Source organism: Solea solea, chromosome 18, assembly GCF_958295425.1.
Source record: "Solea solea chromosome 18, fSolSol10.1, whole genome shotgun sequence".
Classification (NCBI taxonomy): Eukaryota; Metazoa; Chordata; class Actinopteri; order Pleuronectiformes; family Soleidae; genus Solea; species Solea solea.
Genome location: NC_081151.1, coordinates 10848930 through 10992623, shown reverse-complemented (window position 1 = coordinate 10992623; position 143694 = coordinate 10848930). Strand labels below are relative to the sequence as shown.

General features: G+C 41.0%; 8 protein-coding genes and 4 long non-coding RNA genes across 18 annotated transcripts in view; 7 read left to right on the top strand and 5 right to left on the bottom strand.

The window, feature by feature from the left end:
• The window catches only part of sobpa (sine oculis binding protein homolog (Drosophila) a), a 44650-nt gene extending 1869 nt beyond the window's left edge, over positions 1-42781 (bottom strand). Inside the window, exons 1-7 of one of the 4 annotated variants that reach the window (XM_058615224.1) lie at positions 42220-42781; positions 26784-26904; positions 25871-26080; positions 21336-21487; positions 19501-19524; positions 9897-9992; positions 1-1778 (exon numbers count right to left, since the gene is read on the bottom strand). The exon at positions 1-1778 is cut by the window's left edge and continues 245 nt beyond it. In XM_058615224.1, coding sequence (XP_058471207.1) covers positions 1-1778; positions 9897-9992; positions 19501-19524; positions 21336-21487; positions 25871-26080; positions 26784-26904; positions 42220-42321 — 2483 coding nt within the window. In that variant the 5' untranslated portion in view covers positions 42322-42781. The remainder of the gene's footprint in view (positions 1779-9896; positions 9993-19500; positions 19525-21335; positions 21488-25870; positions 26081-26783; positions 26905-42219) is intronic. The other 3 variants (XM_058615226.1, XM_058615225.1, XM_058615227.1) reach the window with 3 other exon arrangements.
• A 2527-nt stretch (positions 42782-45308) lies between these two features.
• On the bottom strand, positions 45309-46886 carry LOC131444400 (uncharacterized). Its single transcript, XR_009233720.1, has 3 exons — positions 46738-46886; positions 45454-45485; positions 45309-45350 (listed from the first exon to the last, which is right to left on the bottom strand). It is a non-coding gene; the product is annotated as an uncharacterized LOC131444400 (long non-coding RNA).
• A 2867-nt stretch (positions 46887-49753) lies between these two features.
• pdss2 (prenyl (decaprenyl) diphosphate synthase, subunit 2) lies at positions 49754-87113 on the top strand. Its single transcript, XM_058616259.1, has 8 exons — positions 49754-50212; positions 58277-58411; positions 65973-66171; positions 78891-78965; positions 80963-81136; positions 82362-82493; positions 83710-83745; positions 86745-87113. The coding sequence occupies exons 1-8, from the start codon at positions 49965-49967 to the stop codon at positions 86898-86900; spliced, it is 1155 nt and encodes a 384-aa protein (XP_058472242.1). The 5' UTR covers positions 49754-49964; the 3' UTR covers positions 86901-87113.
• Positions 87114-95701: 8588 nt separating this feature from the next.
• On the top strand, positions 95702-104939 carry bend3 (BEN domain containing 3). 2 transcript variants are annotated; one of them, XM_058615095.1, is made up of 4 exons: positions 95702-96071; positions 97818-97872; positions 98107-98280; positions 100466-104939. In XM_058615095.1, the coding sequence occupies exons 2-4, from the start codon at positions 97837-97839 to the stop codon at positions 102698-102700; spliced, it is 2445 nt and encodes an 814-aa protein (XP_058471078.1). In that variant the 5' UTR covers positions 95702-96071; positions 97818-97836; the 3' UTR covers positions 102701-104939. The 2 variants fall into 2 exon arrangements, with proteins under 2 accessions (XP_058471078.1, XP_058471077.1); XM_058615094.1 differs by having other exon boundaries at positions 95705-96071; positions 98107-98285.
• Positions 104940-104953: 14 nt separating this feature from the next.
• On the bottom strand, positions 104954-108375 carry mtres1 (mitochondrial transcription rescue factor 1). The gene is made up of 4 exons (XM_058615102.1): positions 108224-108375; positions 106457-106910; positions 106114-106186; positions 104954-106006 (listed from the first exon to the last, which is right to left on the bottom strand). The coding sequence occupies exons 2-4, from the start codon at positions 106888-106890 to the stop codon at positions 105824-105826; spliced, it is 690 nt and encodes a 229-aa protein (XP_058471085.1). The 5' UTR covers positions 106891-106910; positions 108224-108375; the 3' UTR covers positions 104954-105823.
• Positions 107770-113134, top strand: LOC131444605 (uncharacterized). Its single transcript, XR_009233747.1, has 3 exons — positions 107770-108087; positions 108269-108356; positions 112191-113134. It is a non-coding gene; the product is annotated as an uncharacterized LOC131444605 (long non-coding RNA).
• Positions 113114-116118, bottom strand: tmem151bb (transmembrane protein 151Bb). Its single transcript, XM_058615101.1, has 2 exons — positions 116035-116118; positions 113114-114889 (listed from the first exon to the last, which is right to left on the bottom strand). The coding sequence occupies exons 1-2, from the start codon at positions 116113-116115 to the stop codon at positions 113480-113482; spliced, it is 1491 nt and encodes a 496-aa protein (XP_058471084.1). The 5' UTR covers positions 116116-116118; the 3' UTR covers positions 113114-113479.
• A 4069-nt stretch (positions 116119-120187) lies between these two features.
• utp25 (UTP25 small subunit processor component) lies at positions 120188-128510 on the top strand. The gene is made up of 12 exons (XM_058615097.1): positions 120188-120340; positions 121619-121658; positions 121820-121997; positions 122095-122355; positions 122558-122646; positions 122739-123149; positions 123800-124010; positions 124103-124305; positions 124838-125020; positions 125695-125804; positions 126229-126474; positions 128072-128510. Exons 1-12 carry the CDS (start codon positions 120240-120242, stop codon positions 128322-128324), a joined length of 2286 nt encoding a protein of 761 aa, XP_058471080.1. The 5' UTR covers positions 120188-120239; the 3' UTR covers positions 128325-128510.
• A 990-nt stretch (positions 128511-129500) lies between these two features.
• On the top strand, positions 129501-137394 carry zmp:0000001267 (b(0,+)-type amino acid transporter 1). 3 transcript variants are annotated; one of them, XM_058615100.1, is made up of 6 exons: positions 129501-130257; positions 136267-136400; positions 136532-136661; positions 136743-136867; positions 136952-137039; positions 137128-137394. In XM_058615100.1, exons 1-6 carry the CDS (start codon positions 129559-129561, stop codon positions 137356-137358), a joined length of 1407 nt encoding a protein of 468 aa, XP_058471083.1. In that variant the 5' UTR covers positions 129501-129558; the 3' UTR covers positions 137359-137394. The 3 variants fall into 3 exon arrangements, with proteins under 3 accessions (XP_058471083.1, XP_058471082.1, XP_058471081.1); XM_058615099.1 differs by lacking the exon at positions 129501-130257 and adding an exon at positions 130374-131438; XM_058615098.1 differs by lacking the exon at positions 129501-130257 and adding an exon at positions 131678-132562.
• Positions 137395-138432: 1038 nt separating this feature from the next.
• adprs (ADP-ribosylserine hydrolase) lies at positions 138433-142436 on the bottom strand. Its single transcript, XM_058615093.1, has 6 exons — positions 142238-142436; positions 141271-141367; positions 140881-141088; positions 140141-140328; positions 139910-140010; positions 138433-139393 (listed from the first exon to the last, which is right to left on the bottom strand). The coding sequence occupies exons 1-6, from the start codon at positions 142434-142436 to the stop codon at positions 139014-139016; spliced, it is 1173 nt and encodes a 390-aa protein (XP_058471076.1). The 3' UTR covers positions 138433-139013.
• On the top strand, positions 139314-140350 carry LOC131444598 (uncharacterized). Its single transcript, XR_009233745.1, has 2 exons — positions 139314-139402; positions 139639-140350. It is a non-coding gene; the product is annotated as an uncharacterized LOC131444598 (long non-coding RNA).
• LOC131444599 (uncharacterized) lies at positions 141374-142476 on the top strand. The gene is made up of 2 exons (XR_009233746.1): positions 141374-141737; positions 142263-142476. It is a non-coding gene; the product is annotated as an uncharacterized LOC131444599 (long non-coding RNA).
• Positions 142477-143694: the final 1218 nt, after the last annotated feature.

Below are 143694 nucleotides of genomic sequence, written 5' to 3'. Positions count from 1 at the left end.
GCCTCGTCTTGCGCTGAGCCTCGCTTCCCTGGTTCCCAGTCTCCGACTGAGCAATTGTTCTCTTTCAGTGCCTCATGCTCCAGATCTCCATTGTTTGGCTGCTCACCTAGCTCTCCTTCTGCCAAAACCGCATCTCCTTTTTGGTTAGGAGTAAGAAGTGAATGCCATCCTGTACCATTGACTATGACATTACATGGAGTGCCAGGGCTAGTTTGGAGTTGGGACTGGGTCCGTGCTGTGCTGGGAAAGTTTTGTGGGATAAGGTTGGAGATAGATGGATCAAGCAGGCTCATGGGTGGATCACCGGTGCAAGAAGTGTTGTTGCTGCTGGGGAGTGGGCCCAATGATACCAGTGTGTTTGGTTTTGTGGCCCCTTCCAGCAGTGGAGGACTGAGGAGGCCTTGAGGGAGGATTAATCCTCCCCCATTAAGCTTGTCCTTCCCTTCCCACCCCAGCCCTGCAGCTGGTGGAGTCCTTGATTCCGCGTCTTCCTCTACTTTGACCTGGACCCCAGGTGGCATCCTCTGAATAACCTGCTGCTGGCATGACCTCTGGCCCAGAGTTAGATCAATCACACCATCCATAGGTGTGTGGCTGCTGGTTAGACACAGGTTGCTCAAAGTTTCCTCTGCCTTTAAGTCTATCAATGCTGTCCTACTTCTCTCTGAATGTACCGGAGAGAGATGCTCAGCACCTGATGGCTCTACTTTCTGCTCCCCTCGGTCACCTCCACAAGAACCTGGAGAGTGTGGCCCAGAAACTGAAGCTTCTGATGACTCTGGAGCACCACGAAAAGAGAAACTGCTCTCTGACTGGTCCCTAGAAGTTGTGGGGTTAAAAGGAATTGGGATTGGAATAGGAATAGGAACAGGGAGGGGTACAATGACAGGGTAAGGGACCAATAGAGTTGGTGGGGGGACTAATGGTGCCAAAGACGGCATGCCAAAGTTCATCATATGGGGCAGGGGCATATGTCCATTGGGAATCATGTTGACTGGTGGGAAAGGGGGCAGGCCATGCATCGAGAGACCAGGGTAAGGTGGCATCATCCCAGGGTTGGGATTGGATGAGGGGTGGACATGTGGAGACAGCAGGGGCCTGTGCATGGGGCTTGATGTTTGACCAAGGGTCCTTGGAGGTGGTGGGTGGCCAATACCAGGGATCATAGGGTTTGAAAGTGGACTATGGTGCCCTGCAGGATGGGCAGGGGGGCGAAGAAATGGTGGACGGATTTGCTGCATCATTTGATGCTCCATAAAGAGAGGCAGAGGCATGGGTCCTCGAGGTGTCATTACCATTGGAGGGCTACCAGAGGGAACTCCAACAGGTGGGTGCAAATTAGGAACATGCGGAGGAGGAATTGTGGGGCTCTCATGGGGTCTGGGTGTCGGGATCTTGGCCGAAGAAGAGGAGGACGGGGAGCAGATGGCAGCAGTGTCTGAGGGTGAGGTGGCAGAAGAAGTGGATATGACCATAGAAGAAGTGGTGGATGGACCCCCAGGTGAGGGAGCTTTGCGACGCATGTCCGCCAATGGCGTTCCCCAGGATTCCGGAGTGAGCAGTTGTACCCCTCCACTACAGTCCGATTTACACTCCCCACCAGGCCCATGTCCTGGGTTACACAGTGCTCCAGGCAGTGCAGCCTGGGTCTCCTTGTAGAAAATGTCCATCTTATATTGGTTCAGGCATTTGGCACTGCAGAACTGCAGCCTCCGCTCACCAGCACCAAAGTCCAGGTACTCCTTAGTATGGCGAATATGTTTGCACCAGTCACAAACCTGCAACAAAAACAGACACACAGTACACATATAGTATCAGCATCTGTCCCATGCATACAAATTTTCTTCTAATTTGCTCTTGTTGAAATACAACATTATCTCCTTTGAAATAACCTGGTAAAGCAGAAAGTCAGACTCCATAACATCTGGAACACATTTGAAAAATACTCTAGGTTAAATGAGATCTCTCCCTTAATAGTGTACATTTACAGATCCATCAAGAGCAAACACTTAATTGTGAAGTCTATAAATGCACATGCATTTTTGAATTGAACTACATGGACGTGAATGCCTGTATGTGATATACTGTGTGTTTGTGCATGCAGCTATCATCTTCTCCTAAGTGGTAAATGTACACATGATGGCATTCTGCTGCAAAATGCTACTGAAGTGACTTTGTGTCTTAACATGGAATGCTCATTTACACCTTCTGGAGTGAATAAAAACTCATTCAACCACACATCCCTTGGAGACCATTGATCAATCATGTATTCGGAAAGAGAATGACACTTCTGCACCTCCTCTGGGCTTTGTTACACATCTTAATCTGTAGCCTTTGACCAATCACAGGGCAGTTCAGAGAGAAAAAAGGAACTCCTATTGGCTGTTCTACTAGATCTACTCTACATACACAATCCTTGTGGTGCTAAATTGAATGACAAAAACTGCCTACATGGCAAATAAACCTAAAAACAAGATAAGACTAAAAAAAAACTAGGAAAGTAAACACGATTAAAAGCCTGTCAATATTGGCAGAGTTTCAGAAGTGGAGAGATTGACTTTAGTTATCTTTCATCAGAGGAGCTGCAGGAAGCTGCAAACACAAAACTTGACGATTTTAATACCCTGTGGATTAAACCACCATGTTCTAGTGATCCTACCTACTGGAGGGCTAAGCCTGTTAATTGTTTAATATTAGTGTTTAATCAAATTGACTGATCAATACTGAACAACATAAATGAGTACCACAACTCAGTTTTTATCTTTATTCTCTATCTCTCCACAGACATTTCTGTTCATAACTTTACGCAGAATTTTCTCTTTTAAGCGCTGTTACTCAAATCTGCTACAAACTAAAATGAATGAATATGCAACAGCTTCTTTCAAATTTAAAATGAGTCTGTATCAGCACCTATCAGCACCCTGTGTGGGGGGCATGTGCCCCTAACACAAAATTACAAGAATTGACATATAAATTGTGGCAAACAATACAAAAATATAATATCAGTATGATATTTTTGGAAAATACAACTGTCGTTCGGAGCTTTGTCTGATTTCATGGACTGGCCCCAGAGTGGCTCAAGCTCTTCAGTTTATGTGGTGCTATAATGTGGATGTTTTATTGGCCTGTGGTGACCAGTGCACTTTTCTACGCTGTATGCTCTATGCAGAGAGTTGTTAACTCATTCCGCTCACACCCACAGTACATGCCCATGGTTCTATTACTTCTTAAATGAGCATCTGTGTCAGTCTGCTGTTCCACACATGTGTACCTGATCCCACAGCCAATCCAGTCCAATGTAAATGTTCTACCTGGAGCATGTGCACTTGAAATGAATGGTCCCTGCAGATCATAGCAGTGAACCATAGCAGACCTCAGCGGACTCATGAATGCAGAAACTATGACAAGATCTGCACAGTCCGTTCAGTTGTTTATACTTCATCTACAATTTTTTGTAAATTATTCAAAATGATTACTACTAAATAACAGTATTTGTTATTTTCCATTACTTATTTGCTGCACTTCCCCTTTAAGTCAAAGTCATTTCCCTGCAGGAATCAATCAAAGTTTTTTCTTTTTTCTGATTTAGATTCAGAAACATGAGGTACTTCAAATGAAGAGTTGTCTGTCTTAATCACTGTAATGGCAAAGATCCCAAAACAACTCGCAGCACTGTTTCATCACTGTTTCACACCTTTCCAGCACAAAATGTGCATATTTTCCTTCGGGAATTAAATGAATGTGACCCTGGTAGAGCAGATAACGGTGGGCGAGCCCTGAACACGACGTTACTCGTCGGGCCACACACAGCTCACTCTGTCAGCTCTGGGAGGAGTGGCAGGTCCTCGCTGGAGATAATTAAGGCATTAATCAGTTGTCAGACCCCTCAACGCCATCCATCCATCACACAGACTTTAAGCCCCCCTGCTGAATGTTAATCAGCTGAAGGATGTAACCGGAAGGTGGATAAACTCCTCTTTGTACACTGCATAGCAGCATTGGAGCATTTGTCTGAAAACTGCCTCTCGGGTGCTGAAAGACAGCAGACTTTCATGAACTGTTAAGATGCAACGCAGCACAGGGCAGGATTCCTCCCCATCCCCCCCCCCCCAAAAAAAAATGCATAGCATGCTCTCCTGCAACTGCTTCCCAAACAAAACATAAGGTAATTGGTGCAGATTTTTGTGTTTTGCCTCAGATTGTCATGTATAATGTGCACTAAATTAAGAACAATAGACTTTAAAGTGATAATTCAGTGTGGTTGAATGAGGTAAAGACACTTGGTCAGCACTGACTTCCCTGCCAGCATGCTACCATTGCTGGGAATGAGCTCTAAGCCATGGATGTTCACCATCACTAATAACATGGCTGCCAGCAGGGGCACATTTTAAAACAGATTTTTAGTGAAGACTCCTCATAATACATGCCTAAAGTCTACTTCTTCTCAAGAACATTTTCACTGCTTTATCTCGTCGTGAGACGGATTTTTCCTGCTGGAAACTGAAGCTTGTAAACAGCTCACTGTCCCACACCAAGGCCTACAGAGAACATTTTATTCTCACAAGGGTAAATCAGAACAAAGGATTTCAAACATTTGAAGTCGGAAAATAACATATGTCCGCTTACTGATGGAGGCAGCAGTGGACCAGCAGCTGCTGTGTGTTATGACATAAAATCCATTATATTCTCTATGGTGCTGCGGGGTGATCCAGCCCAGTCTCATATCTAGAGCGTCATATACCGCTGCCACAAATTAATGTCGCTTTGAGAATCAGTCACTGACAAAGGAACCTATACTATCGTTCATTTATTCATCTACCGCTTTATCCTCCACATGAGGGTCGCGGGGCTGCTGGTGCCAATCCCAGCTGACATACTGTGGGACAAAAGGTGGAGTAGCATATAGAGACGAACAATCTGTCACTCACACTATAACACGTGTGCCACAGTGTTATCTGTTTATGATTTCTTATTGGTCAGGGAAAGGTTGATGATATTAATAAAACGAGTCAGGGTATGAGCCAACAGTGGATTCCCCTAACCTCAAACCTCATACACTGACTTTTAGTTTATGGGGGTGGGTTCACATTGGAGTCAATTGAGAGTGTGTCTCTTTCAGGGTACCTTTTTGTTTGAGTGGCAGGATGAGGATGAGAACTGGTTGGGTGACCAGTTTTGAAACGACCCGAACTTCAGTTTCCAGATAGAAAAATGGCTCTCTAATGGTGATTAAATGCAGAAACCATATTCTTACGATATCCTAGACGTAGGCAGGCATAGATTTTGTTAGATAAGCATTTTGACGGTCAAAAAAAACTGCAAATAAGGAGGAAATTTTGGAAACAGACAAATCAAAAGAGCTCAGTACAAACACCTGGATAACTTAAGCCGCAGCAAACGGATGAGAAACTTGACTTAAGCACTACAGTGATGAAGCTCAGGTGTCATTCCTTTAAAATGCCCACGTTTAAATACCACATATAGTCCGGAGCTTATTCACTGAGCCATGACTGAGTAAAAGTCAGAGGTGCTCTCACAACTGGAGTTTGATAATGGCAGGCACAGGATATTTTAAATAATAAATGTACTGAAATTTTTCCTCGACTCCGAAAGACAGATGGAGAGCACTTAACGACTTTCTGCACTGTGAGTGAAATTTCACTGCGCATTACGCTAATGGAGTTGTGCTTTCTCTCTCACTCTCTCCCCGCTCCTGCACACAGATGTTTGCAGTTGAGTGTAATTACGGTCATTTATTTTCAACGCGGCCGACATACCAGCTTTGGCGGCGCAGTTTAAAACATTTTTGCGTTACAACAATTATTGTGCACCAAAACAAGTCAGTGTGCGGTCATTGATTTCTTCCTCCTGTCACCCCCTGAACCCTTTGAAGAAGGAAACGTAAGACTCCCAAGATCAAGCACAGACTAGTTTTTAATTGCGACAGTCGTAGAGAGGAAAGAGGGTTTTGCAAGACAAACGGTGACAGTGGGTTGCAGAGAAAAGAGAGAAGTGGTTTCGGGCAGTGAGGAAGAGGTTGCGCATGGTAAAGAGATTGCAGAGGATGAGGAGGGCCGAGATAATGAAGAAGAAGAAGAGAAGGAGGTTGCACAGGGTTGAGAGTTCAAGGAGAGTTTCAGGTGGTGCAAAGGTTGCACTGCAGTGTTTGAAGTGGTTAAATATGTGTAGCATGGGGTGATATGTGAGAATGAAGAGGTTTAATCAGGAAAAGTGCTTGCGTTTCCCCCTGTTAAATTTGATATGTGATTTTTTTTTTTTTTTTTGAACACGTCTCAAATTGCTGGCCTTAAGTCACACAGTGCAAAACACAAGGACTAGACCCCTGAAAATGAACCAGGTGCTTGAAAAGAACCACATTGTCTGGTATGTAGTCATGACAGCCTGTTCTGCACCGTACTATCACATAGCATTTAAAGAACTGAGCTGCGAGTGATTGTAATTCTCTGAACACCTTCATAGAGACCATTCTAGCTCCTACTTCAGGGCACGGATCTTCTCAGGTCAACAGGAACCCGCGAGGGATTAAAATGTGGGTTGACTGGCTGAACTCAGAACCACTGGGCGATCCTGTGTCATACAGATATGACGTTGAATTTGTGTTAGGGCTGTAGTTCCCAGTCCTAAGTGGACTGAAAACACCTAGTCTTAGAGATCTAGAGAAACAGAAAGACTGTGGATTGTGTCCAGAACATAGATTAAGGCCTAATCCCATCAGAAGACATTCATTCATTCATTTTCCCCTACTCTATCCTACACATGAGGGTCATAGGGTGCTGGAGCCAATCCCAGCTGACAAGACGCCAGTCCATCACAGGGACAAACAGCCATCACATTCACACCTACAGACAATTTAGATTATCCAGTTAACCAAACCTCCGCACTGTGAGGCAGCAACGCTAGCCGCTGAGCCACCATGTGGTAAGAAAGAACTAATAGACAAGTCTTCACTGTTTGTTCCAGCAGGCAAACCACTGAGGGAAAGAATGATGGTTTGTATGGGTTGATGACAACATCACCTCTCCATATTCTGTTCTACTCTGGCTTTGGGGGTCATTAGTCTTCTCCCAGGAACAGGGTCATGTCACACAAGCATGACAAATCACTGAAGAGGAGCCGAATTTATGCATTTTTAAACAAAAACACAGCTGCGTGACTGTGAGAGATTGTCATTCTAAAGCACATCTGTCAGACTACACGATATTTTTGTCTTTCACGATGGTCACCATGTCCTATAATCAATCACGGCGGCACAGATTCTTGCGGTGTCTTGTTTTGGGAACTGGCAACGTTACAACTATGACTACGAGCAATCATCGTTTACGACACTGCGCAAGTTCATAGGTCACCGGGGGAGGTGGGGCAAGGAGTGTCAATCATGGCTACTGAAGCTTTGAGGGACTAAAGAAACACCCGTTCCTGGGTGTCACAAAGAAAATAGTATGGACTGTCTTTCCTTCAGAGAGACAATGTGGTCAATGTTTATGTCTGCATGTTACACCACGTCAGAGCACTGTGCTCTGATCCTATTGGTCAACGTGCAGGAGCACGTCGTTGGAGATGTTAGACTAGGCAGGAGAATGCTAGACTTCTCCTCGGGTTGTCCCAGAGCGTCCCAGATTGTCCCAGATGCCAAATCTCAGTGCTTCAGTCATGTTTCACTACATGTCCACATGTTCGGCCTGCATTCATGCCGTCCGATCCCAGCATTAAATTAGTCCGGGAAATGAATTAATGAATTATCTGCAGCACAAGTACGTCTTACTCTGATTGGTCTTTTCACAGTGGCCTCATTTATTGAAATATCGGTCGCAATGTTAAAAATGAACGGGCTTACGAAAGGGGAAACATATATATCTGGTTAAGATCCATTTCTATTGGCCACGCTCTTCCAGACTTACTCATCAAACCGGAAAGTGACTTGAAAAGTTCCAACAGGAGATTAAAAAAAAAATAAAATAAATAAATAAATAAGCTGCCCTCATCAAACCAGCCATCACCATCAGTCGTCATGAATAGAACATACAAAAGCTATTCTCACTTGGCCAGGCAATATTTACACACACACACACACACACACACACACACACACACACAGTGAGTGAAATGCTGTAAGAATGATGAGACAGACCTGGTGGATTGTATTTGAATTTCACTGCGGATAATGTCTTTCTGTATGTATGTAATAAGAAAAATTGGAAAAATGACACGACTGATACTGTACTTGCTTATTTTACCATGAAGACTGGAGTAAAGACTTCATCTGTGTGAAAATAAAATGCAAATTGTTGTCGTTTAAGGGGAATAATGAGCCGGTCTGTTGGGGTTTTTACACTGATTTAACACCATGTTTGTAGATAGACTTTAGACACAGACTAACTTTGCCTCAGATTTGAGATACTGACACATATGCCCCCTGCTGGACAACTGCGCCAAGAGCCAGCCTGGCTCATGTGTCACTGAAAACATGGCTGCCAGCGGGAAACACAAGGAAAAGTTTATAGCCACGTACCGAAAAACCTCACCTCATAAAATCCGTTTTTAAGAGTCTATTTGCTCCTTTATTTTGTACCTTTTTTTGCCTTGAAACTGATGTTTGGAAACCACTCACTCTCCTGCACCAAAGTCCATGGGGAAAATCACAGTTTTGGGCTTGTGGGGGACACAAGAACTGATGGTCTACTGCTGCCACATTTGGCAAGTTTGCATCACTTATGTAAATCTGAACAAAGGATTTCAAACACTGAAGTGACACATGAACACATTTGAACTTATGGACTTTGGTGCGGGGAGTAAGCAGTTTACAACGTGAGAGAAACTTCATATTCATGAGACATTGTGGACTTAAGAAGTTCCAGATTTGATGCAGTGTTGTGTTAAAGTGGATAAAATGTGATAAAGCGTGTTCTTCCTTGTGTCCCTGCTGGCAGCCATGTTTTTAATGAGAGTGCAGCCACAGGGAGCTCACGCGGCGCTCTCAGCATGGACCATGCATCTGTACCTCATGCAACCGGACTTTGAAAAACGGGAACTTCATCCTTAATCACCGAGTGCAAATCACCATGTTCGGCTCTTGTCAGTCAGATAATCAACAACACACGAACAACACATTATCCACATTATACTGCTTTATGAGCGGGTAAAGTGTGAACGCATTAGAAGCATTAAAGCTTTAATATTAAATTAAAGCGAAAGTCCAGACACTCCAGGAACATGTATAACAGGTTGTGGTTATGCTAGGCCTTTTAGCACGGCACCAATTTTGTCATGTTTCAGCGGGACAAGCACAGGTGTGACTGATTACAATAACATCGTTAGTTTGATTGTTCACACCTGTGATTTTCATACTGTGACCTGTCAAAATGGCCCAAAAACAAAATGCTTGTTTCTTTGTTTTAGCAAAACTGGGATTGTGTTTCAAACCTGTGTGATGAACCACTTCTGTTCCTTGTTGTGTTAGAAAACATGTAAAAAAAAAAACTACTTTGACTCTGTATGTGACTATGAAACTATATATGAATATGTGTAACATGTATTGAAAATGTCCACACACAAAAAAAAAATCAAAAACACACATCAATAAAATATGATGCACAATGAAAACGAGGAAAAACAACATGTGAGAAAAGTAATGAAAGGCCCGAAACTTAAATCCATGCAAATGTCATGTAAAACTGGGGTGCCACTTGTTTAGTGTCCACTTACTTGGGCTGATCTGAGTCTGATATTTGATGTGTGCTTTTGCAGTAGTGGCCAATTATGTACGACACATCGGGAGAAAATTATACACTTTTAAGAAAGAACAACATCAAAACATATTTGTGCAGTAGCCATCAAAGCTTAAAGTCAGTCTGGTGTTAAATGGTTATGGTCCTTACAAGCACATCGCTGTTTGTCTTGAAGACAAGCCTGGGCGTGTCCTGAGTAAAGCTGTTCTGGGGTAATTTCCCACCGAGGCCATCGTCGTCTCTCGCCTGGGGGGAGAAATAATGGCTTCTTTTTACGAATGGACAAAAATAAACAGGTGAATTAAGCAACAAGGAAACTCAGAAACAACAACAACAAAAAAAAAGAAGCAACATTGAGAAAGACAAACGAGAATGAGTGTAAGATGGGTGAACAATAATTGGTTTGTGGTTGTGGACAAACCAATTCACAGAGTCAAATCTGTGAGGTTTTTTTTGTTGTGTGCATGCATGAACAGGGACCAGGATGCTGAAAACACTCATTAATGTAAGGTTAAAAGTGAAAAACTAGTGTTTTCATTTCCCTTAATGATATAATAGATTTTGATTTGGCATTGGCAACAGCATTTTCAAACAAAAACAATCAGCATTCAGATGAAGCTCTGTATCATCAGTAATACCAGTGGCAGCTCTAGAGCGTCAACCTACCTGAGTTACATGACAAAAAAAACGCTTGTGTTTTAAGCTGTGTATGACACAGAAGCGTGCAAGAGACTGTTTGAGAAGCTGTGAGAGGAGAGGAGAGGAGAGGAGAGGAGAGGAGAGGAGAGGAGGGGAGAGGAGAGGAGAGGAGAGGAGAGGAGAGGAGAGGAGAGGAGAGGAGAGGAGAGGAGAGGAACCGCAGGGAACAGAACAAAAACGGAAAAAGCAAACTCAGTTCAGGGAAAAATACGAGTGAAAGGGCTTGGACTGGACCAGTCAGACATCAAACATCTGCTGTTTCCAGCTTCTTAAATGTGAGTTTACTGTTTCATTCCCAGGCACTGGCTCAGGATCCATAGATGAGTCATCAGATTCATTTTGCTGAAGTTATTTCCAGCTTTTTTACTTCAGATTTATTGAATAACACGTGCATAAAATTCAGTTTTGAAAATGTCTAGTTAACCTATTAAAAATAATACTAGCTGTTGCAGCCTGTAACATCTATGCAACTTATAAAGATGCATGTGAAAATAGATTTGTGTGATTTGTCTTGATTTATATTTTTGTTGAGTCAGATCTTGTTTTTTTTTTTTTTTTTTTTTAAAGTGGGTCCCTGTGTTAAAAGTTTGGGAAACGGCGTCGTATATGATTCTTTAAACTGAACTGTGCCATTACATGGACATGTGTTTATGTTTCATGTACATCTGTGCTTTTTTTTTTTTAAATTGTTGTAAGGAAGAAAATGAGAAACTAAGGTTGGTTCAATACCACTCTCTTGTGCACCAATTTCACAACTTGAACGTATGAATACTGATATCACATATCATTTAAACACACTTGTGTCAGTCAGTTGTGGGAAAAAAGCGCTGTTTCAAAGAAGTAACTGCAGAAGATTGTGAAGAATGACATGCACTTTTATATCATACCAACCTCAGGGTGATATAATTAGTTCATATTTTACAGCCACCGGGCTCAGAAGTGACGATTTAACCTCAATTATGCATATTCCTCACAGCGTCTGCTGTTTCACACTGAACCTGTGCCGCTGACAGGTGAACCACTGGCCTGAGCAGCTTCCTGTCGTATCAGATTCCCTTTAAATTGCTCACACACAGCAACTCTTTGAGTTGCGATGAGTAATTTAGCCTCCAGATCTGTTCATTTTGCACTGATAGAAAAAAAAGAGCAATTTTCCCTTTTCCAAACTCTGATTGAATTTGCCTCTGCGTCCACCTGCTTCCCTCACCTCCAGGTAGGTTTATATTCCCAAGTATGACATGAATCAAAAATTGCTCAATTATTTTTAGTGGAAAAGGATACAGTACCCGACGACACGGAATTATACGCACATCAGTAGAAAAAGGGAGATTCTGCATTTTTTTTTTTTACCCTTCAGACTTTAGTCCAAAATGTCTGAATCAATATTTTTCACTTTTATTTTTATAGGAATCTTTGATCTACAGTCTGATTTTGTATATAACATTGATGAAAGGGAATATAAATGATGTCCAAAATGTGTACAGCAGCGTCCACTAGTGTTTAAAGTGGTAACTACAATTCAAAATATTACAGGGGGGGGGGGGGTTGACAGAGATTTCCGAAACGTATACACATGGAAACACGGAGCTGCAACTGTCTGTTTTATTCTTCTTTTTTTTATAAACACTGCAACTATATTTACTTTTCCCTGTCGGGCAGAGATTGAAAGTGAAGGTGTGCAGCAGCAGAGTCACAGCAGAGGAGAATTATCACATGGTGAGAGGAGACGACAGGGTGACAATTACAAGCTGTCAATACATTATACTTAAATATCCGCCAACAAAGTGTATGAGAGGAGGCATCCGTCAACACTGCAACGCTGCAGATGCCGCAGAGACACTTCTGGCTCCCAATTTCTCTCCACTTTGAATATAGACCCTTGTATTTTACAGCACTGTCAATTCCACATGTTTCCTTAATCTCTGATGACACATCATGGTCATTCATTCATTCATTGTCTCCCGTTGTATCCTCCACATGACGGTCACAGTTCAGAGTCAAACCCTGGACATGGTCTCCAGTCCATCACAGGGCAAATGAACAACCATTCACTCACACATTCACACCTACGGACAATTTTGAGAGTCCAATGAACCAGAAAAAAACCCATGCAACCTCCACAAGGCACTACACCGAATGATACATACCACACAGTGTGGGCTCTACCTCATTTTACACCAAGGACACAATAAAACAGAAAAACATTGTTCCGTACTTTTTTTTTAACTTTGTGACACACAAAATGAAAATGAGGGGCTGTGGGGTCATGGTTACAAAGCTGCCACCACTGCATGAGTTGGTGTGGGGTGATGGTTCTTTTTTTTTTTTTCCCTTTTCACTGGAACAAACACAAACAAATGAATCATGGCTCCACAGTATGAGCACTAACATGTGGACACATTCAAAAACAGGTAAATGCATGCACACACACACACACACACACACACACACACACACACACACTATCCTCTCTCTCTCATTGACTTAAATGCATTTGTATTAACCCTGACCAGTTAATGTCTATCCTTTACTTTAACCGAAACCACAATTCCTAATCTAAGCCCTAAACTTCACCAGTTCCTCAGAAATGAGGTTCTGCCCCATTAGGACCAGGTTTTGCTCTTCATGGGGACTACTGGTCCTGACAAAGTGGCAAATACAACAAACACACACACACACACACATACACAAAAAGAGAAACCATTGTGCTATTATTCTGTCTCCAGTTTGTGCTCTGACCCTCTGGCCTTGTGCCAGTTCATTTGCATATTGTACTAATGAGGTGTTGGCACTGTGAACGAGGCGTGAGGCACACACAGGCACACACACTGTAAGGATGGATGGATGGATGGAGGGAGGGAGGGAGGGATGGATGGATGGAAGAATGAGATAGATAGATAGATAGATAGATAGATACATAGATAGATATGCAGCTGCCACAAGGCTGAAGTTCCTTCTAAGAAGGACAGAGCAGGACATCGTCCGCCGATATCTCCCCTCAGGCAACTCAGCTGTCCTGAGGGGACGACACACCAGCTGTCACCAAGCTCACTTCCATCTGGGCATAGATACATGTCCAGGTGTGTGTCTCTGTGTGTGTGTGTGTGTGGGTCCATCACCTGCCAAAGACAGACAATCATAGATCCAAACAGCCAGCTGTGCTCAGGTTGCATTTGCAGCTGAATGTGCCTCACTCCACGTGTTTTGGAGCATTCCAAACTCAAAAGACGTGGAGTTTGTCCATCGTGGGCTTTTGGAAGAACATGGTGGTCCAAAATGGCAGCTGATACAAATGCAAAAGGCTCATTCTGGGCTCATGAATAACAACAATTGATACCATTAGGCGATTGTATCAATTAGAAAGATGATAAATAGAAAATGAAGAAGACACACACACCAAATTGTATCATACACTGGCTAATGGCCATAGAAAAAACCCATTTCAGCCGACTTCTGCTGTTTAGTATTATTATAAATATTTATAGATTTGGAATTTCATATATTGGTTTAAAGAAAAAAACAAATAAATACCAATCAGAACAGATGTTTAGCCAGTTTTTAAGCACTGCTGGTTGGGAGCATGTTAAAGCTTTATTTACTCTATATATCTCACTAATTGCTGTGGTTAACAGCTCAGAATTTTGTTTATATTGCAGTGAGAAAGATGCAGGGCCATTTTATTGTGCTTAATGCCTTTTTAAAGGCTGTGGCAAATGTTGTGGGCTCTGCCAACTAAATTGTGACGTTGCAAATTATTTGCAGAACATCACCAGATTATAAAGAGCATCGCTGGGCTCAAGGTCATCGTCCCGACACACGTCCTAAAGTGAGGGGTGGCTGCGAAAACTCCAAACTTGGTGCACTTTTTCTGTGACTCCAAACCCGAGTTCAAGCGATGTCACGAAGCTGTGCGAGCTCATTGTGTGCGGCTCCACTTTTACAATGTCAACGCCTAGTTAGTCTGAGTTACTTTTTGTCTTTATGTGAGCTGAATGGCTAGCAGCTATGAGATAATCACCTCCCTCTCTGTGCCCTGCAGCTGTGTCAGACAGGCCTCTGGGCTTCGTCACCACCAGTGAGCCCCGAACTGCAATATGCAGACACATTACACACTTCATCACACACACACACACGCACAACAATTCCACACACAAACACACGCTCTTATTTATTCTACGTGCGGGTTCCTCGTTGGTGGGAGACAGAGACGCAAAGTCAATTGAGACGAGTTGAGGAGCAGCCGAGGCAAACATAGTCGCTGTGTGTGTGTGTGTGTGTGTGTGTACAGGAGCAGACGCGCGTCTGTGTGTGTGCGTCTGAGGTGATGTGACATTTCTGGGCTGACATGAAGCGGCACTCTGCCCCCTCACGCCTGGAGGCAGCTCCCGGGGAAAGACACTGATGGAGGTCTGGAGTCTCTGGGGGAGGAAATTTCATGGTGTGAACAAAAAGCCCCGTGCTCCGGTAAAAACCAGCTGTAAAACATAAGCTGGGGCCTCAGTGCTGTTAATTTTTTTGGATATGCAAAATCAAGTATTAAAGGGCCAGTGTGTAAAAATAAAAAGATTATTATTATCTAATGGTGAGTGCATCAACCAGAGGACAAGTATTGGTTTGTGTAGGTTCAGGCGGGAGTAGAAACATGGCAAAGCAAGATGGCAGATAAACATCTTGCCTCAAATACGCATAAAGTCAAATTATTTCCGAGATTAAAAGATAAGGTCTTGTTTCTAAATTCCCTTACAGGAAAATACCACATCCATAAAATCCAATTTCCTCAATCCAAACCAGATATTAATTTATTTTGTGTAGAGTTGATAATTGTTATGGATTATTATGGATTATTTTAATAATAACTTATTTTTTTTCCTCTCTGTCTTTGTATGATAAATGATATTTGTCTCCCCGTCATATGACGCCCTTCCAAATGTTTTTTTTTTTTACACACTGGCCCTTTAAAACTGTTGTGTGTCACTTCCGTCCCTCCATTTTCTACCATTTTTACCCGTCTTTGCAGAGCCGACACAACAGAGACGAAAAAAAACATCCACTCTCACACTCACACCAAATCAACCTCATCCCCAATCTGCATGTTTTGGAGTGTGGGAGGAAACCAGAGAACCTGGAGTGAACCACACAAACAGGGAGAACACGCTGACTCCACACAGAAAGGCCCTCGGTCGAACCACTGTTCCACTGTGTGGCCGTCACTTTAAAACACAAAATAATGCCGGTTTCACTCCGACCGTTGTCATAGGAGTTCTTAACTCGCGTCTAGATTACGTCTATCAGCTCCACAATGTTCCAAACACAAAAACGTTTCAGAAGTGAATTCCACTTAAAAACACCAGGTTGCTCAGTATTTAAAGATGGAGGACAAGATGTATAAAGATAATAAAATAACAAATTATGAGCCAATTAGATTTCTTTCTTTAATTCAATCTGGTTCTTTATTTAGCTGAATTTGTATATTAAATATCACCTGAGAAAACATAGAGTTCTTGAAGTAACACAGTTATGACCAAAGTTACAATATAGTGGCGTAAATAGGCCGAGCAAAGTCAGCTACAGACATTTCACAGGAGGCAAATTTATTCCTAATAAGATCATTTGCTCTCTCATCATCCTCCTCTTCCTCACGTATACTTCACACCCTGGTATAGTGGAATTAGATAAAGATGGAGCGAGAGATAATCTGACTGTAATTGTGTTTGTTTGTCATTTCTTTCATTTGCTACACACTCCACATCACATACCCTGGTATATATAGAAGCCCGCGTACCACAGCTTGAGAACCGTGTAGGGGGGGGTAGAGTTCTTTCCCCCCACACCGCTTTTCAATCACAACATGGCCGCTCTGGCCAAACTACAGCGAAAAGCTGATTGTTGGAGCTGTTGCAGCAGCGGCGGCCAACATTTCATCACAACATTTGTTAGCGACTCCCGCGTGCAGCTCTCCAACAGCCGGCCCCCCAAACTGATGCATGGACGATGTGCCGGAGACTAAGTGCTGAAACTGAAGCCTCCCTCCGACACGTACCTCTCTGCTGCCACGCTTCACACGCGCACACAGACGGTAATTCATCACGACTAATTGGCTAACTTAATCTCGGCGCTGTGTCCAATGAGAAAACATGTTTATCAGTCTAGGTGTGGGTGTGAGATAGAGGCGGGGGGGAACCGAACAGCGGTGTGACAGTGGAACGGCTTCAACCTGCAGCCGAGAGAGAGAAAACTCCTCCCTTTTGTTTAAATCCCGTTGAACTTCTCCCTTGAGTCTCCTCCTCCACTCCAAAATGGCTTTCGCCGGCTCACGTGAGAGAGAGGGGTGGCAGAAAAAACAGAGGGTTAAGTTATTTATCTGAATTAACAGTGGACAGTGAGGGGAGAGCGAAAGTGAGCAGGCAGAGTGAGGTGACAGAATAATTGAGCAGTGTGAGGAGAGAGGAAGCGGCGCCTTCCATACAAACTAATCCAGCTGCTTAAAGCAAAAGAATTAACGGGCAAATTAGCGATTAGTCCGAGTTAAACTATCAATCACACACACACACACACACACACACACACTGTATAATGCAAAGTTACGCAGAGATGTGAGAAAGTAGGAGTCTTAGTCAGTCACCCAAGGAGGCGATTGGGTTTCATGGATGAAGCAGCTGAGATATTTCATGCAACATAATGCCAGAGCTGTTGAACGCCCCCTGCCTTCCCCCTACATCCCCTCTCCTCTTACCCAAAGCACACGCAGACACAAGATACTTTTTTTTTTTTTTTTTTCAGCCGTGACGCTATTTTTTTTTCTTCTGTTGAATAAAAAAAAAAAAAAAAAAAGAGAGAAAAGCCTGCAGGCTGTGTTGTTGTGGCCAACCTTGTGGGTGCATGAGGGAAAAAAAGAGAAAAGAAACGTGGGTATCGCTTACACAAATGTCCTGCATGCATGTGTGAGAGCCAGACAAAATATAGAATCCGAGCCGCTGCGGAGGAGCAGGCCTTTCCTGTGTTTGTGATGTTTCAACATGTGTATTCTGCTGATGGATGAGGGAAACAGCCAACATGGCTGTCTGCTTAGGAACCAGAATATTTATAATCCTATTTCTCTGTCTGTCATGTCCTATAAATGACATCAAACCGCAAAGCTGCCGTGTGACACGTTCAATATGTCAATACATTTGTCAACATCGATGTTTAGATTTATTGTAAATGCAAAAAAAACAGACAAGAATAAACCAAAGTGGAGCAGTGGCATATTTTTACCATCTTAGCCATTTGAAATATCCTTGAATACATTGGTTATTTTTTTGTAATTGCACTTATCCTACTTGATGTAGCATTTCACCACCAGGGGGCGACTGCACTGGTTGCAAAAAGAACTCTCTATGGGAAAATGGATTTTTAAACGTCGTAATGCAAAGTCAAGTGGACGGATTAATTAATCTATCCCATGTTAACATGGAAACAATAATATATATGAAAATGATTGATCCTAGATCAGAGTTGTGATTCAAGGTTTGGGGGTGGAGCTCAGAGGATTCTCAGACAGCATATGAGTGGACACCAGAGTGATTGACAGCTGGTATCATCCAATAGGAGCCTGGTTGCGGGTGAGGATTGTCAATTTCCAGTTGCAAAAACTCTTTAATACAAGAGTTTATGAATAATATATATATATGTATATATATATATATATATATATATATATATATATATATATATAGATAGATATATTAAAAAGTATAACATTTAACTGTGATGAATTTTTTATTAATTGAATTGAAAATGCATTTTAATGGCTCATTTTCTATTATTAATTATTATTATTATTATTATTATCTATTTTATTTATTTATTTGTTTTTATTGTATTGTATTGTTACTTTTTATAGCCATGTATTTGTTACTGCTTGGGTTCAAATTTACTAAGAGCTGAAAACTCACGTTTTTCTGTAGTGAGTGGGAACAAGTCTTTATTTAGAACTGCCTGTTTAACTCCATTAAATTTGTTCCTGAAGCAAACCGAGTTTTCTCAATATAACAAAAATGCTGTTTGACAAAACAACGATGTGGATCATTTAAAGAGACAATCTCGTTCAGGATTTTGAACCATTTGAACTGGTTTGTTACATTTGAGGTATTTTAATAAAGAAACCGGACAATATTCCTTGTTTTTCCATCATTTGGATTTGTGTTAACGTCGTACACAGCATGAGTCTGCAAACAGCAGGAGTGGCTGAGACGTTGGAGGTGTGCAGCCTCAGCCTGTCGCCTGCAGCTCTTCATACGACACCTCACTTCACCTCTGTGGAGTTGAAATATTATCAGAATAATATCCTATAGCTCCTTTTGACATGGAAATGTAACTGAATGGGTCACACAGTTAATTGTCACATATCTTCTGTACTTCAAGGTAAGGTCAAAATGACTTTAATTGTTCTTTTTATATGAACTTTCACTTCAGGATGCTTTGTTCACATCAGCTTCACTTTAGATGTCTGATGTCTTGTTTACAGCCTCTCTTACTGGATCTTTGATTTCAACTGTCAACTGTGTTGCATGTCAAATGTCATCAACCTGCTTTTCCTTTCCTTTCCTTTCATTTTTTTTATTTTTATTTTTTTAAATATAAACCTCCTCTGGAGCGCAGAGATCAAAATCTGATATGAGCTTCTGTAGCAGTGTCGCACGTTCAGACTCTGCGTATCATCACCAGAAGCAGGCAGATCACTTGTCATCATTCCAACATTTAGTATAATGAAAAATGTGCTATTGAATTAAATGAGCATATAAGAAGTTAATGAAAAGAACATACATTATGAGCCACAGTTTAGACACAAGTTCAGGTGCTTCTCATGCTTAGGGGGGAAAAAAGTGTCAGAAAAGAAAAGAAACTGGATACGACATGAACAGACATTCTCTCTGTGTGCTCTCTCTCTCTCTCTCTCTCTCTCTCTCTCTTCTCTGGTTCCTGCTTCAGTGCAGTGCTTGGAAAGTGATAATGTTTGGATGAATAACTGACTTCAGGACAGACAAGCAGGAGAGGGAAAACACATCATACTCACAGCGTAATTCCTTACATATCCCAGCTTTGGTACAAGAGAGAAAGGAGATGGAGTTTAACTACAGTCACTGGGTAAAACATGAGCACAATAACAACTTTGATATTTGCTGCCTGGCTTTCTAATGCATCACTGTGACCAATGACATCTTGGAGTCGATTGCCTGAGGGTGTTGTTAGAGTCAAATACCTCGTTTACGCCAAACGCTTTCCCGCTTTAACGTATTATGTCGTTTGTCCGAGGACTTTAAAGTTGACATTTTCAAACATGATTTTTTAGTTAAAATTACCTTTTATTGTCTCAAGTCAGTTGTAATATAATCATTGCAGAATAATGGCTCAGACTACAATCAATGAGGCTCCTCACGACTCATTGTTTAAGAGGTTGCCAGAGGATATTTCTGTATGTGCTTGTAATCATATGAACTGGTTTCGTCACCCGAAACTGGCCCTGACACTTTGAAAATTCCCAAAAAAAGCCAAATTTACCAAAGCCTCTTTTCCACCACCTATGGCCCCAGCTCGCCTCGACATGGGCAGAGTTAGTGATGCCGCTAAATACACCAGACTCCACTGTTAAATATTGAGATTTTAGTCATTTCCCTGGTAATTATTGGAGATAAAACCCACGTTTTTAGGATTGTTAAGTCTTTTTGACTGATCTGCAGTTCGGCATTGTTCGGCTTGATGCTTGTGTCTGACGTCTTGCTCATGCCTCTCCCTGTACCAGGTACCAGGTACTAGCGCTAATGGAAACGCAAAATAACTGCGCCGTGCCGAGGTGAGGCGAGTCGAGCTAGTGGGACAACGCGCCGTCACGTGTACAAATAAACCAACAACTCAAATGTCTCAAATGTCACACACCCACAAACTGAAGCTGGAAAGGTTTATTCTCGTCAAGTAACTTCTAATTTTTCCTCTAATCTCTTCTCTAATCCCAGCAGAGGCTGCATCTTTAACACACACACACACATATATGGGAATAATAATAATTATGTGAACACACATATGATGTACATTTTTTATTTTATTATATGGTTTATGCATAACTGACTCAAATGATGACCGGTGCTGTGTCTGAGCATCGATTGTTGTCATAAATGTGCTTCATGTGGTTTTCAGTGAAAGGTATGGTATGTTTTTAACTCAATCCGGTTAAAGAAAATGCTAATTTATGTGCGTATCCATCCCTCGTGAACGAGTAAAGGCCGATAAGAAGATGCGACTGAGTGATGCTAATATCTTTTGCTGCTTCTCATCTATTATTGTGGTGATATTTCCTACATTTGTCCAGTGCAGTGAAATGAGGAGGCTTTTGCATTCACCTTTTTACCTTTTACCAGTACGCCAGGTTTTCTATGTGATATTTCAAGATTTTTCTATTGAATTTTCTGCCTTTTCATTTAGGTGTTTTTTTTTTTTTTTTCCTAAAGCAAAAAGTGAAAATGGGCATAAAAACAGGCTGATGGAAACCCACCTTGTGCCACTTTGAGATTACACAACCAAAAGCACTAGTTTAGCCGTTGCTATGAGACTGTGCCTTTACTTCAAACAATGGCATCTAAAAGTGATCACATTTGAATTACGGCTTAAAACTGTCGATTGTTGAGCAACATTGATCCAACCGATGAAGTGACTGAGCCAAAAAGAGGGAGTTTTTAACAAGTGGTCCTGCAGCGTAGTTAAGAAATGCTATGAAATAGACCAATCTTAATTGTTGTGTTGCGTTCACGTAACATATACATTCACTTCTCCCCTCTTCCTCGTCTGTAGCAGTTTTAAACAGCACAGCCCTCCCTCCCTCCCTCCCTCCAGCTGATGATGAGGAGAGAATCTTACCTTGTTTCTTTTAAAATACGCCCTGCGACAGGCGGCGAAGCACTTCTCACTGCAGAAACTCTTCAGCTCACTCCCCATGCTCAGAGAATAGCGCTTGACGCCGATCTTCTGGCACCAGGCACACATGATCTGCACGTTGGACGCGTCCTCATCTAGAGATGGACAACCGACAGTGAGGGGGAGTCAGGGTGCAGCTCAAAGTTCATCACATATATGGAGTTTGATCTCTTTTGCAAAAACCTATGCTGACCTTGAGTGCACTGTAATCAAAGGGACTCTGATTCAGCCAACTGGGACACAAGGGAATCACATATTAGCCACTAAACTAAGGCTCACCTCATAAAATCTATGACTAAATAAATCTATGATGTCTTTTCCCACTTTAGGACTGCATTTCCCATCATGCTTTGCAGCCATAGAATAGACCATATAGGGCAGCAGAGGAGCTATCCTCCATTCCCACACATTTTTTTCCCCGTTTATTCAATAAAGTTCACTAAACTTTTAAAACTACAGTCACAAATAAAACATCTGAACATACTGGTGGAGGAAGCGTCGGCTCAGCAGCTTCTGTGCGCTCTGATGATTAACTCTATGAACTTTGTTGCAGAGAATAAGTGGTTTCCACGGCAACACAAACGTCACCTTTTCACGCGGAAAATGTGTTTAACGGCAAGAGAAAAAAGCAGTGAACATATTAAATTGTATCCTAGAGTCAAGCAGGTGTAGATTTTTTATGAAATGAGCTATTTGTTAAGTGAAAAATCTGTTTCTCCTTTGCGGTCCCGCAGGCGGCCGTGTTTTCAGCGAGGACGAGCGTCTGTGTCTCAGGCTGGTCCACAGTTCCACTTACACATTTATGAAAATTACAACATTAAAGTTTAGTACGAATTGTAAAAATGGCTGCATGTTCTGTTTTTCTTCAGGTTTGATTTGAGAACAAAAAAGACCCCAGTTTGCAAGTTGTCCCTGTGTGTGTGTGTGTGTGTGTGTGTGGGGGGGGGGGTCTTCTCCGGGTTCTCAGGTTTGCTCCCACAGTCCAATACGGATACTTTAAATTGACCCTAGGTGTGAACGTGAGAGTGAATGGTGGTTCGTCTCTGTGTGTTGGCCCTGCGATGGACTGGTGACCTGTCCAGGTCAGGGTTTACCCAATAGTTCCTCCAGTGTCAGCTGGGATCGGTTCCGGTGACCCACGACCTCAAATAATAAATGAAAGAATGATTTTGCACATTTAGATGTATGACGTGAGATGTCCCAGTTTCCATTCAGCATGTCTTCTGTGAAGAGACCCTGGAGGGATCCAGACCAGGGGGCTCAAACTCAAATGAGCTGGGGGCCAGTGAACTTCTAGTCTGGTCAGGAGGGGGGCTGGGTGCCGGTTAGGTGGAAAAACAGTTTTGGAAATTTCTTAAATGCAAATTATATCTTAATAATCCATCATGATGTTGCAAGGATGATTATTTCACACCATTTTGCTTTTGAGAGAGGAGAAACTGGGCTGTCAGAGTGTAGGTTTATGCTTTTTTGCTGTTGTTGTTTTTGTTGGTGTTGTTAGAAATGATATGGAATAAAAGTATAAAACAAAGCTTCTGATTGGACTCATTCGCTCATCCCTCTCTCGAAAGGATGTTGCTCTTCTTCATTTGCATCGTAGGCTTCAAAAGAGTGAAACCTATGGTCTGTTGTAGAAGAAACATGGCAGCCGTCTTAAAAACAAGGCCTGTGTCTAACGTCCATATAAATAGATGATTGTAAGGCAACAAAAATCAAGCAATGTTTTATTTGAAGTGATTATACACTTGAACAAACATGCTTATGGATGGTATATTCGATTTAAATACACACTGGGCCTTTAATATTGGATTGAACATTGTAGTTTATATGTATTTACATGTGTAGGTTTACTTCTCAGCGCATGCTGCTTTGTTAAAATTCCTCACATACGCGGGAGGCTGACTGGAAGATGAAGATGGATTTGCAGTGCTGCTGTGAGGTCAGTGAAATGCCTCTTTTGTGGTAAACTGTGACTGCGGGGCTTTTAGTGCTGCCGCTGTAGTGATGAGAGAGATCCAGTGAGATTGCCTTCAGTATCTCCCAATTACCAAATTACGGCTGTGCTGGTGTGAGGGTGAAAAAAAAAAAACACCACACAACCAAGGCCCATTAGTCTTTCACCTCCACTCTTGTCCTTATCACACACTGGCTGGTGTTGTTCACTTCTTAGTGAGCTTAATGGATCTACGGGGCCATCAGATTTTTAAGTAAAGACCAGCTCACAATTAAGCGAAATAACTCCCATGGGCCCTAAAGACAGCACAGTGGAGCCAGCATGTCCTCTCTTCTGCTCTCCATCTCATTCCTCAGACCCCGGAATTAACATTCTCCCTGAGTGATCACAGGTCTGAATGCTCCGTCCTGAATGTGTCCTCAGATCTGATCACAGGAACCACATTCAGAGGTGGTTTGAGGACACGTGTAGCCGCATTACTGGGCACGTATGAACGCAGGATGGTAGGCAAAAATCAAAGAAGAAGAAGACGGCCTGCTCTGATTGGCCGACAGACCTGCTAATAACAACAAAAGCTGAAATGTATTAGCACGAAGAAAAAAGAAAAGTGTTGGATTTATTACATAGGGTTATTTTTTTTTTAAAGTCACTAAAAGGACATTACAGTGGATGACTTCCATGGATATGCTCCATGAGAATGGTAAATGGTAGATGGTCTGTATTTATATAGCACTTTTCTACTCTTGTTGGCCACTCAAAGCTGCTTTACTCTACAATTTCACCCATTCATACAGCGCATCAGTGTGTATCTTTCATACCCATTCACCCACTGCCGGCACAGCCGTCAGGAGCAACGTGGGGTTAAGTGTCTTGCCTCAGGACAAATCGGCGTGTCGCCGAGCGGAGCTGGGAATCTAACCCACGACCTTCAAGTTGAAAGGTTCTACCACTGAGCGAGTGTCGCAACCCTATGGTGGTGTCCTGGGAAGCCGTGACAGATGGACGTGTGCGACACGTGCAGCAGCACAGCATCGTGAACGCGGCGTCAAGATGTCATGTCTGTTTCTGAGACATCAAGAAAAGTAAGTAACGGGAAAAATAAATGTTTTTTTTCGAATCCCTGTCTTTGGGATTCTGTCCCAATAAACTGCTTTCATGCCAAAGTGTAAGTGAAATCATCAAAAAATCACCTTCCTCTGCCTTCACGTGTGATCAGATCACTGAGGACAGATGTTAACACCAGGTCTGAACGGGGACTTGGCCTCTAACCTTTTGTGAGAATAATGCTAAAACAAGACCTCATTGTTTAAAGCTGACTAAGTTGGTGAATCCGGCTTTGAATAATACAGGTACCACAGTGTAATGATCCAAGTCCAGCATCTTCCATACAAAGAGGTGGAGTCGTTTTCTGCCTCCCCACATCCTGTAACAAGCCCATTTCAAAATATTCACATCTGCACGAAGAGGCGAAAGTGCCTGTAATTATTCCGTCTCCATATTAAATGCCACCATCGTGCACCGTACCTGCACCTCAAAAAGGTCCTTTGTCGGGTTTTTGCGGGGCGCATGAATAATTCAGCGTACGAGTGGGGGGTGGGGGGTTGGGTGGCAAGTTTAAAGGCGGCGTTGGCTGGGTGGTGGGTTGATGCTGGGTTTTAAGTGGGACCACACCATCTGTTTCTCCGCCTAGGCAGGGGCCAGTGGGGACTCCTCTTGGGCGATGCCAAGGTGGCTCGCTCGCTCCCTCCGCCTGGGCGTAGCAGCCTCCTGTGCAACAGCAGACGCAAAGGGATAATGAAGCCTCTGTCTGGCCGGGGAGTGTGGACATTTCCTCAGAGAGACGGCGGGGTAATATCGACACCCGGGCAGGTGGAGGAGAACAAGGTGTACAGCAGGTAGTGAGCTCATTAGTCGCCTGTCCCTGGCTGATATGGAGGCTTCCAGGCGATCGCAGAAACAGACAGTTTTCATGATGCATATATATATATATATTCACTTTTTTTGCTAAGTGCTGGACAATTAGCAAAAAGCAAGTTGGTTGAAAACTGACAGTGATGACAGTGGACTTATAATTGTGGTTGTGCCAACGCTGGCTTAAGCCTTTATCGTGCCTGGTGGACCAGGGGGCCCCCAAGCAGCCACTTAGTTAGTTGCTTCTGCCGGCTCTGGGTTGGGGGCATTTGAGTGAATTCATCAGAATTAGCCTTGGTTTTTATTGGAAATTTAAAATGAAATCATGTAAAAAAAAAAAAATATAGAAGACGGTTGAAATTTAAAGCTGCAGTATGTAACTTTTTGTTGATTTACTTTACGGCCACCACGTTGCATGTCGTCTCCGTCTGGCAATGGTTTGAATGGAACAAAAAAGAAAACACATGTAACGTATTCTCCCGCGTGAGTGCTTGAGCCCATTCCAATGCTCTTTTCTTCCTGGCGGCCATCACGTTAAAGTGTTTCCTTGAGTGTTTTCTGAATGATTCTCCTCTACGTGTCTCTTTTACAACATTTATCATTTGCTCTTTACCTGCAGGGGGTTTGATCAGCGGTGGAGGGATCATGGGGACCATGATGGGCAGGTTGCCATGCTCCATGGCGCCGGGCGTGGAAGTGGACGGCGTGGTGGACGGCTCGGTGACTCCGTTCCTGGAGGCTGGCAAAGACTGGGAGCTGTTGGCTCGATCTGGAGAGTCTTCACTGCTCTCTGTCGAAGCTGGGATTTTTGGCAACAAGTTTTCTGGACGGGAAAAAAAATCAAGCAAAATAAGCACTCGTGGGTTATCAAACTCACAATAATGACTGTTCATTCAGTCTTAAGGGAGAGCTCATAAACTATGAGTGGCAGGCTATTGTAGAATAATATAAAAATCTTTTATTTATAAAATTGTTTTAATTGATACATCACCATCTGTGATTTTGCTCAATTGTTTCATATTAATGTTGTTTTATGCTTGGTGTTATATTCTCTACTCTAGCGTTTGTTGTTATTATTTTCACTATTATATTCTTGTTTTGCATTTCATTATATATATTTTCTTTATTCTATTTCCTCGAATGTTATGGAAGAGTATTAGGGCCACATGTTAAAAAAACAAAAAACTGAAAGAAAATATATATAAAACAGCATGAATTCTGGGTTAGGGTTACTTTTTATCTCAGAATTCATGCTGTTTAATTTTATTTCTTTCCTCATGGCCTCATGGCCGTCCGTAGTATACAGATAGTAAACCATGTGATCTAATGACTCAATTAGTCTATTCATGCACGTGCTGCCTTTGTATTGCTTTTTAGAATCCGTGCAGCATTCCCATTGATTTCCTCAAAATAAACGCTGAACAGTGTGTGACACCAGCCAGACCTAAAGAACACATGCACTCAATTTAATGTACGGTGCTTTAAATAAAAAAAAAAAACAACAACAAGGTGACAATAACTGATACCTTTGAGAACAGAGATGTGTTGGGGCGTCTCCCCTATCTCCAGGTTGTCCGAGTCTCTGAGCTCCACCTTGTCGTAGCCGTACCAGCCGAGCAGCTCGTTCATGGTGTTCTCTGCAAAACTCTGCAAGAAAAACAGCTGACTGGTGAGATTCGCATGCAGGAATCAGTCGGACTCTTTTCAGTGATACGGTCATGTGTAAAAGATGAATATGTCTATACAAGTCTAATCAGTTACAGTAGGACAAGAGAATCATAGACGTAAGAAGAAACTGAAGGTTGATCATGATAAAAGCATATGTACAAACTGTTCCTGAGCCCTTTTTACACTGGTTTTATTTCACCTATACAAAGATTTGCCCAGAGACAACCACAACTCAAAGGTTTAGACTCTTCTTCAAAAAGATACGGCTCACCCTAATTGGGGCTAACTCCTGTCCAAACACCGCAGTGTGCACCCAGTCAAACTAATGGCCCTTATCATTTCACGATAAAAGAGGAGGATCTTATCAGAGAGTAATAAAAAACCACTGGAACCCTCTGACAGCTCTCTCACCACAAAAGAGAAGGGCAAATAAGAACATCAGTCGAGTAAAAAAAGCAGAGTTACATGTGCTTTTGACTGACTATTTAAAACGTCTGTTGTTCTTATGGCTCCACAACTTTTGGGATGCAGAAGTTTTGAGTGCATCTGTAATTTATTCATCCATTAAATCCATTAGATTATACATATTTTGTGCCAGGCAGGGCTGCAAAACAAAGTTTAGTTTCCGATTATTCATTTGTTTATAAAAAAAAAAAACCCCGTAATAAATAAGTATTATCTTGAAAAGACACAAAACTGAAAATGTTTTTATCAACAATAGCATTGATACAAAGAAAAATATTCTACTTCAGGGGCTACGTAATTTGTGGGGCATCTATTCAACAAGGTGGCAGCAGCAGCTGCAAGCCTTAAGTTCGTGGGCTGCATGTGTGTTGAGGGAAGTGATGAAATTTCAGAGTTTTCTTGAATGCATCCTGGAGCTCTAAAATCAATAGGCTGCAGATCGCTCAGCTCAACACGCTGTAAACCCTGTATTACTTTGACTAGTTCTCATGTGCTGCAGTTTAGAAACATCACTCTAGTTGTACATGGATAAGAGACTTTACATTTTAATTTTGAAATCTGAACAGTATAAAACATAATTCCAATAGAATTTTTCGGGTATTTGTCTCCAGATATTTGATAAAATTCTATGCTCTGTGCTCTGTTTTTCCACCGCTCTGAGTGTGTGTCAGTGAAATTACCATTGGCCTTGAAGTTCAATTTCTTAGCTGGTATGTATGTGTGTGTGTGTATGTGTGTGTGTGTTGGGGGGATTTATTTTAAACAATCCGTGTGTAATCCCATTGAATATTTGAATAGCGTTTTTGCTTAAAATGCCCATCCCTAATTCCCAGCTATGACTCAAAATCCTGAACTATCCCTTTAAATCCCTTACTTATATGAAAAGATTCTTTACATCCGCTACACAGTGTTTAAATAATTATTATTATTTCATGTCCTTTTTCATAAAAGATTTGGAGTCAACCGTGCATCCTTTACAGTCACCGTGAGTTCAACTCATGGAATGTTTGGAAACTACTGGAATTCAAAATAGATTCCTGTCCATTGAAGAGCATAACTCACCCACATTTTGGCCACTAATTTCAAATATTTTAATATTAGGAGACATGCCAATCCTTTTTATCCCTTTTTATTTTTGCTAAAGAAATAGTTGAAAAGATTAATACCACCTTATGTTTGTTCCCTGACTCTTTATGGGAAGCTACACTCACATTCTGGCTTTAATTTTGTATTGAATGAAGCAATCACACTTATAGTCAGTCAGTATTGTGGTTATCACTAAGCAACAAATAACACATGACTAAAACTCTATGCAGGTGAAATATGAAAGCGTTTTGCTCCATAACACAGTCAATAAACACCGAGCTGAAAACAAAACCATAACCCTGCTAATGCATGCAGCCCATCATCATCACCCCCACCATCACCGCGGCGCTCCTCAGCTGGAATATTCCCAGAGGCGTTCGTTCACTCAACACTAAACTATGGTAAATGTTTCTGTTATGTCTCACTGTTACACAAAGATTCAAATCTCTGTTCCTGGAAATCCACAGCAGTGTGTAAATAACTGGTCTGTGGGATTATTAAGTATTAGTCACAACACCGCTTGAATTACCAACTGAGAGGGAAAAAAAGGAAAGCTGTTCCTAATTATTTTGACGAGATTGTTTTCTGTCGAGTGGAAAAGATCGTTCATTTCTCAATACAAATTGTTGTAATACGAGGTGCTGACACACGGTCGGCACTGCCTGACCTGTGTGCTCCCCCTCCAAGTGTTCTGCAGCGAGAGCCAGCAGAACACAGGCTGGGTCTGAAAGCACGGCTGCCAAGCGTGGATGAGAGGAAACTCTAATTTTAGCTACTTAACACGGAGCGTCAGACATGACATGTGGGGAAAAAAAACTATAATTCATGGCCATGAAATGTGAATTTGTGCGCACAAAATCACTATGGCTGTGGGTTTATCATTCCCACCAACAACTTGGACTGGGTAAGAAAATGGAGCGCACCCTCGCTTGAAACTGTGACACTAAAGTAAAGTTGGAAAGATATTCACAGATTTGAACGTCAGCGATCGATAACATTTAAACGAAACATGCGAGGAATATTTCTGTGAATTGTTTTCTAACTTTACATAACTTCTCTAATAATAACTCTTTGCATTGCCAAGATTTTGAGAATATCTTTGTAACTCATTCCCAACCTAACATAAATAAATAAATGAATGAATGAATGAATAAATAAATGATAAATTCATCCCTCGTGTGCCCCTTTTTGCTTATGCAGCTCTCAATATTATTGATTAGTATTTTGTGTGCACGTTATACCTATTTCATGGCCATTAATTAGTATTTTGTGCACGGATCAGAGTTGTTTTTGTCTGGGGCTCCATAACTTGCTGCTTTAGCTGTTTTTTCTGACTGGAGATGGATTTGGGTAAACCGCTCACTCTGCAGCACCAAAGCCCATCATGAAAACCTGTGTTTTTAGCTCACAAGCACATGGGAGCGTCTGATCTAATGCTAATACTTCATTTGGTAAGTCTGTGTCACTAAACTCGACTGGCTCGACTGGCTCGACTGGTCTTCAACTTACCAAAATTCTCCCACACTACACCTCTCCTCCGCTCCCTTCACTGGCTTCCTGTAGCTGCTCGCATCCGCTTCAAGACTCTAGTGCTTGCGTTCCATGCTACAAACGGATCCGGTCCAGCCTACATCCAGGACATGATCAAAACCTACACCCCAGCCCGCCCACTTCGCTCTGCATCAACAAACCGGCTCGCTGCCCCCTCACTGAGAGGATCGCAGAGGCATTTACAGAACTCGACACTGTTCACTGTCCTCGCTCCCAAATGGTGGAACGAGCTCCCCATCGACATCCGGACAGCGGAAAGCCTCCACATCTTCCGCCGCCGACTAAAAACACATTTCTTCCGACTCTACCTCGACTAAGACGATAATGACAACGACAAAAAAAAAAAAAAAAAAAAAAAAAAATATATATATATATATATATATATCGATCGCACTTATGACTAGCACTTCATAGTTTGATTTACTTGAAGCTCTTACTTACTTCTAGCTCTTATTTGTACCCAAATGTTTAAATGCACTTATTGTAAGTCGCTTTGGATAAAAGCGTCTGCTAAATGACATGTAATGTAATGTAAACACTGAACACTGACGTTACAAAATAACATATTAGATTACTGCATGGAGGCTCAACAAAAGGCTTAAATGATCAACTGTGTGTCATGATGTAAAATCAGTGATTTTCTATGTGGTGCCGTTGGGGAGTCGGTGGTTTACGACCACAGATTTCAGCCAGAAAAGTCTGTCTTAGGGCAAGTTGGAGTAGTAAAAATATTTTTTAAGATATCGTTCATCGTCACCAGGCACAGATTTAATTAGATGTGCCTTTCATTGAGTGGCTAAAATGAGTTTTTCCTTGTGTAACCACCAGCAGGCATGTTGTCATCATTGCATCAGCTGTCACTTCAAACATCACTTATAAGCAGCACTGCATTTGCACCTTAATGCTGGAAGACCAGTGCATCTATTGCATATGCACAGCACCCTCAGGTTTGTTTGTTTTTTATTTATATACATATATATATATATATATATATATATATATATATATATATAAAATGGTGTGGATGTTTGATCCCAAGAGAATGAGACAGAAAATAAACTTCTAACTTGAGTGAGTTTACATTTCTCTGAAGGATGTTTATTCCCAGCTACTGAGGCAGGTCTGCAATATTGATTCGTGTTGTCTACCTGTGGGTGGGAGGGTAAACACGTCTGAAACCAGAATTTCATTTGGCCGTGTGAATCTACAAGGTGCACTTTCACAAGAAAATAACTTGTGTTGCTCCACAAACAATGGGCAGTAATAAAAACGTGGCTTGTATGGAGCTGGTCTGTGTCCACAGGCTGTGGGAATGAATACAGATTCAATTAACAGCAACAACTGTTTTGATAGGACCGTTTACCTTATCACTAACCTAACCACAACTCACAGGAGAACATATTCAATCAGGGGCTCCGACATGAGTTTCTGACTAATTTGGACCAGGTTTTGGTCCCTATGAGGACTGCTGATCCTGATAAGGTCTGTGTTGATGACAGCAAACAGAACATTCTGACTTGCATTGATAAATTGAATGCAAAATGAGGGCCTGCTGTTTGAATCTTATCACCACTGTCCACTTTTTAATGACGGTGTATAACAAAAATGTTCCTTAAGAGGTTAAAAATTATAAACAGAAATTATAGACAGTAAAAGTAAGTTTTTTTTAATTAAATAATGTTACCAAAGAAAGCTAATTCAAGCCAATTCATTCACCCATATACTTTACAGGCATAATTTAACAAGAAATACAATTTTATCCACATGTTACAATAATTATTGGAAAATAATACATCATTGATAGATTTTTTTATTATTTTTTAAAAATAATCCAGGGGCAGATGATCTGCACACATGATTTGGCAGATATTTTTTATGCCAAATGCCTTTCCTGACACAACACATCCATTTATCCGGGCTTGGGACCGGCACTAGGAGTACACTGGATGTAGCCCGCGTGGCTGGGGTCAATTTAGAACAGAGGTGTCAAATGTGTGGCCCATGGGCCACATGAGGCCCGCCAATCGATTACATATTTTAATGAAAACATGGCCTACAACCTTTTTGATTTCTACGGATTCATTTCACATCACAAATATGTTATTATTGTTATTATTATTAAGTATGAATCCTTCCATGTCAAAACAAACACTTTTACTTCTCATGAATATCTTTTATCTAGACCGGGCCGCTCTAAACCATACTTTGAGTTTTGAATTCTCTGACTTAGTGAACCCAATTAACAATGAGGATAAGAGGATTGTGTCCCTTGCTTAAAGGGAATCAAACTGGCAACCTTCCGGTCACAAGCCAAGCTCCCTTCCCACTTGGCCACGGGCTGCTCCCAAAGAAACTCATAATATGCTGCATTTTGTTTCTCAGAACAGTTGTGCTGCTCCTGGATCAGTTTAGCCTCATCACTCATCTCTCTTTTAGAAAGTAATAAAATAAAACATCTCCTGCAGACATGTTTTAGGAAGACGGAGAGTCTGGTCTAAATACTGGGAAGTCGTTATTAATCAAGAATGACAGGAGTTATTGATCTGTCTGTTATAATACACTACTGTGGTGGGGTGGTCAGTGGGTAGACATGGTGCAGGTGGATCAGAACCACCACACACACACACACACACGTGCCCTGCTCCCACTAGAGGGTCTGAGTGTGTGGCATAAACATTAACAACAGAGGAAGACTTGAAGACTTGAAGACTGCTAAATCAGAACAGCTTCTGTTTGCTGACGTAACCACACTTCTGCTTGAAACGACGCATGAGTGACAGCAGTGCTCGCGCCGCCCGAAGGCTCCTGAGAGTCACATTTACAACCACATCCTGAGCGGAGTTCAAGTTCCGACAGCCTAAACACACGACCACGCTGTTGCCCTTAGTGATGCCATATGAGCCCCTGTTCCATCGGCGTGTTGCGTCATCCTGAATTGTAACTGAATAACGCTAAGATTTCCTCTAAATTGGACCATTTGAAACTGTAGCGAGTCACTTTTAGATCTCGTGTCACCCAACAACAGTGACACTGTTTTATATAAAGACAAACAGAGGACTGAAATCACAAAGAAGTGAATTCTATTGCTCATAAAACCCTGGTTGTTCAGCAGTTTGATGCGATAAATGCCTCCTGCCCCCACCCGCCCCTACACTGCTGCTGTATACACACAAACGCTCCCTCAGTCAGGTCTAATTTTTTCATGTTCTGGCACTACTCAGCAGTTCTCGGTTTACTGGGTCATTGGAAATATTAGTTCAGTACTTCCTGCGTGAGCGTCAACACATGTTTTCAGGATTTTTAACTGATCTACAGTTTCGTATGCAAACAACATGTAAGCTGCATGATTTCTAGACCAAAAAGAGGCAGAGGATATAAAAACGAACAACAAAAATTCACCAAACGATACGCACTGCAGCTTTAATTGTAATTATTTTACTTAATAAAGTGCTTTCTGCACATTTCCTCTCACATTTCAGACATACATGGAAAACAAGTGTTTTATAAGCCCTGTATGACATTTAAAAAAAGAATATAAACACAATTTTCTCCACATCGTTATTCAACAAAGCCGCTCTTTGTCCCATTTTATGGGCAGTAGTAGAGTGAATTTGTAACAGTGGGCCAAATAGTGGCAGAGCACTGACACTGGCACACACACATCCAACAATTAGTCCAACCTCAAGGGTGAAACCTTCAGAAGAGAAAATCCTCTCTTTGAACAAATGAGTTGGAGCATAACCCGTCCTGAACGTATGCCTGAGTTCAACGGATGTGGCTGTAAAATAACCAGTTCATGGAGGGGGAAAAAAACACAGCATCGCTCTGTGTCTCTCTTTCCTTCCTACCATCCTGTCCTCTGTGTCACCCTACTACTTTGAGAAAGTGGGAGTATTATTAAGACTGAAATCTAATCCTGGTTGGCGGCTCATTAAAGCGGTGGCACTAACTTTGGCTGTAGCTGAGCTGAGGAGGAGGAGGAGGAGGAGGAAGAGGAGGATCTGCTGCAGCCACAGATGTCTATACGTTACTCTGGATGTAAAGGTTGTTTCATCACAATCTCTGTTGATCAGCTTTCTTCATGCCAACAGCTTCTAAAAGCGTCAGAACAAAGCTGTGAGTGCAGTCCAAACTTAGATTTTTGTGTATTTAGTCAGAAAAGTTAAAAAAAAAAAAAAAAAGGCCCTTGATAAACTGCATGGCCTCAGGGTGATGAGTCCAGTTGGTCCATCTGCTTCTGTCAACTGTGTGTACAAGACTTTGGCACAAAGCACAACATCGGAACAATTATTTGACACATTTTTTCATGCAGTTTGGAATTAATAATCAGTGTCTCCAGAGGATGCTTGGAGAATTTGTGTTTCTGCAAAAACACACTGCCCGGCACAAAATTAGTTTACACACACTTTTGTTGGACCGCCTTTACACATCGTGAAGTTGGACCATTGTGTTCGGTCTTCTCCGGCACATCCCAGAGATTCTCTTTAAGTGTTGGGTCTAGTATCTGTGGAGGCCATGTGTGAAAATGATGACTCGTGCTTCATTGATGAATCCTAACATTGTCATCAGAATATTGAGTTTGTCAGATGACCTCATTTTCTGGGCACATATGTCACTGAACCTAGACCTGAGCAACTGAAGTAACCCCAGATTATAACACTACCCCCACAGACTTGTGCCATGGGCAAATTTTAACACTCAACATTGCTGTTGTAATGTTGTTACCTTATTTATAGTTGGGTTTGCACTGTGTACCTGAGTTGAGATGTACATTACTGTGTATATTCATTTATTTTATGTCAACCCGATTGGGATCTACAGCAAATACAAAATCTTTTGACCATGAGTCTAGGACCAGATTATCTGAACAACTAGTACCTGCAATCATCCATGCATCCATCTGTCCATCCACCCAATCATCCATCCGTCCAGCCGTGTCATCATCTGCCCATGGGCACCTCCACATTTTGAGATCATGTGGACTGTACACACTGACTACGCATGATCCCGAAGAAGACGGTAACCATGGAAACGTGTTTAGTTACTGTGAGGAGGTCCACACACATATACAGCCCATCACTCAAAGCACACATGTAAGACATCGGCAGCACAGCATACAGTTATGTAGTGTCTCTAATTCATCAGCACATAAACCTCTAAGAAATTTAAAAAAAAAAACACATTAAAAGCCACTTTCACAGTTCTTTATACTTTATAATGGCACTTTTCCACTACGCCCTGTACAGCACGACACGGCACAGCACAGCTCTACTCTAAGAAGAAGGGGTCGTGATGCGCCGCCACTCGCGATCACCACTTTCAGCGGCTGTCGCTAAATACAGGTACTATCGCTAATGGAAAAGCATGTGCCGAGTCCAGCTGTGCCGGGACTATGTTGTGGAAAAGCGCCATAAATCTTTATTAATCTGACTGCTCCTCTGTGTTTGAGTATGTCGTGGTCAGTGCATCACTGTTATTTGCAATTCCTGACATGTAATAAAGTAGTAAGTAGTAAAAGTCCAGGCTGTGGCTCGAGGTGGAGAACAGACTGATGACCCATCTGTTTCTCCAACCACCAAATTGACAATTGAGCTTCTTTTAGAAGACGGCAGAGCGTTGTGATTTATTTTAACGTGGTACACAATTGCACACACGGTGCAGAGTTCTGTACGCGTTCATATCTGAGAGCCTGCACAGGAATGATTCACTCTTTCTGATATTGTAACTGCTGATATGACTGTGTGCTGTACATGTTTTGTGTTCCCGTAATCTTTTACATTTAAAAAACGACTTCTTTCAAACCTGAAACCTTAAAAGACCCTCATAATCTAACAACCAGAATCCGGTAATCCCAAACGACTCCTCACTTTTGGTAAAAGGGTCTGTTTGAGGGCTCCCTGATCACCAGGGGGCCCCAAGTGCTTCACTTTAATTAAAAAGAGGCCCTTTTTGTGATTTTACTGCCCTCACAAATAAAGTGACACTGGCTTGGAGTTAATTACACAGCTATAATATAATTAATGCCATTTAAAGTGTTAGATTTGTATAAATAACAGTAAAGCACAGGTGACACTTACATGGTGGGAGGGGACCCCAAATCAAATTCAGCTTAGGGCCCCATAAAACCTTGGGCTGGCCCTGAACAGCATACTTTGTGTTCTCCACAAATAACCCCTACAGTTTAATTTGGTCAATCCTATTACTAAGGTCATACATTAAGTCATTGTTTAGTTTATTGTTTACCTCGACATATTCAGGAAACGTCTACATTATTATCACTACAGGAGAGCAGCTCCTGATAAACATTGCTTAAGCTGCTATAACTATAGCTCTGTGATTGGTGAGGTGGACACCACAGTGTTTCTGACAATACACACACAACAGGCTCCTTTTTTATTTCTGTGACAATTAACACCCTATGTAATATCCCAATGATATACAATTTCTAAACCCATCATAAAACCCATCATTGTCTTATTGACACAGATCTGTGCCGTGTGAATACAAATCGGATTACTCTGACTTTTTTAAGAGAAGCTAAAAAAGTAATTTTTTTTGGGAATGGAGAAACAGATGCTGCATCAGTCTACAGGACCTGACATCCAGTGGCTAATTCACAACTGCATTATGAGGACACATGTGTAAACTATTATCCACACTCATAAATACGCTTATGCTTGAAAAGCCAAAAACATTTCGTGTGGCCTCCTGTGACCTTGACCTTTTAACATCCATGTGGTTTATATCCCTAGGCTTTTAGAAGATCTGTACAGATACAGTATTTGTGCACTAGTTCTGAAAGCTTAGTGATATAGATAAAAAAAAGCTTAAATAATCAAAAACCGAATTGCTTATCTTACTTTATTAAATTTTTTTTTACTGTATACTTTATTCTTTTAGCTTCTCTTTGTGCCCCCTGTGGCTGGGGTCGATGGGGACTTCCAGTGTTGTGGGGGCAAAGCTTTGACCGGAGAGTCAAAGGAAAGGGTTGGATTTATTGGTCTCATTTTCTCCAAGAAAAGTTGGATGTTAAGTCGTTAGTATACTGAATAGCCACCAGGGGGCGATGTCACTGGTTGTGAAAAACAACTAAAAAAATTAAACCTCTCAGTCGCTAGTTTCAGCTCTTCTTCAATCGCACATGATTTTGTAAAATACGTTGTTATCCAATCTGCCAAACCACTTCAGGAGGTGGCCGGAGGCGCATTGCGACCACATAAGTGTAAATGCAATGAGTCTCCAATGCGTCTCCACTCCACCGTCGGTTGTAAGGCGTCGATACAATAGTGTGCGGATAACAATGCTGTTGTTGTTGTTGATTATTGGCGGCACACAAGAAATCTTTGCAGAAGACGAAAGAGTAAGGGATTAAAGATAAGACCGTGATTGGATAGCAATCAGATCTTGATGTGGACACTATAGACGCATGTTAATACCAGGTGTAAATGCATGTGGTGAAGCATTATGCGATCACAGAAAACCCATTCTAATGCCAGGTGTAAAGGGAGCCGCTGACATGGTGCCGGTCAAATCACATGTCTCCAGGCTACGAAATGGGAGTTTGTTTTGCAACTCGAAGATGACGTCCACTTCTTCTATATACAGTCAATGTTAAGAACCCAGTTCTAGAAGAGATAATGGTTGGGTCTTACAATGAGTTTATATAAAAATTTCAGGGATAATTGGACAGTAATCATGATACCTCCAGTACAGCAGTTCAGTGACACTTCACTGCCAGGAGATAATGATGAAATTAAAAGTCTCCCCTTCTTCTTTCCCTCCACTCAGACCCAGACATGGCCTGTATACGACTTGTGGTAATGATGATGATGGTGGGAACTGAATACCTTGCAGATAGAAACCAGAGCAGGTCACAGTACACCGTGATAAAATTCCCGAATCCCCACGCCAAGTTTCCTTTGCCTCCTCCTCCTTCTCCACTTTTCCACTCCCTTGCTCCCTCTCTCTTTCTCTCCCTCTGCCTCTGCTTTCATTTCCCTCAACTTTCCTTGATATCTGATCCAACAGAGACACTCAGATTACAGTTTTTACAGCTCAGCCAGCCAAGCGCTGTATACATTCCTCTCTCCCTGTTTCTAAGTCAACCCGCTCTCCAGCCTCTCTCTCCGATCCCCTCCATGCCCACTCCTCCTTCTTCTAGATTACTCACCAGGGCTTATTTTACCATGGTTCACATTAGGCAGCCAGATGAAGGAAACACTGTCAGACTGCTGGCTTTTCAGAGCAGGATCCTCACAACAAGGGCACATTGTGGGTCTGTGTTAGTATTTTTCCTCTGGTCTGGGAATGAAATATTGAGGCTGAACAAATCTGAAGAGAAAACGGGAACAAACTGAGCGTCTTTCTGTTCTTGACACTTGAGCATGGGACACTTGAACCCAGGATTTTTTATTTTTATATTTTGGTCACTAAAAAGGTGACACTGTTCTCATTGCCAAGGGTTGTTCTGCCCTGTGGTGGTGGTGGTGGTGGTGGGGGGAGGGGGGGGTTCACACATGCATGAATTGTGAACAAACGTGCAGAAAGTGAAACAAGAAAACAACAAAAACAACATTGCTCTCTGTGATAATGTTACGGTGGTTAATATTCTGCATCTTCTACCTCAATCTCTCTTTATATTAATCGTTTCAATCAGCCTTTCCCAAACTTAAGAATGCCAGGGCCCAAATACTCCGAGGTCCACCACCAAACCTTGAATCATGACTCTGATCAACACACTTTTCACACGACACACAATTCCCATACGTATGATTGCTTTCATGTGAACACAAACAATCACTCTATGCCACTTTATTTCTGCATGTGGTTATTACAGCTGGACTCCATATAATATTTGAAAACAAATTAACATTGACTGCAATACTGAAATATTGTAAACTGACCGGCTGACACTGGATACTTTCACATAAAATGTCACAATATTACTATAAATATTACCTCCTATACTAGGTCAAATAAAAGAAACTGAACACATGGAGTATTTCTTAAAATCTAATTGTACATATTTTACAGCAATTTAAAAACTATTCAGGGCCCACCTGTTGTACCGTCACGGCCCACTAAGGGGCCGCGGCCCAGCTTTTATAAAGTAAGGATTAAACGTTACTGCTAACAGCCAGATGATGAATGCACATTAAAGCGATGAATGTCAATTAAACACGTTCCCACTGAAGAGAAGCCCGTTAACCCAAGATTTAACAGTTAACCAGTGGGAGTAGGTTAATGAGTCTCCAGATTCACGTTAGGCTTTGCATATGTGTGTGTGTGTGTGATGCTTACACAACCACACAATAATCTACACATCTCTATTTCTAATTATTTAAAAAAATATATAGATCTATTTTAAGGCTGCAAAAACAGATACATTAATAATCATATTCTGATGAAATGTCATTGGGTTTTGAACAAGACATTTTTTGAAGGTGTTTGAAGATATAAATTATTGATTCATTGAGAAAGTAATTGACAGATGATTGACAGTGTGTGTGTGTGGAGTTGTTATAAGAAGGATGTTGATTTTCCTAAACACCATCAGTACATTGACATTTTATATATCGACGTATCTAAAAATGCAAATGCAGTTGACATTTTCATCTTCTGTGTGTTTGACTGATTCGAGTTATAGTTTCTGGACATTTTCGACTAAAAGAGATGTTTATTATAAGTTACGTCAGTTCCCTGAATCCCACATGACGACCAGTGTCACGACATCTATCATCAGAGAGCAACACACACACACACACACACACACACGCACGCAAATAAAACATCATCATTTGTGACTGATGTCTGCCATCATGTAATTACGTGCTCGGTGTGAGAGAAGACATTTAAATAAAGCGTGTGAGAGAATGTTGATTAATGATGATTCCGCGTGACATTTCCTCTCTGTTACACCAGTTAAATGACAAAATTAAATATGTAGTTTCTCAAGACAACCATTCACTCTGCCCTGAGGATGCTCATCGAGATTTCGACAATTTGAATGCTCTAACACAACCTTTACTGCTCCCCTGATGAGCACACACACACAAACACACACACACACACTTAAGTCTGTGCAGCATTTGTAATGAGGACACTCATAGACATAACGCATTCCCTAGCACCTTACCCTCTTGTTTGTTTTTTGTCTTTTAACTTTTAGACTTTTATTTTAATAGTATTGTTGCTGAGCACTCTACCTCAATTCCATTGTATTTGTACAATGACAATAAAGATTCTGACAGAACACGAGGACCAGCCAAAATGTCCTCACTCCTTATGGTTCGTACGTTTTGTTTGGTCCTTATCGGTGACGTCCATTCATTTGGACAGCCAGAGCACTATCCCTACACCACAATCAAATAATCACTAACCTCAACCTAACCACAACTCAAATCTTGGCCATCAGAAATGAGCTTCTGCCTCATGGAGGACCAGGCTTTGGTCTCCATGAGGAGTACTGGTCAGTGTTTATGCCAGTAAAAGGTCCTAAAGAGGCAATAAATACAAACACACACACACACACACACACACATATAAACCTCCCTCCCTGCATCAGGCAGCATAATGACGGGTGAACTGTATGAACTGTGTTCCTTCACAAACTGAAGAGCATAATTCTTTTTTCCATTAAAAAATTTTTCAGATTTAAATTGCAGTTATTAAAGCGAGTCACCTTCCTCTAAACCTCCCATTCACGTTCCACGGTAAATAATAAGCAAGGACATCTCTAAGGATTCAGATCCCGAACAGGCATGTGATGGTTTAATGCTGCACCTGCATGGGTGAAATAAACTAAGGTACATACTGTAACATTGCTGTCAATCAACATGCTACATTGCCATGTTATGTTTTTATAAAAAAATCAACGTGAGTCTCCATATACTGTCAACATTTTACAGCAAAACAAAGAGGAAGAAAAAAGAAGGAGCTGTGACAACTGGTATTTTGGTGAGGTCTATACAGAAAAAGGGGCTTTCTGTGGCAGCAGGGTTGTTTCAGGACTCGCTCAAAAGCAGCACTCTAGCTTTTCCCGCTGACAGACTAAAATAAAAAAAATAAAAAAATTGCCATTTCCACAATTATACTCGCTGCATGTGATCACCTGCATGTTCATCCATGAGCGCAGTAACGCTGGGTGACTGTGCATGTGTCTGTGTCTCAGGCCAAATGTGTACAAACAATGAAGAGATGGAGACAAAGCGCGCGCACAGACACACACGCACACACACACACACACGCGCGCGCGCAAAAATGCCAGGAACACTTTCTTTCTCCACAATGAACCGCTGAGGAGCAAAGGGCTCAGATATCACAATGTGAGCACCGATGGGGGAGAAAACACACACACACACACACACACACAGAAATAGAAACAGCGTGTGGCTGAATATAGGGAGAGATTACAGAGAGTACAGGGACTAAACACAGGAGACATTGTGCTCACGTCGAATGCGTAAAGCTCACGCGCGCACATCTGGATCACACGCCTCCGAGCAGCTGGACAAAACACACACACACACACACACACACACACTCTTCATCTCATGTGTGGGGCAAACCCACACAGACACAGACGACGCGGACCCGCAAAGGCATCGTGGCCACACACACACACACACACACACACCAGTGTTTTCCCCCATTGATTGATTGAGACTAATTGTGAAGAGCGGCTGCGCTCTGCTGCGCTGTAGTGTAACAGTGTAACAGTATTAATAGCTGTAGTATTATATAGAGGCTCCTGTTGACGCCTTCACTGACGCACTGGATTTTCCATTCACTCGCAGAGTAAAGCCATGAAAGGCTGGGAGACACACACACACACACACACACACATAGGGCAATGATGACATGAACACACACTCAAACCTTTTCTCCACTGACTCTAAACTTACTACGGAACACAAACAGCGCGTGGCGCCGCATCCATTGTGCGAGGCTGAGGCACGTGCACAGACGACAATACAACTTACATGATTTAAAAAGCAAAAAAAAAAAAACAGAAATCAAAGTTTGACAATCATGAGTGAGAACACCTGGTTCAAACACACACACGCACGCGCCTCACAAGCCGCTCCGCTTCCGCGCGTAATCACACGCAGCTGCACACACACGCGCACAGAAAGCGAGAGAGAGAGAGGGAGAAAGAGAGAGAGAGAGAGAGAGAGAGACGCGTCTTTTTACCTTCATCTCCTCATTTATTTCCCTTTTCACCGGGTGTGCTGGTTTTCTTTTCTGGTTTCTTTTATTTTCCGGAGGTCTGCCCTCCTTTTCCATCTCTGCCATGTTTTTCTCCCCGTGACACTTGTGTCAATATTTGCGGTGAGGATGAGGACGGGGGGTGGAGGGGCACGAGGAGGAAGGTGGGGAGGAGAGAGGAGAGGCAGCTGTTTACAGTCGCCAGACGGCGGGTGTCTCGCAGCCTTCCAGCGGCGCGGCTGACGCTGAATGTGGGGATGCCGCCGAGGGCTCGCGGTGCCCGGTTAAGTCAGCCATCTTCTGGCCGTATCCTCCACGGGTGCGTGCGCCAGCGGTGAGCCACAGCCTCCTCTGTGTGAGTCAAAGGAGAGGTTGAGTGAGGGGAAAAAACGAGACAGGGGGAGGGGCGTCCGCTGAAACATTATATGACGCGTTGATGATCAGAGGCAGGCGATTCCTTCTCGCTTCTCCCGCGGAGTGCAATCAGAGCAGTCACATCCACTTAGCGCTGCTGCTGCTGCCTCACGGTGACTGGAGTGTGGAAGCGGCAAACAGGTGCTCGCACACTCAACCACGCAGTCCCACTGTCTGCTGTGTTCGGTGCGGGGACGTGACTCACAAGGATTCCTCTGTCAGTGACACACTGGTTCAGTCACTTTACACCAACACGTCAAAAACTCAAGTCTGGGAGTGTGGAAGTCAAAAGAGACCTTACTGTGAGACATGGTAGTTTCACAACTGGGAAACAAACTTATTATTGTCAACAATATGTTTATTAATAGTTGTCTTAGTCACACAGGGCAGCCCATGGTCGCTGGTTCAATCCCAGGAAGGGCTGGGGTGCCCCTCAGCAAGGCAATCCCCCATTGCTCCCATGGCACAGATAAGTATTGCCCATCGCTTGTGTGTGTTCACAACTTGGTGGATTCAATGCAGAGGTCAAATTCACTATCACTAATTGGCATGTGTGCAAAAATTACTTATTCTAACATCTGAATTTCATGTGGACCTCAATATAGACCTCCACATATTATTGTATAATTAAGCAAGTTCAATTTGTGTTTTGTAGAAATGTTTGTCACCTTTTAAAAGTGCTGTGCATGCCAGTTCTGAACAGCCTGCAAACCGTCAAGCTCTTTCTTATTAAAGCAAGTGAAAACACTGTTACAGTAGTCAAGACGGAGGAAACGAAAGCATGTATAATCATTTCCAATTCTGCCTTGGACACTAGAGATCGATGTTTGGAGATGTTTTGGAAACGGAAATAACCGTGGCTGATGAACTGTTTTGGAGTGATGCTCAAAGGACGTGGACCTGGATCCGAAAACAACTGCCCAGATTCCTGAGGCAGACGAGGACAGACGAGCTCAAGGAAGCAATGCGCTGTACATATGCTTCCCATGTTTATCATGCCTCATGATCCAAAGTGCAAAGTGTCAAACAACTATAATATAATATAAAAAACACAAAACAAAACAAAGTTGAATCCTCTGCCACAAAACAGAGAGTGTATCATTCTTCAGGGCCAGTTACTAGTAAGGGTGTTTAAGCTCACACTAACCTTGTTATTTTAAAGCAACTTTACACTTAAACGAACATCATTATTTATTTATGTATATTATAATTATTTTATTTTGTTACACCAGTAGTGAACACACACAAACAAGCAATGGGGGTTGGGTACATTATAAACCCAGGAACCCCCCGGGGTGTCCATGGACTGCCTGAATGTTATACAGTGGAGCTTTTGACCTTTATGTGTTGACTAACCTACATCTGCATCTTCCATGTGTTTCCTCTAGATTGTAGTTACACTTGTTAGACAGTAGCCGATGACTTTAATTAAAAGAAAAACTTTTCACGGAAAGTGTGACGTGCAAAGACGTTTTTGTCTTTCCTGTGAGGGAAACGGAGAAAGTTGAGTTTGTTGAGTATTAAATATTAGAGAAAATCTCTGAGGATCCTGAAAATACTGCACATTTAGTTTTGCCATTAGATTGGTGTAACAGAGACTCATTTCAACTCTCATTATGAACATAATAATTACACGTCAGAAAGTTTTTGTGTACCATTTTAAAATAAATCTAATAACTCAGTCTTCTGTTGAGAAAAGTTTAATTGGCCCTCTTTTTTCACAGATCAACAAGCATTTTGACACGATTTGGTAGGAAAAGCACTAATGTTATTAATGTCTTGTGTTTAGTTCATGTACAGTCAGTGCAGTGAGCCAGCGTGCAACCTGAAACTGAGGAAGCTAAATGGATCTCAGCCATAATTCATTTGTTTATTTCCACCAAAATGTCTGACGTGAAAAAAGGCCTGTAGTCATTTTGGTGCTAGGAGAAACAGATGCTGCACCAGTCTGTCTCTCCACGCCGAGCCACAGACAGGACTTCACCACTTCTAATTCGATTACATCAACAAAAGCCTCCACTGGTCAACAGTTTCAGTCTACACCATTTTTTCCAGACATATTTCAAAGGAATTTGATGATTCACAGGCTACAAAATATATTCACCACCAGTAGCTGATCACTTCATCCTCGGGTCCAAGTGAACATTTGTAACAAAAGTGAAGGAATTCCTTCCACATCCTCTTGATATAGTGTGTTTAAAAGAAAGGAACATGCAGACAGATGAACAGTGAAGCCAAACGCATAAAGTGACTGCTGTGGCCGAAGAGAGCATGAGAGCAACCTTCATGTCAGAGAGGTGTTAAGTCACATTCAAGGTCACTTTAAATGTTGCAGGTGTTTTTTGAGCAGCCCTTGTGTCACCTAATAAACCAGAGTAGCCACATCTACTGTATATGTACAATCATTAGCTTTCAAGGCAACCTGCACAATGCTCTGATGGAATTTTTATTTCTCTCTCTCTCTCTCTCTCTCTCTCTCTCTCTCTCTATATATATATATATATATAAAATAATGTAATGTCACTAGTGGTTTAATGGACAGTAACAACAATACCTTGAAGGGAAACATGTATCACACAAGGCCAAAGGAAACATTCAAAGTGTGTTGATTTTGTAATGAAGCATCAAATAAAAATGTCCATTTGTGGCCTTTAAAGAGCATTACTTCTTCTTACCCAGGTTGTTCCATGATAAGTCTGTGCCTAAAAAAATAATAATAAAAAAAATAAATAAATCACAGATGTTTGTTACTGCGTCCATCGTGTTTAAACACCAGAAATAAGATTCGTATTAACATTAACTCACCAATATAACAGTCCAGTTTCACTTTGGAACATCTGTGAGAGACAAGATGAGTGTGGAATTAGATTTGTGTCAATATTTTCAAACAAGAATTTTCACGAAGCAAACAACACAAACGAAACATTGATGTCATCATTCAAAAATATTGTATTTTATTGTTTGAAAATACACTTGTTCTTTGCGCTGGTTGCCGGAAGTAGTCACAGGCTTGAACTTATAATTTTGTCAGATTATAAACGTTAGATACTAGAATCTCAAACTAAAAACCACGGCGCAAAGAACAAATGTATTTTCAAACAATGAAATACAATATTTTTGAATGGTTAAATCAACATTTTATTTGCTTCTTAAAAAGTGTTGTTTGTTGTTTCATAGACGAGGGTCTAATACACATGCACATCAAGAAAAATGTTAAAAAAAATAAAAATAGACCATTTTTAAAATCACATTTTAAGTTGATTGAGAATCATGAACGTCTCTGTATCTAGACAAGGTTTAAATATAAAAACTGTAGCTGCGGTAGAACCAGAGTTCCAGCTATATTAGAGCAGTGGTCACCAACACGGTACCCACGGGCACTTGGTTCCCCACAGGCAGCCAATAAGAGCGCCCACAGCACAGTCCTGAAAAGAGTAATGACCAAAGGTGTGCTGCTGCTGCTGCTGCTGCTGGGGTAGACCTGGCATATTTCATAATGTAATTGTATGAGATCATATCCATGTTTCCATATGGTCGCTTAGTATATTATCACCAGTATTGTTCATAACAATATTGTGATCAATTGTTAGTAAGAACTGAAATCAAACAGTCCCCTAATGTGTTCAGTTATCGAAATTGAAATGGCAAAATAAGAAGATGTATATAATTCTGGAATGACACATTAACATGGTAGCCCTCCATATTATTCTCTACTCTTCAGACAGCTCTCAGTTCCATAAAGGTTGTCACTTAGAAACTGTATGAAATATAACTTCCACATAATCACACACGCACAATTGTTAAATCAGGGTCAAAAGGATTTGGGCAAAATAACAAATTGCGATTTTTCTGACAGATATTGCAATCACAAATCAATTTCCAATATTTTTTTAAAGTCACTTCAGTACGTACAGTACTGTAGTGTAGTGTTGAATACATTAAAAAAACAGTTTGGCAGTGGATTTCCTCAGTTGGTGTCTAATGCAGTTACTGCCATACAGTATCTGGCAGACAGTATCAAGGGCATTTAATAAATCATTTTTTGCTTTCAGCATTGATTTATTCGTCTCTGTTGTGCTCCATACAAACCTCTGAGAGGAGCAGGTGACGCTGCTCGAGGCACGGTGACACTCATTTAAGCCAGGAAATCAGCAGCAACCTGTTATTCACTCAAGTGAAAACCCCAGAAGCAGAGTCGCACAGAAAATCCAAGGTAAATCATACAGTAGAAAAATCACTTCAGGATAAAAATGTTGGGAAGCTATCAGTAAACAAGAGACGGGTGCAAACAATAAGAGTGGGGTTAGCAATCAGGTCACAGGAAGTAAATGCTGGAACACAAAGTCTATACCAAAATAAAACAGGAAATGAATGATTGAATGAGATAACCCAAAACATCACCATAACAGAAGACCCCACAGCATAAACAGTCTATATAAAAATGGACTGTTTCCTCAGTGATGTTCATCAGGACATGAGAGTGTATTGAAGGGCCACCAGGGGGCGACTCCGCTGGTTGCATAAAGAACTGAAAATGATGTTCCAATTCAAAATCAATGACACATATGAACGGAAACCAGTGTGATTGACAGCTGGTATCGTCCAATAGGAGCCTGGTTGCAGATGACACCTCTGAACTTTGGTTTGCAAAACGTGAACATGCATGGCACCAAATCTCACACACACAAAAAAAATCCCTTCAGTTATAATGTGCAGAATGTGAAGCTCAGAACCCAAACTGCAGATACTGTTAATGTGCTTGATTTTCGGTGTATTCAGCCAGTGAGATTGTATCTCTGCGTTATGAAAGCTGTCTTTGACTGTCTCTTCAGTCCAGTAACAAGCGTAGTACGGAGTAGGATTCAATGAAAGCATTGTTAGAAACAGCACTGCTGGGGCAATTCCCTCATCTGTGGAACTGTTATTGTCACAAGGATTGTATTAGTGAGCTGCTTTTTTACAACAGTTCAGGGTTTTCTCTTCCTTGTATATTCCTTTTTTTTTTTTTAACATCAGTATGGCCTTGGAAGTTTTTATGGTTTTGCAATCTGACATTTGCAGGAAATAAATTAGAGGAAGTTAGTCAGATTATATTCAAAACTATGTGTTTTCACACCAAGGTAATAGTCCTTATAACTTTCAATAATTCGACAATAGCTAAGATTATATATTAGTGGTGATCAAACGTTACTAACACTACAACATCTGACAACAAATCAGTGTGTTCCTCATCGTCTGACAGTGTTTAGTCACACACAGTAGGCAGGCAACACATTTACAGCACATGCTCTCTAATATTACATGACTGTAGTGGTGAGGGCTGTTTCTGTTTAGTAAACATATGTTGGAGAGGTTTTATTTTATGTTTTGCCTGTTTTGCATTTTGAGAACTTTGGCTTTTTCGGCTGTAATTCAAATTCCATGATTGGATCATAGCTACTTGGTTAATTAGACAATGCCAACATTTCAAACATAATCATATAATCATAATCATGTCCATCTGAATCAGACAATCGATCAAACTTGATTGATATATATCAAGTGTTTTTACAGGGCTGAAATAAACCAACTGTCTTGAACTCGTCAGTAGGATGTTAAAAACTTGGGACAACGTTGTGGCACAAATACAGCAAATTAATTAACGATTTTAAGGAACTACATGATTCAATGTTCAAAACACTGCATAAAATAGCAGTTATCTGATATCAGCAGCTCTGAAGTACCTGTGTCCTACCTTCAATTTGCTATGCTAGATCTTTTTTTCTCCTGTTGCAGGAACCCCTGGGGGCACAAAGGTTATCTATTGCCCCTTTTAGATAAAAATGAGTTTGACATTCATTGATTTTGATGGTATTGCATACAAAAGTAATCAATGATAGACAATATATAGTGGAAAAAAAATCACCGTAAAGGGAGGTAAGATAATAAAAGATATAGAGGAATAAAATGATATTAATATCAGCAATAAAAGTTCATTACAATCACAAAGAAATTAAATTCAAGAAATTAGATTCAAAATAAATACAAAATCAAAATAAATAATAATAAAAAACAGGGGCACTCCATATAAGCTTGAGTGGTTCTCAAACTTTTTATAAAAATTTAAATATTGAGTAATACCATTATCCCCAACGTTGTTAGATTCACACACTGGTATAGTGAAATGAAATAAAGATGGATCAAGTGATTCTATTTATTATTAACATTATTATTTTGTTATTTGTTTCATTTTCTACGTGCTCCAGTCAAAAGTAGAACTGATTTTTCCTCCAAGTACCACCAGAGTAAGCTCACGTACCACTGGTGGTACATGTACCACAGTTTGAGAACCATGGAGCTAGTCTAATAAGGTGGATTTTAATTTTCATTGAAAAAAAAGATAAACATCGGCACCTCTCAGATCCTCTAAAAGAGAGAAGTGTAGTGGCACTGTCACCAAATGTTTATAATCTGCTTTGTGGAACGCATACAGTTGAGGAACTGAGGGGCTTTTCAGGTTCATAGGTCAAAAGTATTTTTGCGGTTACATATAAAATCATATACTGTATATATTTTAATCAAGGTAATAAGTGTAACTATTTTAACACAGGTGTATGAATGTGTGTTTCAGTAGAGAGGTTTGTGTTACAGTCATCATGTGGGTGTGTTTCACCAGGAAAAGCACAGGTGTTACTGATAACATTAACGATGCCTCTGATACACCTGTGCTTTGGCTGGTCCACATATCTCCCATTAAAAAAGGATGAGATCCTGTGTACTTTGCTCGCACGTCGTTGTGTTGTTGATGAGTAAATTGTTTTACAAGTGGAAAGAATTATAAAAGAAAAAAATGACTAATGAACTTTGTATTCTTACAGTCACCCTGTACCTATATGTTACAGTGCTGGTGTGTAGAATTTTTAATTAGACTTAGTTTAAGTGATGTTTTGTGAATATTATACATGCTGAATGAAGTGAAAGAAACCTTTCATTACATAGGTGTTTTCATCTCACACTAAAACTATGTGTAACTTTGACAAAACGACAATAGTCTGATTCTACTACGTGGTTTGGTTGAGTAGAGGATGTACGTCATCACGTTGTACGACGTCACGCATTACGTGTGTGAAGATGGCGGCGTCCTGTGACAGGTCGTGTGTTGTGATAGTAGTGCGTTAAGTCGATTCCTGTTATAAAGTCTATGTTTTTCCAACATTACAAATGTCACGCAGGTTAAATTCACGCCGGGACGTCAGCAGTAGACAGTTGTGATAGAGTTTAAACATGGTAGCACGTACCTGAATGACATTTCAGGTAACTGTGTCCTCGAGAGAGAAATGCTTCCTTCTACATGGTCTCGACTGAGCTGCAGGACGTTATGCAGCCGAGGACAGAGGACACTGAGTCTGTTCTCCAGCTCAGGACCTTCGAACGTGAACAAAGTGGTATCCGACGCAGAGAAGATAGTCGGATATCCAACCTCCTTCATGAGTCTGCGCTGCCTCCTCAGCGATGAACTCAGCAACGTCGCCATGCACGTCAGGAAACTGGTGGGAACTCGGCACCCACTGCTCAGCACTGCAAGGTAACAGCTGACACGACACTGGACACAGGACTCTTCTTACAACCAGACTCCATTCACTAAAAACACACGTCAACATTAGCGTGGAGCTGGTTCTTAGCAAAGACACAATGAAGACTTAGATTCTTGTCCCAGTCTCTCAGCTTCTTCCCTTCAGATGTGCAGTTACATGTGAAAGTTACAACGTTTGTGAGTGTAGAACGGACTTAAGTTTGGGAGAATGATAAAGTTACACCCTGCAGGTCATTTAGCAGCATCCACTTCATGGTTTATTTGTGAGACCCACATACAAGAATTCTTGAATAAAGGCAGGCAATCGTTTGACTATTATTCAATATAAAATGTGAGAGACAGACAATAAGTGTTTATTGTTTGTTTAAGTTAAAAGTCCCTTTGTGTAACACCTGCTGCCAAAACACTGCTAATGTCACTACCCCCACACCCAGACTTAGCCCACATCTCTGAAAGGACGACACTAGGTCAATTTTAACATTTACTTTTGATCTCTATCATGTGTTCAAGAACTGTGGTTAATTCCTTTTTTGTATTGATTGTTTGTTTTACCCTCTAAATCGTTTAAAATGCAGAATAACAGAACCTGTAATTCTTGTCAGAAGATTACAATGTGTGTGAGTTTAAAAAGAAACTGACACGCTTCTGAGGGTTAGGGATTTTTCAAACACTCACAAAATAAACTGGGATTAATTCCTTAATCAAAGCTCTCTTTCAGCATTTGTTTCACATCAATCTTGTTTCAGAGAATCTGCTTTAAACTGTAAAAAAACAAAAGAAACTGAAATCACTTTGGTCAGAGAAAACAATATATTTTTTTGTACATCCCACATATTTTAAATATCTGCATCTATTAAAAACTGTAATCAGATTATTATAAAGATGCAGGCTCCTCCTATTGGCACAATTGTATGTTGGTGAAGAGTCAGCATTTTCAAGTCACTCATGTCAGATATTAATGATTTTCCTTAGTGCTGGGTGTAGGGGTGTCATGATTCTTCACATCCTTGATTAGATTTGATTTTAAGTCACAACCAGTAAATTCTTCAATCCAGTGTTTTCACCACTGAATAAGGTCGCATGTCTGATGCTACAAACACGACTATAAGCACTAGTTATCGCTTTGGCACGAGTTGAACTTTAAGGAAGTTTTGCTCCAAAAACGTCCTTATGAAGCATGTGGAGACACCCTTTGCTGGACGGTGTACCAGTTCATAAAAATGGTATTTATTTTGCCTATGATATGAATTTTTCATATAAACACATTAGTCTGACTAAAGTCTGACTAAAGCTAGTCTTAGTCGGACTAACATACCTGGATAACGCGATTCATAGTCCGATTACTGGAGTCTGGAGTTGACGGACTGGAGTCAGACTTGGTGTTCTGTGCATGCTCTGAAATATCCTCCCGTCTTTGACCCAGAAGTAGAAGGAGATAATTTAACAGCTGTAGTACTGTTGCCGGAAATCATACGCCGACGGTGTCTTTCTTTGGATAACACAGCAACCACAAGAGCCATGCTCCATCTAATTTGTATCTCCATTAACAGTAGGTTAAGGTATAGCAGGTACGAAACATATAGAACCACAGCATGATCTATCTCACCTTTCACTGTTCAGTGAAAGGTGACGTAAAGTGACGTAAAGGTCAACAGGAAACCGATTCAGTACACACTAGCTTATAGAGAGATATAGCACCACCTACGTAGGTGGACTCAGACGTACATGGCCATTAAATTGATTGTTTACTTCGCATGTATAGTCAGACTATAAAAGTTTTATAACCTCTCACCTTCAAAACACAACAGTTATTGGATAAATCATCATGAACACAACCAATACCACCAACATCTGCTTCCAACAAGAAACCCTGTAATGTGGCAGGTGAACACTTAGCCCCTCTTTCAAAGAATGTGAATGGTTTAAATATTATTTAATATTATAGCTTTAAGAGAGAAAACATCCAAATAACAACCAAAGAGACATCCCAAACTAAATAAGAGCAGCACATATTACAGCCATTCCCAGTCTGGTGCATGGATCCTTTTTCTCAGCATTAAATATCGTAATTTATGAAATGCTGTATATTGATTCTCGTGCAAATCAAAGCAAAAGTCTCCCCTGTCACAGTCACTTCTATGTGGGTGTAAATCAATTGGATTAGAGGACTCATTCCCTCTGTTCCATCCATGTATTTTTGTATTTACATATGTACTGCTTAAAGGTAAGGGAGTTGATTTGTCATGCAAGTGCAGAACCACGATTGCATAATGGGGGAGGAGCTAACCCATCCTCCAGATCGTCCAATCACTTCAACATAGGAATCACTTTTTTGTCACTTTCTTGTGTTTAATCAAACGAAATCGAGAAGTTGGAGAACTAAGCAAAGAGTACGAGAAGAGAGAGTCCTCAAACTCAATCCAGCCATACAGACGGGCATGTTTGAAACAGGAGCCCAAGGGTGTAATAACCTATACACCTAAATCTGATATGACAATCCATTTGGGTGTTGTAGCAGTGGGTGGGGGTGCTGAGGAGGGAAGTAGACCTCTTGACAGTCTGACTCCTCTCTGTCAGCTTGGGTTGGCTGGTTCGTATTTCCCACTGTGTCTCCGCCTTGGACGCACGGCAGATAAAAATATCCACAACAGCAGACAGGCAGACCCTCGTGGAGTTGGGTTTCGGTTTTTCCTTTCCTTTCATTCTCAAAAACTGCAGCTCAGCTAACTTTGGCCCAAAGTCTGGAGTTACAGCAAGGGGAATGTGGCCCAGGATAGGAAACTTAACTTGCTTTAAGGACAGTCCTTGAGAGTTGGACCAGAATCCAGTTTGATCCCTGCTCTCTACCTTTTCACAGCATTTGTTTGCAGTCTCACCTTTGACCTTTAATACTTTTAATATAGTGGCCATTAAAGCCCTGTTTCCACCAAGCAGCACAGTTTGATTCACTTGGGTACATCATGCAATTATTTGCATTTGCATAAACTGTTGAGAAGGGTACCAAAATAACTGATTTATACCGTGCCAGTATTTGGAACCCTTCCACAGTGATCCTGGCCCTACAGGGTGGAGCTAGACTCACTGCAGTCTGTTGATTGGTGTTTTTCTGTGCAGCCTGCAGCCCTCTCTTGAACAAAGCTCGTCCTCCTCTTGTCATAAACAGCCACATGCCGAAAAGAATTAACACATGCTGCATGTCCTCAATTTTTGCTCTTTGTTTATTTATGTTGCGTTTTTCCTCTTTGTGGAATTTATTAGCAAGCTGCACTGTGTCATGCGGGTATGCTAAAGCAGCTGCGTAAATAGCTACGTAATTTATGTGTCCGGCCCACACACCCCGTGGTGGAAACACAAGCCTGATCATCCCAAAATCGTCCAGCTAAACTGCACTGTACCACTTGGCTGTAACAAGGTTTGAGACGACTTCAGCTGATGCACAACAATATGTCTACCTGCTTCAGCAGCAGTGTTGACATTAGTGAATTAAATGCTTACATGTAGCTCTTAGCAACAAGGTTGCAGCTTTGAAGATAAGAAGAAATGGGAAGAGAAGAGTCGATAAGGCCAGAGCAAGTGGGGGAGTATTTGCAGAGGAGACACTTCAACACTAAATCCAAAAATCCAAACACGTACAGCTTTGAAAATCTTTACAGAACATTGTAACCTTTTCCCTTCATTGTTGACTTTTTGATCTGAAGCCCATGAAGTCAAAATTAGTGCTTGAAGTCAAAATTATTGTCCTCAATCCTCAACGTTAGCTCTTCACAGTAAGAAGGAAAAAAAAATCACTGTTCAATCATGAGGTAAAAAAACAACTATTTTTTACCACCTTTAATTTAAACTGGTTTGACAACACAAGCAGGCAACCCACAAACTGTCATGAGATTTTCATTCAGATGTAAAAAACAAAACAAAACAAAAAAAAACACCTTTTAATTAGCTAAACAAATCAAAAAATTACAAGCATGCAAGCAATAAAAAAATCATCCTAACTACAGTTACGTTATCTCTACTGCTGAGATGATTTTTTTTGATTAAATTGATATTTAAAACAAAACCTTGAGGCTGGTACAGAGACTTGTGACAATCGAGTTTTATGTTAATGTGATACAATAATGCAAAACTTAAACTCAATATAATACAACCAGATGACTTGTATATTTTGGATCAAAGTGTTTCATCCAGTGTAATCAATAATGTATTTCTGAGCTGCATTCTAGAAACTACATGTGTTTAATATTCCAGACAATACAAAATCATTCTTGATGACCCTCCTCCTTTTTCATTTTCGCCTATGTTTAGGATCTATAAATAAATAATTATTAGCCTGCTATATTTTTTGATTATGGGCTTTTGCTAAATAAATGACAAAAAACAGAATTTGATCATAAAAACATTAGAATAAAATAATTAAAGACGAAGTCCTAGAAAATGAGTCTGTACCTCAGAGGTAAATCTGTCCCGTTAATTGTGTCCATTAGACATGTACAACATTATGGAGCTCACTCATTCATTCATTCATTCATTCATTCATTCATTACTAAAGGAAAAAAATGACAAGAGGATCAATATGAGACAGCATGTGAGGTCATGTATTTGCATGCATTAATTCCAGCAGCCGTGCTCGATGGCTGAAGTTCCTGAATTCCTGCGCCGCAGTTTGTGAGCAGAAGGCGTGGTGACCTGTTCACAACCCTTTAAAATGACAGCGACCCATTTCTCTCTCTTTCTGCCCCCTCCTCCTCCTCCTCCTCCCTCACTGTGGCCCCCACTCTCTCTCTTTTTTGCACATCATCCTCGCCCCACCCCTTTGCAGGAAGGCGGTTGTGATTGATTGATGTGTGCTGGTGTGGATAGTGACATAAATATTAATCATGTGCCACCCTCAGGCCACAGTGGCTCACACAGACTCCTCGGGAGGAGAGGACAGCGGCTTCATAATTTTTGCTCCCGAGCAGTTTAGTGTTCCACAGGCCGGGCCATGCTGCTGCATCCATCAGTGCGCCACGCTCACCGCTCTTCTCCAACTGTGTAAAAATTTAGAGTTGACCATAAATAAACATCATGAGCTACATAATGTCACCCGTGTCATAAATCTTTTGGAAACATATGAGGTGTTTTATGAGATAGGTTTGGGTTTTGGGGAAGGAACAAAGCATCAACACACCACTCCAGAGTCACTCTCATATTTCTTTTGTCATCTTTTCTTGCGTTTCTGTCTGGCCTCTCATTCCCTCCATCTCTCTGCATCCCCTCCCTCTCTTCATGCTCCATCTCTCACATCCTCTCTGTCTCAGTTCTTCTACCTCCCCCTGTGGCGCAGGAGTGGGTGAGCGAAGGTGGGGGGTGGAGGGAGGGGCGGTGAGGCCAGTATCTGGGCATCGAGCGGAGGGGGGCGTGGCCACTTGTCTGCCTTGGAGCCCCTAACGAGAGCGTGATTCATGGCACAAGGGTCTCCCATAGGAGCAGGATTAGAGGTGCTCTGTCTAACTGCTCCCCAGAGAGAGTAAAAAGATATTTAATCTGCCCACCACGCAGTCGGTTACCACTGTGCACTGTGTGTGTGTGTTTCTGTGAATGTGTCGGAAGGTTGCCAGCTAAGGGGCGTGACACTCCACCCCCCACCCCCAAAAAGAAAAATGCATTCCCGCAGCAGAGCCAATCAATTATATTCCAGTTGCTTTAATACATATTTCTTTTTTAAATCTTGTACAATAATTTCTCATTTTAACAATTTATTCAGATTTGTTACTGCCACAGTTATTATTAGTATTATTATTATTGGTCCAGATATTAATTCAGTCAATAATAATTAGCTAAGATCTTAATTCAATTTCAGAAATATCAACCAGTAAAGATTTGGCGTTGCTTTTCTCTCTGGCTCTTGATATTTCTTTTTTCTACATATAACAAAAAGTATGAGAATGACATATAACATAAGCTCAAATAAGTATGTGTACAGAAGTGGGGATCATGCTTGGTGATAAACCCAGAGACGTATCATCACCTAGCTCTGCAGAGCATGTTCACATCCCTCAGCTTGTTGTTTTGGTTTTTAAGCTTTGCATTTTACTGTTTTGATTTAATTATATCGCTGTCGTCATGGTAGGAAAAAAAGAGACAGATATTCTTTCCCTCAGGATTTGATGATGACCAAAAACATTAACAATTCATTGACGTATGTTATGTCTGGGCCAAGGGGGAAACCCTCAGTGCAACACGCAGAAAAGAGCTTCCAAAAGACTACCAGCAACACGCAAAACAAACCATTTCAAGGCTCATAACAAAATGGATGTCTGCTGGCATTCGGGCTCTGATAGAACTTTCACACCAGCAAGCACTGGCATGGTTCTTGTTAAGGCTCTACTTCCGTTTGGAACCATGGCACTTTGAGCAAGCCACCCCATGGTCACACTAGAACTAAACTTCCACCACCCTATGCCATCAAAGGGCTCTGAGGTCTCCTTTACACCTGGTATTAAAATGCGTTTTCTGTAATTGTATCCCAATTGGACCAAATGTAAGTACAGGTGTAATGCAATGAGTCTCTAGTACGTCTCCATTCAACCCACAACAACTACGTGAGCGGGAATAATTAGGTCAGTGGCTCCAAGCACAGCTAACTTGAACGTGGCGACAAAACTGCGCAGTCTCCTCTGCTTTCGTTGGTTTTCCGCTTATCAGAGGACTTAATGTGTGGCTAAAATAATAGTCGTTGTTGATATGGCAGCGTACAGACGCCATTGTCTGCTACTGGAAATCTTTGCAGAAGAAGAAGAGGAGGAGGTAATGAAAGGGGAGGATTATCGTGGTCGGATAGCAATCGGATGTTGATGTGGACACCGTAGACGCATGTTAATACCAAGTGTAAATGCATATGGTAAAGTGCTATCTAATGACTATCTGATTGCTATCTGATCATAGAACACCCATTCTAATGCCAGGTGTAAAGGGGGCCTGAATGGTTGAAGGGAAGTCCACTGTAGCTGGTACAATGCAGCCTCTCATACTGACATTTTCTTTGTAGGACCAATGAGCTCCCAGGATTCACCTTGACACTCACACACAGTCAACCGTGGAAAGGGGAAGTACGACCCTGGACTAAACACTATGACGAAGATCTAGTGCAAAAACTGTCAGCCTTTGCGCTGCAAAGATTATATTTACACAAGACGAGTCTGACATTGGAAACACTGCATCAACCAATCGTTTTCTTTCTCCACCACAAGTCAACATGTCTGTTCTGTTATCATTGGATCTTAGACATTACTCATTAAACTTGGGTCGAAGTTACCTGGCTGAAGAAGAGGGTGTTTACAGCGGGATAATGGCGGAGAAAGCTACGTTAAGAGATGCTCCATCCACGTTCAATACATAGACTTTTTGTACTTTGTTCTCCATGTTGCGACTAAAGAGAGAAAACCTGCACTTTAAACTTTTCACAGACATTTTCTTTTCTTCAGTTAGACAAAATCAACATCTGAGTTTCCTAGCCTGTGGTCCTACCAGAAACGCTGAGAAAAACACATTTCACTGACCCTCAAAGATTCCTACATAAATTCCTACAGTAGTACTGACCACTAATGCAGCGCTCTGCGTAGCCTGATATGTTTGATAGCATTCATTTGCATTCAGTTGAATGGACTTTGAGGTGTGTGAAGGACAGAATGACCAAACATATTTTTGATTTCAAAGTGTAAATCAAATCAGTGCCCACGAGTACCTCAGATTCTGTTCTGGTATAGTGCTTTTATTACTGTTTACACGTTTTTAAATGTTCCCAGATGTGACCAAATTTAAAGGGGGAAAACTGACTAAACATTATTTCTTTTTCAATATATACATTTTGGGTTTGTTTAAAATGTGTCATCACCTGCTGCTTAGTGGCTGTGGAAAATGTCTAGCCCAGCTAAATATCTTGGTTTGTAATTGAACAGCCTTACTCCATACTATACTGTGTATTGTGGTAAATATAGCATTTTGCTGACTTTAGTCTTTTTGCATTTGTCATTTGATATAAGGTATGTCTAAATGTAATTGTGTGTTCCTTTGCAGAGGCTTTGTCTACGACAACAGGAACAACCTCCAGATGAGGGGCGTGATTGTCCTCCTCATGTCAAAAGCTGCGGGGCCGAGTCAAGTAGCATCTGATCTTCTGGCTCAGGACATGGTCAGCGGCATCTACCCCAGGTAATTCACCTGAAATCACCTAACACAGGGTTAGGGGGGTTTCAGGAAAGCTTGATGTAGTACACATATTGGGATAAGTCGCAGAACAAGTTGGGGATCTTATATTATAACTTAAAGGTGACATCGAATGCTTGTATTGCACATATATGTTAGTTATGGAGGTCTACTTACATATATTAACTTGTTTTCATGGTTAAAAACCTCCTAGTCGCTGCAAACGAGCCGATCAAAATATCTCCTCACTGACGCTCTCGTCAGCCGCGCTGTTTCAGAAAAACAGCACATTCACACAATGACTGATTCTAGTGTCCTAGTGGACAATTGCTGTGTATTCAGTGGTTATTTGTAGTTGGGTGTCTGTCCCTCCCACGGGGTAAACTGTGTGTTAATTGTGTCTCATATCTTAAGATGGACTAAACATAACATGGAAACCAGGCTGAAATGATATAGTCGATCCATCAAAGCATGTTCAGATAGATCAGCAGGATGTACTTCATCCCCCAATAAGTTCCCTAAAGCATGACTAACTAATTGCTTGCCATTGTTTTTAGGTTAACTAAGGAGCGAATAGGTTGAAAACCCATATGAAATACTATTTTATAGCGTTTTCTTAATGTTAAATGATCACAGATAGACACAGTGTTGTCTTTAAAAATATGAACTTATCGCACCACAGCTGGTTTACACCAAGCTATTGCTTTCGTTACATTAAACCCAATGCGATTCGAATACACAGATAATGGGTCATATTTGTAACCGCACATTATCCACCAATCAGCCACATCATTAAAACAGGCCACTGGTTTTAATATTGTAGCAGAGCACATCTGGGTTTATTTGTGCCCTGTTTTAAAAGAAGTTCATTCTTAACTGTCTGTTATTTTCTTTACAGCATACTGTATTTTTTTCTATTTTCAATTATTTTCCATGGCTTTCTATGGTTCCATGGCTTGGCAAAGTCAAAAACACACTGATCATCCAGACATCCACAACATTAAAACCAGTTACCGGTTTTAATGGTGTGGCTAATAGCTGGATGTTCTCTTCGGAGAAAACAGCAGGCAGTAAAACATGTGTAACTTTGCACTGTGGAGCCATAAATATGCGCAGCAACCAGACCACGAGAGGTGATACCACTTGTCTCCCCCTTACATGGCTGCTGAGGGATAAATAGTGAAATAAAATCCCGGTGTCTGGTAATTCTATCTTGTCCTTTGTGGTTATTGTCCATATCAGTTCCTGTAAATGAGGCACTGCATCATCTGGTGATGTACGATGGAAGACAATACAGCCACAGTTAAAGGGTGGGATTTTTTATTTTATTTGCTCATGTTTAGATTGTAGCTAATTGGAAGACCCCCCACAAAAAGTCATTTGATCTGCTCTCTGTGCGACACATTGGAAGTTGCTGTGTTAATTCAAACTGCCAAACAGCAAATGTACGGCGTATAAAAAATGTATTCTAAATTTTACAGTTATCAACCCTCACACCAACAGTTAGGGAGTGTTTCCATGAAAAAGTTCATCTCTCAACATTTCATTAGTTTATGAGTATTGATGTTTTTCAGTTTTACAGGAGTACGGATGCAGATTTATTGTGATTTTCTATTTGATGAAGTGTCAGTCTGCCCATTTTTTATTTTTTTGTTCAAACCGAAATATCTCAGCATTTATTCATCTTCACTCTTGATGCTCCCCTCCCTTCCCCTCTCCTCCTGGACATGTGCATTTGTTTTCAACGGACACAAGCCAAGGAGCCATGTCCATGCTGATGGAAGAACAGCCTACCAACCACCAAAAACAAACTGACAGCAAATGCCTTTATGACAATAGCAAACATTGAGGAAGTGCAAGTACACGTACATACATAGAGAACAGAGAGTTTATCCCAAAGATACAAGTGCAACAGCAAAAACACCAGGTCAGCATCCACTTTGCATTCTTCTGTGTTTTTCACTTCTTGCCATTCGGAACAAGCTGGTCTGATGTTTACTCAGACAGTCGTTTCCTCTTCCTCGCTTCCTCCGTCAACAATTTTCACTGCTTCTTTTTCACTGCCTCTGCTATGATGAACATCTAAAATGCCGCTATCACTGCGTGGATCTTATAGCTAGTACCTGTCTGGGAGGTGTGTGTAGAGTGCTGTAAAGCAATTTGTGTTTCTCCTGAGGCTCAAGACATTTTGCGAGACCTCTGATTTCGGGTCGGCAGCCACGATCTTGCAAGGCAGTGACGTGCGGTCAGGGGACTGCCTCCCCTGTCATCGTGACGTGAAGTAAAATACTAACAATGATAAAAGAAAATCAGAAAATCAATTTGTCCACTTGACTGTTCTATAAATTAGTTTTCTGTATGAGTTCAACATTTCTATGGTCAAAATTGCTGAATTTATGCCTCACAACCCGCAATCTCTCCGCAACAAGCCATTTAACCATGGCTGGCTACTGTTAAACCCAATTGCCCATTGTGGGTATAAATAAAGTTTTCTGAAACTGAGTGACTCCGAAGCTGTTTAAATTATGGTAAAAATCAGTTCTGCTTTACGAGGGTTGGGCATTTCAAGCAAAAATACTTGTTGACAATTGCTGGGTATTCAGTGATTATTTGTAGTCCTCCCACGGGGTAAATGCTGTGTTAATTGTGTCTCGAATCTAAAGTTGGAAAACCAAGCCGAAATGTCGGAGTTTGTTAACATCCTGTCACTCATTACAAACTCGGTAGCAGAGCTGTGCCGAAACACTGCGGTTGTGGGGACACATTCTGCTGTGTTTTAATACTAACATGGTTCTGACCTGTGCGAGCTGTCAGAGGAAGTCGTCCTCCTGACTCTACATAACAACACTACAGATTTAAAAATACATAAACATGTGAACTTTCAGTGGTTCCAAGCACTCTGATCTAGACTCAAAACAAAGCTCCACCAAATGACCAGGACAATAAAGAGAGAATCATCCGTCTTCTAATGATGAATCTTTTTAATTTACTTATGTCTTGTCACATTCATTGATCAGCTTTTTATAATCAGTCAAATAATCGAATATTCTTGCCTATGGCTGCAACAATTATTCAATTAATCAATTAATAGTCAACTATTTTGATCATCAATTAATCTTTTTTCTGGTTTCTTTGCTTCATATAACAAAGAAATCATTAAAACATCACCATTTCCACATTTGGTAAACACAGATTTAACATTTTCTGACATTTTATGGACCAAACAAGTTAGAAAACAATTGGCAGATTAATTTATTTTAATTTAAGTTAGTTGCACCCCTTTTCTCGTTCATAATTTTCAGCGTCATCGGTCTCATAACAGAATTCCTTGCTCTTACTTTTCACCGTTTCCATAACAAAGCAACAAAACAGCAGAGGAGAAAATATACTTGCTGTAAACAGTGGCACGCACATGTCCATTGTACCTGTATGACCTATATGTAATATATGTTTTCAGGTGTGCCATTGCAATGCAAATTATTTCTGATACGTAGTTGAGATGCTCAACTGGACATAGATCACATTAGGATTGTAGCCATAAGTCATAATAATGAAAAAAACTCAGATTTCTTTGTATGTGTCTGAATGTGAAGTGTAGCATCCTCGGCTCCTATCTGGCTCTCTCCCACACGTCAGCTCCCAGTGTGCAGCTCAGAACAGGGAGGTGGGTGACTGGGTATGTGTGTGTGCCAAGGGCTTTCCAGAAGTGACTGCTGTGCTTGGCGTGGCTGTGCACTGGGTGTTTGAAAGGCTCCTTTCTTAGTGCAAGCTGGCACAAGGCATATGTGTGTAGTTTAACCGTGTCAATGCAGAAACGTCCTAATATTAGAACTAATTGGAATAAAGCAGGCGTCATGGAAGCGCTTTTGAGCCTGGTGCTTTTTTTCGGCCGCAAGGCCGAGCTGTGTCGGCACGTCATGTTTCACGGTAGGACGAGTTACATCACACCAGGGTTGTCATGAGACGAGAATGTCAAACTTGTTACGATACTCGAGAAACAACTCGATACTTCACTGACGGCACAATTTTGAATGGGTCTGGAGTAACATGTAACTGTTAATTTATTTTCTGTACTACTGGTGACTTGGTACCATATTGGTACCAGGTGCTGATGAAGTCAGGAAGCTATAATACGCTGCCACTCTCTCTCTCGTTAATGGTCAATGGTCAACACTTCTAGTCACACAAATAATCATGTTATCTTGTTAAATAAGATGGACATGAACAGTGGGTGAAAATGAGAATCCAGAATTTCAGTTTGAATTGGGTTTTTTTTTTCCCCAACTACTACACTCATGTCGCGACCCGGCGCTCACTCTCATCACTGAGACACTGCATCACTGAATCCAACGTGCAGCATTCCCTCACTCATGTGTGATGGATAATCCAAACCCAAACACACTCGCACACACAGCATGACATGATCACCTCATTTGCACCCCCCCCCCCCCCCCGACACTCTCTCCACCTCTCCTGGGCTCATTAGCACCTCTGCTGATGGCGAGATGGAAGGATGGAGGGAGACAGGGTGGGGCGGGTTCGGGGGGTGATTGAAACCTCCGGGGGATGGTCTCCTCCCTCCTGACAGGCAGCATTTGTAAAACATTTCCCACTCTGCTGCTTGACACTGATGATTCACCAAAGCACCAACATGATAGAGTAGATAGATAGATAGATAGATAGATAGATAGATAGATAGATAGATAGATAGATAGATAGATAGATAGACAGGAAGGCAGGAAGGCAGGCATAGAAACATGTTTAAGGCTGTGTTTGATAGCGAGGCAGACTGCAGAGCGAGGAAAATGGAACAGAACAGTCAGGACAAGGGGCGTGGTGAGGGGCGTTACACCTCAGCAAGATGGCATCGGTTGCTATGCAACTGGGCACCAAAGCTATTTATACACCGGCCCCCTTGTCCCCCTTTTTTTCTTCCCCATGCTCCACTGCTACTGATCAGGACTAGAAGATTGGAGGCACAGCTTTTAGATGTGTTTGCAACATGGCTCAACTAATTTGGGTTTTGGGAGGATGGTACAGGGTGCAGCTGTTCATTACTTTTGATTCACTGTTGAAAAGTGTTTCCTTATATTATTTCATCTTGTAGGAATGTTTTTTGTGTGTGTGTGTGTGTGTATGTTGACCATCCATCATAGGACATATTCTAACCATTTTTTCCAGCCCCAAACAAGGGCTGAAACAATAATAACTATTATTCATTTCTGTAGTGTCTTTCAACACAAGGTTAGCAAGTGCTTTACGGGTTTGCAACAGGATAAAACATGTGGGCTCAGCGAAATCAATGCAAAGAATCATATAATACATACAAGCAATTTCATTTAATGGATGTTTCAGGAGGATAGAGGATTGATAAATGGTGTCCATACTGCCCACTCCCACTCTGAAATAATGGATGGAGATCTATACTCTGTGCTCTGTGAAGAAATGCAGTCAAATCACCACTTAACGTCTTAGAATTAAGGCCATTATTTGCAATTGTACATCAGCGTATCAATCAAATCAGATTAGTCTCTGTCTGCATCTGCTCTGTTCGAAAATTAATTTGTCAAATCACAACTTATTTCTTTTTATTATCAGTTCACCTGCTGTTTAAGTGTTTGTTTGTTTTGTTTTAATAAACAGTGGAAAAAATTATGTCTGTGCTGTAATGATACAAAACAGAAGAGCACACAGAGGAGATATTGGAACCATTTGAATGTTTTTTTTCCTCTGTATTTGTTTAAATAATGGCTTCAGTGATTAATTAGAGGACATGTGTTGATGTATTTGAATTCACTAATTTGACTAAAAACAAGGCATTACTTTCTCCTTCCTCTATCAATATATATTTTCTCAAATGGAATTGTAACAAATTATTAGATTCTATTATAGATATAATAAAGATATATAGTTGATAGTTTAAAATAACATGTGCGAGCCCTGGTCAGTGATGATGGGTTGAGCTGAATGTCCAAGCTTCAAGGCTTGTTTGCATTTATGAATGCAACTATTCCATATCAGGGATTATTATTATTTTATACATAAAAACGTGTGCATGGAAGAGGTTGCGTGTACCTCAGTGTATCTACTGAGACCGGCTCCATGAAATGTGTACTAGATATTAGGGCTGTATATTGGCATGAATCTGGTGATATAGTGGGATATATTGGCATACATCGGGATTCTAAAAGCAAGGGGATATATTGTGATCTATTTGAGAGTCAAATGGTCTAAAGCCTGCTCCAAGCTAGTGGTCGAGGGCTTCAGTACAACATAAAACCACTGAATATTTCCTATATTATAATAAAGCACTGACAAAGATACTGTGCTATTTTTTTAGTGTGTTGATATTTTCTGACACTCCTAACATAGGAGCTGATTGTAAATTCTCACGTTTGCCGTATGGAACCTTATGGAACATTGTCTTCTCTGAATTTTAAAATGTAATTTTATATAAATTCTGCCATTCTCCTCTTACAACCTGTTCACGCATCAGTCTACACCTTGAGAACACGCGGTGGTCGAGCTGTTCCTTTGCTCGCTTACTTAAACCCAGAACTTATTAACTCTCTCTCTCTCTCTCTCGGGGCCACTGTCTTGTTGCTCTGTGTCACCAAGCAGAGAAACTAACCAGACAATGGATGTGATTGAGAGGCGACATAGTATATGACATTATTGAATTTTAATCACATCTTTTCTGCACAGCAATTACCTGGCTACAAGATACGTCTGTGTGTGTGTCTGTGTGTGGCAGACAACTGGCTCATCAGGTTCTCACAGCGGCTGAAAGAAGGTCGTAAGTGGCTATCAGCGCACCCAACCCTGTCTGGATGGATCCCTCCTGTCGCAGCGTGGCAAGCTCCTTCCATATGGAGAGGGGCCTAATTATCCCTCACCAATGACTGAATCAACATTTGATTATATCCTCCCCAAGGCTGCGATGAAAGGCTCTATTCAAAGACCACTTTTATGTCTTTTCTCTCATAATCAAGAATGGCTGTTATTTGCTAATGATGAGTTCAGTGTCTCTTTTTTTTTTTAAACAAAAAAACCTACAACCCTTGACACACTGTGTGGCGAGACGTCACACACATCTGCAGGCTTCTGCCCTTCAATCTACTGATTTTGACATGGAGGGATTTAAGCAAATTTGTAGCAATAATTTGGTAATTCACAGAAATGTCTTTTTATATTTCCACATCCGTAAATGGTTCAGATAGTGTCTGAATAAACTGTGATAATCCCAAGAGTCTTTGTTTGGTTGCAGTGTTGTTAAGTCAAATTAAAAACAAGAAGCATCTGAATATTGTCATTTTACTCACTAAATAAACGGTTTCCTCTTATGTTTGATGGGTGAAATGAAAAGCCATGAATCCTTTGTTCTGACTGAACCTGTATATGATGCAGTAATTGTGTTTTCAAACTTGCCAAATCTCAGAATTTCGCCCCCATTTTAGAGACAATGAAATTGTCGGTGTCAAAAAGCTCTCTAACTGTCAAGCCTCAGGAACGCCTCTCTTAAAAGCTCAAAAGTATCCTTTTATTTATTTCTTCCTCTGTTTCGCAGCCAGAGGAACCTGGCAGAAATCACGGAGTTGATCCACACAGCGTTCCTGGTGCATCGTGGGATAGTGAATCTGAAGGAGTGGACCGTTTCAGACGGCCCGCTGAAGGACATGCAGTTTGGCAATAAGATGGCCATCCTCAGTGGCGACTTCCTGCTAGCCAACGCTTGTACCGGACTGGCCCAGCTGAATAACACTAAGGTAAAAGGTCTGTCATTAACAAAGAGTACTCCAGGGAAATATCTGACCTGTCATCAGTGATATTAATGAGAAACCCTGTCGTCCTATTGTGAACTCCCAGTGGTCCTTACAGCCACACGTATCAATGTCACTCTTCATCACAATGTCTCACACCACATCCAAACCCTCCATCTCTTCTGTGTTTACCTACTTGACCTGATCCCTTATTTTATGAAATAATATACTGTAGGGCTGGGCGATATACCGGTAGTAAGAGTTATACTGGTATATTTTTGAAAGAGATATGTAGTTGAGACAATATCGCCATACCGGTATAATATATATTATTTTTATGTTGCCTTGCGAACGTTATTTAATAAAGCCGACCGCTTTGCTCTGAGCCTACAAGCCTAGTGCAGCTGATGTTCAGCTCAATCACGGCCCTTACATGTACGTACTACGTAGTGTTCTCCCACCCACGTTACGCATCACAACAGACATTTGAACGGAAACGTGGCGGACACGGTGGAGAGTGAGCAGTTGGTGGCTAAGAAAAAGAATAATGGCGCAGTTATTTTCCTAAATAAAATGTGTACTTTTACTCCGATACATTTTTCTTAACCATCTTCGTTAAAAGTTGAGCTGGTGACGTAATGTCTGTTTGTTGCCGCTAGTTTTTAGCTGCACCAGCTGTTAGCCTCTCAGCTGTTAGCTGCAGATTTCGGCTCCAAGTGGACTTAAAACACATCAGCGGCTCGTTGTTTACCTTGTCCGACACCTAGGCTCTGGTCTCCAGGTTTCTGGTCTCCTGTCTCCGGGTTTCTGTTGTACACTCCGGACGCCGGGTTTCAGCTATCAGCTGTTTCAGCTCTCAGCTGTCAGCTGAGCGGCCAACTGGTGAGCTAGCGAGCTAACCAGTTTTGTTCAAAATATCGTTATATCGGATATCGCAAATAGAACAAAAAAATTGCTATATCAGTTTTGGTCCATATCGCCCAGCCCTACTATACTGCATATGCCGTGTTTCCACCAAGTGGAACAGTTCAGTTCAGTACAGTATGTATTTTTTTGCATTTCTATTAGGAATAGTAACAAAATATCCAGCCCCAAATGTTGGCAGAGGGGTGCCAAAGAATGGAGGGGTACCAGAGAGAATGGTACGGTACGGTCAAGGTGGAGCTAGACCAGCTCCACCCACGTCAGTCACCTGATTGGGCGACGTCACTCGCTTGCAATTGGTGTAAATTTCCCGTGGAAGTCGAAGCAATTCAAAAAAGCTGCTGGGTTTCCTCCAGTGTTGTCTGTTGTGTTGTCACGTTCTATGTCGCTGTTCATTGTTATTGCACCGGTACAACGTCACACTACGTGGCACAGCCCACACCCTGCCTACCTTTTAGGTTAGGTACTGTTCTCAGTCAAAACACAAGCCTGACCCAGGGCTTTACCATTCCAAACCATACTGTACTGGACCATGACACAAACACAGCATTAGACAATTAGATTTCCAAGTACAATAGATTTGCAGTATGAAAAATGAGGTACTTTTATAGTATAAATGAACACTCAAAGATGACTCACCGTACAGTTGTCCCATTCACTCACACATTATACAGTGCATCTGTATGCAGCACTTTTCCTATCATACATAGCCATATTTCTATCAGCCCTCAGGAGCAACTGGGGGTTAATTGTCTTGTCCAGGGACACATCGACATGTGTGGGACTAGCAGAGCCTTGGATCGAACACCTGGCCATTTGTTTGAAAGGTGACCCATTCTGCCGCTGCTAAGGTCTCACTCGATTTATGACGTCAGTAAACATTTTCCAGGGAGTTAATGGTCTCATTCACTAGTTTCAGGTCTTCTTCAGTAGAACATGATGTCATTATTTTCGTTATGTTGCTATTCAGAGGAAAACAGATGATAAAACATGACACATATGGGTGAATACCACTGTGACTGAGAGTGTATTGTCCAATAGGAGCCTGGTTGCAGTTGATGGCTGTAAACTTAGGGTTTCAAAAACTGACATGGTGCCAGTCAAATTGCAAAACTTGAGTTCTCACAAGGCTCGTTTTGCAACTGGAAGACATTCATTTTTATATACACCATACGGTATCCGTCAGGATGTGTTAGATGTGGACAAATCTCTTGAAATTGTATTAGGGTTTGGATTGGTATTGGTTCCGTTTGCTGGGCCAGTGTATGTGTTGCACTGTATATATTTTTATCTCACATATGAGTTCATTGACAGAGTCTGTAAACAAAACAAACAGTTAACATGGTAGCAGCTGATTAACTGGGTCAGACTGTGGGTGAATTAATAAAATGTGGCTCAAAATGTGCTCGATTTCATACTATCAGCCAGGTGCAAATTACGGTTAGAGGGTGGCCAAGTACGATGATTACGCAATTAGCCACTAGCTTGTTACATCCAATATAAAAAAGAGGCACAGTGGGCAGTATTTATGACCTATGAATTTGCTCTTTTGGTTATGGTTACCAACATGTGTGCTTTTGCTCCTGAGAGAGAGAGAGAGAGAGACCTGTTTCACGGCTGGATTTGTGGGATCAGTGGTATTCTTACCCCCAGAGCAAATTTCAGATCTTGTGGTTCCACTTCTTCTCCTTATGTATTTTAAATATCTACCCAGTAAAAAGCCCAATGCTTGATGCACCTGTAAAAAAGGAGATTCCTCGCTTAATCCTAATACAGCTACTGTGTCAAATAAAAACTGTTAGTGGGATGATTATAGTACTGAGTTGGGATTTGTCAGGGCAAAACAAAAGGAGAAGGGGAAAGAGCTGTTTATCTGGTCATCCTTATAAGACTGGGGGCGACGGTGGAATGAGTCATCTTTGAACCGGAAGGTCGATGGTTTGATTCTGCTAGTCGACATGCCGACTTGGCTTTGGGCAAGACACTTACCCTAACCTTGCTCCTGACGGCTATCCTGGAAGTGTGAGGTAAACTGCAAAGCGGCTTGAAGTGGTCATCAAGATGTTGAAAAGCGATGTATAAGTACAGGCCATTTACCATGTGACTGAATAGAGTGTAAGAAAGGTTTTTTTTTATAAACAAAGTAGTTTCATCAGAAATAATGAAGCGTTACACCTCCTTAGTTCTCTAGTGAAATGCCAGAGTTAGAAGGAAACCTCAGGCTTAGATCTCAGTTAAGCTCCTAACAACTAATGTGACCTGTGATAAGGCAAGAGGAGTAGTCATTGCTTGTAGCAAACTAGAAAGTTCAGGAAGGTGTTGTTGGTGGCACTCATTGTTTTTTTTTTTTCCCATCAATCCTCTGTTGTGTTGAGTTTTTATTGGCAATATCACATAGGGCAGTGTATACGAAATTCACCTCAACAATATGCAAAATATGGAGGTTTTTGCTATTGGAAAGAATATAGGCCTTATTTTCGGCAGAAGCATGCAAGTAGACGTCCACCATTATTTCTGTGAAAGACTTCCGGTTTGGCATTTCTGGTCAGTAGTAAACTTAACGTAGCAGACAACAACTTTGACAGGTATCATGTATGTGGGTTGATATAACAGCAGTTGGTTGAAGCGAAAGGCTTTAATGGAATGGTGTTCTGATCGTCAGCCGCAAATAAGACCAGTTTCGTACAAACCTTTATCTTCCTCCAAAGAATACGGACACACGCTGTGGCTAAAAGCCTTTAATTTGAAGAAGCCACCTTAGTGTTCCTATGAAAATAAACCCTCAGACAATCAGACCACAGCTAATTCTGATTAAGTTTTGTCAGTGACTGACTTGGTGTCCCAAGTAACAGTTGAGTTGTGTCATTAAAACTGGATTATATTGCCAACTTTTATTAAATCTATTAAATCATTATTTCATTTAATTCATTTATTCAACCGTCCAAAACGACAGCACAAAATAATAACTAATGTCCTCATATGTTATATGATGTCATCCTCCCACTCTGTAAAAATTACACAGATGTGGAACTGATCTGACATTTCAATTTGTGATCATTAGTTACCAGTTTTTCACAACATTGTTTCGCAGACTCGCTCCGTTCACAGATATGTAGAGAAAAGGAATATTGGAAGTGCCAGGATGTCAGACCATAAGTTACATCTGCATTCAAGCCCCCTCCAAAAAGAAAATTAAAAAAGAAAATAACATGGCAAATAATAACAAATAACAAATAATAGCTTTTTCATCATAGATATTTTAGCCAAAGTAGAGTGAAAGTACAGCAAGGCATTTGCAGGTCTGGAAATACAATATAGATCTCTGGAGTAGGGATGGACATGAGTATTCAGTCAGTATTCAATGAGTATTTGATTATTTGATTATTCACTTGATTGTAAAAAGTTTAATAGAGACTAGTTCCACACATAAAAACAAATCTTTCAACTCCAGTATATGTGTGGTGCCTCTATTATTATGAAGTGGCAGCAGCAGCAACACATTTAGGCCCTATCCACATGGAAATGAAACGTAAACTAACTTTATCTTTGTCTTTTGAAAGGCCACCGTAAACACAGCATCCGCACGAAACGCTCAAAAGGACTTTAAACACTGTCGTACATGGCTCTGTAATACTGCTACACCAAAAACAGAGAAGACGACATTGAGCATGCTGTGTGCAAAAAGCTTTATTTGATTTCGATAGGGGTGGGAATCACAGGGTACATCACGATACGATACATTACGCGATACATAATCCACAATACCAATAATATCACAATACCAATAATATCACAATACAACGATTCTGTGATAATCAATATATGGCAATATTATCATATAGCGAATACATCACGATATCTGTCTAACTGATTAGAACAAAACATCTGTAAAAAGTTAAAAGTGCAGGATTTATTCAGGAATTGTTGATTTATTTACAACATAGAGAACAAAGTGCATAAAGTCTATGTATAGAATGTGGATGGGCCAACTTTCAATGTAACTTTCTCCACCATTTCCCTGTTCTTCAACCAGGTAACTTCTGCCCAAGTTTCCTTCATTTATTTGAGCAGCACCACACTGAGGAGCCATCAAGTATTGATGCCTGGCAAGTGAAACTGGCAGGGACTGTTTACTTTAGGGTGGCTTCATTTATTGATTTGGGGTATCGATTATCGTATTACACAAGGATGGACGACAAAATATCACCAAATCGATATTTTTGACCCACCCCTAGTATACATTACAAAGTATACAATCACAGAAACACAGACAGAATGAACCAAGTCTGAGGAAAGGATGGAAATTAAGGAAAGAAAAAAAAAAGTTATCATAAAGCAAACTGACCAAACAATCTCCAAACACAAAGACATGACTTTTGTTTTTCCAAAGTAGCGTATTGGTTCTCTACACGCAAACCCGAGGGGGCATTTTGAGATTTTCCAAAAAATACAGTTTGCCCTCTACCAAAATGCTATTACCATGTGGAATAAATACTATGATAAAAAACTAGGCGTATTCTTGTGGAATTGTGGTCAGTGAGTATGTTTGCAGAAGTGATGAAATTCACAAGGTTCCTCGATTGCATCTTGAAGCTGCTACCGTCAACTCAACCCACCGTGAACCCTGCATTACGTTCACTAGCTCTCATGCACTGGAGTTAAGCATATTCCAATAATCGAGGAATCATACCATTGGATATTTGAAAACCATTTTTGGTAGAAATGCCCATCCCTACTTTTTTTTTTTTTTTTTTGCCAAAACCAAAAGTTACAGGTCCGTCAGTCTGTGACACACAGACTCCTACTTTTAATTGAGCACACAGTCTGTTTGTATTCTGGTCTAGAGACAGCGATGAAATGTGAACTGTTGGATTCCTTCTTATTGAGTTTTCTGTTTTTGACAAGTGTGTGGTGGTGGTGGTGGTCTTGTTTTGCGCACCACAGATCATATCTACTGCGTGGCCTGGTAACCCCTCGCTGACAGATGCTGTCACCACGCTGCTCTGTCAGAATGTGGTTGCCTGGCTGGATCAAAATAACTGCCCCCACCCATCCGTCCATCAGTAGAACCAGTCCTTATCACCCTCCCTGCTGCCACATATGCAGTAAACACAGTCTGGGTCAGGGTTTGTGGGTTTGTGTCTGCTCTGTGATGTGAGTGGTGTCCATAGTGGAAGTAACAATGATCTATCATTTCCCTTTTTGAATGAAGAGTACTTTTTTTTTTGGCAGTGTGGCATTTTCTTCAGGGCTGTCATTAGGGTTTGTCACCACAGCTGTACAATGACAAAACTCTCATTGTAGTGTGATACAAACCACAGTAATGTAACTGATCCCAGTCAGTTTTCTGTCAAAAGGAGGAAACGATGCTTTTTAAACTCATGATGCAACTAGTGAATTTTTTTCTTGATTAATCAAGTACTTTTTTGATCCACATAATGTTTCCCAAACCTTGACATGATGATTTATTTATGAAATGGAGCAAAGAAACCAGAAAATACTCACATTTCAGACGTTTACAAATCTGATTTCTTATTGTGATTATTTAAACCAATAAATTGATGATTAAAATACTTGACATTTCATCTAGTAATCGATTATTAATCTTTGCAGCCCTAATTTGAAGCAGCAGCAGGAGACGTCCCCAGAGTGGAGTTTTTTACGGCTAATAAGGAGATAGACGTGTGATATTCAGCAGTTACTCATGTTTCAAAAGGTTAGCACAACAAAATGAACCGAGAACAAAACACAGACTGCACTGATTCAGCTGCCCTTCACTGGTGAGAGCAGGAGGTAAATGAGATCCCTCTGAACACTGCTGACAAAACTGTCATGCTTTGCTAAGGTTATGGCAATGGGATTTATTTTGACTTCTCAAAACTGGTGGTTTGGGGGTCAACAAAATAACTTTCACTTAAACTCCTGTCTGTCAATTGATGTTGACCTCCATTTGGCTTCTATTTATTTTCAAAGCGAAATTAACTTTGTGTGGATTAAAGAGAACAACCAAGATATGGGATTTTATACAGAATTTCCAGAAAAGAAAAAAATATATATATACTGTATATAATTTATTTTTTGCTTAATGAGAGACAATATAATAAGAACCATCAAGAAAACGTAACTGTCAGTGGCAAGTCCTCGTCACAGAGGAGCTCAGAACACCCACAGTTCAATGACATCCAAACAAACTCCATATTGATATTCACAAAATCACCACCAGAAAAAGTAATAAGTGGACTTTGAGTTGTTGATTTGTTGAATTGTTCCATTTATTAATGATAACTTCTTCCCCTGAATTCCAGTTTTAGTTTGCAGAGAAATTTCCTGAATGTATTTGCACAAACTTAGTGGAAAGGATGTCTCAAATGTTTGTGACATAACATTCATTAAGGTAGTAAAAGACCGTTATTGACTCTGACACTGCATATTGATTGTATGTTGTGTGTGATTACTACTGTATGTCAAGTCATTTTCATGACAGAGATGAGAATTTCTTTCAGGCTTCAAAGTTTTTCTCATAAAGCAGCGTTTTTAAGGCAGTGAAAGTGAGGGAGATTAAGTGTCGTGGCCTTGAGAGGAAACCTATGCTGCTACTTGTATAAACTGTAAAGTAATCTCACTTTGGAGCTCGGGTTTCTCCCCCCCTCGCAGACCTGTCTGCAAAACACGATCTGGCTGGATTTGGGAATGGAGTATGGTGGAGGCAGGGGGAGAGCTTATCTGATACTTTCCAAAAAAAGACCCCCACTGGCCCCCACTTCCCAAGGCAGGCCAGGCAGAGACACCACATCTGGTAATACTGTAGGCACATTGTCCTTCCAGGTCTGTGGGCGAAAGCTCATGTTTCCTCAATATTTTCCCCCGGTGGATTCAGTTACCCAGAGGGCAGTGCGAGGCTGACGGAGCAGCCACCAGACTTTTCTGATGAACCAAGGATGTCTGGGATGAGCTGGAGTAAATGTATCCTCATTCATACTGCACAAGCAGATGCAACCTCGACTCGTCTGTTCCCACTGCTCTGTGTGTGGATGAAGGATGGAGGCATCCACCTCAGCTTTTATACTCATTCAGTAAAACTAGTCTGTTGGTGCTGATTTGAAAAGATGCAGCCTCTCATCTGCGGTGGTGAATGAGGGGCCGCTCGTGTCTCTGGAAGCTAAACTGTAGTCATGCATGCCCCCTGTAAGAGGAAATGGGCAACTGCAGTCTAAAACAGAACTCAGGCCTCCACCTTTTCAATATGTTACACTTTTCCGCTTTTTTTAAAAATGCTTTAAAGATAGAAATATGAGTTTTCTCCAGGGTCAGTTTCCTGAAAGCAGCATGTATTTCCTCAAGCAGCATTTTTATTAACTTACTGAAATAAAGAGTATGATATTTCTCTCTGTCCTAAAGGCTTTAAGCCCATTGCTTCTGTTGCTGCAGAACTCTTATTTTGTATAAGAAAAAAAAAATCACCATATAGTCAGATATAACACCCAAAAGAGGTGTTATGTTATATATGTATAATTATGATATTCAGAAGCAGAGATGACAGGGAAGTCATTTCTCCTCCTTTAATTTTTTGTGAATCTCCTCTAATAACATTTCATCACTGATAAGTGCAACAATGACGAAGATATTTATTGACAATGCTGTCAATACAGAGGCCTCAAACCTCAGCGAAATATCCTTTTATAATGAAAACATGGCCCATGACCTTCTCTCCCTTGTAAACACAGCAGAGGTTATAGAATGCATTTCAGTGGAATATCATCATGAATATCGTTACTGCAGTCTCATGATGGAATGCTGTGTTGTAATTTTAATCTTTCCCTAGTCCCGCCCCCTCATGACTAGACTAGATACTCATTGGCCACAGGTCATTTGAGTTTGAGACCCCTGCTGTAAACCATGTGCTCAGACTAATATGCTGCTCTGGAAAATGTCTATGTGCAGTGTCAATGTTAACACTTATTTAGAGCGTTCTACATACCTTTGAGCACGGCAGGTCGTTGGCGCAGTTTTAAGAAAAGCCTTATAAAGAAGTTTGTTTGTGAGTGCACGTCAATGTTTTGTGTCCACTGGTGTCACTTCATGTCACCTGGATACTTGAGCTGCTTTCATTACTCATCCAGGTTAAGAAAACACTGGTTAGATACCCTGTATCTGTACTGTATTTGATTAATAATGTGGTATATCATACTCGTCTTTATTTGTATCTGCTATGGAGGGTCTTGTTTGAACAAAGTTTGAATTGATTTGAATATCACAATAAAAATCTGTGATAATTCAAAGATTACATTTTGCTCCTTCAGTGAAAGTTGAAGGAAACAGTTAATCGTGTTTTTAAAATTCTTTATGGAGAGAAAACAACAAACCCTTCTGCAAAACACTCAGTGGCAATTATGTCAGAGTGTATTAATAAATGTTAAATCTTTGTTATATTGAAAGTTAATTATTCGTAAAAAATAAAAAATAAAAATAGCGCTGAACAACAAATTTCAATTTAAAATCTCAATTTGAAACAATTAGTTGCAGTTAGTGAATTCTCAGTTTCCATGTTTGGACAGTGTGGTTGTGCGCGACCACATTTGAGATGGGTTATTCAGTGAAATCAAATCAAAACATATATATGTAATATTTAATCCAAATCCTTTATTAAGATTTAGGTACCAAATGAAATCTGTTTTATTTCTACATTCCAAATTCACAATTTGTGCTTTACAATCTGTACATGTAACTATATTCTGTCCAACTCCACTCCAGAAAATCCCAGGGTAAAAACTGGAAGAGGCTCAGAGCAGGGATTCCTCTTCCAGGACACACACAATAGATATGTGTGTGTGAGTATGACAGTATTGATGATATATATCGGGATGTATTGCAGTTCACATACAGTACATCAGTAATTATTATTATTATCTTATTATAACCTATTGTTTAACCAGGAATAAAAACTTAATTGAGATTAAAAATCTCTTTTGCCAGAGTGTCCTGGCCAAGACCTACCTATATGTAGATATATCTATAATATAGTTATAGATATATCATAACAGAACTAACTGTTCTGTTATGATAAATGTAAAACCTACTGTATATGTTCAATAATGGTAGTGATGATAATCTGACTGCAGGTGTTTGCTCTCCTGTTCAATAACGATAGGGATAATTACAATAATTTATCAATTGGAAGAAAAGGAGAGCAAACACCTGCAGTCAGATTATCATCTCTAATCCGTGTTAACCCCTCCGCTTTGTGGTCGACCTCATGTTGCCTCACCATCTGCCTTCAAGCTCATCCGCAGACCAGAGACAGGCACCGTCTGTGAATACAGAGTGTCAGGAATGTCCCCTCTAACCCCGCCACGCTCTGATAACGAGCAGCTGAGTTTGCAGCACTTCACCTGGTTCCCAGCTCGACTCGAGTGACGTGAACACTGCGTGCTCCTGCTTCGAACAGGGGAAATTGTGTTTTTAATTACAAATGTCTCGGCCTTGATTCGCCTCATTTACATCTACACAGTTTAATCATTGCAGTGAGTCAAAATCCTACATAATCTCAGTCAAATCTCAGTTTCTCTTAACTTGAAGGTTGTGGGTTCGGTTCCCGGCTGTATCCCTGGGCGAGACGCATAACCCCAAGCTGCTCCTGACGGCAGTGGATATGAAAGATGTTTAATAGAAATGGGCAACGCATAGATGTGCGGTATGAATGGGTGAATGGCAGCTTTGAGCGGTCATCAAGACCAGAAAAGTGCTATATAAATACAGACTATTTTCTTTGTGACTAAAATCTCTGTGAGTTGTCTGTCAGTTGTTTTTGTTTTTATTTAGTTAAATGTAGTACTACTCTACACTGTGTGGATCATCTCTGGTCTCTCACTCTCACTGTCCCATAGCAGCCAGTGCACTGAGGGCTTATACTGACTGTCAGACCAGCTATAACTTAGTACCTCACACACACACTTCAAAAAATCTGAACTATCCCTTTAATGCTTTTTTGTTTTTAGCTTTTTGCCGGTTCAGCAGAGAACAGGTTCTGGTTTGTTTTAAATACAAACAAACATCTGGCCCATTCAAATCATTGTCAAATGAGCTCACACAATACTGATGAGGGGTGTTTTTGTTTTCGTGTCTGTGGAGACACAGAGAAGCGTAGGTGTACGCAAGTGAGACAGCAGTAAACTTTAGGTTCAGGAGTTATCCCTTGTTGACCCTCTTATAACCATCATGGTAATCAGGCCGCCTGGATTTATTTAGATTTTATAGCTGTAGTATTGTCAAAAAATGTCCAATGGGTGAGTTCTTCTGCCCCTTTTTCCCAAGATAACTTTCACTTTCGATATTTGGCTGTTATTTTTATATATAAAAAACTGTGACCTGCTTGGTGGGTTTAAAGCTAACATAAAAAAACACCTAAAACTCTCACAACAATGCACCCACTAATTTGCCACTGGCTATTTGTGTGAGTGTATGTGTGTGTGTGCACCTGTGAGGGGCTCACTTCCTACATTGCTGTATGTTCTTACTTCTTGCGTAATGTTTTATCGGTGCTGTATTTATTTGTCCTTCTACATGACATTACTTGCTGAGTGATATTTGATGTTTTATCTTTAGGTAGGGACTGCAGATGGAAATTAGCCCAACACTAACTCTGGTGTAATGCATCAAATGGTGACATTTATGTTTTTAATTGCACATGGTCCCTTTCAAATAAAATCAAATCAAAAATTCAACCAACGGTACTGAGAAGCTGACGTCACAGACTTGTGACGCACTGGTGAATCTTGTACCTGTGTACAATGACCATAAAAGACTATTCTAGTCTGTGATTGGACGAGCATTCCACAGAAGTCCTGAGGGCTACTGTAATGACAAGAATATGGGAACATTTTTGAATTTTCTAGATGTCACAAACCGTCTAGGAGTTACAGTAATGGGAGGTGCGCATGGCAAATTCTGAAGGGTTAAGCAAATGTTAAGAGAACGTTAGGTTAAGGAATTAACCCCGGTTCTGTGAAACGTGCGTGAGGTTGAAACAAATGTTCTAAATGGTTAGACTGTTGACCAAGCGTACTCACATGAAGCATGGGGTAAGTCTGGGGCGCAGAGAAGTTACGCACCAGAGTTTTAAAGGTGACATCGAATGCTTGTATCGCACATATATGTTAGTTATGGAGGTCTACTTACATATATTAACTTGTTTTCATGGTTAAAAACCTCCTAATCGCTGCAAACTAGCCGATCAAAATATCTCCTCACTGACGCTCTCGTCAACCGCGCTGTTTCAGACCAAAATCACACCCCCAGAACGTGGACTGTGTTGTGATTGGCCAGCCAAGGAGAGCTTTCCCACTGTCCTGTGATTGGCCAGGTACCTGGAGGTGACATAATTGGTAGGCCAGCTCTCAGATACACAGCTCCCCCTCTGGCACGGTGGATGCTCTGCATCTCAGCAGCTACAACGAGAGTAGTTCTTCTTCTTCTGCGGGTGAATGTAGGCAACCGGATGTGCCCGGACTAGTGCCCGCACCAGGAGGCGCTACGGTGGTGAGAGGAGTGGTGAGGTTTTCTGATGACATCATCAGCATAGGGAAGTCCGCTTCGCAGAGCCCAGGAAAACAATAAAACCCTATTTTCTCAGCAGTGGCTGAACTGTTTGTTCTGAAACTTTAGGGTTTCATAAACGAGGTAATGACGCAGATACACACACAAACGCAGCATTAATTGGAGCTTCCGGTCTATGTCGCCTTTAAAGCTTCATGGTGTAAATTGTAGCCCAAATGTCTGACAGTTCTTTATCTGTTATTTAACAGGTTGTCGAGCTGATCTCAAGTGCCATCGGCGATTTAGTCCAAGGAATCTACTATGAAGGTTCAACTAATACTGAGGTAAAGTATCTACTCCACTTTGATGCCGTGCAGTTCTCTCACAGAAGATTAGGCATGAGAAATGACTCAATCTCCAAAGAAACTAAACTTTTTGAAGTGAATATAAATATAATAATTGGCTGGACATTAAATATTTAAAGTCAGTTCAGAGTGCTTTATATATTGACGAGCTAACTTTAAACCGACATTTTTAATGAGGACTCAAACTAATAAAAGTGTCTTTGTGTCTAAATCCTGTTGTAGCTCATCACTCTGTACCAAAGAACTTCATTGTCCCACAGAATCTATTATCCTGTTACCAGACACCCCCATTTTTATGCTCCGGCCCAAAAATAATGTACTCAAAATAAAAATGTTACTGTTCTCCAGCTATTTTTATTACAGCCATAACCCAGGTCTCCTTTGAGAGGCACCTGTGTAAAATTTACAACCAAAAAAGTTCAAAATGGATGTAAGAGATAGATAGTAAACGAAAGAGGCATAAAAAAGTGGGAGGTAAGGTCTTTAGTGGGACCTTTTGTGTGGGAAACACTTTAAAGTCATAGTGCACAAGTGTGGACCATGTCAGTGTCAGCAGCTGCTGCAGTGGAGGGAGGATCCTAACAGACATTTGAGTGGGATACAAACTAGAGGTTAGAGAGATGAATAATCAGCATTGGCAGGATTCTATTGACCTGTTTCTTGTATTTATTAATTATTTTTATTGAAAATACTGTACATAATTGCACTGCTGTGCTGGCGTAAAATGTAGATTAGAGCGTTTATTTGTTGTCATTAAACAGCTGTGGGGTTTTTTTCAGATAGAGAATAAAATTTAATTGGCTAAACAGAATATTTGGGCCAAAAATCGGCCTCGATTATTGGCCATTGGCTGCCCCCGTATCTAACAACTGGCATCGGCCATAGAAAGACCCATATCAGTCGACAACCTCATCACTATTGTCTTAGACTGCTGTTTATTTGGACTCAATCCTATTTCAATGTTGTAGAATATGCCTCTAAAATGAGTCCCCAAATAACCTGGTTTCATTCTGTTAAGAGTAATGTTTGCATAACACTAGTGTCCCTATTTTTTTCGTGAACGAAACTACCGTAAACTGGATATCTGTGTCCAGTTTTTAAAAAAACGAATGAAAGCTATACATACACGTTGCTGATTTCGCTGGTGACCTTTTGTTTTGTGGGGTTTTTTTAGGGGGATAAATAAACCTTTTAAATGTATATTTCAGGTTAAGTGTGGTTGTGTAAGGTACTGATACATAGTCAGCAGCACTGTCCCTGGTGCCACTTATGACGATAACCAGCCTAAGAGGCTCAGTCTCAGTGAAAACATGTGACACCATGGACTCGAACAGATTTTAACCATTTCACAAAGAAAACCACAAATCTAATCCAGTTTAAGTCTACAATATCTTTAGAATATGTTCACCACAAAATGATACAGGGTAATATAATCTATCGTTTCCACGGCATCAGAGAAATAGAGTCTGTTCGAGCAAGAGACAAAACAAGAGTTAACTTTGCTGTGCCACACAATTCAGTCCCCAGGGAGAAAAGACTGTCAAATGATGTTATTCTTAAAACATCATGCTCTAAAGCTAACATAGCTTTTATTAAATGAATTATTTTTTCTTATGTCATGTTTTCCATGTCACACAAAAAGCTTCCTGTTAATCTCTCATAGTGGTGAGTTTAGTATAGGGATGCTCTGTCTAGTAATGTTTTATGATTTAAAAAACATTAAAAGTGTGTTTTCCTCAGGTTCTGCGTCGCTCCGCCAGCGTCGAATAACCGCGCAGCTTGTGGGAAATACTCTGTTAAATTGCTGTTACTCTCTGCTGCACATCCAATTACATACTGAAAAATAAAAACACAGAGGAGGAGGAGGAGGTCTTGTTTCGATTTAGAGGCTGCAGGTTGCCCTGCAGGAACTTTGAAGCAGCGGCAGTGAAGGCTCAGGCCGGCGGTGTCTCCGCTCCTCTTTTTTGCTCCTGCAGGAGAGCAGCCTCGCCGACAGAGTCGACGTGGCGACTTGGGAGGAGCAGATGTTCCTGTCCCACGGGTCGTTGCTCGCCAAGAGCTGTCAGGCTGCGATGGAACTGGCCAAACACGACAAAGAGTCACAAAGACTGGCCTACAAGTACGGCAAGCATTTATCACTCGGCCACAAGGTGAGTCTCACCTGAGCGTCCCAGCCACCCAACACTTTAAAGTATCACTCAGTATGGGATAATCAGTCGAATGTTTTAGACCTTTTCACTTAATGAACTTCTTATTGTTATAAAAGATGCTAGATGTAGTCTATGAGCAACAAAACTCAAAAGGTAAAGGACATTTACCCTTTGGCAATGATCCAGAGGCAGCTCAGGATTTTTCAAAGACAATTGTTGACCTTGCGAGACAGAGGAGTCTGTTCCACTACAGGAATCTGGGCGGCCTTTGCAGAGGCGTGCTCTCTCTAATTAATTCTCTGTCAAACTTCAACAACTCATACAGTTGAGAGATTTCTGGATTTAAAGATTTAGGGTCAATTAATAGTAATTGAGTCTTTGGGGAGTTAATGTTTTGCCTTGCACAGCAAAAAGATTGTAAACCGAGTTATTATGTTATTCATGGATCCTCGTTCCCTCTGACCACTGTGTCGTTCTTGTTGCTTAAATGCTCAATCAAAATAAATGAATAAATCTGACTGTCTTATGCCTTTATAGGTAATTTGCCTTCTTTTGGTTTATAACATCAGTGTGTCCTTGGAGTGCATTTGAGTATAAGTAATGTTGAAATGGATAAAAGAGCTCTAAAACATTTTAACCTGTAAATCTGACACTTTTTATTTTCTTGAATCATTCTCTTGTCGATGAAGCACTTTTGTAATTCTTGTCTTGCCAGTACATTAAAGTTTAAGTGTCTTATTATTTTCTCATTAGAGACAAACACATTATGTAAAAACCGTGGAATCGGGAGGAAGGTAGATCTTCCGAAATGCCATTAGTGTTTAATGTTAATGCGTATGTTTAAGTCTTTTCTCAAGGTTCAGTGGTTTTTCAGGAGTGTCTTAAGTGGTGCTAGTCGTTGATAATGATGCACTCACAGTGCAGCATTAGTGTGTCCTCTCCTGCTGTGGCTCCCTGTCGCTGTCTGTCTGCAGGCCTCACTGGCAACAGGGAATCTCAGCATGGGAGGAAACAGAAAATGAGGTCTGTGAAGGACAAGCATCAGGCTCTAGGTGTCTTACAGCAGACAATCATGCTGCTCATTAACAGACTGACTCAGTCTGCAGGTAGACACAACGTGGGCTCCCCCAGTTTTAACCACTGACATGGTTTAATGTGTGCCTTAATTCAGAACGTAGAATCTCACAGAAATGAATTGATCCGTCTCCGTCTCTCTGCTCTGTAGCTGAACTCTGACCTGCAGCCGTTTTTGAAGAGCAGCGTCGTAGAGCCGCCGTCGTTCAGTCTGAGCGCCGCCCCGGTCGTGTTCCACCGTCAGATCGTCGGTCAGGAGAGGTGGCATCAGCAGCTGCAGCAGGTACATGCACGAGGGTCCATGGCAGAGGTGTTAGAAACAGTCTGTACCAAGTGGCAACCGGTCATAAGAATCTGAACTCCTGGTTTTAAGCCTCCAGAGTTGCATTTGCCATGTTGAAGTTCACAGGTGTCACTTTCAATCAGGCAACTATATGTGCCATGCTTTATAATTCACAAAACTGGAACATGTTTAACGTTTAAGAAGAGCTGAAACTAGTGATTGAGACCATTAACTCCTTAGGAAAATGTTTACTGATTCTATTTACTATTCTTTAAATCAGGTTGGTCTCAACCAAGACTTAATTTTTCAGAAATATTCCAACAAATGTTGGTTAAAAAAAACTTTTTAAATTCTACTTTGAGTGAAATTTAAAGCCAATTGCACTACCATAGCAGTTTAAAGGAAATAATGGAGGGAAACGTAGCTGATCAGGCCCTCATCCAGTAACATATGTGACTGTTTCAGTGACATTATCTGTTTCATCTGGACATGGGATTTGTAAAACTTTATTATTTATTTGATAGGGACATTGAAAGCCACCGTTGAGTGAATTTCAAGGGCAACTTTGTGAATTTTAAGAGCATTGTGGCTCGAGACCCTGCTAATTTCTGACCATAGTGGGCTCATGGGTCATGTAGAACATGTGTACTTTTGAATTATTGTTTTTTACCTTGTTATTGAAGGAAGTATTACCATATCTTGGAAATAGAACTATGAGTTACAGCACATGTAATGGTATAACAAGTGGAGTTGTGTTCCAGTGAGTGACTATGAAAAACTAGGTAATAGATCAACCATATGTTCTCGAAGTTTTCTCTTTTTACTGAATTTATTTTTTTGTCTCAAATGAAAAGTGATGTCTTTCACACATCTGTTTTCAAACTTTTGGAGATTTGACAGTTACAGTTGGGTGAGATGGTGGTCGTGCAGATCCGGCTCATGGCTGTGGAAATATTTCTAACGTCTGAAATTGAATGTTTGGTTTAATTATATGCTGTAAATGTCAAGGGGACTGACTCTACATCACATGAGTCACATGAACACATGAAGATGGATAATTTGGCTTTTTGTCAGTCAAAGATTATGTTTTTAGTCTTTTACCTCAAATGTGCTGATTGTAATTTCTCTAATTTCATTAACAAATGTTTCATAGACAAAGTTGTGAGTCAACCTGGATTATGTAGCTGATAATCGCTGTCTTTTCTCTCTTCACAAGGCTAAAACGCTGAGAAACCAGCTGGATTACTCCAAGGTAAGAACACTATTTTATGTATTTCTCAATCAAATCTGCTCCAGGGCGGAGCAATTAACTTTTTAAAGGTGCAGTAGGCAAGCTTTGTTTGTGTTATTGATTCATAATTCCATAATCAGAGAAAAAAAATAATCTGTAGCATGAAAGTGCTGTGCTTCCTCCAACTTCCTGTCAGCAGAGAGTTTCAGAGATGAAACAAGTGTGGCTGTCCATGTTCATCTGATAAAGCCCCGCCCACTTCCGACAATCATGGGGGGTTTCTGATTTGACGCTGGTTTAAACAGATTATCTGGCCCAATTATCCAGTAATGTGAGGGGTTAACATCTTATAACACATCAGAGTCTTCCTGATTTCAAATTACAATAATTTATTGTTCCAGTGATCCTGCCTACTACAGCTTTAAATTTACAAGGACCTTTGGTCCTATTCCTTTCACAGGAGCCTTCATTCACACTTTTCAACAACGATGATCCAAGTTCATTTGTTGTTTTTCTTTGTTGTTGTCATTTGTTTACTCAGTGGCGCACAGGAACGTAGCGCCGCGTCACTGCAACTCGCATCAAAGTTGAGAAACAAGCTTTCCAAAGTCAACGTGTGAGGCAAGGAGGGGACAGATAGGGGTGCGAGGAGAGACTGAGGCTCAGAGAGGAGGGGTCTGGTGGTGTTGGAGGGGGGGTTATCTGGACCCGTCTGAAACCAGAGCAGGAAGGATTAGTTACCGAGGCCTATTTGTGGAGGAGACACTGAGGCTCTGAGACAGTGGCATTGTGAGAGAATCTCCTTCAGCAGACCTGCTGGAAAGAGGACGTGTAGAGAAGTTAGAAGGGAGGGATAGACGAGGGGACGGAGGGAGGGAAAGCTGAGAGCAGGACACGGAGGAATGAAATTTTGGGCAAGAAAAAAGAAAGACCTTGGGCCCTCACTAAAGTGTCAAAGTTTGATTGAGCACAAAGATAGGAAAACATAATAATAGGACTAATAATAGTTTTTAGCATTGTCTTTGAGGAAGAATTTAATTATAGCCCTGAGCCCCCCACGTTTCGACTTAGAAAAGCTGCACTATCAGACCTGACTGAGGGAGCGTTTGTGTGTATACAGCTGCAGTACAGGGGCGGACGGGGACGGGAAGCATTTATCCCGTCAACCCACTGAAATATTGTCTTTTTTGAGCGGTACATTTCACTTCCCGTGAAATTCCTTTGTGTTTTCAGTCAAACACCAACCTCTTTGCAGGTGTCACACTTTGCAAGCACAGTGTTGCCAGGCAGATCTAAACACCAGCATACTGAGACTTAACACAGACTTAATCAGCTGTGTGTGAGCACACACCTGACATGTTTTCATGTTAAAAAGCCGTGAATCAGAAGGTACCCGACAAAAGGGACACCAGGGTTTATTTAATTATTCTTTTTTTACGATTCTACATTTATGTAGCACTTCTATTTCAAATTGAAATGTGTCACAGTTTGAGTACAGCACCAGAATATTGATGAGGCCAGAAGACGAATGTGAGGCTGAAAGGACAGAAGAAGCAGGCAGATGAAAAAAGGTACAGAATTGTGTAAATGACAGAAATATATGGATATTTAAAAATGAAATAAGGAGAGAAGTAGCCAGGGTGATGTTGAGGTCAACATGCACGGCTTTTTATTTTTATTTCTGTATTTGTAAAAAGCCTACAGGGCTTCCTAACTACAGAATTTATGAGGTAAAAACGCCCCCAGCGGAAAGATGTTTTCCGACACAGCAGGAGTGTGAGGCTGATGGAGTCATATTCACTCTCTGTAAAACTTCATCTGGAGATTGGAGCTCATTTGCCTTGTTTTTTTTCTCATGTGTGAATTATATGCATGACTAAATACAGAGACTTACTTATTGAAATGTGTTGTTTTTGTTAGTTTTTAAACAAGATCCTATATAGAGGTGGGAATCACAGGTTACCTCACCATACGACACATGGTCCAGGATAGACAATCATTAATATCTGTCTAACTGAAGAAAAGACAACATCTGTGAAATGTTAAAAGTGCAGGATTTCTCTTTTTATTCACAATATGGAGAACAAAGTGCCCAAGTTCTATATTAAACGTGAATAAGGACATCTCTTAACATCTTCAGGGAGGAACTTCTGTCCATGTTTCTCCTCATTGGTTTGAGCAGCGCCACCGTGACGGTTTACTTTAGAGCAACTTATTTGTTCATTAAGATATGGATATTTGCCCTGGCCTATCGATTATCATATTGCAACGATATATCACCCCTGGTATTATACAACCAGTCCATTTAAATGGCACATGCAGCCCAAAAGCAACCTCTTAGTGGCCCAGCCAGTGGTCCGCCCAGAAACATTGAGGAAAAAACAACTGTTTTTCACTGTCCCTCAAAGATTCCTACAGTAGTACTGACCATGAATATGTTTTTTTATTCTGTCAAATGCACTTTGAGATGTCTGTGCATTATATGTGACAAAATATTTATCTTATTTCAAAGAGAAACAAATGCTGTTGCTAATCAAACTCATTAAAACACTCGTCAAATTTTAAAGAGAAACTATTGTGACAGCTACTACTGTGCACTTTTTTTGCCTTCATGCATTTTGAGGACAGAATGACCAAAATAGTTTTATTTCAAAGTGAAAAACATTATTTCTAGTACCCCAGATTCTATTCAGGTATAGTACTTGTATTATTTGTATGCACTTTTTGATGAAAGTGTCATTGTTTTAAACCAACCTCACATTAACTTAGTCTCACTTTTCTCCCCTGTAGTTAAATATGGTAAGCTGCCTCCAGTGGCACCAGGAGCAGTGCACTAATGCCCACGCTTGAGTTCCACAGTGGGGTTTTTTATTTTTCCCCTCTTGTTGAAGGACACGTTTTGCCACCGCGCCGTACTCTCAGCGAGCCAGCGAACTTTCTCTGGCTCTCGCTGTGCTGTAGTAGTAACAGCAGTGACACAAACATGACAAACTAATGTGTGTGTTTTCATCCCTCGACAGCTTTTGGCAGCAGTTAAGTCGGAGAAAGGCATGAGCTCAGCGGTCGACTTATGCTGTTACCATGGCAACAAGGCTCTGGAGGCCATCCAGGCTTTCCCCTCATCCGAGGCTCGGTCTGCCTTGGAGAACATCGCCTCCGCCATCACCAAATTTTGACCTGGACACACACACACACACACACACACACACACACATAGAGAGACTGCATTTTTAAAACGAGGTGTCTTTGTCTGCAGAGGCGACACTTCAGAGACACGTGAACTTGGTCTGAGCCAAGTGTTGGCTCATGTCTGGATAAACCGTCAGATACATAACGGCCATAACCAAAAAAAAAAATGAAATAAAAACATACGACTTTAGAATTATGTTGTTTTTTTTTGGGATCCTCTGATGTGTCCCTTTCCTCTCCTGTGCAGAGAAAACGTCACGCCAAGCTGCCGTTTACAAACCTGGCAGACGGCTGTTACCTTGCTTATCAGCAAAGGCACATACCAGGCAGAACGTAATTTAAGATGTTTTGAAGGACTGTTAGTGTCATCTGGAAAATGTACCATGAACAGCAAATTATGCACCTAGCAGCACTTGTCCTAACGTTTATTTATTTATTTATTTGTTTTAGAATCACTTCACCTTGCTTACAACCAGAGCCAGCGCGAGGCATACGTGAACTCTGAGGCTGCCCAGGTTCCCCAGATCACCAGGGGGGAGAAAGGAACTATTTAACATTGTGATTTTACTGCCTTCTAAAAAACAAACGAGTGACACTGGTTTGATATAAATAACACGACTATAAATAATGCAATTTATATCAATAATTTGTATCAATAATAGTCAAACACCGGCTACTCTGAGTTGATGGGATCAAATTCAGCTTAGAGCCTCATAAAGGCTTGGGCCGGCCCTGCTTACAACTGCTGCACATCTGAGGTGATGTTGAAATCAAAGGTGTCAGATGTAAAAAAACTGTTTCAAAGTCACGTTGTACCAGGTATGTACCTCTGTTGATAAGAGCTGCTGCGCAAAAGTGTTTCTAATGGAGTTTGGCATGACTCTGGGAGTAATGTCACCCATGTTTGTCTTCTTATGTCTGTCCCCATGTCTGTGTATGTGATCCAAGTCGACCCAGGGGCGGGGAAAGGTCACACAGCCTCTCCCCTTGGCCCCGGCCAGCCAGTGCATTGAAGCTCCGCCAGGCAGTAATTATTAATGAAGAGACCTGAGCAAATGGACAGGAAATGCAGAGGTATTGATTGGGCCGGCTGCCCTGCTCTAAGCCGTACAGGCTGGCGCCAGCCGGGTGGCCTGTGGTTTCCCAGGCTGCTGTCTGTGGGGGGGGGGGGGGGGACAGCGGACAGCCAAGGTGTGAAACCAGGCCACCGCTGGCAGCTGTCTGTCACATCATGGCCACACCTGAAGGACACAGCACACAAAGAGGGTTCATTGTAGCACACGGTGGTGCCACACAGGGCCTTGGATTAGCTGAAGGTGGCGCTAGAAGTTCGATATGAAAGTACTGGTCAAATGTTTGACTTAGAACGAGAGGTAAAGTCATGCGATTACCTGAGGAATTATGTGAAGTCATTCCTTCAGGTACGTCCTTTGAACATGGGAATAGAGTTGCAAAGGGGTGGAAATCTTACAGTAAGTGTCCATAAACTTTCCATGGGAACTTTTGTTTGGGAATTTTGGGAATGAATGAGAATTAACTGGAAAGCTTGGATAATTTAAAGAAACTGTGTGATAAACAAATATAAACATTTAGTTTTGTCATGTTTTGGCAGACATGCATGCAAAATGATGCAATTTAAAAGACAGTTAGGTCCATATATATATATTATATATTATATATTATATTTTCAGGAGCTCTAAAGTAATCGTACATACTGTATAGGAACAAGGAAGGTTTTATAAAAATGAAACTCAGTGAATTAAAAATATAGAATGTAAAGATCTATAAATGTCTCAAGGTGTCATGTGAGTTACAGGTGTCTGTTTTACTATTGTGGTCTATGGGAAAGTTGCTTTTTGTGCTGAATAAGTTTTTGTATTTTTGTTGCAGTACCACGAGTGGCCACTGGAAAACAATTAGGAACTCTATCCAGTTCTGGTAATACATCCATGACGTAGATGCATCATGTAGTGTGCTATGTGCCTGTGGTTGAGGAATAGCATTCAACTATATTTGCATCAAATCTGATTGTTTTAGCCAAGATTATGCTACAATTATTTACATTTACATTATTTACCATAATGACATTCAACCTTTAATTTATTAAATTTCCTAATTTATTCCCATAAATTCTCATGGAAAGTTCCCCGTTTTGAAAATTCCTGGACTTTTTGCAGCCCCTCGGTGGAAGTGGAGTGACTATTTAAACAACAAGCCGGCGTCTGTTGCTGGTGTGTTGTGTGTTGTGTGTTGTGTGTCGTCGTCCACCTTCTCTTCTGTTTAGTTTCCGCTGCTCGGTCCTGCTGGAAACAGAGAGGGGACAGCGTGTACCAGGGAAAGCCTCGGGCTCTTCATGAAATATTTATCCTCGCTGTGAGGAGACATGAGGAAAGTTTGCACGGAAAGTTAAAAGGACCCAACCAAAAAAAAGGGAGACCGAGGCACTGCCAGAATGACAAATATAGTAACTGAACAAAACTTTTTTTTGACAAATATTATATTTTAATCTCTCTAAGCTATGACAGTGTTGCACAGATGCTCCCAGTGGAAATCAGTGAGCAGAGAATTTGATGGGAAGAGGAAAACATAGTTGTTTGAGTGGTGAAGCTAAATGTTTAATGGTGAACAGAAATTGCAGCTTTTTTTTTTCCTTCCGTGACAGCATTAATCTTTTTGAGATGAGGTTTGACACTTTTATATCCGGCACAGTAGAAATCGGACTTTGTGTTTGCTTATATTTTCCACTTTGGAAGTCTTTGAGAGTTGAGGTAAAACATGAAGCAGCAGGTAACAGCGGCCTTAGTGTGTCCAGGCCGGGCCAGACGATGAGTGGTGTAATTACAGCAGGGTCTGGTGGATGGAGTCAGTCAGCACCGTCCAACAGATTCCATTACACACACGCTCACATTTGCAAACACCACTGTGGAAGCTGGTGCGACGGCAGCTGTCACCCTGTATCACAGAAAATATACAGTCGTCTTTTAACTCGGGAATAATAATAAGAAGAAAGGGAATGCTTTATTTTGAATCAAATGCCTTGAATTGAAAAGAAAAATCAGTAAATGATAAATCCTCCTTTCACAGAAAAGATGGTTCCACAAGGTTGTGTAATTGGACCTGTTTTTTTTCACTGTTTTTACTTCTTTTAGGTTTGTTAGAAAACACATAATTGCTCAATTTTGCAGAGTGTATCAAAGACCTTAAAGCTGCAGTGTGTAATTTTTGTTATTGCTGAAACACTGTAACGTCATTTGTCCTTTTTCTGAAAACTGGCTCTGTCAAGCAATACTATCAGACAGTTCCATGCACTTAACAGGCAACAGATTTTTTTGTTTTGAGAAAATAAAACCAAAACCATTTTAGAAATAGGAAACAGAAGAAGACGTTTTGGCATATAGCTTATTATGTTGTGACCCAGAAACTATCGTCACATATTTAAGGCCTCGGTATACGCCAATTGTGTCATCAACACACAAACTCACATGGAGAAACAGTTCAACAACAGAAGAAGTAGTCGCCAAGGATAGTCATCCGAGCCTCGACCTGGCAACCCACGAACTGGCTGACACCCTGACTCCCCTGCCCGACTGGCCTTTCAGCTGTGAGTATTAAATATATACAACTAATACCAAAATAAAAAAGAACCAATAACTTATTTAAAAGGTTCCAGTGTCTAACACTTGGGTTTAGAGGCAAAAAAAAAAATATACGACTATAATAAGTGTTTAATGTTTATAAAAAAACGTTTTCTTAACATTTGCAGTTAACAGAGTGTATGAAAAAGAACATCAGAGTTGGCCCAAGGCATAAGCAAACTAAGCAGCTACTTGGGGCTCCCTGATCGCTGGGGGCCCCAGATAGTGTGTGGAGAAAAAAAACAATAACATTTTGACCTGTTAAAGAAATCTATATATATTTAAACATATGTAAATAATGTTGTGTGGATTAATACTTGGCCATTTTTGTAATTTTACTGCCCTCTTTTAAAGTTTAAAGTGACACTGGTTTAGTGTAAATAACACATTTTTATCAGTAATAATAGTCGAGCACCTGCTACTCTGAGGTGGTGGGAGGGGGGCCCCCCAAATCAAATTCAGCTAAGGGCCCCATGAAGGCTTAGGCCGGCAGTGGAGATGACTGTAAACAGATTGGAGTATGACTGAAAACACAGTAGCGTTTCAGAAGTGAACTCGACTGCTTGATAAAAGCAGTGTGTCCTCGCCCGCCGCTGCTCTGCTGCTGTATACACACAAAAGTTCCCTCAATCAGGTCTGATGTAAACAAATGTTGAAGGGGATTTCAGAACGTGAAATCAAGCTAAAACGCTCTAATGATTTCTCTCAGATCCATGAAGCATTGGACTCTATTTAAGAATGAATTAAGTGAGTAAAAAGTACTTATACTGTTTATTAACACTTAAATAATCACACACTGTTGTTGCTGAATGTTCGGAGGCATTTGTCAAAACTGTGAAAAGAGAAAAACTAAACTAAACATCCACTAAAAGAACCTTCATCATAGTGAAAATTAACTTCAAATATCTGCACATCAAAAACTTTCTATAACATCTACTGAAGTAAAAAACAAAACAAATGTAATTTGGTGTCATTTTCATTCTGAATTCTGAAAGTAACATCCATATTGCTATGGAAACTCCAATATTCCACATTCATCTTCTATAAGGAAAATGCACTCATTTTCACAGACACACAAACATAAGCATCATTCATTTTGTTTTGATTTATTGTTAAGGACACACTGCAGATCAGAGCCCATTTTCTATTTTAGTAAAAAAAAACTAACTAAAACCCCTGTGATGGACTGATGTCTCATGGACTTTCACTGCCTCTGCTCTCAGTGCACACTGTGGCCCCGATGACCCCATTAGGAATAAGCCTGTATGTAAATGGCTTCACACATGTGAGTGGAGAGGGATTTCAGAATGTCCATTTGTCTTCCTTTCAAAGTGCCACCAGTAAACACCTGCTAATATCATCATATAGCTGATGGTGATGGATGAAAGTCGTTCTCCTGAGATGGGAACAGTATGGCTGATTGGCTCCCGCGACACAGACGAGCATATTGGGCAAAAATGACACTTTAACGAGCTCGTCACAGTGTTAAGTACCACGCGCCGGCCCCTCGTCATAATAATCCGTACCTGGCTGACCCTGAGCCCCTGTACAGGATCGCGCTCGCTCCGTTGGCTGACAGATCAGACTGCCATGGCGACAGCTCATTAGTCCAGTAATGAGAGCCACACCAGCCACACTGTGTATTGTTGTGTCATCTCTGGATTGAAATATTTGTGGCAGCGGACAAAAAAAAACTGGATGCTCCTGGTGTGTGTGTGTGTCTGTGTTTGTGATATGTAAGGCTTCCTGTTTACCTCAGACTAAAACCTTGGTTGTTCAGTTTTACCTGCTTAAAGCTGATTGTGTTATTATTCTGCCCTCTTTTTTTTAACACTTTATGAACAGGAATGGAGCTTTATGTGTATTCTGTGTCCTTCATCTTAAGCAGCGGCGGGCGAGGACAGACTGCTGTTGAAATGAAATGCTACGTTTCATGGGTGCTTCTGTGTTTTCAGTCATACTCCAACCTGTCTGCAGTCATCTCCAGGGCCGGCCCAAGCCTTTATGAGGCCCTTAGCTGAATTTGATTTGAGGGCCCCGCTCTTACCAACTCGAAGTAGCCAGTGCTTGACTATTATTGATAAAAAGTAACACTGTCATTATAATTGTATTATTTAAACCAAACCAGTGTCACTCTTGTTTTTTGTTTTTTACATTAGAGGGCAGTAAAATCACAAAAGTGTCTGAGTATTAATTTGCACTTTCATATTCAAAGTGAAGCACTAAGTGTGGTAATACTAAACCAGTTTAATTACTTTTTTGATTTTTCAAACTCAGAAAAATGAGCAAATGTGCACTAAATGAGCAAATCTTCAACTACAAAATAAGTGAATGTAAGAGGCATTTGTTTGTATTTAACCCTTAGTGCTCATGGGTGCACCCATAATACATTGCCGTGGGAATGTAGGTGGGAACACAACTCCTTATGGGGAGGTCTTAGGGTGTGTGTTTATAGGTCACATATTCAGGCTTTAAGAAATGCGGCTTCTAATGTGCTAGTGTCAAAGTTATAATTAATTTTATATCGCATATTTAGTAGCAATAATTGTGCAGAAGTCACAAAATTAGACCTTTTATCTTTTCTTTTTGTTCATAAAAAGCGACCCTTGTGAACTTTGAACTGTCACATATTTCCAAATTTCACAAATTCAATCCAATTTTATACATTTTTAGTACTTTTTGCTGAGGTGTGTTTATATAGTTGGTGATTTTATTTATTTTTTCCATCAGATTACCGTGGTTGTGCCGGGAAAAAAAGGATAAAAGAAACTCTATATTACACATTCTTATAGCCTCTATATATACTGTAAGTTTTAATATTGTGCACTAGTTGTACATTGAGCAATAGTACTTAAAACTAGTGTTTTAAGTAACAGGTAGTGTTTATTGATGCTTCCATGACTCAAAATCACTGCAACAATACGGCAGGGTTTAAAGTGCTCTTATTAATCACTACTGGTTTGAAACAAATCTAAACACAGCAGTACACTTTTGAATATTTTGATCCACTATCTTTAGACTTGTGCTGTGATATAATTATGTAAAAAAATATAGCTGCACATTTTTGCATGTATGTGGATAGTAAATGTGTCTTAACATCAGTTTCATGACATCCACATATGCCCAGCTTTTCTTGCAAAGACAATGCATTGACTTCTATTCAGACAGCCTAACCTAAACCATATCACTAACCATAACCATAACCATAACCAGTTCATGGCTAACCCGAACCTTAACCAAACCAAATCTTAGCCCTAACCAGTTACTCAGAAATGAACAATGCCTCATTGAGACCAGGTTTTGGCCTCCATGAGGACTACTACAAGGAAAAGATCCTAAAGAGGTCATAAATACATGTAAAAGTACACACACACACACACACACACACACACTGTTCTTGTGGTTAAACTGATCTTTGTTAGATAAAATGTTTCCATGTGTACAAAATACCAAATAAATAATGTGAAATATTATTATATTATTATCCTACTTAAATATTTCTCTCTCCAAATATTAAAATATATGTAGAATATATATAGAAACTAAGATAATAGCATGCAAATAAAAATAGCAATATAAACAGTAGCAGAAAGACTAGAATAGATGGCTAGATGCTGATTCTCATACAGTTACAGCAGCTCACCACATGAGGGCAGCATTGCCCCTGTAATGTGAGCGCCACAGTTCATAGTGGAGAGGATTTCTCCTCCGCTTCCTTCTGCTCTGTGCTAAAGGAAGCTGAACAAATTGTGACAAAATAAAAGTGCATACATAGAAATACATATGCATTACTGATATACATTTTTTTTTAGCTGATTTGTTTTGAAAGATTCTTGTTTTGTGGGAGGATTTAAGGATGTGCAGAAAGTGTCATGTTCTCTCTTAGATCACATGATTTATATTATAGTGTTATTATGTTACTATTGATCAGTACTACAACTACAAAAATCCTGCTTACTTTACTCTTAAGTCTAGAGAGCAAAGCCTGTTATCTGGCTAAGTACGACCTCTTAGTGCTGAATTTGTTGATGATGATGATGATGATGATGATGGATGTACATTTACTAATATTGTAAAGTTTTTGACTGTACTTTCACAGTAAATTACTATGTGTATATTAACGGTATCCTAGATACTCAGGTTACTGTAATTCTATATTAAATTACTGTAAATGTTCAGTTCAAATCCCCCATTTGTTTTCTACTGCATTTTAATGTAACTCACAGTAGTACTGCCTTATACTGTGTCTTATCAATATTGTCCTGTAGAAATGCTGTATTCTATTAATTTGTTTAATTTGAAAAATGACTTTGGAGGATTTTCCTCTAAAGGCCACAGTTTTATACTCTCAATGATCCCAGTTAAACACTGTTAAATGAAATTCATATAATGTGAGATTAAAAAAGAGGACATTTTAACATAAGAAAATCCACATATCTTTACTGTTTATCGTAAGTTATTTGGTTTTTGGTTTTGTACATTTCTTTGCACCTTTAGAGGTTTATTAGTTTGCAGCAAATGCAATGTCTGCTGTATTTTGTTATTTTTCAGTTCAAGTTCAGTATCACCACACTCCGTTCAAATTAATACCACTTATGTGATTTTACTAGGGCTGAAATAATTACTCAATTATTAATGGATTACTGAATTAATTCTCATTTTGATTTGCAGACAAAACAAGACAGTTGATAACATCATCATTTCCAGGTTTGAGAAACACTGATAACATTTTTCAACACTTTCTGAAATTTTATGGACCACGTGATTACTCAAGAAAATAATCGACAGATTATGAAAATACTCGTTAGTTGCAGCCCTAGATTTTACTGCCCTCTAATTTTTAAACAAACAAAAAACACTGACACTGGTTTGGAGTAAATAACACAGCTATCATATAATAATGTAGTTTATAATGTTACATTTGTAATATCAATAGTAGTCAAGTACAGGTGACTCTGAGGTGGTTGGCAGGGAGGGCGCCAAAATCCAATTCAGCTTCGGGCCCCATAAAGCCTTGGGCCGGCCCTGCATAGAGCGTATACAATAAAAAAGGAAAATGTGCAGCAAATGTACGTGAAAGTTAAACGTTTTAAAGATGCGGCTGTAATTTACTGCTGCAGCACAGCCACCACGTGGGGCACATTGTGTAATTAATACTTAGTTTATACTGAATTAATACGACATAATAATCAATAATTACTGTTAACCGCTGCTAACAGCTAACAGCTAACGGTACAGTAAAGGGCTTCGTTGTCACGCCCGTGGGGCCGTGTACTCTCCAGTGTGGCCTTCATTCTTCTTCCCCTCTCTCCCACAGCTGTGCGGAAGTGACACAGCGGGCGCGCGCCGTGGTCACGTCACGCGAGAAAGCACAGAAGCATAGCGAGAGAGAGAGAGAGCGAGAGAGGGGGAAAATGTCAACAACAAGAACAATACTTTCCTACAAATAAAGCACCGCCTTGGGGCCGCGGACATGTCCGACATGTTGTTTATACGACCGAGGACTCGCGTGGACTCGTGAAGGTGAGCTCTAACCGCTAGTCACGCGCCTTTACCGTTAATTTACTAAGAGTGGGAGAAGAGAGGAGGTTGGGAGGGCTTGTGTGGCTCGTCCACGCAAACGTTGCCGCGTCATTAAATGTCTCAGTTAATGTTGCAGCTTAGAGAGGTGAGTGAGTGAGTGAGGAGTGTTGTTGAGTGGTGAGTGAGTGAGTGAGTGGAGGTTTATGACGAGGTAACAACACGCGCACTAATGTTAGTTGTTTTGGTACATGGGCGGAAAGAATGAGGAAGTGGGTGAACAGTGAAGGCTGGAGGAGGAGAGGAGCTTAGTGTGTGAGAGAGAGTCTCTTTATTTTCTAACACCGTGTGTTCACATTTCACGTGTTTTAGCACCAACACTCAGGGGCGGTCCAAACCATTATGGGATCCGAAGCTGAATTTGATTGGGGGGGGGTCTCCCACCAACTCAGAGTAGCCAGTGCTTGACTATTGATACAAATGTAAATTGCATTAATTATAGTTGTGTTATGTACACCAAACCAGTGTCACTCTTTAGTTTATAAGCCATCATGGTACGGATTGGAAAGGTAAAGCCCCTAGTGTGACATCATAATGACATTGAATGTGACACAACAGACAACAATGGAGGACATCTCTATTTTTTTCCTGCTCAGTTTGTGGCTGTTTGTGTCAACAAGAAGTCACGTTTCGTGTGAGAATATACCGTGGACGTTTGCCCCGACTTCAATGGAATATTTACACCGATCGCAAGGGTGTGAATTTTTTCACAATTTTTTCACAATCAGATGACTGTCATGGGTGGAGATGGTCTAGCTCCATCCTGAAATGTACCGTACCACTTTACTCTGTTACCCCAAGGGAAGGGTGCCAAAGAATGGGCCGGTTGGGGCTGGTTATTATGGTACTATTACGGTACTATTCTTAATGCAAGTACTTACGGTACTATTCTTAATGCAAAAAAATACGTACCAAACCGAACCGTTCCACATGGCTTAAGAGAGCACTAAGTGTGGTGATACTGAACTTGAATTTAACAAAGTAAACCAGTTTAATGATTTGGATGTGCAAATGTGCACTAAATGAGCAAATCTTCAACTCCAAAACCAAGTAACACTATTTAGATATCTAAATATATCTAAAAACATCTAGATTTCTTTAATATGTTAAAATGTTTTTTTTTTCTCCAAAAAGCAGCTGCTTAGTTCGCTTTTGCCTTGGGCCGCCTCTGCCAACACTCTTGTTTCCAGTTAATATGCCTGGAGGCAGCATATCACATGCTGACTGTTAGAGCAGCAACACACACACACACACACATGTTTGAATAATTTAGTGTGTGAGTGACAGAGGTTTATTAAACAAATACTGACGTTTTCCATCATCTTCTTTCATTTAGTGGACTGAACAGCAGGATTATTCAGAAAAAATACTCATATATATTAATCAATAATGATATTGTAACACTCAATCTTGGATGTATTGAAATTTTCTAGATAAATCGTATTCATATAACAGTTAAACAATAACAAAGTAAACACAAACATTTTTTTAATATACCATATGATTTTGGTCCACATGCCCTGTAAATGTCCTGTGTTATTAGACCAACATTAGTTAACTAAGGAAATGCACGCCAAAGAAGCTGGAACTGTGTTTTTAAAATGTTTTCCCTCATGTTATGTTTACAAAATATCAAAATATTTGTGACTATATTATGAAGTTTTTCATGTTTGTGATTTATTTTTCCAGGCTATGAATTTCTCTGAGCATGGGGAAGTTTCAGATGAAGCGATGCTTGAGAAAGGCAAGTTCTTCAAACTCTATCAACAACAGCACATGCATTGATAACATAAACACGGCAAAAACATATGTACAGATTGATTGTGTCGAATGTTTTTTTTTTTTTCGAATGATACACTGAATGAGGGTCATCTGCATCTTTAGAAGGAACGTGGCAACGTTGAAGTGGGGTAGACAGAGAAAGGCTGATCACATGAAAAAACTGCGGTGGTTTCACTCTGTGCATCATTGTTTGCAGAACACAAGCATGTCCGGGACATTAAGGAGGAGACAGAGGACCGTGCTATTTGCAAACAGCCCGAAGGACTTGGAGCTGGATCTCATGAGGCCTCAGAGGCTGGTAAACGGACATCAGCAGAGATGGACCCTGACACAATCCAGTCCAACAGCAGCAAGAGAGCCAGAGTCTCTGGTGAGGTAAGCTAACTTAAAACCATATTATCCAGTAAAATCTGTATATATTCTTTTTATTAAGAAGGTTAAAGGGGTACTAAAGCTTTTATTGATGTGTGCTGTGCTTGTTTGAAGTACTTGCACAGTGTCAGTGTCTTACACAGAGCTGACCGCATGCTCGCTATGCTGGGAAGCAGAAGACAGACAAGCACATGCTCAGTGGAAAATATAGCAGCCAGTGGGGACATCAGGAAAATCAGATTTTAGCCACTTGACAAAAGGCTAAAGGCTCAGCCTAAGTGTATCTATCCATTTTAAATTTCTAAATGTGTTTGTTGCTTTATTCTCACAGTTAAACTGGCTCTTCTGACCATTGCAAGCTGCTCACTCAGTGCTCCATAGTCCATAGAGCAAATACGCATTTTTAGGTTGTATAGAAAGTATCGGTATTGCTGGTATACTGCTGCCTCGTTTGATAAGTTTGTATAACTTAACTTAACTTATAATAACTTATGTAAATTTGAACACATGATTTCAAACAGCAAAGTCAGCAAAAGGCACATATTGTGGTGTAGTGCAGTGAATATATTGTCTAACACAATCACAACCCCCCCCCATACGAGTGACGGTGCTTCGCTGGTTAGATAAGGGGAAGGAGATAATGATAACTCCGGAACTTAAACCGAGACACTTGTAGAAGAAAAGAACCACGGACATCGTTCTTAACGCTGTCTTCGATATAGGCTGCCTCCGACTCCTTTGTGCGCTCTTCATCAGAAAAGTTCTTGTATTTCTCTTCGTGTTTGATCACGTAGTAGCGTTCAGATTGTAATCCTTAAACACAGCGACTTGTGTACCACAAATTAAGCACACGGCTTTACCTTTGACGCCTGTAAAGAAATGTTTAGCAGTCTATGTCTTGTTGAAAACGCGCCATTCGTAATGAACTTTTCTTTTTTAGCCGGTCACCTGTCGCTGTGCAAACAGACGCAGATACGTGCGTCCATACGTCAGGCTTTTCAAAATAAAAACAACACAGTTGTGCATGCGCAGCATAAATACTCGTTCATCTGTGTTTATGACTGACATACCGCGGGCCGTAAAATGCCCAGGTCTGTGCTATATGGACTTTGGTGCTGGAGAGTGTTTTACAGAATTTAACTTCAGGCAGTTAAACATATACGTTAGATAGGGTACACTTACAGTACGCTGGTAAATATTTTATGATGTGAGACTTTTGTTAAGTGGCTAACATCTGTTTTTCCTAATGTGTCTGCTGGCAGTCATGTTTTCACTGAGCATGTGCCTACCTGTCTTATGTTGCTTCTCAGCACAGGGACCACACAGAGCACAGTCAGCTGTAAGTGATGGGTCTTTCCACACAGAAACAGAACAAAACGTGAACAGTCATTTTTGTCATTGTGGAAAGGTTTCCTGTAAACACAGTATTGTTTCAGGAAATGTCTCATCTTCACGAAACCTCCCAAAACGACTCAAAAGAGAGTCAGAGAGTCGGCCTGACTGTAGACATAGCGAGGGAGAGAGAAACACTGTGACCACAGTCACAGACAAGAACAAGCTGTGGATGTGCAGTGCAGCTGACCGTGCGTGGAACAATCACTAATCTGTTCATTCAAGTAAAAAATAGTGTCTGTGAAAATAGGTTTCTTTTTCTCCTTTCCTTAGTGTATGATTCAGTTTCACTCTTAATCTTCAACACTTATTTGTTTCTTCACTCCTGTGTCTGAACTCACTGAGGACATGTACTAGTCATATGGAGTGTCTTTTCAGGCTGACTTTAGTTACTTTTCATTGAGAGTGGTTGGTGGCACTGCCAAACAATCTCCAAAACCAAGAAAAGGATGACAAATAACGATGGCGATGACGAAGATAGGGACAGTGAATGCCAGTGCAAGAGAGAGGTGGGACTATGTCATCATTGCTTTTCCAAAGTAGCATTTGTTGTCTATTTGAAAACCCAAGAGCGGTGTTTTGAGATTTTCCCATTCTGGGACCTGTTAGAAAAACAAAAATATTCAGGTCTCCCAAAACGCTGTTTCCATATGTAAAAAAAACCTACACCCGTTACTATGTGGACATGCCCTATGTGTAAGTCCCTCTATAACCACACTCAAGAAAACCAACCATGTATTTAAGGTGTCTCTTATATTACACATGATTTGAATGTTGTGTCTTCTTTCTAGATGAGGAGGCACTTGATTGATGTGAGCGGCAGACATGAGCCTCTGTGCCTCACCACAACTGGAGAGAAGGACTGCATTCAGGAGACAACCAGAGTTTCCTACAGAAAGCCTCTCTTCAGCATCTCCCACAGGATCTCAGAGAAGAGGAACACTCCGGGTCTGGAGCAGCAGGCCAGTCATGGCGCCGGAAATCAGCTCAACTTCAGCAGCATCCTCTCAACCAAGCTCCAAATTCCAGAGGAAAACGGCCAAGTGGAGAGCCCCCTCCCCAGCACAGACAGTTCAGGCCAAGCTTCAACAACAACAACAAACTCTAGCCTTTATCCTCTGATTGAGAAAATGTTTTTCATTCTCAATACCCTTAATTCAAGCATGACACAGCTTCACAGCAAAGTTGACTTGTTGACCCTGGAAGTCATGCGGATCAAAAAGCAGGTCAAACCAGCTGAGATGTCGACAGAGTTCGCGCCTCCGCCTGAATATCTACTCACAAGTGACGAATTGAACCAGCTAATGGAGCAGACGTCCTGTGCTGGGGAGCTTGGCTGTCGGCTGCTGGTGCATCTCTTCCCGGAGCTGTTCAAAGCCAGAGAGTGCTCTCATGAGTGCATGGCGAGCAAGAGAACACTTGAGTCTTTACATCTGCAGCTGATTCGTAACTACGTCGAGGTTTGTTACCCTTCAGTTAAGAACAACAGTATCTGGGAGGAAGAGTGTCTCCTCCAGATCAATGATTTCTTTAATCGTTTCTGGACGCAGAGGGACGTTGATGGCGCTCGGCTGCTCAGGAAGCAGACCATCACTGGTGCTGGGATAAAAACGGAGCATCCTCAAACATATCATTTCATTAACGAACAGGGTCAGGAAGAGCATTTTGCTCTGGATGATCAGCAAGGCAGCCTGGCGGTCTCAGATGCCTCCTTCAAAACGCAAGCCTCAGAGGAGCTTGACGAGTTCTCTTCCCCTGAGGACTTAATTGTTTTTCTAATGCATCGTCTTTTCCCTGAGGTGTTTGAAGGGGGGAAGATGCCTGAAGGCTGTAGCAGTTTCAGTAGAGTGGGGCAGCAAATTCTGGACTCTGACAAGATGGACGTAATCCGAAAGTATATGGAGGCAAATTTCCCTGATGTGCCGGAGGACAGCTGGCTCCAGGTCTGCATTCAGCTTATGGAGGATGCACTTGAGGGTCCGCACAGTAATGGCAATGGGAGTGAACCTGATAATATGAACGACGAGGGCTATGAACTGACCAGCCTTTCAGAAGATGTTTCTAATATTAAAGTACCAGAATTGGCAGATTATGAAAGACCCAGTCGCAAAGCCAAAAAGTCACTGCTCACACCCATGGATTTTGACAATTTGGATATTCCTCTACCAGACTTTACCATCCCCCAAGAGTACCTTTTGTCCAGGGAGCAGCTGAAGAAAAACTATGAATGTTCACTGTCCATTGGAAACTTTGCCTCCCGGCTGCTGGTGCTCATGTTTCCCGAGCTGTTTACCCATGAGAACATAAGAAAGCAGTACAACTGTAGTGGTTCACTTGGAAAAAAGCAGCTTGATCCTGTTCGCGTAAACCTGATCCGTCATTATGTGCAGGTAGTCTACCCGCAGGCCAAGAATGACAGAGTGTGGATGTTAGAATTTGTGGGAAAACTTGATGAGAGGTGTAGGAGACGTGACACAGAGCAGAGGAGATCCTACCTGCAGCAACGCAAAGTGTATGGTCCAGAGTCAGAGCAGGACTTTCTCTGCCAGCTCAACCAGCTCCATCCAGATATCAGAGAGGATCTCGATATCCCTTCTTTACCTCCTGAGAAAAGCAGCAAAGACTTCTGCAAAATCCCCCTCGATGAACTGACTGTATCTAAACCTGACTTCCCTGTACCTTCTCTCTACCTGCTCTCAGACATTGAGGTACGGGAAATCGTACAGCAGAGTCTCTCTGTTGGGAACTTTGCTGCTCGCCTTCTCGTGCGCCTCTTCCCTGAACTCTTCACTCCGGAGAACCTGAGGCTGCAATACAATCATTCCGGGGCCTGCAACAAGAAGCAGCTTGACCCTGTGCGCCTCAGATTGATCCGTCACTATGTGGAAGCGGTGTATCCTGTGGATAAGATGGAGGAGGTGTGGCACTATGAATGTGTGCCAAGCATTGACGAACGCTGCCGGCGCCCCAATCGCAAGAAGTGTGACATTCTTAAGAAGGCCAAGAGGTCAAGCACTGTGTCCTAGTTACAGTTACTTTGCTGTTATTTGTCATAAAATGATTGCACATTATACAAGCTGAAACCACATCGTTGAACTTTTACAAACTGTCCATGTAGGATGAAGCCAAGCTGTTTATGAGTTTATTCAGTCATGTTCTTGGTCATATTTTACCTTTAGGCTACAGCAGTTGATGTTGAAGTTAAAGTTATTGTTTAGTTTTTTTGGAAGTTTGTTTGTATGAGGTACTGACACACAGTCAACACTGAAATCCACCAATGCATCACCATGAGCCAGCCTGAGACACAGACGCTTGCACTCACTGAGAACATGGCTGTTAGTGTGGACACAAGGTACAAATAATGCCGCTTTTTCACTAGCGATAGCACCTGGTGCTTTCTTTAGTACTTGCTCTGGCTCTCCTAAATATTTTCATAGACTCTTAATTGATTTATTCTTTGAAGCATGAATATTAATCAATTGCAATGCCTTGACTTTAGTGAAGTAATTACGCACAGTCCCAGCCATAACAACAAAATTAGAAAACAATGCTACAGAATTGACATAATCATTTCTTTCAGTGTTTCGGTTTTCAGTTTCGGCCAACAATTTTCATTTCAAAAAGACTTAGAAATCCCTAAAACATGCTTTAATCTCCAACAAATAGGAAGGAAATTTCTAAAATCTCCATATATAGCAGAAGAGTCCGGTGTATTTAGCGACAGCACTGCCAAAAGCTGGTGATTGTGAGCCGAATCACAGCCCATCCATCCATCCATTCATCTTTTATCGTTTTATCCTCCACATGAGGGTCGCAGGGGGCGCTGGTGCCAATCCCAGTTGACCCAGGTCGAAAGGCGAGGTACACCCCGGACAGGTCACCAGTCCATCACAGGGACACATATAGAGCAAAACAAGCATTCAAATCACAACCCCTTCCGCTGTATCCCAGTTCCGTGTCTGCGCTCTAGTCATGCAGGAAGTACTGAACGATTCTGTGAATGAATCTTTTTAATGAACTGATTCTAATGATTCAATACACCAAAAAGAACTGCATTGCCCATCACTAGTTTCTGTGTTTGTGTTGGGTATAAAAAAAAAAAGAGTAGAGCCGAGTAGTGCTAGAACTGTTTAATGGAAAAGCGCCATCATTTACAAGACCCCATCCATCCTTCCATCCGTCTTCTACCGCTTTATCGTCCACATGAGGGTCGCAGGTGGCGCTGTTGGGCAAAAAGCGGGGTACACCCTGGACAGATCTTACAAAAGACTTGCCTATTACTACTTCTACAGTGAAAATATGCTGATTTTGCCTTTTGTAGCTGGAAACTGAAATGTGTAAACCACTGACTCTTGCACCAAAGTCCATAGAGAAAAGCTGCATTTTTTGCTTTGATCATTTTGTGAGCTGCTGGTCAACTGTTGCCTCATTTGTTAAGTTTGTGTCACGCAGGTGAATCTTTTACCACCAAAGCCACAAACTACTTTGGTGAACTTACTGATGGAGGTAGATTTAGGTCAACAACTACTGTGTGCTGTGTTGTTAAATCACTAATGAGCCTTTTTTAAGTGGCTAACATCAGTTTCCTCTTCATGTCTGCAGTCAGGGTGTGTGTCCGTGTCTCAGGCTGAATGTCCGTGTCTCAGGCTGGTTCCTGGCAATGGAGACGCTTACAGTGAAGTCAGCACTGACTCTGTCAGTACGCTATAAAACCACACTTCAAAAAACCTCAGCTATCTATTTTAATGTAGTCTTATTAATGTTGGATAAAGCGGGGGGGAAAAAAAACTGCTTCTATTTAAAAGCCAAAACTGTCATAGCTTATCTAACATTCTTTGTTCTTAAATGTTGTAGCCTTAACAACAATAACAATGACAGTAGCTGATAACATCGATCACACCTTTGCTCTATGGCTAGATAGAATTCCTAATGATGTGATGTAGAGATGGGTGACAAATTAAAGGAAAAACCCAAATAAGTGTGAGCGGAGAAACACGATGACTGTGAACATGATATAGTTTGGCCTTTACAGTCACCAGACTTCAGTTGAACACATACAGGAGATGGTGATAATGTCCTGGTGGTTATTCCTGTAATTTGTTGCCTGTATGTATTGCCATTACAGTTACTGATGTAGCATTGTGCCACCACAGTTTTAATAACAATGTGCTTATGTTAAGCCTTCTTATCAAAATTTATATTATAAAGACGATTTAACATGACTCATGAAAACTTCTTTCTAATAAAATCTTAATATAAATATGACATGACTGGACAAGTTTACATTATTGAATGTAGCTGTTGAGGTATCTACTCAGCTTTTTTTATTTATTTCACACACACTCTGAGAAGGAGAGGTCATCCAGGCCCAACCCAAGACTTCATGGGGCCAAACACAGTAAAAAACATGATGCGTCTGATGACTGAAGCTTTATCTTGCTCTCTTTTGTCATGCTCTACTTTCTCCCTCTTTCTTTTCAGCTCCAGAGTGACACACATTTCTAAGATATTGTGCATGCTCCTCTCTCATTAATTACAAGCAATGATGCAGTGTGTTATACATAAATGTCATGGTTGTCATGTCACCTAAGGAAGTAGGAATCACTACAAGCATTGTTATGTATAATATCTACCCTTTTGGGTATTATTATCATCATGCACAAACAATAACAACAATAAAAAAAAAATCAAATGTTCTAGGGGGTCCCCTGATGGTCACGGGGCCTTAAGCAGGCACTTAGTTCACTGATGCCTTGGGCCGTCTCTGCCTGTATCTGTAGAAAATGTCATCAAATTCCATTCTTTTGAGTTAGGCTGCTCACAAAGGGAGAGACTAATGCTGACAAAACAACCTTCTTGGAGGAGGTAAAAATGAGGATTTACAGGACTAAACGCAAGTTAACAAGTTTGAGGAAAACATGTGAATCTGTGATTTCATTACATCATTTTCGAAATTCAAAATGCACATTTATTGAGAAAGTCACGAAGTACTGTGAACATTATTGGACATTAATGGCTTCAACCATTGAAAAGTGTTAGTCATAACAAATAACTGATTCTACAGCCAGCTTGTTCGAAACAAATCATAGTTATTGGCAGTTATATCATTTCTACGTTGTATTAGAATCCGTATTGTCCTTTTTTGAAGTTCAAGGCTTAAAGACTTCATTCTTGGGAAGTTCCACGTTTTTCCACCGCCTTAAAGCAACTTTGTACGTTTCTGATTTACTGGTTTCACCAAAAACTCTTCTGATGGTGACTCGCATTAGAGTAACAGTGTTGTCTTCTGGCTTCTCCGACAGTACCATGTCCAAAGTGTCCCCAACCTTCACCTGCATACGGAACAAAATATGAGTTGTGTTAAAGGAATCATGGGATTGGCAGGTCAGATTAGGTAAATTGGATGAATACAAGACTTTTAATAGAATTTCTCACTTACGGTTTTACTTTTCTTGATAAGTGTCTGCCCATTAAGCCTGAGTTTGCCACCGTAAAAGGCATCTTCAATTTTTCTGTGTCGGAATTAAAGGACATACTGTTCAGTTGTGAGATTAAAGGTGCTGTTATTGTTTACAAGTTACAAATTGTAGTCTATTTAGATGTACCCCTGCTCCAACACACCTGATTCAAATGAATGGGTCACTATCAGGCTCTTTCAGAGCTTGATGACACGCTGACCATTTAAATCAGGTGTGTTGGAGCAAGGAAACATCTAAAACATGCAAGGTAGTGGGTCCCCAAAAAGCTCTGCTCTAGACAGTGGTGAAGATAGACTGACTTACTTGTGTGCCATGTCCAGGCCAGCTCTCATAATGACATCATAGCGAAAGGACTGCACATATTTGTCCATGTCTTTATAATCTTTAGGTTGATTAGGGTCCTCTTCCACCTCTTCTTCATTATCACTGTCCTCTGGGTATTTCTCCTCCTCTTCTTCCTCCTCTTCCTCCCGTGTTGTCCTTGCTGCACCTTTCTTCTTGCTGCTTTTGAACCTCAGATGATGGACAGACCAACTCCTGACAGCATCTCTGCCATGGGAAGTCAGTCTGTGACAGCCCAGTGTGGGGAATGCAGAGCAGCCCCACAGCTGGCGTGTATGGATGCTTCTGGGACACCATTTTGTCTGTCTCAGTCCATAACCAGCAGCTAGCAGGTGGCCGGGGTGCAGCCTCCCGAGCTGTCTCATGGTAAGAGCCTGCACCACCAGATTCTGCATGTTGGTGCTCCAACCAGACACTAGAAAAGACACAGAAGATCAGGAAGCATAATGCTATATTATGATTGTTGTTATTATTTTGGCCATGTTGAGCACTTCACAGCAACATGTGTACAGGGATTAGCCACTGTTAGCATGTGTGTGACAAAAATTGTAGTCTTTGTATATAGGAAAATGTAAAGTATAAGCTAATTTCTCCATATACTTCCATTCAAATTTACAAGAAAAAAGCTTTTGTGTAAATTGGAGGTTTGTGAGAAATTCTAAATTGGTTCATAACTCATGTCCTTGGATTTATATTGCAAAATCATGCATTTTCTAAAAAAAATAAACTAAGCAAGAGTTTTGGCATCAAGGTGGAGTAATATGGACCATAAGCTGCCCCATTCCGTTTTACATCACCTCGGCCATTGTAGCCTCTCACTCTCAGGGAGGACACTAGATTTTGGGAATCTTGTGTTTGTTTCAGACCACTTTATTTATTGACTATTAAATATTAAAATAAAAAAGTTAAAGTAAATCACAGACCCAAGATTTAAAGTCAATATGGAATCAATATGTACATATTGAAAACAGTGTCAAGTGACTATGTTGTAAGGTCTAGTATGTAAAATGCAGTTGAAATATTTTCATTTGGTATCCTTTGTACCCTTGCATGTTATTTTACTGCTTGCTAAGGTATTTCTACATTTTTCTACACGTATGTATTTATCATTAAAGAGAAACCATCCTATAATTTTGGACCCGAGTATAAAGACAACAAAGACATTTCGGTTATGGCTTAAATACCTGTATAGAAAGCGAGTTTACCTCATATCAAATACTTTCAAAATAAAAGCCTCGCTTTATGGGAGTGTATCACTCATCTGATACACATTTCACCTTGAACACTTTAATACTAATTACTTCAAAATAATCATAACCTGACCGACACAAACTGGAACCTAATTACCCATATTATTAACATTAATTTCGGCAGTGATTCGTTTTATTTTTCGACTTATACTTGATACCGAAAAGGTATCCTATTCCTATTACCATAGTATGTTGCGTTACTTTACAAGCACGCAGCTCTCATTCTTGTCGTTGTTGTATATTAAGTCTGTGAGTGACGCAGCTTGACATGTTTCAGGCAGCAGCTGAAAGTGTATTTATGTTGAAAGCGACATTGCTGCTAGCTAGCTTTACTTTTCCTCAGTAAGTACATGGAGGCGTCCCGCCCACTTTAGCATTTGACTGACTAACAAACAGTAACATGTGGCCGATGTTATTTATTTAGTTGGTTGTTAAATGTTAAACAGGTACATTCTGTCCTTGTTTTGAGTCAACTTACCTCTGAAATAACCTCTTATAGCTTGTTCTGTGTGTTCCTGTTTAGTCGCCTGCGCTATCTGCCGACGTTAATGTGCTGCCATCTATCGCACTGGAGGAGAAGTACACCGAAATTCAACCGAGCAGCAGACCAGGTAAAAACGAAGAACAAACGGTTGCAGAATTGGTCTTGTTGTTGTTTTTGTCTCCCTGAACATAAGCAGCAACACTGTGGTGTGCCGCTGTGTCTCAGTGTCACATTGTAGCGGGTGCAGTCAACACATTCTCCCCATTTATTTAGAATTGCTCTTTTTTTTTGCGCACACACTAATTAGTGATTTGACCTCTGCATCTCATATTTATGATATGCTAAGTCACAATAGCATCTAATAATGGTGGGATATTATCTTAAAAAAATTATTAATATCTCATAATAATGACTTGGGTTTGCATTATTTCTTTCTATTCTCATTTGGTGGAAACAGACATCCATAATAATCCAACAAAACCACTTACTCTCACAGAAGCTCTACTGCCTCCTCCTTTGATAAGACCTCCTTTGATTAAACACCAATGTCACAAAAACAAACATTTGGTTTAACAGCTGCTGCAGGGTTTGAGGTGGCGAGTGAGCAGTTTACAAGATAGAAAAAAGGCTGTCAAACATTCTTAATATGGCAATTTTTTTTATTATTATTGTTATTGTTCAGATTAGCCTTTTGTTAAATGCCTGAAATCTGATTTTCTTTCATTACTTATGCTGGTACGAGGTGTAATCAGCCAGCAGGGGGCGTGCACAACTCAGGCAGCAGGCGTGAGACAGTTCCTCACACAGCCAAACTTTAAAAAACATCAACTATCCCTTTTAATAAGCTGTAAACATTGTTTCCAGCTATCCTGCCCTCTACAGGTCTAGAATTTATGAGCAAGCAACATTAAATGAATATAAAATGTCATTTGTGTATCCTAGATTATGGAGCCCTAAGATGAATTTGCAAATGTAACACGTTTAAATTGCATTAATTATAGTACTTGTGAAATATATTAGTCATTTATACCAAACCAGTGTCACTCTTTTTTTTTTTTTTTTATCTTTTTATTACCATAGTGTCTGAGTATTCATTTACAATGAGGTGTAGTGTGGTGAGAAATTGTGAGCCAGACCTTCTCAGTGCCTGACCTCATAAATTCTCTACAGAATGAATGGACACAAATTCCCATAGAAACACGTCAACATCTTAAGGAAAGTCTCCCAAGAAGTGTGGCCGTTATAGCCAACTCCATATTAAAGCACAATATTTCATAACAGTCCCTCTTGGTTTAATAATCAGGCGTCTGAATAATTGTGTCCATATAGTGTGTATATATAAAGATATCTTGTTTTCTTTAACATGTGTGTCCCAGTAAGCTTTCATAGTGACCAGGGCCCTTGAACCTGAAGCAGCTAAATGGAATTCAGCCATTTCTCCATTAAATCATTGACACCTTTGCTTTCTCCACTGTGACATGTTTAAAAAAAAAAAAAGCAGCATCTCCTCCACCACACACAGTCAGACACATTTTTAAATACTAGCTGGGTTGACCCCAGACATTTATTGCAACTTTTATAATTTATCCAGCATGAGATATATCTGAATACGTAGTTTAAAAGTTCATAAAGTCATTTATACAGCCCATGTGTGTGTGTTTATGATAACAAGAACATCTTTACAACATTTTAACAATATACATGAAGTAGTTGTGTATTGTTTCATGTCCGAGCAGTTGTGTACTTTTTTTTACAGATTGTTAACGTTATTACTTATTACATCAACATTCAAGCTTCACTACAAATCATAACTGTCACTGTCAAGTGCATAATACCGGTGTCACTACATTATTATAAAATAACACAAGAACAAAGATGGTGCAAGGATGTGTACAATAAAGTATGATCCTGTTGGACATTATAAAAAAGACAGTATTATAAAGGTGTTTATGTGTAAACATAAGTGCATTTACAACCTTGCATAAATACTGTACGGCCTGTGAATACTCCATATAATTGCATCTCATTACACAAACTCTCTTTACAAAAAAAACTTGGCGACACATTTTTGACTCGCACATTCAGTACAGTAAAATAATCATTTTTAGATTTTCTGTGGACATATAAGACACATATAAGACAGTGAAGTCACGTATGCTGGTGAACATTCTGGTACGTTTTATAGTTTTTAACACACTATTAGAGGGGAATCGTGCAAATTTGAGCGTAATGTTACGTTACTGATTCCTCACAACGTATTTGTCGTTTGACAGATGATTAAAGGAAGGGACCTTTCCTTCCATGTGATGATGAAACACACTGTAGTGTCAGTGTAAACCGGTCCTTATCTTGGCTGATTAATCACATGCTCAGGTGCTCGCTCCACAGTTGCCGGCAGGTGTTGTCGTGGCAGTAGGCAGCAAAAAAAAAGGTCCAGTTTAAGTAAAGATATAAGGAGCACTGGATCAAAGGTCATGGACGATGGATTCTGTTATAGTGTGTTTAAGTTGTTCATGGAAAATGCTTGTGTGAGGTTTTTAATGGCCCATTCATTCCATTCAGGACAAATAGAATCAACTCTGAAAACCCTTTAGAACAGGAGTCTCAAACTCTGTCTAGTCCATCTTTTTGAGAAACAGAAATAAGAACATTTGTGATGTTATTTTCCAATTTCAAAATAAAAGTCTTTCGATATGAAGGAATGTATAGTTTACAATGAAAACATATTTACTAAATGAAATTTTTTTTTTGCAGAAATAACTCATTCTAACTTTATATTAAATGGTGGTGCCGCAAGCAATTAACTGGGGGGGGTCACATGTGGCCCACGGGATGAGAGTTTGAGACCTCTGATTGAGAAGGATAGTACATGTGTTTTTACAGTGTGGTTGTATGAGGCACTGACACAGTCACAGAGGCTAACTTTGCTCTTGCACAGTCTGCTCTAAGAGACATGGACGCTCAGCCTCACTGTAAACATGTCTGCAACACAGAACAACAGATTTTTAGCCACATCATCAAAGGCTCACTATATAAACCTACCCCTATTTCAGTCTATGATATCTCAAGAATATGTTTACGTTTACTTAACATGTTCTGCCTGGAAACTAAAGTCTACGTTTGCAAACCACTCACCTCATGGAGGACATTGGTGATTTAAATCAACGCGTGAGTGGTTTACAAACTTCAGTTTCCAGGTGTCTAAAGCAAAAACAAATGTCTTAGGATTTCATCGACTGAGGCTTTTGTCAAGGGTCTAAAATCCTTGTGTCCTTGGCAGCAACGTTGTCAATAACTATGCACTTGATTAACTTGTGTGGGTTCTAGCATGACAGGTCCAAGACTTTATGGTGCCTGAAGCTGAATTTGATTTAGTAACACTATAATTTGTATGCATTATAGTTGTGTAATTTACACGTGTGGTAATACTGAACTTGAATTTACCAAGTCAACCGGTTTAATGACTTTGGTTTTTAACAGAGGTGCAAATGTGCACTAAATGAGCAACTCCAAAATAAAACCAAGTAAATTAAGCTCAACACTATTTATGGCACTTTTTCACTGGATCCTCTCGTGGACAGCTGCCATGAATGCTCGCTGTAACGCTCTTTTTCAAGTCTTGTGTTGGACATTACGCTCATGACTCTTCCAGTGACAAAAAGGTACCAGGTACTATCGTTAATGGAAAAGTAAAAAAAAAAACAGTAGAGTCGAGTCAAGTTGAGCTGAGTAGTGCTAGAACTGTATAATGGAAAAGTGGCGTTAAAGATATGCAGATTTCATTATGATAAAAAAAAACACACTTTAGTGTTAGTTAGTAGTTCGACTCTGGGTTCTAGACTCACACCGCACAAGCATTTCTGACTAAGTGTCAATGCCTTATCCAACCACACTTCAAAAAAAACTCAAACCTAACCTATCCCTTTGACAACATCCATGTTAAATCCATGTTCTCTTGCAGATATCCAATTCCAGAAACCACAGTGGAGTTTTGTGGTTTGAACACATTTCAAAAGCATCAACTGTAAACATCATGTTTGAACATGAAGTCCATCATCGTCCAAAGGTCAGAGAGGTTTTTGTATGGAGCTGCCATTCGCTCAAACAGTCGATAGTCGAACAGGGAGAGATCCACTCGAGAGGAACCATAGTCGAGTTTCCATACCAGAATAAACCAGTATGTAAAACAATCACAATAGTCAGTAGGTTTGCATTGAGTAAAGGGAACAGAGTTTTGTTTTTGTAGAACATGTCAAAAACTATACCAAAAAAAAGGCATTCTGGGAAATATATGATGATTTTTTTTTTTGTTAATCGCGAATTAGTTTCACTTGTTCAAATGAGAACGTGGCATTGAATTCCAGTTATTGCTGTAGAGTGAACTCAAAATACATAAAAACCTGCTCCATCTGCATGACCTTATCCCTCGCTGTCATTTCTCATGTGTGTGTTTGACTGAATGAGACGTTAAAAACGTGTCTGTCTCCTCCGTGGCCTGTGAAAAGGTCTTATGAGGTAACTGCAGTTCTAGTTTCAGTATCATATGGACTGCACATATGAGATCTTTAAAAGCTACGGCAATGATGTACGGTGTAACAGTCTTTGCTTTCATCAGAAGCCAGTCAGATACATTTATCTGTGTGTGTGTGTGTGTGTTTGTGTCATAGTTGGATAACAGGTTATTGTCATGTTGTTCCCCACTTACTAATCAATGTTATTGCTTTGGTGATCCACACATTCACGATGTAGGGGCTGGGTCATACTTTCATGTCCATGGCATGGCTGCAGCTTCGTTGTGAGGCTCCACATCAGTCTTGTTCCATTCCAGTAAGTGGTGATTCCTCACCAGGACTTCACCCTCATGTGTATGTCCTTGTACTTTGTACTGAGTTGTGCATGTGAGGGTCCCAGTAGACTTCCTCATATAACCTCTGAACTCTCCATGGTTCCCATTAGCACCAACAACGGGATTGGAAAGTCTTGTGCTACAAGGATCGTGCATAGCCTGTGCTTACAATCTGCACCTTTGTCCGCCTGAGCTCCACACAGACCACCCCAGATGACAAATTTTCCATCATGCGGACTGTAGCAGACCTCTACAGATACATGGACACGGAAAGCATGACCCGGCCTTGGGCATTGTTTCTGAAAGTATGGCATCACAGCATGAATCTGACATGGTTGCATGCTGTTTGTCTGATGTCCACGTGGTTTATATGCTACAGACATTTTTTGTCACTGTCCACATGATCATAAAGAAGTCTCCACACATGACCCGTGTCTGTGGAACGACCTGTGGTTGTGGCAGTTCTCGCTGCAGTGGACGATCAGCACCGGGTAGCACAGTGCATCCTCATATTCCGGAGGTCCCTCGTCGTCTGTGGTGAGACGCTCGGATAGACAGCGAGTGTTTTCACTGGGGCTCTCCTGGTCACCCAAACTGCCGCTCCTCCAGAAGCAGCTGCGTTGGGAGCCGTAGCGACGGGCCAGGGAGAAGCGACTGCCGCTGAAAGGGATGCGGGAGCTCGCACCGGTACAGATGCTGAGGGCGCTCCTGGAGAACACAGAAGAGCAGCTCATGGCCCGGTGGCAGCGCTCACAATTCTGACGAATCCCACTGAAGTTGGACGGGCCCTGGGCCAGGTCCATGAGACCAGCCTCTGAGTAACTGGGCACAAGCTGCTGGTTGGATCGAATGTGCCATTCCAGTTCAGTACTGTCAATGGTGTTAACACGAGGGATACGGCGCCAATACGGCCGCTCATCACATGGTGTGAGTGGGAGGTAATCTTGGCCGAAGAGCTTCTCCACGCGGTAGTGGACATACGCAGTGCAATACTCTGTGAAGACCCTCAGAGGCCAGGAGAACGTGAGGAATGAGGCAAACCAGAAGACGTAGTGGGACAGATACCAGGGACAGTGCTCGGGGTCAGACAGCACCAGGACGTACTCCTTCAGGTCGATATTTTTCAGGTGCATGCCCTCCCTTGCTTCCATGTAGTCGTCAAGGCCCTCGTTGTCGGTGAAAAACCTTGCTCGTTGTGTAAGGTAGGAATTCTCGGACTCTACGTTGGCAAAACTAAAGCACTTGGTGAACCGCATCTTTGTCAGCGCAGACTTCTCCAAACCCAGTAACTGTTTGGAAACATCTTTAACGCCACAGTGGCTGTAGTCATATTCGGCCTCTGCCACGTGGGTGTTGACACGTTCATGGTAAACCTGGGTACTCGTGTAGGCGTCGCCATTGCGGTAGCGCGTGACTTGCCGCGTTCTTCGAACATAGTGGTAACTTATGGCCTTCCACCAGATGCAGGGTTTAGCTTGTTGCATCCTCTGGGTGCGCTCGGAAATGCTTTCCACGTCCACTTTGTGCTGCAGCTCATTCTTCACATGAGCGTGCCAGCACTCTACCAGATAGACTAAATAGAGCATTCCCAGTAGAGCCAGAGGGATGTAGATGTAGCCGTCAGAGCAGGGGGTGTCATGGTACATCATGGATTTCCCTTTGAAGGCACTGTCGAACGTGAGGCGGGTGACCTTGGTCACATGACACCACACCATGGCTCCCATGCAGCCGTACATGAGAATGGACAGGAGCAGACATTTCCAGAAATTCTCCCGACACAGGGACTTGCTCAGAGACTGCTTCAGGGGTCTTTGCTGTCCAAGCAAGAAACATAAAGAAAAGGTGTGATCAATCATGTCAAGTCAACTATCTTAGCCAAAATGATGATTCATAATATTATTGTTTTAACTTATAAAACAGGAAGAAGGAACAGGAAGAGCCCTCAGTCCACACTCTATCCTCATTAGGTTGATATTGGATACAGAGAAAACAGATTACTTAAAACATTTAACATTTTTTAATGATCTTCCAAAATGTTACGAAATGTTTAAATGTTACAAAATCACCCTTGTAGAAATATGTCTTTTTAGCAAACCTTTTAAATTTAAAAACAAGATAAATCATGAGGCCCTGCAATGACTTGAAAAAAGGCAGGCTCCCCCTTGTGGCACTTCAAATAAATCATTAGGACTGTATGGTGGCATGATAGACTCACGGGACAAATGAACAATTTAAAAAAGGTTTAAAACTGGCATAAAACAATAAAATGTAATGCAGTGTAATGCATACATGTTGGAAACAAATCAAATTCTCATCCTTGTGTTACATTCAGAAAGTGATTTTATTTATATTATAGATATTATAGGTACAAATGCAGTGGTGGTGCAACGCCAATATTATTATTATGATTATTTTGTTTTATTTTTATTGTTGTTTATCATTTACATCTATTGGTGAGACCAAATAAAAATGTCCAGCTTTGGACAGTAAAGTGGACAATAAAGTGTTATTCTATTCTATTCTATTCCATTCTATCAGGAAAATTTGTATTTTTCCCATATTTTTCTGTCCTAATTATGAAACACAACAAAACTACTCATGAGACAACCCCAAAGGCATCTAAGAAGGGCCTAACAAATTAAATAAAATGCTTTAAATTGACCATCTTTCAAATAGATAAAAATAATAAGTAAAATAAAACAATATAATAAATATACCTAATAAAGTGGCCAGGGGTGTATATTGGGGGGAGATATTGAGCCATAGGCCTAAATGAGAAATGACAGACAGGTGAAAATGCTGATGAGTGAGATGTTTACCAATTGAACATAAAATAATGACTGCAGGCTACAATGTTTAGTAACAGATCACAGCCGACACACAGCGTACATGTGACAAACACATGATGACAGAAGGCGTTTTTCCTTCCCAGTATAAGACATGTTATTGAGAGTCTCACCTCCTCTCTGGTGTTGTCCTCCTCCAGAACAGTGGTCGTACTGCTTTCACTCGCTGTCGCGGCCGATGCTGGAGGAGACATGGTGCTATACTGGCCGCCAGATACTGATGGTGATGATGATTTTAAATAACAATAATAATGACAGGGCGTGGAAAAGGAAGAGATTTCACTGCCTCGCTCTGCAGCTTCTCCTTAACCACGGCGACATGAACGGTACTTGTCATTCACGGGCTCTGCAACCGAACATGAGGCATGTTGATCGGTGAAACACCCCCCACAAAACAAATGCAGGAGATCTTTTTCTTTCTTTCTTTCTTTTTCTTTCTTTCTTTTTTTCCTCCTCCGGGTGAAAATGGGCGTGCAGCGGGGGTGTGTCTGCAGGAAAGCCTGCGTCCTGCTGCTCTATGAGGTGTTGCTGTCAGTGCCGCAGTAACATGATCGCAGGTTGTGCTGTATTTGCTGCTCGTCAGTACAAAAACGAACATGCCCTGCCCCTCAGTGTGCGACCACTGTGTGTGTGTGTGTGTGTGTGAGGGTGAGGGGGGTGATCTATGGACAGCAGGCGGTGTCGCTGTCCATGGTGCTGAGTGAGGCAGGTACACGGTGAGAGGCTGAGGCATGAATGAGTTTACTTAAAGGGAAAGTCCAGCCGAAAAACGGACTTATGCGGTGTCGTAAATCTGGAGCAGTCAAGTCATTATAAATCATAAATTATAAATGAGTTTGGACAAAGTCATAATGTTGTGTCAATATCTCATGCAACCATGCTTAAAAAAACAGAACTATTCTATTTTTTCTAAAACTATGGTAGGGCATATTCCTAGATTGTTTTGACAAAATTATCTTAAGTTAAAAAAGAAAGATATTTTAAAGATATATACATATACTATATATATATATATATATATATATATATATATATATATATATATATATATATATATATATATATATATATATATAGTGAGAGAGAAAAAGAGAAAAAAGATAGATAGCTGCCAATAGAAGCCAACAAAGGGAAAAAGTAAAGTAAAGTTTACAACTGTTGAATTTCAGTTGTGGATGTTGATTGAAATAAATGTATCCCAAAAAAAAACTGTTGCCAGAACCCAGTGAACCAAAGAACGAATTCGACTGAAACGCAGCAAAAGGACAGAAATACAAATCTACCAAAGGACACTTTATAGGTTTAACTTTTATACATGGAATTATGGAGGCGAATTAATGTGAAGAATATCCAGTCTGTTGTCAATATCTTTGAAAAATGAATACAAAACATGGATGTATTAGTCATGAAAACAAATCTATCTGAAATGATGGGCCATAATTATGCATTTTCTTGAAAAACAGTTACAAAAATCATTTCAGAAATGGTTCCCAGAGGAATCGTTTAGTTTGCTTAGATGCCAGTCACAACATGGTTGCTGTCATTGATATGCATGCATGGACAATACTTCTACAAAAATCATTCTTGTGTGTTACACATTTAGAAATTGTTCATATGACAGATTTGACATTTGTTTACATGCATGAATATGTGGTTAAAAGACACCACTTGTGCAATGTTTACAACTTCATTGTTTTTAATCCTCTGAACCAAAGGACTGGGGCCATTGTCACAATAATAGACGGTCATACAAAGTCCACACTGAAGCTGCAGAGGTGTTTCCTTCTTGTATAAAAACTGCTATTTCCAATCTTCCTTCACTCCTTCTCCCATGGTCTCCTTTTCTGATGACGTAAGGAAGTCTTAAAGAGAAAGACAACATGGAACATGACTGAACAAACTAATGTGAGACTCTGAGATTTAAAGCTGCAGTGCCTAACCTTTGGTGTGTTTTTTGTTGTTGATGTTATTATTCTGCCATCATAAAAAATTGCTTTGTCAAGTAAAACTATCAGAACCGACTGAGGGAGCATTTGTGTGTATTCACTCAGGCATACTCCAAGTTTCACTTTATATTTATCATGCAACATCTACGGCTGTATCCTCCTGAGTGTTGCAGGACTGGTACACTCTGGACAGGTTTCCAGTTCATCGTCTATTTAGAGTGTCCAATTAACCTCTGCATGTTTTTGGGCTAAGCCTGAGAACCCGAAGAAAACCCACACACATGCGTTGTTCTGACCGGGTCACAAACCCAGGTCTTTTTGCTGCAAAGGCAACAAAGCTAACCACTACACCAAGTTTAAGTGCAGTACAGAATAATAGAAAAAAGACAAATAAAATCTGTCTTGACATAAAACAAATCACTTCCTGTATGCAGCACAGGAATGTCACCAAGTGACACAAGATCTAAACATGGCTATACTGAGAAGAGAGAGTCATGTTGATTATGAAAAGCTACGCACTACAGTTTTAACTTTCTTTGAGGCACATCAGAAAAAAAAATCAGAAATTCTTTATTGTCATTGTTTTTTAGGACAGCGAAAGACAGTTTAGCAGCTTTAAAGTAAAGGCAATATAAATAGTAAAAATATAAAATCGTCAAATATAAAATTAAATACATGGTGAGATATTAATAAATATGAAGAAGAAAAGGTGCAGTAGATCGTCTGATTATTGATGAAATCAACTTATAAAGAATAGATTTTATAAACACAGTTCCACCTACTTACAGAGTACATGTTGGAGAGATTGTTGAAAAGCACTTGGCCTGCGCTGACTTTGTTCCTCACTCCTCGTATGGTCCCATTCTTGCTGCAGATGTTGACGCGTTTGTTGCTGAACCGCATATCTCTCTTGGCACTGGCGTACAAAAGCAGCTCATCGGGTTCAGAGCCGCTCTCGTCCACAGCAGTCTCCACCGGCAGACCGTTCAGGTGGCTGTTGGCCTTGCTGGTGGGAAGTGAGCTCCCTTGTTCTGCCTCTGGTGTGCTGGTGCAGTCAGAGTCCACTGAGTCCATAGACACTGAGCCGCACCAGGTCGTTTCATCCTTGAACACCTCAGTCAGCACCCGGCCACTGTTGGCAGATGCTACTCTAAACCTGACTGTTTTCGCAGCCTTCCCTTTCTCCTGTTTCATTTTTGGCCCCTCCATCTGAACACAACAACGTCTTACATGTTTCTTGTCCCATTCAGAAAAGCCCGACACCCTCGTTTAGCCTACGCCATCGTGAGAATGCAAATATCACACAATAATATCCTAAGTGACGTGTGAGAAGGAGCTGAAAATACCCGGCGTCCCAAAACTAGACACCCAAATGGTTAACAATGGATGAGCTCCTGCCATGGTAACAGCTAAAAGAGGCAAACAGTAAATTGATATTACTGTGTTCAATAATTGATCGAGGTTACTTTTAAACAGCAGATAGATGACAAATTTAGTGGCTGTTCTTTGGGTGATAGGTTTGACTGAACATTAACAAGCATTGCTGATAACCTTTGTTGCACTTTCACCCTCATCTGACCTTAGCCCTAGACTACTGACACAATTGAGGCAAGCAAAAGGCCACAAATAAAAGTTTTTAAATAGATAATAATTATTATAATTATAAGTCAAAATGATGTAAAAACTACCAAACATTTTTAGCTGTGAAATGTAACCTCACTGACCCATCTCCTTTTCCTGTGACTATTTCAAAATGCCTGTGTCAACACGCCTACTCTAATATTTACCTACTTGACTTAAAAAATAGCTTTATATGGACCTAGATAAAAGCATAATATTCCTCTGATTCATCACTGAAAGAGTGAGTGAACCTCACTAAAAAAATTGCAAAATCCCTTACAGATGCCAAAACGGGCATTTTTAGCATGAAAAACACAGGTGTTTCTGATTAACATTAACAATGGCTCTGTTCAGTGTGTGTAAGTCAGGACAGTGTGACAGTGAATCAACATGTTCCCTCAAACCATCATTAATTTAATTATTTACACCTGTTATTTTCCTAACATTAACATATCAAAATGGCTGCTCTGAAAGAGGCCAGGTGGATTATTACAGAACCTTTATATCAGCTTGTTTTACATAAATTCATATCTCAATCTTGAATTATTTTGAAAATATTACTGAAGGAGCTGTTAAAACATCTGTCTCATGGAAATGAGAGGATCACTTCCCTCATTTCATGTTATCTAAAAAGTACACTGTAAATGTGTAATACCACTCCGGTCCTGCAGAGGGTAGTAGAACAGTGTCAGTACCAAACTACGGCCACCAGCGAATCAGTACAAACACATGTGTAGCAGCACATTGTCAACATGGGTAAGAGGAGGCAGACGAAGCAACTTTTCACGAATTTATCAAAGAAACAGAAGAAACACTTGAAAGAATTTGGAGAGGAACATCCATGCCATGATTTGTGAGTATCACAGCAAACCGCGGGCTTTCTATAAGGAAGCGTTCATGCAATGTATTTGTTAGCCAACTAGCTAATGTGGTTGTACACAGTTGTTATTAGTTAGCAAGCAAACGTGTTCCCTTGTTATTAACGGTGATTTCGGTATGTTCTTCTCGAGTTTCCTGGTAAAATTGTATTCGCCACAACGCAGAATTGAGTTCGTGTTTACGTGTGTATATATAAGGTGTTTCGAAATTGTGGCTTATTAGAAAATCTGTTAGCAGCAGAAATAGCACAGCATCAGATGATAGTAATCTTAATCGTGAAAACACGTCACATGTCACCAATCTATATATACAAATATGTACACTAACTGCTACTGAGCTTTACCACCGGCACCGTTAATTAACTTTTGCGGCCCCAATATAAAGAGACACCTTGGGCCCCACTTAAATTGCTCCCACCATATTCATTTCAATTAAAACTTTGTTAAAAGTTTACAAGAAGGTCCAGCATAGCAGTTAATTCAGTGTTTCACAATTTCTCCCATTAATTACCTAATTTCCACCAAGCTTAACAGTGCTGATCTGGCTAGTATTCTCGAAAACGGAGTGTTTGGGTTAGGTAGCTTTGCAATTCTAACTAGTTTGAAGTCATACTAGCAAAAAACAGTGTAGCTCACTAATAAATTCTACATATAAATGGGATTTGATACAGTAACCAAAGAGCAATAATGAAGGAAGAATCAAAAGAAGATGACAAGCTTTATTTAAGAGAAGACTGCAGGCTGTGTCTCTATGGAGCTCAGCAGATTATAGAATATAAGGGAGTTCTCACAAAACTACTAGTGTTTTTCTAGTTATTTTCTAGGGCCCCCTCTCAGTTGAGGGCCCCGGGCAATAGTTTGGTTTGCCTACCTTGTTGCACTGCCCCTGGTTAAAGGGAATAGATCTCTTTTATGAACAATGTTTTGATTGTCTTCATAATAACGGTGCAGTAAAAGTTTATGCAAAAGTATACATGAAAATAAAAGAAATTATGAGGTTTTTAGGGGTACTTCTGACTTACTAGCACCTCTAAAAGACATTATTCTAGACGTAGGCTCCTTAAAGTGTTGCATGCACAAGCTTTTATCACCTAAATTGTATTTCTATATGTCATTTAGAAATACTTTACATGTCATTTAGAAATACAAGTTTAAGTGTCCACAAGCCAACCTAAAGCAAGAGTGTGTCATCACGACTTTGTTGTCTTCAAGTATTTTTTGACCATATAGATTTTCCCCCCATTATTTTACAGAGACAATGAAAAAACAGAAAGAACTGAAATAGTGGAACTGGTGAGTATTTCCACACAATGACCTACAGTTGATGATGATTGTAAAAGCCAAGTCACTCACTGATAAACTAGTGACAGCTCTAATATTTTTTTAAACAGTACCCTGATAATAATAGTTGTGTTTTATGATATTAATGTGTCGTGTCTTTGTCTCTGCTCTAGCTAGCAAGTCCTGAAACATCGGACACTGAGCCTGAAGAGCAGGAGCAACAGGAGGAAGAGGACGAGCCAGAGCAGACAACAGCCTACCAGAAACTTCTTTCTACTCTCAGCCAACGTGAAGGGGACAGCAACAGTGACGATGAGGAAAGCAGTGAAGAGGAAGAGCTTCTTGATGAAGGTGTGTCAATTATTTCCACAACAGTTGAACACATTGCCGGAGGCCCGGGACTGTATTTGAATGTGACTGAATACTGTTGTGCTATTGTTTATCGCAGAGGACAGTGATGGAGTTGGAGATGATGGTGAGGACGGTGAGGACGGTGAGGATGGTGATGAAGTTGAAGGGGGAGAGGAGGAACTCGCGGCTCCTGAAGAAGTTCTCATTGAGGCAGTAGAAGGGGAGGGGGAGAAGGAGAAAGCAGATGGAGACTTTGTAGATAAGGAGCATGAGTCCCAGTTCTGTCTGGAGACCAACTTCATGGGCGATGGAGAACAAGAGGACGCTGAAAGCAATGTGAAGCAAGATGACAGTACAGGTAAGGAAGGAGTGAATTTATTTGCAATATTTTGAAAGTCTCTTCAAAATAAAAGCTTTGGGGTTGTTTTATCAAAATAGCACACTTCATTCTTTATTTGAAAACATTTAAGATCCATTTTGAGTGGTTTTATTATTGTTCAATTAAACTCACTGCACCAGTTTTGTGGACTAAGATGTGACTACATTGTGTATTTTTGCAGACATGTTTTTACAGCATTTGGACACTGAGCTCAGTGAAGAGGATGTGCAGACGATAACATCTAGCAGCAAAGCCAAGACTCAGATCAAGGTATTAATGACATTATTTGGTTGATTAAATTTACCATTGAGGCTTTGAGATTGAAATTGATTCATATATATATTTGCCATTGTCCTCCTTAGTGGCCAAAATTGGGTTCCCTGCTTTGTACCAATCCCCTGGACAAGTATGGAGCTGTTGGTTCTCAGAAAGGCACAAGCCTTCCTGTTTTCCACAAGCTCTTGGAGTCCAGTTGGAAGGATCTTAACCAGACCTCTATTTCTAAGGGTGTAACTGACGAGATCAGCCCTCTCCAGCTAGAACTGCTGGCCCTCATGGGCTCCTACAAGGACCTTTACTATCCAGAGACGTGTCCTCTGAACAAGGGCTCTCAGGTCCGCAGTGCATACTGTGTGCATGTGCTCAACCATGTACTGAAGGCCAACTCGCACGTCCTAGCTCACAATGCTGAGCTAAGAGAACAGAAAATTCAGACTAAACCTGGAGCTGAGCCACAGGATGAACCCAGAGACCAAGGTCTGACCCGGCCCAAGGTAAACCACTGTGAACTGAATGTTCTGAATGTTCTGTGGCTTAACCAAACATCTTTAATTACTCTTAAGGAATTTGTTTAGTATGGACGAGTTATCTTATAGCAGTTTTAGTCACAAATGTTGAAACAAAGATTTTTGATTACAGTGGTTTCAGAAAATACTGATATCCTTTCAGTTTTTAGTCATGTGATTACTTTAAAGGTATAGGTGAGGTTATTTGAAATATCAATATGAGGTATTGGCACTCAGTCAGAGACAGAACTCGCTTGAGAGATGAATACTTGCCCTCGCTGAAAACATGGCTGCTAGAAAAAAAAACATTTTAGCTCACTTACTAAATGTTGTATAAATGTACTATGTTTGGGTTTATGTTTGTCCACTTTATGCTGTTAGACAGTGTTTGTTGACTGGAAACAGAAGTTTGTGTCACTTTGTTAACCGCTCACTTCTACACCAAGATCCATGGAGAAAATCACAGATTTTACATTACAGCACTCTCTTGCCAAACATGGCAACAGTAGACCAGTGTTTCCAGTGTTCCATTAGCTAAAAAAAATGATTTTCTGTATGGAACTTGTTATGAGACAGTCAGTGGTTAACAAAATTAAGTTTCCAGCCGAATTTCAGCTGCACTTTTATGACTTTGTCAGGTCCTGATTCTCGTGCCGTTTCGAGGCACAGCTCTGCAAGTGGTGCAGACATTCATCAGCCTTCTGGAGACCAAAGGCAAGAAGATTGTGGTCAGCAACAAGAAGAGGTTCAAGGATGAGTTTGGGCAAGAGGCAGAACCAACAAATCTGCAGAGACCAGATGATTACCACACTATCTTCTCTGGCAATGTTGACGATCACTTCAGGATAGGTACACTTTGAAAGAAAATGTAACAATTCTTTTTGGCAAACGTCCAAAGATTTTCTGTCTTTGACCATCTTTGTGTCCTCTCTCGTCACCAGGTGTCTCCATTGTAAGAAGCAGCATACGTCTGTACTCCCCCTTCTACTCATCAGACATCATCATTGCGTCTCCGCTGGGCCTGCGCACTGTGCTGGGAGCTGAAGGCGAAAGCATGCGAGACTATGACTTCCTGTCCTCCATTGAGCTGCTGGTGCTGGACCAGGCAGATGTTTTCCTAATGCAGAACTGGGAACACATTCTGGTAAGAATAGTGACAGAAATGGTATTTAACTGTGTGATGGTTACATCTCCCTTTCAGAGCGTAAATTATAAGATGGAGCACCATCTGCTGACCAACAAGCATAATACAAGTGTGGTTGTATGAGGTACACATTTTCAACACTGACTATGCTACACATGGTTGCCCAACAGCAGAAACAGAAGGAAAAACAGATTTTAGCCACTTAACAAAAAGGCTCACCTCCAAAAAAATACAATTATGTAAGTCAACAATATCTTAATGTTTGCTGCTTTATCTCTCCATTATGAAGTTTGCAACGCAAAGCGAGCAACGAGCAACGACGAGTATCTCACCTCAAAAATCCTGAACTATTCTTTTTTTAATTCAGCATTTAGGACCACACTTTTAACCCCAAATTAGCATATGAGTTTACACAGATGAAACGTTAAATATTTTGTGGCAAATAGCCCGCAGTTAAATAATTTAGATTATTTTGAGGTGTCGCATGTGTTTGTGATTTTCATATAAAGTGTCACATTGTCTTTCCCAACAGCATGTGATGAAGCACATGAACCTGCAGCCGCTTGACTCTCATGGTGTGGACTTCTCCAGAGTGAGGATGTGGAACCTGAACAACTGGACCAAACACTTCAGACAGACGCTGGTGTTCAGCTCCATCCAAGAGCCACAGATCAACAACATCCTCACCAAACACTGTGCCAACTATCGTGGACAGGTACTGCAAGTCATGCTCTTTAACCTCGACGTCACTCCACTCCCCTCCTGAGGCTGAACAATGATTATAGACTACATTTTTAGGTCAACCTGTCATTAAGAGGCAGACATTATCTCACAGGTTGAGTTAATGCTCAGTGGTTGAAACAGAAGTGACACTTAGAGCTGTTGTTGATACTGTTGTCTGCTGCTGTATTTACCCCAAGATAACCCTTCGTATCACACTGAATCTTAAAAGGTCAAGACACAGTGTCAGGGGCAGCTACATATCTGTTTGTCTGCACTCGTTCTCAGTTCTCACACTCAGTTCACCCCTCGCCCCTGCCACTTAGCCCAACCGTCCGTTTTGCACATTGTCATGCACATGTTGGGTGTCCTGATCATGTTGAATTTCCTGCAGAAACATGTTTCTACTGCTTATGTGGTGACATGTGACATTCCCATTACATAGAGCTAGATTTGCACCCTGACCCCAAGTGGCAAGCGGTTGTGGTAAGGGGTAAAAATAAGAAATGGGATTAGACAGTAGGTTATGTGATATAGCAAATAAATCAGGATAAAATCAAGCATAACCACTTCCACGGTTACATGCTTACAATTCACATAATTTAATTCAGGTATTGTTTTCTGCGATAAGATTTTCCAGTTATGAAATATGTTTTTGATGTTTTTCAGATTGCCACAAAGAACATTCCAAAAACAGGCTCCATCTGCCAAGTGTTGGTTCAGCTGCCTCATGTGTTTCAAATGTTCTCCTCTCACAGCTTCATTGATCATGATGCAAGGTAAGATCCTCCTTAAGGCGAACCATAATCATGTCGACGCTGTTAGGGAGACGTTTTCCTCATTCGTGTGTCTGTTCCACTGTGGTTCGCGTGGTTTTCCACCTGCCTAATTTCGCAGCGACATGCTCCGACCCTATGGTAGTCGTCAAAAAATTTGTGAGTGTGCAGCTGCAGACGAAACTTCCACTCTGTTTTTTTGTGCATTTGTACACCAGTATATTCCATTTGTTGATTTTGGAGTTTTATGACTGTTTGTGTCATATTTCAGGGTTTTGTTATGTGATTTCAAGGAACAATAACTCTCTTTAGTGGTCATAATTGTCCTATTGTCCTATTTCTGGGGTTTTGTGACAAATGATTGGTTATTCTCAACAATATTTATTAAGATTTGTTTTCCCTTTTCTGTTTCCCAACCTACCTGTAGGTTTCACTTCTTTGTAGATAAAGTGCTGCCTCAGTACAGGGACTCAGTCATGTCCCACACTCTGATCTACATCCCATCTTACTTTGACTACATCCGATTGCGTAACTATATGAAGAAAAAGGAGATCAACTTCGGCACCATCTGCGAATATTCCACCAAATCAGAGGTGTCACGAGTCCGACACTTCTTCCAGAAAGGAGAGAGGCAGTTTGTGCTTTTCACTGAACGCTTCCACTTCTACAAGAGGTCAGTTGTTTGAAATCCTCCATGTCAGGGGTTTTTTTCTCGAAAAAGTGTACGAGAGCAACATTTATAGCGTGGAAGCGGAGCGACCTACTGGGGGAGGGATAGTGCGGAAGTGAGGTCTTTACAGAGCTTTTGAAAATTTGAGTTCAAAAGATGGGCAGTTAACATCTCTGTAAACAAGCACCAAAGTTTATCTGTTGAAGTGAAAGGTCGCGGGCCATGTATTGTGCAATATTTTACAATAGCAACATAACATAGCAAAGGGGAATAATAGTATAATAAAGAGGGCAGAGCGCCCCCTGTCATCTGGTTTAGAAAAAAGCCTGCATATGTTGGGTTGGGTGTAGCAGGAGCATTGTCCTGCTGAAACAGACTGTTCAATGGGACCAAATTTGATGCTTAGTTGCTGAATAATAAGTGAGGAGTTTAAGATCTTTATTACCTTTCAACTTATCATCAATGATACGTTATCTGTTTTTCAGGTTAGACCTCGCAATCTTCTTGCTCTTATTGCTTTACTCATGTGCAGTGTCCTTCAAAAACCCTTTTAAGTTGGAAAAAAACCCAATAATTTCAAGGAATAGATCATCTTTTGTGAAGTATGGTTGTTTTGAGGTACTTGACATGTAGTCAGCGTTTTACATACATATGACTGTGCTGCATGTGCGTGTTCTCCCTGTGCGTAGGAGCAGCAGGAGAGGGGCAGGCACAAGGTCACTGCCAGCAGGGGTATCAGGCAAAAATTATATAGTGCTTACTAACCACAACGCTCACCTCCATATAATCTACACCATCTACACCACCTAAGATAGCATACATACTTGTATGATATCTTAGGAATATGCTGATCTCTTTTCCCCATTACGTTGATAACCACCCAAAGCTACTCCATCAGTTTTACGGGATCAACATGATCTTTTGGCAAATGCTTTTCTGCTCAAAACATTGCGTCGGCCAATAAGTTCTGGTGGATCCTTTCCCCAAAAATACTTTAACACTGAGAAAATGTTTTCCTGACTCCGGTATGTTTTGCTATTGATATAATTTCCTAACACTCACTTAACAAAGGGTTTTACACACTAAAAACCACACACCACACATTAAACCATATAATGGACAACTTCTGGGTGCCGTAATGTAAATGCATCAAAATGTATTTTCAAAATAAAACGCCAAATACCCAACTAATCAAAATAAACTACGAAAGTGGAAAGGAAATTTGGCTTCCTGGAGGCAGCCATGTTTTGAGCTTGTGCCTACCTGTCTTATATTACTTTATGTAAGACACATTATTGTACAACCACATTATAAAAACTGTGAACTTTGATATACAAAAAGTGCTGGGTATAACGAGCCTGTTTGTTATGTGTACAAGAGGCTGTTCAGTTCATGTTTGTGGTGTTAATTACAGGCTTGTGTTGCAATAATTGGAAACTATTCCAATATAGGGATTGAAAAGTTGAGTAATATTTGATTAAATTGTAGAGTAAATGCTTGGTGATAGTGTTTGTATGTCTGCAAAATTAAAATGCATTCAATGTTGTTAAAATGTCTGTCACCTAAAATGGCAAACCCTGATTTGCCTTCTGTTCTTTAGGTACACAATCAAAGGAATCCACAACCTGATCTTCTATGGGTTGCCCTCTTTCCCTCACTTCTACAGTGAGATGTGTAACATGCTAGCAGCGGGGGCTCAGGGGGAAGAGGCCAGCTGGACCTGCACCTCCCTCTACTCCCGCTATGACGCTCACAAGTTGTCTGCCATCTGCGGAGCCCAGCGAGCCGGACAGATGCTGCACTCCAATAAGAGCGTTCACCTCTTTATCACAGGAGAAGGTAAAGCCTTGTGATGCAACTGGACACACACCAGAGGAACTACGTCCATGTTATATATTTACAGATCATGTAAATCTTTATGAGGTTGTGACATTACTCCCAAGGCCCAGCTCATAACTGGCATCTGACCACATGTGGTCAGATTTCACTTCCTTGCTTTATATTAAAATAAATATATACAGTATTTCCATTTTCCATGACCGAGAGTGTGTGTTTTTTTTTCTTTTTACTGATCAGAGGAAGGATCCGACCTCCCATGTTAAATCTACACAGTTGTGTTATAATGGCCCAGTCAAAGCCCAGGCCTAAATCCAATTGGGAATCTGTGGAAAGACTTGGAAAGTGCTGTCCATCCAATCTGACTGAGCTTGAGCTATTTTGCAAAGAACAATGGGCAAAGATTTTGGTCTCTAGATGTGCAACCTCGTAGAGACATACCCCAAAAGACAAAAGTAATCTTACTTATTGCTAGAAGGTTGTGGCTCAAGCTTCCTCTGAATATGGTTTGAGTGTCTGGATCTCAAAGCTTTTTATAAATATGTTGCCCACGTCTGGATGCCACGTATGAAGAAGTTCAGGATGACCCTGAATTGAGGCTTCAATGACACAATTGCGACAGCTATTCAGGCGTGAATGAGGAAGGAAAGGTGTTTATTGTGTTAAGTGTTTTATGATGAAGATCATAAAAAACTGTTAATTATTAAGATGTTGTGAACAGTGCACAAAGTTGCATTCCATTTATTTATTTCTCTTTCTTTGGAAATACAAGAATTCTGATTTAACTGGTAATTCTGTTTGCAATGAAACAAAGGTGTGATGCTTTGTTTTCCAGCAAAAGCCCTGGAGGAATTTTAAGCCAAAGGAATTTAAAGTCGTACGTCCGATGCTAATGCTCATCTGGCTATTGATGTTGTTACTCACTCAAAAGAAAAGTTCCTGCATTAATGCCGAATGGTTTGGTACGTGATAAACAGAAAAATTGGAACTACTGGGTGATGTCTACATGTTATTCCTCTGGATGTTAATGTTCGAAAATAGTTTACCACAAACTATTTATGTATCTTTAAACATATGAGAGGAGCAGAAAAGTCAAAGAAAGATGCAGGGCCATCATTGTATGCATATTGCATGACCAACCCTCGTAATTATTAACTCCCTGGCTGTTAGAGTGACTTTGGCCACTGAATTATAGTGCTTTCTCCACTGGTAAAAGTGTCAGACAACAGATGGTCTGGAACAGTTGGGATTATGGACAACAAGGAGCAGAAGCTCAGTCTGAAGCGAGAGGTCGGGCTGGCAGGAGCCGTGTCCCTCATTGGAGGGACAATGATTGGATCTGGGATCTTCATGTCCCCACAGACGGTGCTTTACACCATCGGCAGCCCTGGAGCCAGCCTGGTGGTGTGGGCATGCTGTGGTTTGCTCGTCATCCTGGCCTCTTTCTGCTATGCTGAGCTGGGCACTGTCATAAAAGAGTCGGGGGGAGAGTACATCTACATCCTCAGAACCTCAGGTCCAGTGGTCGCTTTCCTGTTGATCTTCAGCTCTGTGTTATTTGTGAGGCCTGCTGGTGTCGTCGGCATTTCATTGAGCTTTGCTCAGTATGTCGTGGCTCCTTTCTACCCAGATTGCGCCCCTCCAGTGATACTGGTGAAGTGTGTGGCCGCAACTGCAATTCTAACTCTAGCCACCGTGAACTGCCTAAATGTCCGTTTTTCAATGTCAGTCCAAGTGTTTTTCATGGTCGCCAAGGTTTTTGCCCTGGTGGTCATTATAATAGGAGGAATGGTGATGCTTGCGAGAGGCCATGATGAAAACTTCAAAGACTCTTTTGCGAACACAAATTTGGGCATCAATTCCATCGGTATCGCTTTCTACCAGGGACTGTGGTCCTACGATGGCTGGAATAATCTGAATTATGTGACTGAAGAGCTGAAACGTCCCGAGGTAAGTAAAGGAACGCAGGAATTCACTGGAACGAAGTATGGCCAAGTTTAGACTACAGTGCTATACAATAATAAGAGGAAGAAAAAAAAACAACAGCAACGTCGCTACCAGCTGCTCTTTCCATCAAACAGAATGAAAAGATAGTTGTATTGGTTTTCTTTTGTGGAGTTGACTTTTATCACTGTGGACTTCATCATGCAACCATAAAGATTATCCGAGATGGAATAGATATGATTAAATCCAGTCCATGTAAATGCATTCCTTTAAGTTGGTAAATAAAATCTACGTAACACTTTAGAACTTGTGGATCTGTATGAGATGTTAATCATTTATGAGCCTAACAGACCTGAAAGAGAAATTGCTTACGGCCCAGTGACGTCAGGGCTGGCACTGGTCATGGCTTGACAGCTATGTCAATAAATAGTCGAAGAGCTGAAAAACGGAGTAGTTTTTTTTTTAGGAAGCAGCTCGTCTCAAAAGCAATGGAGAAGGGTGATCAGAAGCTCAATCTGAAGAGGGAAGTGGGGATGGTTGGAGCTGTGTCATTCATCGCTGGAACCATGATAGGATCTGGGATCTTCATAAGTCCCCAGTATTTGCTATCCACTATTGGCAGCCCTGGGGCGTTCTTTGTTATGTGGGCTTGCTGTGGGTTGATAGCCATGCTGGGGGGGCTCTGCTATGCTGAACTGGGCACAGTGATTTCTGAATCTGGAGCCGAGTATATCTACATGCTACGGACAGTGGGGCAAGTGGTGGCTTTCATGTATGTCTTCAGCTTCATTGCTGCCATGAGGCCCGCCAGTGCCACAGGAATTGCCCTGACCTGTGGGGAATACATTGTGGCCCCTTTCTATCCTGGCTGCACCCCTCCTCAAGTGCTGGTGAAATGTGTGACCGCAGCAGTTATCTTGATGCTTGCCATTATTAATTGTCTGAGTGTGCGCATGGCCACTGCCATCCAGGTGGTTACCATGGTGGTCAAAGTGCTGGCAATGGCAGTGATTATACTCGGAGGCGTTGTGATGCTTTTCCAGGGCAACACACAGAACTTTGAGAACTCCTTTGAGGGAACAAACCTTGATGCCAACTCCATTGGTCTTGCTTTGTATCAGGGACTGTGGTCCTATGATGGCTGGAACACTTTGAATTATTTAACCGAAGAGCTGAAACATCCAGAAGTAAGCCTCTCAAAGTTAACTTTTCTACTGTGACAATCATCATTTTTTTGTTGTAAGTTGATCTTATTGGGAAATCCCACAAAGATGTTTTATTTTTCGATTTGTCATACATCCTATTTTATTTATATAGCGTGCATAAGTCACACAGGTAAACAAGGCAGGAGAGTTACTGTAAATTGTACAATACACACATAATATAAAAAAAGATCCTAATCAGAGGTGGGCAAACCACAGTGAAGTTAATTTTAAATTTAAATCACCTACAATAAACACTTTACACACCCATAACCTGTTTATAATCATCTATGATGTGTGACTCGCTTTGTCCTCATTATCTGAATACTTCTTTGCCCGAGTGTCTGCTCTTGTTCGTTGCCTGGATTTTGTTCTCTCTGCTTAGCGTAGCAATGGCGGACAAACGACCGGAAGGTGTGAAAATGAAACGGGAAATCGGGCTCGTTGGCGGCATAACGTTTATTGCGGGATCTATGATTGGATCTGGTATATTCATGTCCCCACAGTTTTTACTGGCCTATGTGGGAAGCCCTGGAGCCAGTCTGCTGATCTGGGCTGTGTCAGGAGTTGTAGCTATGTTGGCAGCACTTTCCTACACAGAGCTCGGCACCGTCATTCCTGAATCTGGTGGGGAGTTCATCTACATTCTGAGAATATTTGGCTCATTCCCTGCTTTCTTTGCCGCAGTCACTTTTACCTTGGTTGTGAAGCCATTCGGCGCTTCGGCAATGGCAATGAGCATCGCAGAATATGCCACAGCACCTCTTTACATAGACTGCCCTCCTCCACAGCAGGTGGTCAAGTGTGTGGCTGCTGTGGCTATACTGGTTGTTTCCATAGTCAATTGTTTGAATGTACGCCTCGCTGTCAGAATCCAGGTGGTCTTCCTGGTGGCCAAAGTAGTGACATTGACACTCATAGTAATCGGAGGGGTAGTCGAGCTCACCCACAGCAGTACTGTCATCGTAGAAAATCTGAGCGTTGAGAATGCATTTAAAGGGACCCAGGTCTCTTTGAGCACTCTAGGCATGGCTTTTTATCAAGGACTCTGGTCTTATTCTGGTTGGAACAACTTGAACTATGTTATAGAGGAGCTGAAGAGACCAGAGGTGAGTATATGAAGTTGGATTGTGCATTTTTTGCTTGTCTATAATAATTATACGCAGCAGTCTCTCAAGTCCCTCAACGAGTGCCAGCACTCCCCTTATCTATATGAGGCGTGTAGGTCTGTCGGTATCACTAAATGATTAAACACTAAATGATGAAAATCTTCAGTAAATAAAAGATATCACGAGATGTAAGTTCACATCTGTGGTGTGTGAGCTTCCTCTGGTGGTACTCAGTCGGAGGAAAATCAGACATACTGTTCTTCTGCATATACTGTACCAGTATATGTGATCAGAGTGGAGTCACTGTTTATTCAGTTGTTCTGAGCTGTGTTAAAAATAAGAACCATGTTCGCCTTCATAGACAAATGAGAAGGTCAATAATTGACTTCCAATGGTTTAATTGTCTGTTGGTTATTGTTCACAGTTGTCACACAGTCAGCAGCTTGAGCTGAATGCATGAGGGCAACAGGGACTTAAATGTGGACTATGACTTTAAGGTGAAGGTACAGAACCATTAAATTGTATTTCACAGTTGTCTCACCTACTATCTCAGGGTTTGCAGAGTTGCTTCTATTTATATTGGTAGGGTGAAAGAATCTGCTTTAGAATCTGTGTTTCCCAAAGCCTTTTATATAGGGATCTACTTTTAAATTTGTGACACCTTAATGTGATGAGTAGACCTGCTTGCTTTTAAATATTGCACCCCAGTTCAATCCTACAAGATCAAATAGCAACATGCATATTTGGGTCCAGCGTTTAGTCTATTTCTTAATTTTAGTTTTTTGCGAGAAAAGAAAATTCCACTTTACACTTGAGTTTGGCTAACTTTAGCTGTAGCCTGTTATTAACAAAGCAGGGGTTGATTCATGCTCCTCCACATCCTAGATCGTGCTCAGAACTGGGAGTGATGTTACCCCCCAAGTTCACTGAGAAGTCAACCATCACCAACAACACTCTATATCAGGGGTCTCAAACTCAAATGACCTGGAGACCAATTAGTGTCTAGTCTAGGAGGGTGCTGTTCAAGTGAAAAATTGCATTATGTTGCAATAATGATGACATTCATTATGATATTTAACAGAGTTTTGAAATACAAGTGGTTGTTTTGATCAGGAATGGTATATAGTTCATGATCAAAAAACACATTTATGATGCAATCATACAATTAATCTGTAAAGATCGAAAAACAGATATTTCATCCACTCATAACCCCTCATCATGCAGATCTGCACATGTTGATCAAAGTATGTTATTATAAAAAATGTTTTGTCCCCTCCAACACAGGAGCAGTTACTTGGGGGTGAGTGAGTGCTTGATGCTGATGGGTCTAGATCAGTGATTCACGATACACAGAAAAATCTCAACTACTGGGTCATGTCCACATGTTATTTCTCTGTGTGAAGGATATTAGTGTGTGAGAATAGTTTGCCCAAGGCTACCGTGTCTTTAATAGGCTTTTAGCTTCAACTTCTGACTCTTGAAACATGAAAGATGATAGGAGTAGGAAAGTCAAAGAAAGATGCAGCAACCAATAATCCTACTAACGCAAAGCAAAACAGACTTAAATATAATTCAGTGTATGAGCAAACCTCGTAATTATTAAATGTTAGAGTGACAGAATTATAGTGCTTTCTCCACTGGTAAAAGTGTCAGACAACAGATGGTCCAGTGGTCGCTTTCCTGTTGGTCTTCAAGGCCTGCTGGTGTCGCCTGGGTATTGAGAAAAAATATATTTGTTCTATTTTATTGGGGAATTAAGAAAAGGAATTAATAGGAAACATTAATGTCAGGAGTTGTCAAAAAGGGGATTAATGAAAAGTTTTCAGTCTCAGGTGATTGTCCTGGTAGTTAGATGTCACATGGTCACTTTAGCTTTACCCTTGACATCTTTGTAGCACTGGCTGAAATAACTGGAGAGAAATGAGAAGGTAAGTAAGTAAGTCTTCACGGGTGAATTAGATGTTCTTGTCTTTGCTGTTGATGGGTTCTGTAGAGTTCCAGCTCCAGTTTCTGACCTTGACTCACATGTCATCCACGTATTTGAACCAGTGGCTAGGTGCAGTTCCAGTGTAAGAGGCCAAAGCTCTGCTTTTTCCCTCTTCCATGTAGAGGTTGGGAGATACAGGTGACCCCATGGCACACCCATGTTTTTGCCTGAAGAAACCTTTGTTGTATTGGAAGGTGGTGGTGGTGGTGGTCAGGCAGAGGTCAAGCAGAGGGTGGTGTCTTCCATGAGCCGTTCCCTTGTCATCCTCCCCTGCTTCTGTGGTGGGAATGCTTGCGATGAGAGATGTAACGCCTTACGACACCACGGTTTCCTCCGGGTCCAGTTTAATTGGCTTTGGTTGCAAAGTCCTGGGTTTTCTTGATGTGGTGAGTTGTGTTGCCAACCAGAGGTGCTAAAATTGTGGCTAGATGTTTTGCAATGTTGTATGTCACTGAGTTGATGCTGCTGCTAATGATGGGTCTCAGTGGGGCTCTTTCTGTCTTATTTCAATTCAGTTCTTTGGTGTAACAGAAGTTATTGCATCCTGATTATAATTTAATCAATTTCTCGATCTGTCTTTCCTTGTGTCTGTGCCATGTGTTTGCTGTTTCCAGGACCTCAGATGAAGGGGTGATGCATGCGTCAATTGTAAAACGTATCTGCCTCACCCTCTCATTGAGGAGCTGGTTCTGGTCCCTGCTGTGTGTCCCTTCACTGTAGAACCAAGGTGAAGGCTGTTGGGGATGATGCTCTGTTGCCTGTCTACAGTTAAAAATTAAACAATATGTGTACAGCTGACTTACTGTGAAAGAAATGCAACGGAAGTGCTATTAAGGGTCAAAGTAACAGTGTTTGCATGGTGTCAGCGATCTTGGAATCCCATGTCGGAGTCGGTGAGTTTGCAAGGTTGAGTTTAGAAGTTTGAAATCCAACTTTGGGGATGTTTCTTGTATAAGGAATACCCATGACGTCAGAAATTCGACAAATGGAACGCACCATGACTTAGCAGGTTATAGTTTGGCTAACTTAGCTGCAATCTGTTCTATTGTGTTTTATTAACAAAGGAGAGGCCGGTTCCCATTCATCCACCTGTTACATTAACAAAAGTTGGGCTAACTTTAGCTGGAGTCTGTTCTTTGACTTTTGTGGTTCATTAATTGCTTGGTTTAACCCCATTCTTGTCGTGCTTACCTCACAAGTGATAATTTGGCTCGCTAGTTTTGGTCAATTTTGCTGTTGATGGTCTTTGTGAACAGAAATGATGTAACATTAACTGCATGCTGTGTCATTGGGCTCTGTCAAGCAAAACTACCAGACCTGACTGAGGGAATGTTTGTGTATATACAGCAGCAGCACAGGGGTGGGCGGGGACAGGAAGACTGGGTTTTCTGAGCAGTAGAATTCACTCGTGAATGAAACACTTCCTGTGTGCACTGAGGGAATGACGCTGGGCGACACAAGCTCTTAAAACACTACTATACCTAAAAAAAAACAGTTGCATGGAGCTGACAGTCTAGCGTGAACAGTGGGTTTGTTATTTATTCAGATCTTCATGAATAGTTTCTTCTCAAAAAAGGATATTATACATTATATTATGAGCCATTTCATCTGAATGTTTACGGCGCACTATGTTCAGGGTTCTGGTTAAATCATGCAAACCTGCACATCATTGATTCAAGCCTGTTATCATTGTTCGTTTTTTTTTTTTTTGTCCCAGGTCAATCTCCCAAGGGCTGTTGTGATAGCCATTTCTCTGGTGACTGGCTTGTATCTGCTGGTGAATGTGAGCTATCTGACGGTAATGACGCCTAAAGAGCTCATGTCCTCCAACGCGGTAGCAGTTACCTGGGGGTGAGTGTGGGTAATGGTCTGACATAATATGGATGTAATAGTAATAACACTAAGCACCAAAGGGGCTTTGATTTTCATTTGCATACATTTGGAAACTTAAAAAATGTGAACGCTTCCACTTTCCCACACAGGAATAAGGTGTTAGGCAGCTGGGGGTGGATCATGTCTGTGGCTGCAGCATTGTCTGCTTTTGGTTCACTGAACGGCACCTTCTTCAGTGGAGGTCGCGTGTGCTTTGTTGCTGCCAGAGAAGGACATATGGTAAGAATGTTTTTAAGTTCTGGGGAAAGAAAAGGCCTGTTCGATTATTGTGGTTGTCACAGAGTCGTGTCTGTTTTGTAGCCAGACATTCTTTCCATGGCTCACGTGCGCAGACTGACTCCATCCCCAGCTCTGATCTTCACCACCATTATCTCTCTGGTGGTGCTGATCCCTGGAGACTTCCAGAGTATCGTCAACTACTTCAGGTAAAGGCTGGCTCTGAATTTGTTTCTTGATTTATTTGTTTATCATCATAGTTGTTTGACATTCATCTTCATTGCTGTTGTCAGTTTCACTGCCTGGTTTTTCTATGCCATCACCATGTGTGGACTCCTCTATCTCAAGATAAAGAAGCCAGAACTCCCGAGGCCATACAAGGTGAATACTAACTCATCTTGTGCATCAATTAAAACACTGGAGTAGAATCACAGATTATTGTAATGCTTATTTCTTCCTCTGCCCATAGGTTCCCATTATACTCCCCATCCTGGTCCTTGTCGCAGCAGTATTCCTTGTGCTGGCCCCCATCATAGATAATCCTCAGATTGAATACCTCTATGTATCTTTATTTATTTTCAGTGGAATCCTTGTCTATATACCCTTCATTCATTTCAAGCTCTGCCCAGGCCTGTTGACAAAGTTAACATTATTCCTGCAGCTGTTCTTAGAGGTCGCCCCGGCAGACAAAAACCTGTAATTTTGTAGGTGTTGTGATATAAAACATTAAGAAGCCTCTTCTGTGTGTAGTATCTCCTCCTGTTTCTGTCTTTGCACATAGAGAAACTGTTGGTAACAGCAATCAGCTGTAAAATTTGCATATTTGTTTTGGAAAACTGGTGTTAAAGGGATAGGTTTTTTTTACGTTTGGTTGTATAAGGTGCTGATACATAATCCTAGTCATAGTCCCACCTGTCTGACATGAATGCTCGCTCTGACGAGGAAAACTTTTTTAGCTGCTTAAAGATCCACTGTGTAACTTCTGACAATAAAACACCACTGTCATGTTTCCATCAAGTGGACCGGTTTGGGTGGGTATATAGTATGGTTCCATTCTTTGGCACCCTTCCCTTGGGGTACCAGAGTAAAATGGTATGGTATGATGGGCTCCATCCATGACCGTCACCTGATTGGGCGACAGGAATAATAAACCTTGCGACCCGACCCGTTCCTGTGATTACAAACACACAGGTTTTCATCCTTATGTGCTTCGCTTTTGTTTTTAAATACAAATTTCACGGCCGACAAAACGAAAAAAAGAAAATGCACTCCATGTGCACGCACAACATTTAACAAAGCCTCTAAGAGATCAAAAGACATGTAATGAAAATGGAAAAGTAAAAAGAACACCTCTCACACAATCACTGTGCCACTCCAGTATTACAATGGAGTCGTGCAGTGAGTGTGTCCTTTTTTCCCCTTTTCCCTCCATTATTAAGAAACATCATTTTGGCTTGATAAGTGTGATTCATTTTACAAATTTGTTTTATTATGAAAAAGAAATATATTTTTGTTAGCACCTGCTGCTCGAGTTCTCCGTCAACATTCATTTTCAGAAAGCCACGTATAATTCCCGAAGAATTGGCTGAGGTGGCCCTGACCAAGGTAACCAATCCCCATTGCTTCCTGGGTGCAGATGTGACGTGTGTTTACTACAGGTGTGTAATAACGATGGGTGATGCCAACAGCCTTATTACACTGGTGTGTGTGCAAATGTAAGAAATTCTCCTTCTAATGACCTCCCTGAAACAAAGTATCCACTCATACAGATGTATAAATTTCATAAAGACATTTATTAAATAATTTTCCACCATGAGGATAAACCAAAACATGACCAAACACATAGTGCAACGTTCACAAAACTTAAGTTTTTTTTCCATCACTAAACAGGACAGAGGAAGGGAAGAGAGACAGTGTACAGTATTATAGGGCTGCAACTAATGATTCTTTTCATCCATAATGAAAACAATCATTCTTTTCTCCTTTTAGAGTTTACTTGTTTTGAACATAAGATGTCAGTAAAAGGTGAAAATGTGGACGAGCGTTTTACAAAACTCAAAATGACAACGTTCCAATACCTTCTGTATTGTTTTTGTTTACAATTTTAGTTCCAGAGAAGCAAGAAAAACTCCCAGAAAGAAATTATATTATAGAGTCTATAACCAGAGAAGTTTATTTGAGACAAAAAAAAAAACAATGATTACCAAAATTCTTGGCAGTTAACTTTAATAATCTATAACTGATTAATTGTTGCAGCCCTGATGTATTGCGTATGTATATGCTGACAAAAGTCTGAAATGGCAAATTTATTTAATGTGTGAGTGTCCTCTTTTAAAAATGTTATTGACATAATCACTACTCCTTATTTTTCTTCTCTGTACCGTTAGACTTGTTTGCTGCTCTGAATTCATGGCCCTGCTCCCCGGCCACACTCGCGCTGCTCTGTAACGACTGGTGGTAAAGCATGTGAAGCCGCTCTGCATTCACGTCTGCGTCCTCTGTCCCCTCACAGCACTTTATCCACGACTGTGGGATGGCCGTGATGCCGTAGTGGGCCCCGGCGATGGCCCCAGCCATGCAGGCTATGGTGTCTGTGTCCCCTCCAAGGGCAAGGCTGTATGCTATTGTCCTCTCCAGGCCACTGTAGTTCTCTGGAAGGCATTCACGGGGTTGCAGGCAGTGGAGGACACAGAAGATGGCAGTGGGGACTGAGTGGAGTGCTGCAATTCCATTACCTGAAAGGAGTAAGTATAAGAAAGTATAAAAACTGGTAAGACTAGAATATTGAAATGCAGTTTCTACACAGCGTGCGCTTTAACATGCTGTCTGGTCATTTTTTCAGCTTTGTCTCTACAGAGCTCCCCCTACAGTTACCACTGTAAACATCCATCCATCAGCTTTATCCTCACTGTTGTAAAAAACGCTAACCTTGCCCCCCCCTTCCATCCCGCTCGTGACCATGTTCATTTATTTTCAACAGAGCTGGCGAACACAAGCCGTGGAGCCATGTCTTCAGGTTTTGGCGGCCCTGATCTTGCAAGACTGATTTTCCGCTAACGGACAGTGGGGGGAGCGGAGACACCCCCAATCTCCCCACCACAAAACATTTAAACCATCACGATAACTCCAAAATTCAGGTTATTTAAAGTGTAATCGCAAAGCTCAGGCAGTGTTGATCATGTGTCAGTACCTCAAAACACCAAACACAGCAGATTAACAGAAAGAAAGTTTAATGGACAACAGATACTGACCCAGTTCAGAGATGACCTCCTCGATGCTGACCTTGCTCCTATCCATGAGGTCTCTAACTCTGTGGAGGCGCTCACAAAATGGCTTCTCTGCTTCTTTTAGGCTGTACAGACACACAACGTGAATTACTTGCACTGACTGACAGTTGTCGTGGAATACTTGTTGAACAGACTGTATTTAAATTCAGGTCTGAAAAATGTCTGACACTGGGGTGTTAAACATGTAATACTCACATTCTGGCATCATTGCGCGTTGCCTCATCTCCCTCCACTTCCTCCATCTCTGTGATTAGCTTGCTGATAAACTGCTGAGGTAATTCTAGTGCCCCCTGCAGAGAGAGGTGCACAGCTAACGCCTGGAGCACTGCTCCATTATAGCCCAGAGAGCAGGAGTGGGTCAGCATGGCACCTGAACAGGCAAACTTGAGTGATGGGGGGGGGGGGGGGAATGGGGGAAAGCAATCAATCTTTCAAAGTAAAAAGTGAAGAGAATGTTTTACTAAGTTAGCTGAGCACATGAGATACACAATAAAACCCTGCACCTGTGGTGAATTAAACACAGTGACAGTAACACAGTTTTCATTCATGTAGGACTCTAAATTAAAGCTGCAGTAGGCTGAATCACTGGAAAAACAATTAATAATCGAGTTTCATCCAGTTTTTTTTCCAAGTTTTGCAATTGTGGCTCTCTGTTCTGAGCGCAGACAGATGCACTTGCTTCATTTAACTTCTCCATCTCTTAAACTGCCTGCTGATACTGACAAGTTTTTAATGCAACCATTTTCAAAGTCTCTTATCCACTTCCCTACTTTTAGGTTTCTTTGGTGATAGCAAATGCAAGAGAGAGGCGGGCTGTGACGTCATCCCCTTTCCCAAAGTGGAAATGCAAAGAAAGGTTTTGATAGCCATCTTTAGCGCAAATGTTATCTCGAACATGAAGCGAGTCCACACACACATTGATGCCATCTGCTCACCCTCTTAACATCAGCCTGGGCAGGGAAAGCCAGTGCAAAAGGAGCAGCCCTCATGGCTCCCCCATTCCCAAAGGAGCCCCGACCATTGTACTGGTTCCTGGCTGGCTGGTACACATCACTGAGTTGGGGGGAGGAGAGCTTCTTCAGCACCTGGATCACTCCAGAACCATAGCCGCGACCAGGAGATTCACTATATTCTTTAGCAAACCTAGAGAGATAAATGCATGAGCTTCAGTGTGTTGTTGTGAGTCAGTGCAATATTGCATTTCACATTTTTCCTCTTCTGCTATTATTGATTTTGACCAGTATTGTAATGTAACGCTACATAACGCTCATCCCCATTATTTGCACAACAGTACACATACACTTAAGCAACATGTGTTTCTTTACCTGCGGGCCATGTCCTGCTCATCGAAGCCTCCACGAGTGAGGAGAGACTGGACAACACAGCGGGCCATGGCTGTGTCATCACTGTACTCAAGAATACCTACAACGCACAAACACATGCATGTTTATATCAGTACTTAAAGAGGTCAAATCGTTTTTTGCCTCCCCCTTAGGTAATCACCAGAGTAACCAACTGAATCCCAGGTTCCTGGGTGAACCCACCCGAAGTAACACTCACTTGAGGACCTCTGTTTCACGTTGAGAGGCACACAGGAAGCAGCAAAAGACTACTCACAATGTAGCTGGTTTCTATATAAATATATCCCATATTTTAACTGATGCATTTCCATTCACAGCGTTAATTAAATCTTCAGCAGCTCTCTGGTATGGTTGCTTAGTAACGACAAAAGCCACAAAAGCACCAGCCCACAGGCAGTTGATTAAAACCACCACTGGCTTCTTTCATGAAGGTGAAGTGAGGTTTCAATCATATTATTTTTAAATATTACCTTTTGTTGAATCTGTGTACATTGGAACATACATTCACAATTCCATTTTGTAATATGCCTGCTTCAGGTGTAATGACTTAAGGAGCAACATATCTAGATTTTTATTTTTTTTTAGATTTCTATGATAGCATTCTGTTTTTTTGCAAATCAAAAATTGCGCATAGTTAGGCTGATGGAACCCACCTAGTATTCTGAATAAATTAATAATGACAATTGTTTTTTGGATGGTGGGGGGTTCAATTTTAGACCCCTTAAGTTCTTTGAACCGCTCTGGTTTTGAACAGTTTCAGTTCACTCATGGCCCATTTTGATGCTATGCTGTGCAACTAAACCGTCTCTTTCACTAGTCTCTGGTAGGCCGGGGCTCAGAGATTAGCCATATAATTCTGCGGTCATCAATGCCGCTGTGCATTCTGAGTCTTACTATTACACAGACTAATAAAACGAATGCATTTACTAACCATCTCCTTTGGTCTCGTCGTCCAGGCTGTTCAGGTGCTTCAGCACACTCTCCATTGGAACCTCCTCTGCGCCTTCAAACTCACCGCCGACACAGTCACCGACCACAGCGGCGACCAGCGCTCCCCTAAACCGGGACAAAGACGCTGGGGAACCCGCAGCCGCCGCCGCTGCTGCTGCTCTCACTGCCGTTATTGACATTCTTCCACAAGTGAAGAGACGTCAGGCTACACCGAGAAAATACAACACACTGAATACTCATTGGGGACAGTGAGCAGTTCAGTTCCTGCTCTATTTTCTAGGCAACGACATGTACCTGCAGTACCAGAGACCGCAATTTCAGGCGGCCACACGTTTTCGTAATAGCGCCACCTAATGACTTGGATGTACCGGAGGCTGTCTTTTTAAGCGGCAACAGCGCCACCTAACGACTTGGATGACCAGAGACTGGAGTTTCTGACAAAAAACCCCAAAAAAACAATTTCTTACGTACCGTATAATACAACATTTGAAAGTAGGACAAAATAGTCTATAATTAATATACAATTATATCAAAAATCAAAATGGTTTGCAGTTTCTGACTGCATTTCTGGAAGTGCATTAACAAGTAAAGGGTTATTCCACCTAATTAACCATGGATGTATTATAGTACATACGTTTAACTTATACGCTTAGAATAGCTAACATTCCGTGTGATTCAACTATTTAATTGTCAACAAATAACTGGTGGCGCTGTTAGAAAATGCGTTGCCGCCTGAAACTACGGCTGCCTGTGCACTTTGTAAAAATCTAAGAGTTTAGAAATATTGCCCCCTATTGGCCAGAAGTTCTGAAGAAGCCCTTTAATAAAGTAGAACAAGAATGTTTTTTAAGAGAATGCAAAATATACATTTTTAAAAACAAACTATTTATGGTACCATTAATACTATGCAACCAAGGATGAGTCTTTGTTTGATAATGTGCCTTTAGTACCACTAAAAACGTTTATTGTGAGATTGACGTGACTTTTTTTAAAATCTTGTGCGTCCATATAATAACTTATTCCTTTGATATTGTCATTGAAAAGTGTCTCATGTACTAGAGATATTTATCGATATGTAGAAATGTCTTTGTGCACTGAAGATATCCCCAGTTTTTCTCAATCACTATATATATCATCTTAAATATTTATCATTATATTTTTTTAAATGAAAAGATATATACAGTAATTAGTTGTAGTGAGTAATTATTTACATATTTATGTTGCATACTCACATACATGTATTTACAAGGTTGTTTCACGTGATTTAATGTGATGAGAAATGCATTAAATATTGTGAGAACAGCTGTACAGTTAACGAATGAGGTTTCTTACGTGAAGTGATTGAGAAAAGCTAATTATTTTTGATTTGACGGTTATGTATTATTACAGCTTCCTTGCTTAGATCATTTGTAGCATTTCGAATACTAATATATTCAG

Excerpts from the sequence above, each read along its gene's own strand:
- adprs (XM_058615093.1), bottom strand. The coding sequence starts at position 142,436 with ATGTCAATAACGGCAGTGAGAGCAGCAGCAGCGGCGGCGGCTGCGGGT. Across the intron at positions 141,089-141,270 it reads GAGCAGGACATGGCCCGCAG|GTTTGCTAAAGAATATAGTG; the intron begins GTAAAGAAACAC and ends TTATCTCTCTAG. Across the intron at positions 140,329-140,880 it reads CCCAGGCTGATGTTAAGAGG|TTTGCCTGTTCAGGTGCCAT; the intron begins GTGAGCAGATGG and ends CCATCACTCAAG.
- bend3 (XM_058615094.1), top strand. The coding sequence starts at position 97,821 with ATGAATTTCTCTGAGCATGGGGAAGTTTCAGATGAAGCGATGCTTGAG. Across the intron at positions 97,873-98,106 it reads TGAAGCGATGCTTGAGAAAG|AACACAAGCATGTCCGGGAC; the intron begins GCAAGTTCTTCA and ends CATTGTTTGCAG. Across the intron at positions 98,286-100,465 it reads GAGCCAGAGTCTCTGGTGAG|ATGAGGAGGCACTTGATTGA; the intron begins GTAAGCTAACTT and ends TCTTCTTTCTAG.
- pdss2 (XM_058616259.1), top strand. The coding sequence starts at position 49,965 with ATGCTTCCTTCTACATGGTCTCGACTGAGCTGCAGGACGTTATGCAGC. Across the intron at positions 58,412-65,972 it reads GTCAGCGGCATCTACCCCAG|CCAGAGGAACCTGGCAGAAA; the intron begins GTAATTCACCTG and ends TCTGTTTCGCAG. Across the intron at positions 66,172-78,890 it reads CCCAGCTGAATAACACTAAG|GTTGTCGAGCTGATCTCAAG; the intron begins GTAAAAGGTCTG and ends GTTATTTAACAG.
- zmp:0000001267 (XM_058615098.1), top strand. The coding sequence starts at position 131,744 with ATGATGTGTGACTCGCTTTGTCCTCATTATCTGAATACTTCTTTGCCC. Across the intron at positions 132,563-136,266 it reads AGGAGCTGAAGAGACCAGAG|GTCAATCTCCCAAGGGCTGT; the intron begins GTGAGTATATGA and ends TTTTTGTCCCAG. Across the intron at positions 137,040-137,127 it reads AACTCCCGAGGCCATACAAG|GTTCCCATTATACTCCCCAT; the intron begins GTGAATACTAAC and ends CTCTGCCCATAG.
- tmem151bb (XM_058615101.1), bottom strand. The coding sequence starts at position 116,115 with ATGTCTCCTCCAGCATCGGCCGCGACAGCGAGTGAAAGCAGTACGACC. Across the intron at positions 114,890-116,034 it reads AGGACAACACCAGAGAGGAG|CAAAGACCCCTGAAGCAGTC; the intron begins GTGAGACTCTCA and ends TTGCTTGGACAG.
- mtres1 (XM_058615102.1), bottom strand. The coding sequence starts at position 106,890 with ATGCAGAATCTGGTGGTGCAGGCTCTTACCATGAGACAGCTCGGGAGG. Across the intron at positions 106,187-106,456 it reads GGCCTGGACATGGCACACAA|AAAAATTGAAGATGCCTTTT; the intron begins GTAAGTCAGTCT and ends ATTCCGACACAG. Across the intron at positions 106,007-106,113 it reads TTATCAAGAAAAGTAAAACC|GTGAAGGTTGGGGACACTTT; the intron begins GTAAGTGAGAAA and ends TTCCGTATGCAG.
- utp25 (XM_058615097.1), top strand. The coding sequence starts at position 120,240 with ATGGGTAAGAGGAGGCAGACGAAGCAACTTTTCACGAATTTATCAAAG. Across the intron at positions 121,659-121,819 it reads GAACTGAAATAGTGGAACTG|CTAGCAAGTCCTGAAACATC; the intron begins GTGAGTATTTCC and ends TCTCTGCTCTAG. Across the intron at positions 126,475-128,071 it reads CGCTTCCACTTCTACAAGAG|GTACACAATCAAAGGAATCC; the intron begins GTCAGTTGTTTG and ends TCTGTTCTTTAG.